A 144,179-nucleotide genomic window follows, 5' to 3' on the forward strand; every position below is an offset into this window, starting at 1 on the left:
AGAGGGACAATCCCTTTGGAGAAGGAAGAGCTTGTCCCATCCCAGAGGTGGGAGCAGCCCCTGTGCTCTGTGCCCTTCGGTTGGCCGGGGGCTTCGAACGCCCTAAAACCGCGGAGAGGCGATGGCGAGGAGGCAGGTTCAACCGGTTTGGGAAGAAGCAGGTGCCTGCTGCCGTGCCAGAGAGTTTGGAAACTTCTGGCCTCCTTCCGCCGCCTGCTTTTCCCATCCTAGCTCCCAAAAATCCCACCTGCAAGCTCACCCCAGTGCCCTTCCTCCATGGCCCGCCAGGCGATGAGGGTGACCGCGGTGGCATCAGCCCCAGCGTCCCAGCCCGGGGTCCCAGCCATGCCCGTGCCGGCACACCCCCAGTGCCCAACATCGCCTGCAGCGGGGCGGACACGCTGACACCTTCATGTTCCTTTATCCAGAAGCTCTTGTGAAATGTTTTGCCACTCCTGAGAAAGGATAACCCACCCCTTAGACCATGGCTCTGAAACACACCTCAGGGCGGCTGCTCCATGATAAAAACGTGCGTTAATTTTTACTTAATAATCAGAAAAATCCCCATCTCGTGGGGACCTCGTCAGGTTTACAACATCCTTAACTACTCGCTTCTTTGCATCCGAGCTGCTGGGATTAGGAGGTGACGCAACACGCGAGGATGTAGCTGTCACTCGGCAGCTTTAATTGGGTTTTTAAATGAAGTTTTCTGTTGTCCTGACATATTCCCCATAATTACGATCTCCTAAAATCAGATAATACATCTGGCACTCCGTAACACGGGCCATGCCCTGGAGACCTTACAGCACAGGAGGAACAAAGATCTATATAAGAAAACAACAAAAGCTGTTCTCAAGAGATACATATCTTATTTATTAGCTTGGATACTCTTCTGAGATCCTAATCAGACACAAACTGAGCAGAGGTTCGTTTGCCACTAGTGAGGACGGTTGTCTGTCTTTTTATTAAGAGACTTTGATTTTTAAATATTTCCACCTTTAGCAGCTTGTAAAAAGATTGGAAGTCTCCTTTCACTTGCAAAGCTATTACTCTGAAAAATAAATAAACTTCTAAATCCACACCTGCACGTCTGTGTGATCCCTCGCTCCCCCACCCTACAAAGAGTTCTCCACGCCTTCCATCAGCTGAGATGGATGAAGGTGTCCAGGGGATAGTCTCATGCTGGTGAGCTCTTCCAGACCGGCTGCTCCTGGGCCACCTCCTCCAACCCTTGCCATGTCTCAGCCCACCTCCAGATTTATTCTCGAAGCTCGGAAGCTCCCATGGCGCTGAGGTCACCTTCAGGGACTGACCCAGCAACAGCGGCCGAGCTGATTTCTGGGTTTGTGCTCGCTGGTTTCTTGCTGAGTTTTCTAAAGGTGCGTTTTAAAGATGTGAAAAGCCACATGCCCGTGGCACACCAAGCTGCCAGGCTGCTTTCGGGAGGAGAGCGGAACTATCTCAGCGTCTTGAGCAGCTGCGTTATACCCAAACAGGTCCCTTGGTCTCCCCAGCAGCCTCCCTGCTGCAGACGGGACACCAACCCTACCTGAGCTTCCCCAACCATGATGCTGATGCTGTCTTGCTGATGTGCTCAGGAGCTCAACAAGAAGACTCCTTGCTCTGAGACTTCTTAAGATAGAGAATATGCTTGCACAAAAAAAATCCCTCATGAGTACAAACGTATTGTGCACTAGCAGCAGGTCATCATTTGGTGACCAGCTAGAGCCTCTCTTAAGAGAGGACATCTCTGCTGAGAGGGCCAGCTCAAGCACAGCACTGCTTGCCCGTGCCACGACGTGGTGCTGCACGGTCTGTGTGGGGTGTGAGGGGAAAACAGGCATGCGAGGCACCGGAATCTGCAGAGCTGTTGTTGAGAGTGGAAAGTAGAGGACAGTTCCTTTTTCAGACCCATCTCCAAAAGAGAAGAGTGAGAAGTCAGATTTTCAGAGGTGTCGCTGATTCACCGGCCTCCACAGGAGCTGTGTGTGGTCAGCATCATTGTCCTCAAACCTTCTTGCTGGCCTGAAGGCCATCTGTTATTTCAGCAGCTCCTGCAGTCCCCTTCCTCCTGGGGGAGAAGGCCTGCACGGTTCCCATGGACCTTTCCTCTCCTCCCCTTGTTGTCAACTCCTTGTGCCTCTGGACCCCTCAGGGAATTTGTCATTCACCATCCTTTCCTGACTCAACTGCAACATTTTATGTGCCACAGAGAAATTTCCCAGCATATCTCTTGCCAGGCTCAGCGCACTCAGAAGGACACATTTCCCCCAGGAGATGAGCTTCCTTTCTCGAACAAAGACAACCACACCCAAAATCCCGGCATTTCCAGAGGAATCCTGGCGCCTGGAGAGAGAAGTGGCCAGTACCACACGGCATGTTGACTTTCTCTTCCAGCAGACCCTCCCTACCTCAAGAGCTGTAATTCAAAGGCAGCAGTGAAGACCTATATGTATATATAAAATATATAGAAATTATATCTATAATTACAAATATAGAAATATAGATAAAAATATATTTTTTAAATAGAGTATATATACAGGAGTACTGCCTCCTGTTGCTCAGTATATAATTTTAGCAGGTTTGGGGAGTGCCTATTGATGCTTTTAACACTCTTAGGACTTGGAGAAAGTTTGGAGGGTGTGAAGTTTTTCCGTGTTTCTTTGGATGGTTTTGAACCCACCGTTGTTTTTCTGGCAACGGTTTTATTATGCAACCATGCACTGTTTTGTTAAGAGACAGAAGATGCTGCCTTGAGTGTAACAAAAGGGCTCGTCTGGAAGAATTTTCTCCTCTGTTTCTAGGACAACAAGAGACATGAGAGAGAAAAGATGCTGCAGCATCACAGGAAAGCTGAATTGGGGCTCGGCACCACAGAGCCACTGCAGCTGACAGCCAGGGTGCCACGGGCTGCACCCTGCTGTTCCCACCCACAGCCCTCTTTGGGTTGGGGCTTGCAGGAAGGAGAGACCTTGCTCTGGTGGGAAGACTAGCTGTTCTTTGAGGGCAGGCCTTATAGCCTCTGACACTTGATGTACTTTCTGTCCTGCTTTCTTCAATTCTTTCATTCTGCTTCTGCAGCAAGCCTGCCAAAGTTGCTGAGCACTCAGTCCTGTGGCTGCGATAGGAATGGGGATGCTCAACAGCAGTCTGCAGGATTGCAGCCCCAGACAGTAAACTTTTTGGCTACCTTGGACTTCCTACGTATTTGGATTGCACATCATAAGCATACAACACTTTTCTGAAAACGCTAAGAGCATCTGCATGTGCCTGTCTGCTTTCCACCCCTATGGTGGTGGGAGCTGTGAAGGGATGACCCTGCAAAGGGTCTTGTGAAAAGTGGTACCCAGGAAACTCATTGTGCAGACAAACACAAGCTGAGTGGAAAAGCTGCACTGTAAAAACCCATCCTGGGGTCAGAGCCAGAAATCTCAGGTCCATGTATTCTCCAGGAACCTGCGTTGCCTGCTCTTCGATAGAACGGCTCTTGCAAAAGGTCCAAACCAGCAAAATCTACCTTCAAAGTGGAAGTGGATAACTCAAAATGCATAGCAGGGCTCTCGCTTACCTCTTTTGTGATAAAAAATAGGAAAAAAAGGGATGTAATTAGGTTGGAGCTCCTGCGTTCCTGTCTGGCATCCCCAGGAGAGAGTACAGCCGGGCCATTACAGCTTCCTCGCCGTTCCCCATTCCAACAGCGAGTTGAGCATGTGACACTGGGAACAGCCAAAACAACGGTGGATGAAGTGAGAAAATGGACAGGAGAAATAGAAAGGGGAAAGGGCAATGGTGTTGGGAGGAGAACGGCTGCCCAGAGCACATCCCGCAAGCTTTTCTTTCCCATCCAGGTGCTGGGTAGGATTCTCAAGATCTGCCTTTTGCCTAGGAAATCGCCCCATTAATTATGACTGTTGAGTATGGGAATACAACAGCTCTTTGCCACTCTGCTGCCGGGGGAGCCTGTGACCCAAGCTGTCCGGGTTTCCCAAGCATTTAGCAGTGTGGTCATGCTAATTTAGTTCAGGTTTTTCAAAGGCTTGCCGGGAAAAGTCCTCTCCTTCCCAGAGGCATTGAAAGTTTTGACCTCCTGACCCTCCCTTTTACTAGGAGGTTCAAAAGCAGCATTGCAGCTGTTAAAAGTTTTTCTTCATGCTTCAGTGATTCTCTGATGGGGGACCAAGCTGGTGTTTATCTAGGCTTGACCTCTCTGCTTTGAGCCTGGAGATGTCTCTTTCTTGCTGTGCTACAGGCAGGGCAATGCTGGAAACCTCCCTGCCTTGCCATTCACTCTCTCCCTGCATGCAGACGCACCAGCACCCGTTACTAATCCATCCCCCACCAGGAGCTGGGATTCCCGGCACTGATCCCATTTGTCCATCAAGCTGCAGTTTCATTTACATTTAATCCACTGTGATTTCTCTATGAAACACGACCCTCCTCCTGCTCTGATGTTGGCATCCCTTTGGCTTCCAAAAGTCAACTGTTGATTTCTGAACAAAAAATATAACCCCCCTCCCAACAGGCCACTGCTGGCCCCGTATAGATGTTCAGTGTCTTGTCCTCCCCTCCGCTGCCAGGCTCATTATTTTCAGAGGACATCCTCCCCTTAATTTACACCTTTGTCACACATCCCGTCCATGGTGCCGGACTCCCTCTTCCTCAAGGACCAAGATCCACCCAAGCACTTGAGCACAGCTTTAACTTCAAGCATCTTGTTCCAGGATGGCACTACACATGTCACGTCCCCTAGCTGAGAGGTTGGGCATGGATGGCCTCATTGTTATATCCTGATGTATCCTGGATATTTACTCACAGCTGTCCAGTTTCCAAGACAGGAGAGGGGTCCATGCCTTCTGCTTTGCACAAGTCCCACCCGCCCATCCTAGTGAGGATGTGTTAAATTAGGATGCAAAGTTAAGTGTGAAGAGGCAGGAGAGGAAAAATTTCTGAACTGCCAGTCCCTAGAGCTGTGGGATTAACCACATTCACACCAACAGATTAGGGTCATTAACGTAGTCATTAAAAAAGGGAGAGTCTTACTGTCAATAATGACAGGTGCTTCACACTGGCAGGTGCCTGGTGGAGGCTTGAAGGGGGTGAGATAGTGATAAACTCAGTGTTGCAGACATCTCCCAGCCAGGAGCAGCTCTCACCCTTTTTACACCTTTCCTGTCACCTGAAAATAGTGGTAAACACAGAAAGGTGCATGGGTGAGGGTCTGAAGTGCTCTAGGTTATGTCCCCAAGGACCATGCTGCAGAGCCCTCTGCCCTCTCCTCACCAGGAGCTGGGGCAGGGACCTGCTCTCTGGGCTCCTGCATCCCTGCTCAGTTATTATCTCTTAGGTGAGCTCAGCTTCCCTAGATGCAAAAAGGGGATAATGTTTACTTTGCTTGCAGGGGTGTGGAGGAATAATTAATTAATGTTTATGAAGTGCTTTCAGATCCCTGAACAAGAGGGGTGAGATAAGCAGCAAGGATTCATGAGGTAGGTGCAAAGCGTTATGATGAATTATTGCGATTCAAAGGTAAATTACTGTTATTGCTGCCTAATAAGCAGATAGAGCCATTAGACTTGGACAATCTGATTTCTAACTTTGTTACCTTCTTTTTTCCTCCTTCCCAACAAGAGAGTGGTTTCACCCCCGCTACTCACACCCGGCTGACTATAATAACCCGGGAAATCACATGGGGCTGACCCATCTGTCCCATCTCCTGGTGGGAAGGAGAAGTGTGGGGCAGCCAGCCCTGCTGCTAGCGCAGATGAGACATGCAGAATCACAGAATCATCTCGGTGGGATGAAGCTCCTCCAGTCCAACCATGAACCTCACCCTGACCGTTCCCAACTCCCCCAGATCCCTCAGCGCTGGCTCAGCCCGACTCTTCAACCCCTCCAGGGATCCCGGGGACTCCCCCCCTGCCCTGGGCAGCCCATTCCAGCTTGCACCACTGCCATGAGCTTCTCCCCTGCGACGGCAGCTGGGGGAGGCAGACCACTCTTCCTTTGCAATGGGGAGCATCCCCAAAAGCCAACTCCCTTCCAGCTTCAGCCAGCAAACTCCCTGGGTGAGCTGCCTTAAAACCTGTTGCAGGTCAGGGGGTGCGATCCCACCACTTGTGGTTACCACCCTCTGGATGGGCTGGGGAACATCCCCATGTGCAGGCCTCTAGGCCAGCCTTTGCTTAGAAAGGCTTAAACCCCCAGTAAGGCCTTGCACTGGTGATGGGTTAGGAGAGCACAGGGGCAGTGACACAGCAAACAGGCATGTGAGAGCTCGGACTTGCTCTAAGCTGGACTGAAAACAGTCTTTAGGCAGTTTGGCCATCTTTGCCTTAAAACCAGAGGGAACCTGACCTGTTTTAAACCAGCGTGAGTAATGTGAATCCTGGGCTGGCATGAGCAGGTTTTTCCGGTTCTCGCTGCAGCCTTCCCCCTCCTTCCCTGCCTGGGCTCCTAGTTTCGCACTGGGAGGGCACTGGAGCCTGGGGAGGAGCACAGCTTCTACCCTTCGGGACACCTTTTCCTGCTCTCTACCCGTGCCATTCCCGTTGGTCCCAAATTGCTTTCCTAACACAGTGCCTCAGAAGGCACCTGCCAGCCTGTGCTCTCAGAGCCCCCCCCATCACACACAGCCAGCCCCGCTTCTCCAGCCTCACAATCCTCTCACACCACCAGAACCAGAGGTCCTCTCCCACCGTCCTGCTCCGCTGTGGCTGCTGGTGACAGATGTCCCCAGGTGGGGCAGAACTGAGGAGGGTCCTAAGCCTGAATTTCTTTGGGTACTGACTCGGGCACCCAAGATCCCTCTAGACACAAGCCTGCAAAGGACAGGCAAGTTCTCTCATTTCTAGCTGTCCTGTATTATTTTTATACCCCGAACGATCTTCTTTTTTTTTTTTTTTTCCCAGCCAGTAAGACCAGGGTTATGTCTGAAGACCCCAGTTCAGCAAGATAGTTACACCTAGGCTAGAACACATCACTGAAGACTTAAACCCCTGCAGGATTTAAACCTGGGTTTCGATCCTGTTAAGTCAAAATTCTTTAGTGAACAAGGTTGAATGGAGGCCCCAAAGCCCTCCAGGTACCGGGGTGTTGGCACATCCTCTCAGTTTGTCTGTGCCTCCCTGGAAATCCTTGTCTGGTGGGAAAGCACCCAAGCAGCTGTCTCTTGTATAAGTACAATAAAGATAACAATAGTTATCCTTAGTTATTTCAAGTCCTAAGTGGGTCCTATATGCACCTGAAACACAGAAAGAATGATACCTAAATAAAGTGGAGCAGAGATTTTTTTTCTTTTTGACAACATTTTGCAGTTTTCCTTTCAATTTTAAAGATAAATTGTTATTACCTTCAAGGGATTAATTTCTTGCTAGCTATCGATTTTTACATGAAGATATTATTTGTCAGGATGCTTTATTTGCTCTCCATGTCCAGAGTGCTTGAGTAGGTTAGGTAATGTATCTTAGACAACAGGAATTCACTTGGAAAGCCTAAGAGAAAATGGGTTTTATTACCTATTACGCTAAGAATAAATAGTACCTGATGCCTACAAAGTATCACTGTATTCTTAACCCAAGGGTTTCTAGTAACTACATAAATCATGCAAAGTTGCTTTTCCATTTGTATGTTAGCAGCACGCCTGAAATAGAAGTATCATCCAACAGATGCACATTCAGCATGTATCTTCGTTTCTATTGGAAAGTCAGTAAATTGGCTTTCGCTTCCATAATGCTGAGCTCTTGGCAATTTTTGAGCACAGCCATACTCAGCACATGGCAGGCAGCTCTAATAACAGGCAATTTAAGTAAAAAGGAGGATTTAGACTGCCCTTGCTCACTGAGCTTTTCCACCTCTTAACAGTCAAGATTTGCCCTCGGGCTGTGGGTTAGTTAAAGAAGTCAGGGGCAACCCTGCACCGATGAGGCTCTGCAAAGCGCTGCTCATCTCCTCCACCTGGCCTGAACCAGCACAGCCCCAAAACACAGGCAGCAGCCCCAGGAAGGACATGCCATGGCAGATGTTGCCACCCCAAAAAGGCTCTCTGGTAGGTCCTGCTTTTCTTATTAAGCATCCCTCCTTTTCCTACCAGCCATGGGAAATACGCCTGGCTGGCATTCAGAGACAGCAGAGAACGACTGAGCAGCTAGAAACTTTAGACAGGATGAAGCTTAAGACTTGTCGCCCTCAGCAAGGGGGAGTTTTAGAAAACACCACCTTTGTGAATCTAGAGAGAGAAGACAATACGGACCCTGGCATAGGCAATGAAATATGTACGTACCTAGGACCTCATCCAGCCCTCTCCAGCCACTGTACCTCTTGCCTTTGCATTCAAGGGACGCTGGATCCCATCCAAAAAAGATGCAGGGAAACAAATGTAGCCCTGGCAACCCCATGGAGGGCAGGGAGGAACAAAGAGGACCCCCCGGGCTGAATTTGTTTCCATTTTTAATCCTTATCTATACCCATCACCCCCATGCATGGAAAGAGGCTTCTCAGCTGTATGGATTTGCATTGCTATGGGATTTTGAAGTGATAAAACATTTGGCCTGCCTATTCAGAAGCAATTAGTGATTCAAAGCAGCCTGAGATATCTTAAAGGGGCCTGGTTTTCCAAGAGACAGGTGCTCTGAGCTGACTTCAGGGGTAAATTGAGATTTTTAGAAAACAAGTCACTGGCTGCTTGAAAATATAGTTCCTTCAGGTCTTAGTAGGGAAAAAAAAAAAACCCACAGAAAATTCCAGTTTAGGATGGTAAAATCTGGGGGGAGAATGGCTTAATTTACAGTGCTGGTAGAAGTAATGCTTTATCTATCTATCGAGCTGATATAATTTATATGTTCTTTTTCCAGGTTAAGGATTGCCCCTCCACCACCATGACTAACGTTGCCATCCCAGCATCCCTGTCCCAACACAACATCAGCCCTGAGCCAGAATTTATCACGCAGATCTTCTACCAAGGGAGGAGGTATTTTTTTGAGCATTGCTACTCTTACACTTTTAAATCTACCCAGGAAAAAAAAAAAGACAGCCTACCAGTCTTTTGTTTGACTGCAGAGACCAGCACATCCTTGCTGCTGCCGTTGCAGGGCAAACCCAGGGAAGGGATGAGATCTACACCACAGCCCATGCTGTTACAGTCTCTGGCAGGATGAAAAGCACTGGAGAAGCAGCCCAGCGATGACTAGCTCTCAGGGTCCCTGCAGAAAGGCAGGAAAATCTATGCCAAGGGAGAACTTGCCCATGCAGAGACCCTGGGGCAGGGCAAGCTGGTACACAAATGTCCAACGCAGAGGAGGAAGTGTCCACCCTACCCCCGAAGGAGTTGTCCTATGGTGTCCTCCCCGCACAGCTCCTTTTCTCCCTCTACAACCAGGAGACACAAGCAGGTGCTTGCAACAGGCAACTGAGAGCAAAGCGAGGCTTTTGCTTGATGCTAGGGAAGCTCCAGCTCTTCCCTGTCCCCATACTGCCGAGTTATGCTGAATCGCTGGATCCAGTAGAAAAAAGGGAGGAGGAGGAGATCTCTAACTCCCATCCGGAGGTTTCTTCTCCTTCTCCCTGTGCTGTATACAGCACCTGGGCTCCCTGTGAAAGCATCCCAGTCAGCCAGAGTCCTTTCCACTACAAGTGCCACGTTGCTTGGGAGCTGCTGCTGGGGCCTTGCCAAGCAGAAAACAGCAGGAGAAGGCTGTAGGAAAGGGTAGGGCTGAGTTAAAAAAAGAGGATTTCTTCAAGACAGCACTTGAAAGCTATCAGGGCAGAGGGCCACAGCTGGCTAGGGATGCATTTTAAACAGCTTTTTAGTCCAAGAGCAAATATATCCATCCCTGTCTCTAACATCTGTCTGCCAAGCTGGATGAGTGGGGCAATAATCTCCCAGGCTGTTACATGCAGACTAGGAGAAAAACTAGGCAGCAGATAAATCTGGCACCCCTCAGGGGTTTCCAAGGCGAAGCACTGCTTGTGAATGGGTGCTCCTCAGCCCCAGCGAGCGATGGGGGAACACCCAGGTGGTGCAGATATCCCCCTCTCCCCATAGCGCTGTGGGAATAAAATGCTCCTTGGGGAAAAAATACCCCCCACTATGTGCAGCTCTGCAAAGCATCTCGGGCTGCTCAGCTCCAGAGCTGGTTTTGTGTGATTTGGTACCAGTCTCCAGCCGAGGTGAGGGCCTGCAACATGCACTTGCACGCATGTGGGGACATCACCTATGCCAGAAGCTTTCAGACTAGAAAAGACTGGTAAAATGAGAGAGAAAAGATACTTCTTCCTATTTCCCAAATTGAGAATAAAATTCTCAGAGCCAGCTTAAAAGCAAAACAAACAGCACACAGACATCAACCTGTATTTTTAGGCACTTACATGTCTTCATGCAACTAGTCCCAGCTGATTTTTGCCCAAGCTACAAAGCATCAAAGGCAGAGGTGTGAATCGCAACCATTTTCCTTGGTCCTGGCTGCTAAACCTGCACTTCCCTGCCTGTGCAGAAAACTGCTGCTGTACTCAGCCAAAACAAAGGGCCAGACTTGCAAACCTATCCCAGGTGCTCTTTAGAGCTACGTCTGCAAGAATAACTTAGATTTAGGACAAGGTCATAAGCGTGTGTGAAATGCAAGAATCAGCAGTGAGGAGAGAGCCACAGGCACTGTGGAATAGGACCAAGACACACGGCTGGGGCTGATCTCAGAAGATCCGTCAGCCCTCACGGCATCTGCCGTGTTGCTTGTCACCCCAACAGTAGCTGATTACGTGGATATCTCACTTTTCTTAGCACGTACACACGCACCAGCAGGTTTTAACTCCTGCTGTTGTGAAGACATGCTAGAAGTGTGACCCAGAAATGCTGCAAAGGTTCAGAAAGCAAAGCATGCCCACAGTTTACTTCTTCAATCTCACACTTTGGGGCTGTGCTGCTTTTTGTGTTGACAGGTTGGTGTGGGACCAATGGAGTACTAAAATGTCAGAGGTTCTCCCACAGAATCAGGTGCTGGAGAGGATAAATGGAGTCTAAAGGCAGCTAAAGGAAGGACTTTCCAAGATCCTGTGGGACCCTTAAGACCACATAGAAATCACTTGGAAAAATTCACCAGACAAGAAGCAAGAGGAGATACAGCAGAAGCAGTGGGTCTGGAGGTGGTCTCTTGGACCACTGCTGGCACCCACCACTCACCCCCTTCCTCCCAAAGGAAATTTCCAGCCTCTCCAGTTCAGTCGTGTGACAAGTTTTTCCTCCCCTACCTCTGCTTAGGTGTGACTGTGTCAGCCATTTTTCAGCCAAGGGGATGCTTCACACTGAAGGGATCTGGAGACAAGCCTTGTAATTAGGGGGTGGTGCCACCCACCAGCTAACCCCTCCTCCTTTAGCCTGGGAGAGGTATAGCCAGGTTTGTTTATATTGCCTGTAGAACTTATCATTTGTGCATACTGCTTTCTGGCTTCAAAGCACTTTAGCAGGTATTTTGCAAGCTTCTTCCCAAGCCTCCTGTGACAAAGGGTTTGGAAAGGGGATGGAAGGGGAGGGGAGCAAAGGAAAGCTAAATAATTTGCCCTGGGACAAAAAGAGTCTTCAGTAGAGCCAGGATCAACACTCAGCACCTCCTGCCTTTGAATCTCCTGATCGGATCTTTGCCTGTATCTCACCATCTTCAGGTTCAAAAATAGTGACATGAAGCCTGGTGCTCATCTTGGTACCAGAGAACAGATTTCAAGGGATTTGCTTCAGCTCAGCCCTCCTGTGATCACAACCAATGGACCAAGTGGTCCTGGACCAATGATTAAAATAAGTAATTTTAAACATCTGGCGGTGATTAATAAAACCATGAACAGCATGTTTCCCTTAACAGCACCACAGGAAAGGGAAGGGGAAGGATCCATCCATGCATGACCTCTTATCCCAGCTGATATTTTGGACAGGTTAAAGCAGGCAGTGGTGACCTGACAGCCTGCGCTGCCCCCTCCATCACACCAGCACTACTCTTGGTGCAGAGAACTGGATCAAGGACTGGTCAGCTGTAGAAAAACCCCAGGGAGGAAAATGGTTATTTTTTTCTTCCAGACCGGTGTCTGTGCATCAGGCAGTCAGGGAAACACTTGTGCCAACAAAGGAGAAGGTGGAGGAGCGAGTGCTTGAATCACACTGGGGGATGAGAACAGCTTAAACCACTTTTCCATTGCTAACCATAGCGGTAGAGCAGCTCCAGGCATGTTGATGGAGCTACAGATACCTGGACCAGCACCGTTCTTTTTATCAGCCTGTACCTGGTCCAGTTGCCCAAAATTCATATCAATAACCCCACCACAGCTTTACCCTCGGCGCTCCTGACTTGCTAAGCCCCTTAAATCATTGCTGGGCCAGGAGCAGCCCCTCCTCTGGGTGGTTCTGGGCCCACAAACTACTTAATCTCTCACCATCACTGGAACAATCTTGTACTGAAGATTGTTTTGCTGGTTTGCTGCAGTTTTTCTCTCTTACTACAGAGGGAGAGGAAAGCTTGATAAAATGGAGAGAAGTGATACACTCGCTGTCTTTGTCTCTTAATCACAAGGCAAAATGGAAAGGCTCTAGCAGATAAGGAGACACTCAACCAGAGCACTCCCAGTATCAGACCCACCTGATGAGCTTCTTCCTTGGGTGAGGTGAGAGCGATGCTCAGCCCCTTGGGTCTGCTGGGAGAGCCCCTACCTGGACCTGTTATGTGGTCTCCTCCTAGCAGCATGTGTCTAGGCTCTGCCCCTCACTTTGCTTCCATCCTCCCAGCTGTAAAATACACATCACACATACAGTCTTTCCCAAAGCCCTGCAGGACCTGCTGAAGACTCCAGAAGCATTAGAGGACTCTAGTGTCATCACTGCTTTGGGGTTTACTACTTTCCAGGGTAGGAAAGGGTGGAAATTACAGGATTCGAGTCTCCAGCCCTCTCCTCCATGGGCAGGGAGGGCAAAGCCATTTCAGCTTTTTCACTGACAGCTCTGCAGGGTGAACAAAGTGCCAAGGCTGGAGACCGCAGGTGCTGGGGTGATGCAGGGCTGGAGACAGCCCCAGACACTAGGGCTAGGTGAGGACTGTCAGCTCCGCGTATGCTCAGGCTGAGTAATATCCTGAGGAGCCCAAACACGCGTGGAGATGGCTGGGACTTGGGAAATCTTGCCCAAGGGCCAACGGAGCTCTAACAAGTGACCGCGCAAACTCCTGCAGATCCCACGTTCATTAAAAGTAAAATTAATGTCTCCCTTTAATAACTTTGTTAATGATGTCTGCTTTCCTAGGAACCAGGATTGCTCAGGGCTCCTCTCTATGGAGAAGATCTGAGCTGATGCTGAAGCCTTCTGGTGAGTGAGCTTTGCCAGGGTTCCTCTGCTATGAGGACTCCCTGGTGTCTAACAGAGGTTGGGTCTGTGCCAGGCCTCTGTAGGGCAGTGAGTGAGTCTGCCTTTCTCTTTCCTCCCCTCAAGACCTATTTTTGGGATATTTGTAGGTGTCCTGAAGCAGAGCATCTCTACTTCTCAACAGTATTTAAAGGGTATGAAGAGAAGGAAGGGCCTCTGAAAAGAGCACAAGGCTTACCATGAGTGTCTCTTATTTAAGAGAGCAAGAGGAAAGAAAACAGATCAAGTGTTATTTTTCTTGGTAAGGAAAAGGGGTAATTTCCTGGTCATGATTCAGACCTGTCATACAGAGTCAATGACTGTCCTTTATGTACCACACAGCTTTGCCTTTAAAACACCGCTCATGACAACACACCTCTCCAGGTAAGGTGCAATTACCTGGGAGTTCACTGGCTCATCACTAGCAATTACCCAACTGCCTTGTGTCCCATCAACCCACCCTAATCACTGCATCATCACTACAGCCCTGAAACTGGTAGCTTCTACAATCAAGAGTAAATACCATCATTAAACATCTGGGAGTGAATTTACTACCAGCTATGGAGTGATTACTTGCTGGGGTCATTGTGAACATGCAAACTGAGCAGGAGGATTGTTATAAAATATGATCCCACTCAAATAAAAGCAGATGCTATTAGGGAGCAACAGGCAGCATCTATTCCATAGAACACCGGGAAAGACAAGTTATTTAATGACTATCTGGGAATGTCCTGCTTCTCTGGGGCTAGTGCTCCCAGTACATAAACTGCCTCAACAGAACTGTTGGGGAGATACAGAGAGCGCTGAATTTATTCCTGTTTATGGCCTGCAAGGCATGGGTATGATTTCCTCTCTCTTGGGTTTCAGACTGACATTACTGCTCATCAGTTTAATAAAGCCTGAAGAATGTGCTTGGCTTAACCCTTCAGAGAAACAAGGCTCATTCGAACAATCCGGAGCAGGCACAACTCTTGGTTCAAGTGGGAGCAGCATCACCCAGTCTCAAGTTGTCGAACTTTAAAAAGCATGATTGTTGAAAAAATTGGTTAAAATACCCAGTTCATTTCATTCACCTTTAGGATTCTGAATTTCCACATTCATCTACGTCAAACCTCCTCTACATGTGACATATGTTTTTTCTTAACTTCTGTTCAGATACAGAAAACATTGCTGAATCTCACAGATCCAGTAACTGGGTTTTCTAGGCAAAGCTTATACTCTGTAAGGCTCCCACTAAAATTGTGAACTTTGGTAATGCTGCATGATGCAGGTGTTTGGTGTTTTGTGTTGTTCATTTTTTTTGTTTGTTTGGGTTTGTTTTTGTTTTTGTTTTTTTTTTAAACTGACAACTTGTGCTACATATTCCCACTTAAGCAGTAAAAAATGATCTATGTAACAGACATGACCCTTTCCCTCTCCCTAATCCCCCCCCCCCCAGCCCTTGGACAGGCTGTCTGTGCTAATCTGACACGTCCAGGTCATCAGTGCAAATCCAGGGCAGCAATAACCCAGCAGTTTGCTTCCCATCACTAGTCTACTTGGTGATTACACCACTGGTTTGGGGACTCCTTCGGCAGAGGAGCCTTGTCACATCCTACTCCCAAAGTCCCCATGCCTCTGTATGGAAAATGGCTCCTGTGCTCCAACACCCCCCTCCAGGGACAGATCCAGCTGTGATCTGACTGGGGGATGGAGGGAAACAGCTGTATGTCTGCAGTCACTTTGCCAAAGCATGTGCCCTGTGCCAGGTGTGCTCCCAATGGATCTCTAGACAAAGCCTCCAAATGTTGTTTAGGGATGGGGCAGATCAAATACATCCCCTCAGCCCGAAGATTCCCCCTCCTGCTCCAGCTCTGTCAGCAAAACCGTCTCTGCTCATCTTGTGATGTCCCTCTGCCTTTCTCCGCTGCCAGGATGCTGAGGAACTTCTGACACAAGTGTGATACTAATAGGAGGGATCTCCGAGTCTCCTCATACCTTCAGGTCTACGGGAAACACTTGTTCAGGCAGCCCCCAGCCCTGTGCCCTGACAAATAACACAAGCCATGAGCCAAAAGGTCCTGGCGTTGTCAGCCCACTCTGTCCCCCATTTGTAGCATCAATACTTTTCTGAGTCATGGTGTTGCTTTTCAACGCGTGCTGCTGAATCTGCACAGCACGCCGGTCCTTTGGCAAGCTTGTGACCTGCCACTGAGCCAGGAGGCTCCTGGGGATGGATGCTACCCTGGGGGTGGGGGGGTGTCTCATCTTGGACAGCTCGGACCTGCCCCATCGTTAACAGCTGGCACATAGTTTCACACTTGTGACTCTGCCAGTTTTGATGGGTGCAAAACGCGCTGTGCTGAGCGCTGCCTTCCCGTGCAGGCAAGCATCCTCCCCCCGCCAGCTCTTCACATCTCTGCTCCCATCTCCCAAGGGGAGGAAAAAAACCCCTTTCTTTACAGCACATCCCCCCCAAATGCCCCTCGCTTCCCTGCACACACCTGGGGGCTTTTCCCTCTTCACCCCCTCGCTCCAGAGGGACAGGCATGCAGGCAGGTCGTACTGAGGCAAAAGCAGAGCAGCTCTCTAACAGCAGGAAAAAACTCTTTCATCTGAATTTAAAGCCACCTTCCTCTAGCACAGCTCCTGGCCCTGGGTGCCCAGCAGGGCTTTTGTGAGTTTGATTAGTCAGGTGAACCCAAACCTGACCAAAATCACCCGCTCCATCCCCTCGGGGCAGGAGAGCTGATCACACGAGTGTCTGAAGGCCCCTCGGCTCCCCTTTCCCCGCACAGCTTCTCCCTGAGCATCCCTCCCGCAGGCCCCACGGAAGGGTCACTTTCAAGCCCCCCAACCCCCAGCGGTTTCCCTGTCCCCCTCCCACTTCCAGCAGCTCCTCTGGCCGTGCCCGGGCGGGAGCGCGGGGGCCGGCTGAGCGATGCGCGGACACCTGAGAGTCACCCCACCTGCAGAGCGGGGGTACGGGCCGGGGCCGCGCAGGGGTACCTGGATAGGGCCGGGGGCCCCGCACGCCGCTCCTCGCTCCGCGGCGCTGCCTTCCCCAACACCCGCCGCGCTCCCAGAGCGGAGCGGGGACGAGAAAGTCTGTGTCTCCTCTGCTTCTCGTTGCCAGGACACCTTGGCGTTCAAACCTGCGCTGGGACCAATCAGCCCCGGGGCTGGGGAGCACCAGCCCCACGTCATCTGCCGCTGGCGTGTATTTGAGCGAAAAAGCGTGACAGCGGTCACACAGCCCGTGGGGAGCTGCCTTTGTGTGGGTGGGCTCTGCCCCCACCCCTGCCGCTTACTGGAAGCCTCTTCTGTCGGGCTGCAGAAAACAAAAGAGCCGCAGAGAAGGGAAGGGAATAGAGCTCCTTCCCCCGAACGCCAAAACCAAGTTCGAAAGCCCTGGCTCTTCTGCGCGTCTTCTCCCTCCAGCCCAGCCCCCGGCCGTCGCCTCTGCCCAGGAGCGACGGAGCGTCCCCAGCACTGGCAGGGGGCTCCTCGTGCCCCCACCGTGGCTGCTTCACCCGCCTCGCTCTGCCCCAGACACGCAGTGTGGGCACGGACCCACACACTCACAGCTTCAGGGGTGTTTTCTGGCTTGGATGTGGTCACAAGGGCATTTTTAATCCCAGTCAGGCACTGCAAGATGTTTTCTACAGAGCCCAGAACTTGAGCCCTAAGCCCCTCATGAGCACGGGGACTCGGGTGCACTGTGCAGACAGACCATCCTTGACGCTGGCTCAGACACGTGCAGCTCTGCCAAGCTGCACACCTGAGTGAAAGAAGCAGCCGTCGCCTTTTCTCCTTCTGTGCCAGCTGGTGCATTTTGATTACCCACAGCTGGGGAGGGTGAGACCCACCAGGCTCCTTCCCGAGGTGCGGTAGGTCCGGGTGCCTGGGTAGGTACTGAGGAGAGACCTCCACATCACCTTGGTAGTGGCAGTTGGGGCACAGACAGCAGGGGTAACAACAGGGACCTGTCCTGGCAGAGCTCCTCCCCTCAAGCCCCTTAGAGCCTCCAACCCAGACATCTCTGTGGATCTCTGCTCCTGTGGATCCCGTGGATCTCATGGGATGAAGTCGCAGGACAACATCCTCCACACCCAGAGCGATGCCGAGCTCATGGGATAACCGTACCTGCGTTCTGCTAACCCTGCTGCCTGTTGTTTATTCTCCCCAGCAGAAGACAACTGAGGTTTTGCCAGCTCCCAAGAGCAGAAGACCCGAAGCATGGTCTGAGCATGGTGAAGGGAGGAACAGTAGGATCAGCTACGTGTGGTGCTGTGCCTGACTCATGTCTCCATTATACCACCTCCCAAACACTCATTTCACTCCATTAATTAGCTACGCTGCCGAGGTGCAAGCCACTCCCGCGGCCAGCACTCGGGCTGGTTTGCTTGCCACCCGGTGCTGGCAACAATTAAGGAATCCTGACTGGCTCCTCACCCCACTCTGCTCCGCAGGTGGATGTGGATGAGCTGCAGCAGCCCTTTCCCAGAGGACCTGCCCATTGCCTGCACAGTGCCAGGCACTGCGTGCCTCCCTTCCTTGCCTTCAGGCTCGGTACAGCACTTCATAAAGGAGCTATGACTGAATTAAGGAAACTGCTTTTGCAGAAGGTGGTCCACACAAGACTGCAAAGGGCTTTAACTCAGGTCATACCTACAGTTACTTTGTGGTGACTTCATGGAGAAGACTAAAGCACAGGGAGGTGTCTGTGTGGCTTTGAGGTTGCTCTGTTCAACCTCAGCATCAGCCTCCAGTAGTGCTGGTAGGACCACGGTTACAGATTCCCTCGTTTGGCTCGGGTACCAGATTTCTCCATTGGCTCAGTGTAGGAGGAGAAGGGGAACACAATCACAGAAAGCGATGGGATGGATTTCACCCTCTCATTAGCTCCATCATCCCAATTACAAAGCTTGGGGAGGGTGGCAGCTGTGCAGGAGGGTGAAAACAACATTTCTGGGAGTCTTCCCAAAGGGAACAGACAACATGGGAAGAGAGCAGGTGTGTATCAGCATGGAGCCAGGTGGATATGAAAGGACATCCTCACCAGAGCTGTTAGTGCTTTTAATAGCAGGTTGTGAGGGCTGAACAAAATTGCAGAGCAGTAAGACCTGGCTGGCTGGGCATCGCAGCGGTGTAGCAACACGGCAGTGAGCTGCAGTGTTGCACCCAGGAAAAAGGCAAAAGGCCAGTCCTGGCCAGCCATGGGGCTTGGGGCTGAGGCTGTCAGGAACACTGAGCTGGGGTTGTACCAGCATTTCTCTGGTGGAGAAAGAGCCATTTCTGCACTTCTTTCACATGATTTTGAAGCATTCTCCTTTATCCTCTACCCATCTGTCCCCACCAGAGCCAGGAGTGAACTTCCAGCACCCTGACTCACCATCTCTTATCTCAGGTTTTAACACAAGCAGCTAATCTTGGGTCCTGGTCTCCTGGGGAGATTTTCAGTCAATGGAAAAAACACACTTGAGAGCAACTTCTCTCTTAGGCAGCTGACTCAGACCCTGGAGGTGCCATCTCCCTCCTCCGCGTAGGCAGGAGCCAGGTATAACCAGGCATGGTCACATGCCTCGTGTTAGATGGGAGGCAAGTCCTGCCTCCAGGCAAAATCAGAGGATGTGAGATACTAAAATATTCCGGAGGACCTGGGCCTTACTCCTTAGCTAGGAGCCTCTGCTGAGCAGCCCCACACATTTTGTCCAGGTATGGGCAGCCCTGGTGGATTGGACAAGTGAGCTCAGCTCCCTCCTCCAGGGCTCACCAGCTCCTTATAGAGCTGAAGATGCTGCTGGTGCCACTGCCAGCATGGGGAGGGAGCACAAAATCCCCTTTTCACAGAATCACAGAATCATCTAGGTTAGAAAATACCTTGAAGATTGTCTAGTCATCTTCTGCACAGCTCTCTTGCATCTGAGCTGTTGTGTCGCTGGACAAGGAGCATCTGTCCAGACAGCTGGGACACCTGACCATTGACCCTTTGAAAGGGGTATAACGGAAGAGGGTCCCAGCAGAAACCTCTTCCACTATGTCACTAGGAGTGTCATCATGTGACAAGGCTAAAAGATAGCACAGAAATGTGTTAAACTAACTCACTTGTGGAGCAGAGTGAACTCAACCAGTTAGCCATCCAGGGCAGCAAGCGGGTAGTCTTTTCCAGGGTCTAGAGGTTCAGTTTTGCCCCTTCTTGCTTCTCCAAACAAGATCTGCGGTGCCTGTTATCGGTGCAGACGTCAGCCACAGCCACACAGCATCACACGCACAGACGCAGTGGCACGATGGGATCAGACTGCATCTGGGTGCAGCAGTGCAGAGCGATTCCCCTTCAAGTGGTTACTCCTTTGAGAGCTGCCCAAAATCCCCGGAGCTGGTGGGCTGGTGGAAGGAGAGAAATAAATCAGCTGTTTCTGGAGGGGCTGGAAGAGGGCCCAGAAGTTATTGATTCAATTCTTCATTCAATGCATGTTTGAGTGAAGCAATTCGGAACTGTCCCGTCAGTTCGAAGTTGTGTAATTGTATTAGCCACAAAACTCAGGAACTTGGTCCATCTTTCCTTGCAGATTCATTATTCTGAATCAGTGTCTAAGTAACAACAATAAAATGATCTTGGCCTGATACACCAAAGCCCAAACCCCTGAAAGTCTAAAAGCCAAAGTTTTTGCTATCACTTTTCTCTGGACAAGAATACACTATGGGAACATGACAAAGTCCCAATTCCCCACCTCTCCCTTAGCTCAGATAAAGAATATTATAAAAGAAGAATAAGAATAAAGTAAAATTAAGAATATATAAAGTATAGCTAAAAAAAAGAAAAAGGAAACCTGCAAGTCCCTTTAAAACTTGGAGAAACCAGAGTCCAGGAAAACACCAGGGGTGAGGAATAAGGTTGTGGTGGCACTGCCAGTGCAGGAATGATGTACAGGGAGGGAACTGTGACCCTCACTTTTCCACATGGACACTGCACCCTTAGAATAGATTTGGCTTGAAGTTGTGTATTTTCCTGGTCCAATAATGCCTCCAATAAACCTATGTCCATCTCTGCCCTCCTCACAGCACCTGCTCCCAGGTAATCATCTCTTCTTTCCCACACTTTTGGCTTAGCCTATGTCTTCCTTGGACAAACTCCTCCAAGGTGGCACTCTCCCCCTCTCCCCATTCCCCCTGAAGGTTTTTCCTCCCCATCAGGTTTGTTTTACCACGTGTCCAGTGGGAACTGGAATAAGGATAAACATGCGTATTCATGCACATCTCCATCTCCACATCTATCTGTCTCACAGGTAAGATGCAAACCCTGCTGTGAATAACAGCTTTAACCATGGCAACATGCTCCAGCATTGCAAACACAAAGGCATCGAGGTTGCAAAAAGGCTAAAAAAAGCGTGAAAGGAGGAGAGGGACTAGGCCCACCAAGGCCTGTTGAGAGCCAGGCACCTGGACCTGGGTTGAGGAGTCAGGTGGTAGGGATGTTGGTACCCCTTCTTCCCCTTTTTCCTCCCTTTGTACTTGCATCTGGATATATTATTCCACAACCTTTGCCATGATTGGGGTTAACTGACCTGGAGTAGTCACTGTGCCCTGAGTTGTAATAAAGATATGTTACAAGAGAAGATCCTGGCTGCTTGAAAATCACAGTACTGCATCATCGCACAGCCTGATGGAAAGAACAGACCAGTGGCGTGATGCCATTGTCTCAGCTCCATCCTCCCCCTATGAGAGGAGCTGCATGGCCCAGACTATGAAACGCAACAGCCCCTTCTCTGGATATGGGGTGCCCAAGTCCCCTCCATGCCAGACCCCATCACTATCTCGCCTGTGCTCATAGGGCAGCTTCGAGCACAGCTGCTAGCTGGCTAAATCAAAGCATGATTTTCCCAGCACTGCTTTACTCACAGAGAGATCATTGCAACTGTACAGCAAGCACCTGCAATGCCATCGGGTCATTCCTGGCGTGCTTGAAGCCTCCAGTGAAGACCATGACCCCACCACATGGGGCACTGCATAGGCAAGACCCTGTTCCACAGAGCTTGCAAGCCAAAGGGGCAAGATTGATGGGTGGTCAAAGAAAGCACATTTAGTGATCTGCGTTTTCCAAAGAGGATGTGGAGCAGTGGAAGGGTTGAGTGACCTGCCCACAGCCAGCCCAGATACCCACGGCAGAGCCAGAAGGGGACACAGCCCCACTGCTGTATCAGCCTCTCTGGTGGCTGCTCATAGTCTTAAGACACAGCCAGAAGTACGGGACTGACACCTGCTCCTGCCGGACGGTCTCTGATGTGGGAGGCGAATCTGGAGGAAGCAGAAGCCTTTTACCAGCCACAACTAAAATGTCATAATTTCTGTATGATTTTGGCCCTAGAGTGTCCTCAAATGTACTTTTAAAGGGTGATGTTGGTTGTTTGCTTATTCTTGGTTAAACCCCAAAAAGTCTTTGCAGCCTGCAAAGAGCAAAAGAGATGGTGATGAAGCGTGTTATCTGCAGACAGTGAGACTGGAGATGACAGCCATTGCTTAGGAAAGCTGTACCCGTGCAAATCGGGGAGAGGAGATAAATCAGAGCAGCATGGGGAGAGGAGCACCTTCAAGGGTAACTGGTGAGCGAGGTGCAGGGGTGCTGAAGGGTTAAAGGGTTTTACTGAATGCACAGAAGAGACTAAATGGATCAGAGAGTAAAAATCCAATTAGGAGATCTAACAGGAAGAAGCCAAGCCCTGAAACAATAAAGATAATAGTTTTAGCTGCCAAAGAAAAGATTAGAGCCGGGTGGTGAGAGCAGATTTGTGGTGGGGCCAAGAGGAAGGAAAAACTGTAGCAAAAAACCATACACACACACACACACAAAAAAAAAAAAAAAAAAAAAAAAAAAAAGGAGTTATTATTCCTCAAGACAGATTCACATTACAGCCTCACCTGCAGCAAAGTTCATCTCAGGACCCAAACTCTGCAGCTGGTTCTTCTATAATAGGCGGAATGCCTTCAAAGAAGTTTGAAGTTCCAGTTTGAATACATCACTGACTTATCAGCATGGAATAAACCAGGAGAGAATTGACCACAGTGAGGTTTGTTTGCTTGCTTTGCTTTTCTATGTTGTCTTGTAAATACGTTTAGCCTGGGATAAAAGCAAAGGGAAGGAGCTGATACAGCACTAAATGCGTTCCCTTCAGCTCTCAGGCAACACCAGGCTCTCGCCTATGGTCCCTTACATACCACGGGCTCTCTGCAGGAAAAGAGATTTAACACTGGGAGAACGGCTCTGCGGCCAGGAGGCAGCCCAATGCTCATAAAAACACCCAGACATTACCTCTACCCTTCAGAGGAGAAAGAGTCCTTGACAAAAAAACCCCACATAAACCCCCAAGCTGGTTATGCATGGTATGCAGTGCCAATTCCTTCAGCCAGCGGGATCACAGGAGCTGGCACAGCCTGCAGCCAAGAAACAGCAGCATCTGGAGGGAGTGAGAGCTGCACAGCAGGCATGCTCGCCAAGCCACCGTGCTGACCTGTGCCCCAAAAGGCACCTCTTTGCAGCATCAAACCCCAAATATAATAGGACAGCGTGGAGAAGAGGATGAAGGAGGATCAAAGGTCTGGAGGAGCTTCCCTGCAAGCAAGGACTTGTGGACACCAGGGCTCCTCAGTCTGGAAAAGATGTGACTGAAGAGGTTATGGTAGAGGGCTGTGAAATTGTGCAGGGCCCAAAGAGGCATGGTAGGGTTTGGCCTGGCTGACTCTTCCTAGTGCAAAACCGAGCCAGTTTCAAGCGTGCAGGTCTGTATGTGGTGTGGGACAGACCTGGGAAATGCCTTGCCCAAGGATGCTGTTGTCTGTGGGCATCTACATGGGTTCAGGATGAGACTGGACAAGTTGGTGGGGAAAAAAAGTCATCTGGATTAAATACAGACACGTGCTGTTTAGGAAGCATGTGGGGCTGTACTCTTGACCTATGTTAGTGAAGAATTGTGACGGGACATATAGGCCACGCTCTGCCCAGGTGAGTGTCACTCCTGGAGGGGTGTCCTGGAGGACAAGGAGTGGGTGTTAAGCAACGTGCCCTTGGGAGTACCTACTGCTCCCTGAAGGCTCCCTAGGATGCCCAGCGATTCAGAACCCTGGGTCTGACCTAGTACAGGAGTTTCTCCTTACTGATGGCTAAGCAGCCACGCAGATCCTAGTCTTGTCCCATTAGGACTCCCAGGATCAGAGCTGTCCTACAGCTTATCACCAGAGAAACCTGACAGCGAGTGATTTCTCCCTGTAGTGCATGTCCCCAACGACCAGCCTAAATCAAAGAAACCAAGCCACAACCTCTACCAGTTTATTGCTAAAGGGTGATTTGTTATGCTCAGCAAAACCAGAGGTCCTTCCACTGAAGAATCCCACCAAGCCTACAGAGGATCATCCATCTTTTATAGGGTTGAAGCTCCATCTCCAAGCTCACACAGCCCTATTCAGCCCGTGGCTGTGTTTCTCCACCACTCACGTTAGACCGCATAAAGCCACCCACCTCCCTCCTTCCAACCGCTTGTCAGACGGGAAGATGCTCTCACCAGGGCTGGCTCCCAGCTGGGAAGAGGAAACATTTGCCAGCCCCATGCCAACCCCCAGGGCAGCGGGTCCCCTGCCAACTTCATGTGTGCTGAACCACATGTAATACTTGCTAGCTCAGGCAACCGCAGAGCTTTAATGTTTAATGAAGTGAAGTCTGCACAGGCATGGGGGCAGGAAACGGCTGGCTGAAGCTCAAGATGCTCACGTGCTCCTTGTCCCTCCCATATGATGTCTTCCTTGACCTTCCCTTCCTCTGGGTACACATGATGAGGAATGTGATGGCAAGCCAGGCTCAGTGGTCTGGCTTTTATGGACTCACTGGGATCGCCAACCCCAACAAGAGGTGCCAGGCACCAGCCACACCCATGTTCGTTCTGTGTCTTGTGCCTGTTGGGAACGACCTCATCTTGGCCAAAAGAAGGATCACGCAACCTCACTGAGAGGTTTTTTTCGAGTCCTCGTGAAGTCAAAAATGGCCAATGCCTCTGCTTGGCTTTCATTTCACTAGCTGGTGATCACCTCAGGGACCCCAGCCCCAAAACCCGGTGCTGCAGAGGCTGTGATAAACCCCTACACCACCAGGACATCCCGGGAAGGCAACGGCAGAGGAAAGCATTATTTAAACTGGAGCTGCCGCTCTCGCAGTGAAGGATAGAAATCTCGCTTAAGCCAAATGTTAATGAGATGGCACAGGGTCTGGGTAGGCTTTGTATTTTTTTTTCTTCACGGATTAAGCAGCGGCATGTGAGGACCAGGGAGCTGAAGGGCTGACAGCTGAAGGTTAACATTAGGTCAATAAGACCCTTTTCTCTGCCTTTCAGCCCTAAGACCCTGAGGTGGGAGGTTACCTAGAGCAAACATTTTTAAAAAGGCAGTCTCCTTTCTTCCCAGCCTCTTTCCCTTTCTTGCTGAGGAGCTGCCTTTGGTTTGAAAGTCAGCTTGGATGTTGTTTTACCCAGAGCTGGCAGGAGTGGGAGCAATGTCAAGCCGTGGCTCTTCTCTCATCTAAAGTCCACCAGTCTCTCTTTCCCAGGACGAGCTCACTCCTACACACCTACAAGAGTCTGCAAGCACCTGAGCTGTGCGCAGCAAAGCAGGCTTCAGCTCTGCAGCTGATTCCTTGGATGATGCCAGGCGGGTTGTTCACAGACTGACTCAGCCACCCTCGACTTTCCTTGTGCAGAAGCGTAACCAAGGTCCGGTCTCTGGTGCCTCTTCTCCAAAGCGAAGGACATCACCCCTCCCCTTGTCACCCTCGTGGTGTGTGTTGAGATGGTGACGTCCCCGGTGGAGCAGTGGTTTCTGTTTGATCATCTGGGTTGTACCACAACTCAAACACAACAAGAGGGTTGTTTCCCCTGGTCCTGCTGTGCAGAGGGCTGCGTGCTGCCCTGGCCCGCACCCAAACCCACCCAGTCTCATCAGCAGTGTTAAGGACAGTAGAGAAAAATATGGTACCTTAAAGATCCTTTCTGCAATGTAGAGTTTGATGAATACAATCACTAAGCACCTTCTGACGTGGTGACCCGGCAGCTGCACAGGATGGGGGGGGCTCTGGGGATGGCTTCCCCTGTGCAGAAACGTGACTTGTGGGGGCTGTTTCCTAAAGAGATCCAGCTGGGCAGTGGGGGAACTTCAGAGGGGACTGTGGCTGTCCAAGCGAAACCAGATTGAGTGTGCTATGGGGATGAGAAGAGGTTCCCCAACGCTTCCCACCATCTCTGCATCAATTCTGCAGAGTCAGAAAGTACTCAGCAGCTTGGAGGGGATGGAGAGGGAATGGGAGAAAAAAACAGATTATAAACCACCACAGATACTTCTGCTGTCACCTTCTGGCCACTGCTTCAAGCCCTGTTAGCATTCAGAAGTTGCACTGATTTAAAGTAGAACAACTTTCCCAGTTTTTGGTACAAATATATCTATATCTATATCGATATATATATTCCTGTAAAATTAAAGCAGCATCCTTTACATTGGCATAGTTTATTCTTGCCTGGGAAGGAGGTACTGGTATAGGATGCTTAAAAGATGTATTTATATCAAGTGCTGCACCCCTTAGAAGACAAAAATATTACACTTTCAAAACACCTGCCACACGTCTGACTGGTATTTACACCAATAAAAATGTCGTGTGAGTGCTTGGAAAATGAACCCAAAATAATTAAGACTGCAAATTTAGATTAGTGGAACCACATTAAGTCTTTTGTATACACTCTCATTTGAAATAAACACTCTTAATTCAGGTTAATTTATAATTAATTTTAAAAAAATCCTTAATTAAACTGAAGGGACCATTAGTCCATTATGTTCCAAATGACACTGTCAATACAGCTCTCGGCTGATTTTATATTGCCTGTCAGAATACACCAGAACAGAAACACCTGGGAGTTCCCCTGGGCAGCCGGGAAGCCCTCACGGTCTGTGGGGGGCACTTGGGGACAGCGATAACACGTCCAAGCCTCCCCTCCAGCCCTGTGCTGTGAACAGAAGCACAACCACTTGAGCAGAGAAATGGCCCTTTTGAGCTCTTGACCCTCCAGTCTCAAGGTCTTCCCACCTCCCTGGTGCCTGGTGTCCTCTGAGGGGCCTTGGGGAGGGAACTGCTCACTTCCTAAGGGCATGTGGGGAGGGAGCCCACCCTGCCTCCCTGCAGGCCCCCAGACCCACAGGGATCAGCTGTCAAAGCTTGGTCAGAAATGTGTAGGTGCATATTAAGGTCTTGCATATGCCCAGTGCTGTAATTTACCCTGCACACAGCAGATACGGACCCGTGCTGCTTTTGACTGGGATAATTTTCTGCCTAGTAGCTAGTATGGGGCTGTGTTTTGGATTTGTGCTGAAAACAGTGTTGATTGATAACACAGAGATGTTTTCATTCTTGCTGAGCCATGCTTACACAGACAGAGCCAAGGCCTTTTCTGCTCCTCACCCCACCCCACCAGCAAGTAGACTGGGGATGCACAAGGAGTTGGGAGAGGACACAGCCAGGATGGATGGCCCCAGCTGACCCAAGGGATATCTCACACCATATGGCATCGTGCTCAGAGTACAAAACTGGGAGAAAAAGAAGAAAGGGGGGGATGTTTGGAGTGATAGCATTTGTCTTCCCAAGTCAGTGCTATGTGTGACAGAGCCCTGCTGTCCTGGAGATGGCTGAGCACCTGCCTGCTGATGGGAAATAGTGAATGAATTCCTTGTTTTTCTCTGCTTGCACCTGCAGCTTTTGCTTTACCTGTTAAACTGTCTTTATCTCAACCCACGAGTTTTCTCACTTTTACTCTTCCAATCTCTCCCCCATCCTACTGTGGGGGGCAGTGAGCGAGCAGCTGGGTGAGGCTTAGCTGCTGGCTGGGATTCAACCATGATAGGACTTCAAAATCGTACCTTGCCAAGAGCTGGCTAGTCACCCATTGTCACTCATAAGGCAACAGAGCTTCTTCCCTGAAGCCAGCATCAGTTTGAGGTATTTGGGCACCCCAGCCCAGCCAGAAACAGGAATGGGGCAATGAACATCCATGTCCCACGGTGCCAGAGAGGAGGAAGCACGGCTCTGCTCCAGCCCACCACCCACAGCAGAGGTGGACACGAGCAGTGAGCATCAGCCTCAGCTCCTGCACAAGCCTTTGGACAGGCTGGGGGCAGGGGACCACCAGGACAAGGGCTGAGCCCATCCAGGGACACACATGGGGCTGCAGGGACTTGTGAACCACCCCTCTGCCCATAAACCTGTGTTAACAGCCTCCCCCTTTTCTCTTGTTTTTCTTCTTGTGCTAGACAGGAGTCTCAGCTGAGAGTCAGGGTCTTTCTGCCAGTCGTCCTCTGAAGGTATTTTAATGAGAACTCATTTAGGCTTCTCAGCCTAAACTGCTTTTCAGTGGGCTTACTTCTAAAACTGCTTTGCAAAGAAGGTCTGCTCCATGTGGGAAGCTCTGAGAAGGGCTGACAACTAGGGCTGAGCACCTGGAAGCCATACTGAGACGAAACGTGCTGGCTTTTCCCTGAGCGAGCCAGCCTCTGGGGGTGGAGGGGGAGTGGAGGTTATTGATAACCAGCGGTGACGGCTGGCATCTGGCAAGAGGTGCCACATAGACACTGGGGAGCAAATCCAGAGGGACAGCCAGACAGAGGATAGCCTTTGCCTTAACTCTTCCCCTGGGCCATGCTTATTTTTGAGATCACACACTGGTTTTGCAGGGCAGGGAGGGGCTGGTGCAGCAGTGAAGTGCACGGGAGACTGCAGGGACAGGCAATCCACGGCAGAAGTCCTGATTATCGGGCACCATCAGCAAGGCTGGTCAGACTGGGCATGACACGCTGGGCTTCTCTCCAACACAGCCAAGACTATACTGGAACACTGGGTGGATAGCAGCCCCCATGGCTCATGTCTTCTGTCCAGTCCTTGCTTTTGCTCCAGCGAGTGGAGCAGGTTTAAACTAACCCCTGACATCACCAACCAGGATTTGTTGGGGGTGAGCTGTGTCAAACCCATCCAATCACCTCTTGCAGTGGAGCTACTGGCTTTGTGGTGAGGGAAAAAGCAGGAGACAATGTATTTTGACGTTAGTAAGACTTTAGGCATTGTTATGGATAAAACATTCTCATAGGTAAGTCTGGGGCGTGATTGGAGAGATGAAAAACACTATACAGGGAGTGCACAGAGAGTATTTACTAGTTCCTCAGGTCAAAATAGAGAGTGTCCCAAATTGTTAACCCATTCAGGAGTTCAGAGATAACAGCAAATAGGAGGAATTGCCAGCACACCTGAGAAAGGGATTACAATTCAAAATGGTCTTGAGAAACTGGAGAAAGACTCTGGAATCAAAAACCCCAGAACATAATTCAATAGATGTGAGGGTGAAGTGAGATGGGATAATCAGTTGGACAAGTGGAAGATGGAGAGGAAGAATTTCTATAGAAAAGGTGCTTTTGGTCATGATATGGGTTAAACAGGCTGTGTTGGATGGTGTAAAACAAGTCCCCTGCATGGTTATCTATGTCTGCTCTGTGCTGGTAATGCTTTTTGAGAGAGGTAAGAAACCCTCAAAGAGGCTCCACAATCAGATGGGGAGCACGGTGATCAGGGATGGGTTGGTAAAAGAATTGGGATTGTTTGGTCTAGGAAAGCGAAGGCTGAGGAGATGTTTCAAATACAGAAAGGGCTGTGATGGAGATACAGGCTTGTGCGGGCAGAACAAAAAGCAGTGCTCTGTGGTGGGGGCAAGGGCAGTCTGGGCTTGGCCAGGGAAACACCTCTATCCCATCTGTGAGGATAGCAAAAAAAGGAGCTGCACTGGTGGGATCTGGCAAGGAAAAAGTGCCAGGAGAGCCAGGGCAGGGCTGGGCAGCACAGTGTCACCTTCCACTCGCCCTCTTCCTTCCGGCCCACTACAAACCTGTGTTTCTTTTGACTCCAGCAACAAAACAACGCTGGTGATTAGCTGCCTGGTATCACGATGTGGCAGGTGAGAGCAAACACTGATGAGGTTACAGGGAGCTTCTCATGGACTTGCCTTCATGTCCCGAGCTCACGGATGCCAGCTGGTTTGCAGGCACAACCCTGGTGGTTTGTAGCATGGAGCTGCTGTGCCTTGCAAAAACGAGTGAACAAGGAACAATGATGGTACCCAGGTCTGAATATTCCCATTTATATTAGTGTCTCTTAGCTTTGCACAGCATTGTTAGCTGTTAAAGCGATGGAGGCTTTTCCTAGAGCTACCGGCGTGGAGATGAGACTACAAAATTATTCCGTTCCTGCATGCCAAAGGCACAGACGATTACAATTTCGCTTCTGACTCCCACTCATCCCGCCTCGTAGAGATCAGATTAATCGTGGCACATGATCAAAGAGATTGAAATGAAGAAACCAATAACCAAACGGCTGCAGCTACCCTGCTGCAAAACTTGGATGGAGATAAGGACTGTAATTTTGCTGCGAATTAGAGGCACAGAGAATTAGAGGCAAGGGATACAGTGCTAGCCCCATGTGTTTTTATCTGAGCAAATACTCCAGCTGCCCTGTTTCAATGACGACTCTGCTATCACATCGCTAGCTTCGAGGAAAAAAAAATCACTACCTTTTGGGAGAGTAAAAGCAAAGTGCGAGACCCGTGAAAATGAGCAGAGCCGCAAAGAGACTTTACCGTATGGCAAACGCATGTGGTGGCTCAGAGCACTTGTGGGCTTGAAGCTCCTGGGCACAAAGCCCAGCGTGTCCCCAGGCCACTGTGTATGGGCCAGCTGCAGCCCTTGTGGCACCTTCTGCTCCAGCTGAGCACCAGCGACAGGCTGTAAATGGGCCCCTAAACCCACCTCCTCCCTCACAGGACAGAGATGTTGCTTTAATGAAGGGTTAGCACCCCCCAAGAGAAACTCGGCGGTGTGGGGCACGTGTATCCGACCTGTTCCTCCTCCTCCTCCTCTTCCTCCTTGCCCGCTCCTGGCACACCACCCACAGACCCCATCGGCCGCCCTCGGCAGCTCCTCAGAGAGCTCCACCGAAGCGGAGACAGATGGAGCTGCCAGCTCTCCTGTACGCGATGGCACAGGCTTTTCAAGCCGCCTCTTCCTGGGGCTGCCTACTCCTGCGTGGGAGGTGTAAGCAAGGCACGTGTCGCCTCCCCCCTGCGAGCCGTCCTCCAGCATGTCCCAGTGCCACCAGCACCAGCACTGAAGTCCGTGCTCGGTGGTCCCGCGGGGATACCAAGCATCAAAGCCAGCTCAGATAAGCACTATGTCACCTCTGGGTGGAGAGTAATTCAAGGCAGAGCATCATGGCTGCTGACCCCAAAGCAGAGGGATGTGATTTTTGTGGCCTGGCCACAGACCCTGACCTTGCCTGCTGCCACTCTGAGGTGGTGCCAGCATCAGCATCCCCAGCCTGCGAAGTGAAATTGGTGGGCAGACAGTCCTCCTTGCACACTCCCACTTTTTATTCCCACTTACAACTTTGGGAGGACCATGAGAAAGAGCATCTGCCCCCGTCCCTTGGAGAGACCCACCCCAGGCATCCTGCGGACCCACTGCCTGCAAGGACAGGCTGGCTGGTGACAAGGGAAGATGCCGTCTGCTGTGGTACACATCTCCATACAGGGATGAGGTGTTTGTGCAGGGTGAGAAGAGCCAGGACTGCTGCAGGCTGGTGGCTCTGGCAAATCCCATTCTTAAGTAAAATCCTGTCTTTAATCCCCAGAATTTTGCTATCTCAGTAACACCAAGCACACAGGAGGGAGGAAGAACCGGCAGCCCGCCTGCACCCCAGCTTGCTAAAAATGAATCCTGGTGCTGGCCATGCCGCAGACCTCAGGTTGCCATGGGGCTTCATCGCTGTCCTGAGCCCGCTGCCACCAGCAGTGCTGGGAATGCTGCCACTGGAAGATGGCAAGTGGCTGGTACAGGACCGCAGGGGACCAGGCGGGCAGGCGCTGGATTTGCACCCTTGGGAAGTGGAGTGCAGACTTTTGTGGTCCGGATGAGCTGGTGCAAAGCAGAGACTCTCACATCTTGCTACCACCACCACGGATCAGGCTATCTTGACACATTTCTGGGAAGTTTCATCTGTGCTGGAGACATGCTCTGGCCTCGTCAGCCTTGCTGCCCTGGGAGAGACTGGGATGTTCAGAGACTCAGCACTTCCTTCAGGAGGGCGCAGGCAGAAACACCTCGTCCTGCTGTATTTTCATGCTGGCCTTTCAGCAACTGGATAAACTGTAGGCAAAAATCTCTTGTAAAGGGAGAAAAAAACCCTTCCACACCCAAAGCGGGAGAGCTAGGGGCTGCTGTGGACCCCAGAGCTGTGCGCAGGGGGCTATCACCTCCTTGGGTGGTAGCCAAGGGGTGCCAGGGCAGGGTGCAGTGTGGTGCCGCGCTTAGGGTGCCACGGCATGTCCAGGGGGCTCTGTGTGTGTGCGTGTGTGTCCACACAGCTGAAGCAGCGTGCACACAGGAGGGTGAAGAGGACCTCCAGGCCATGGGCAGCCTCCTCGCTCTTCCCTTTTCTCTTTAGCAAAGGCCTCTCTGGGGTCAGCCCAGGCCAACACAAGACTCAACCTTTAATTACATGGGTCCGGTTTTGCAGCTACCATTGCTCACCACCCAAGAGCTGCATTTGGCCCTTGGTTCTGCTCTGCTGTCCATCTCTGCACCATTTTTAGCTCAGCTGGCTGCAGCCTGCAGTGTTGGGCTGCTACTAAAGCAGCTGAACCCAAGAAGTGTTTTTTAATGGAATTGCTTCTGTTGCATGGGAGGAGGGACAGTGCTGTGTCCATCTGAGGGATGTGGCCTTAGTCCACCAATTGTGATGGTGGCATCTGCCACACCAGGCCAAAGGCCACTGCTGCCTCCAGTGAGAGGGCTTAGGAGGTACCGTCCGGTCTGAGCAAGGTGGTGGTTGTCACCTGCAGCAGACCCCGCGAGTGACACCGGACACGTATGATAATAAAACAGACATACAAGAAAATCCCTTTCGACCCCTCTCCGCTGGTCTTCAGCCGGGATGAGGGACGCATCCCTTCGCTGGCTCAGCTTTCTCCATGGTAACAGATGGATGTCGCAATCCCATCCCCCTTGGTGATGCTGGGGCGAGCAGGCGGGAGACAGATGGCGACAGAGGGGAAAGGGTCCAGATCTTCCCAAATGGCAGAAATTGCAGGAATCCCTGATTGCTGGAGCCAAGACGCTGACCCGGAGCCATTGGAGGGAGGGAAGGTGGAGGCGCGTGGCTCTGCTGAGCCTGGAATAGCAGAGCAGCTGTTAAGTTATCGCTTGTAATTATTACAGCATATGGGAGGGAAAGAATAGCTCTCAAGGGGAGAAAAACAAATAAGGAAAAGGCGGGCTGCCGCAGGGCTGAGCCGCGGGGAAGAGCGGCACTCGGCACCGTGGCGGGTCCCCGCCGGGTGGCAAGGGCACTGGGGGACACGGCCAGGACAGGGCTTCCCCTCCACAGCCCCGGCAGGAATTTGGGTGCAGATATTTACACCCGCAGCACCAGGTGCTCACCCATGCCCACTCAGGGGCATGGGTCTGCCAGGGAGAGGATGCTGCCGGCAGGGATGTTGCAGAGGGACATGCATCCCCTGGTCCCTTCTCCCATGCACGATTCTGCTGCTCACTGCAGTTTGGCAGGAGCTGTCAGCTACTGCACGTGAGAGGCAGCGGGGCCTCAGGCATCAGGGGTAAGGTTGGAGCACAAAGTGCCAGCACACCAGTTTGGAGGGGCAGCACCCACATTTCTCCTCCAGGGATGCCCATGTCCAGTGCTGCACGGGGAGACAGGCCCGGCAGCATGAAGCATCGCTGCTCACATCGGCCCCTGCAAGGCGAGGCAGGAGACTGGGGGGCTGGAGCAAACACCTGCCCTCGGCTTCAAGATGTGCCAGTGAGCCCCAGCAAACCACAGAGCTGAAGGGAAAAGCCTCAGCGCCGGGCCCTGCATGGGACAGTCTGCTCCCACGGAGCAGGGGAGAGGTGACATGTGGCAGCGCGGGGGAGAGTGGGGAAATTCGGAGGGGATTGCTCCTCAGTCTGTGAACGAGGAGCAATGACAGCCTCTCTTAATTTCTGCATCACTTGGAAAACAAACATCGTATCCCCTTGTGGCTGTTATTATTCTGGGATGAATATGGGATTGCATCATTTAAAAAAAAAAAAAAAAAAAGACAACAAATCTTTGGAATATGGAGCCATTGGCAGTTGTGCCTGTGGCATCCCACCTTCAGGCTGCAGCATGGGGACAAGGAGAGGTGAAGGAATGTCCCCCCCACCAAAAAATGCTGGGAGACTTAATGGAGAAAAATCTAACCATATCTGTTGTGTATGAAATGCAAAGATTTAAATTCACTGATTAAATTCATGGATTAAATTCACAGCTGCTGAGCTACAGATTGCTGGAGGCTGGGAGAGTATTTTGGGCCCATTTTCATTTTGCTTGTCCTGGGCAACAGGCCTGTAGCCGCAGAGATGGGGAGAGACGAGGAGGCGATGTTACTTGTCCTGTTCCCATGCTCTGATGGCTTTTCCCTGGGTGTGTGCTACTGGCTACAATTGGAGACGATGCGGGACCAAGGGTGATGGGTTAGGAGGTCAGGGTTAGGGGTTCAGAGGATTAGGATTTACTCTGAAGGGATATTCTTATGCTCTCTTATATTCACTTCTCTCTTGCTTTTGACTTGCATTTATTTTCTGCCTGCTGCTGTCTCCTCCTTGACAGCATCACGAATATCCTCAGTGCAGGTGAACTGGCACCTCCCTGCTCACCTGGACCACCACCGGTGTGCCCCTGGGTCTCTCAGCCCAAGGCAACCTCATCCCACCACAAAAAGCCAGTGGCTCTGGTGAAAAGCACCAACATCTGCCTGAGCAGAAGACAGGGAACCCTGGACCCACAGAGTCGACGTGCCAGGACCGAAGCCCTCTGCTGCTAGGCTGAAGCCTCAAGCTGGATGGATGCTGGAGGTGGGCAGGATGCGGGTGGAGACGGGTGCTGGGTGCCTGCTGGTCCCGGGGGGAGCCTGGGAGAGGCCCTTCAGCTCCAGTGCCCCACTCAGACAGGCAGCACGGGCAGCTGCTGAGCAGCGATGATGCTGCAGACGAAGCTGTGGCAGAAGCACTGTAAATAGGAAAGATGGTTCAAGCTCCGTGATCCAGAACAGGAATAAATCATACGTGACAGACAACAGCCCTAGCGCCCAGTAAATAAATCACTCAGAGCCTGCCAGTATCCCAAGGATCCTTGCTGAGACAAGGCATAGTGCTTGGAAAGTGAAGTACCAGCTCTGCAGCTAGCATGGATGAAAATCAGGGAGGCAACACCAGTTTGCACCAGCTGGGAATCTGGCCTGATGCTTACCCCCACCCCCCCACCCCCAAGCCCTGCTCAAGGGCTCGCCTGGGTGACACACCTCCACGGGCAGGAGCAGGGGACTTCTGCTGCCTTCCTGCGGGGCTGAAATGCCGCTTGACTGCTGATGGCGTGGGGGTGACAACACAGCTGGACCTGGAGGTGCTCCCCACTGCACTGGCACCTCAGGAGAGAGGGAAGCGGCGAGGCTGAGATTTGCAGAGCTGCTTGGTCCTTGTTTTCTCTGTCTGCGGTGACCCAGGGGCAGGGAGGGGCTGAGGCAGGGCAGGGGGGGTCTGTGCCCTGGGGTGGGACAGAGCTTGGGGTGTCTTGAATGGAAGAATTCTCACAGACTTTCTGCCAGAGCCTCTCTGGGCAACTGTGTTGGCTCAAGCATCCAGCAGGAGACAGAAATCCTGCCAGGAGCTGCAAATGGAGGGGCAGTGCGTTTGCAGCTCTTTGCTATTTCCATGTTGGCCCTGGACCGGCAATGGCTGAGTCGGAGCCATCAGGGTCTTGCCGGCGAAGCCCTCCCACAGCCTGAACCACCCCTGCAGCCCTGCCTCAACCTCCCATGCCCTCCATTCTCGGCTCAGGGCGGGTGGCAGTGATGCCAGAGCTGTCCCCATCGGCTCAGTACCTGGCAGAGAGCAGACACACATGCCCAGCCACACACACACAGAGCTCCCCTCTTGAACTTTTGGCCACCTTTCCAAAAGCCAGTGTGACACCACAGCCCCTTTCCATCCCTGCCCATCTGCGCTGGTGGCGCAGCCCTGTCCCACTCGGAGCTAGCAACATTCCCACACAGGCATCGCACATGCCCCTTGCTCCAGAGCCTGGACACAGGGATGCACCACCCAAGGAGGGGGCACTGCATGGCACAGCCTGACACAGTGTGCAGTGCTCCCAAAGCATCGGCCACCAGCGCCAGCGAGCTGAGATGGACAGGCTGGCTGCTGAGCTGGGGGCTCACAGAATCAGAGAATCATCTGGGTTGTAAAAGCCCTTGAAGCTCCTCCAGTCCAACCATTAACGTCACCCTGAGCGTTCCCAACTCCCCCAGATCCCTCAGCGCTGGCTCAGCCCGACTCTTCAACCCCTCCAGGGATCCCAGGGACTCCCCCCCTGCCCTGGGCAGCCCATTCCAACGCCCAACAGCCCCTTCTGCACAGAAATCCTTCCTCAGAGCCAGCCTGACCCTGCCCTGGGCAGCTTGAGGCCATTCCCTCTGGGCCTGGCACTGGGTCCTGGGCTCCAGAGACTCATCCCCCCTCTCTGCACCCTCCTGTCAGGGAGCTGGAGAGGGTGAAATTTTGTCAGGCTCCATGTGGGGAAAGGGCTGGGACAGAAGTGACACAGGTGGGGTGGTGACAGGCATTGAGACCTCAGGACCAGCTCTCATGGCTGCTGCTGTGAAGCCCCTTGCAACCCACCAGGGTCTCCCAGTGCTGTGCTGCCATCAGTAGGAGGGCCAAGATCCCTGCAGGGAAAGCCATGGAAGAGAGAGGAGCAGCCACAAACACAAACCCTGCTCACCTTGCAACACTCTCCCAGCAAGGTCCTGCCCAGGAGGTCCCAGGACACCAGCAACCGCTTGTTGAACTGCAGGAGAACCAGGAGCAGGGCAGCAGCAGGATGGAAGAGATGAGGGTGGGGATAAAGGGGAGAGAAGTGGCAGAGAGCTTTAACACAGCTGGGCTGAGAGAGGACTGGTTTCAGACTGGCAGAGTGGCAGCAGGGTTGTCCCAGCACGCTGAGGAGCACAGGTCCCAGGAAGCTCTGCCTGCCCTGGGCTCCAGAGATGACAGATCCCTGGTCAGCAAGGGAGGAGAAGCTGGAACTCAAGCCATGCGTGGTCTAGAGCCTGTTTGCAGCTACGGCCTGTGACCAAGATCATCTCCTTAAGACATGCTGGGATTGCACGTAGCATCACGAGATGCCTTCCAGCACCACTGATGCCCTACAGCACCACGGCTGTCCAGTGCCGAGGCAGGGGTCTGGGATGTTCTGCGTTACATTTTGTGGGCATTGCAGGTTTCTTAAGGAAATATTTCCAAACAAATCAAAGTCATAGGTGACACAGCAAGCCACTACCAGCACAGTGCATCTGGCAGCATCATACGAGGCCAGCACACTGGGTGCTGGAGAAGGTAAAAAAGCAAATGTTGAGCTCACTGTGTGTCTAACGTCTCACAAACGCTCTGGAGCTGCTTGGGTTTGGTTTCTGAGCCTTTTTACTTTTAAAAGTTACGCTTGTGAGACTCTCTTCTTCCCTCTAGCGTCCATTTGAAGATGTTCCTCTTGCTCTTCAGCTGAAGCGGCGGCTTGCCTGGTTGCATGTGCGGTCACTCTTCCCCAGGTTTGTAAATGATACAACTCTCCGCGCAGGAATCCGACATTTCATTTTTCTGGTTTACGCTGTGCCACGCGGGAGGTTCTCGTTGCAAGGCCGTTGTTCCCTGGCATACTTAAAAAAATTATCTCAATTACTCCCTTAATTTTAGCCCACTCTGAGCTCCAGGTGGGGGTGCAATGAGGTTTCTGACGGCAACGGGCAGTGGACTTGCCAGTGGCAGATGCCTTGTTTGAGGGACGGGTCTGAACAAGCCCCTGCTCTCATTGCCCATGTAAGACCATGCGACACCTCCTCCCAGCTCACACGCTTTGTCCTCGGGTGGTAGGAAACCTGTGCAGAGCTGGAAAATGACTCCACTGCCCCTAAGGCTTGACCAGGGCTATCACCACAAGGTTGTCTGTTATCTAGTGACAGCAAGAGACCTCCCAAGAAGGATCTCTGCTAGCTGGGTCACCTCCCAGGTAGCTGGACTGGTTTCTAAAAGTCCGGCCAGCATCTCCGATTCTGGGGACAGAGATGACAGATACCCTCCTCTTTTGGGGACTGGGCAGCAGACCTGCCCTCCCAGACGCATCTGCAGCTGACCAGCTCTCCGCTGGCAGTACCAGCTCACAGTCCATGCCATCTCTGCTCTCCAGGCCTGGCCCTTCACCTCAGCCAGGACATTTCCAGTATCCCCCAGGGGAACTTCAGAGGAGCAAGGTGCTGCCAACAATAAAAACATGGTCAGGATACTCTGACATACCAAGAAAGCAGGGCAGGATTCATCCCACCTGGCACTGTATGGTACCAAGCAGACATTTCACAGACTCACAGAATCATCCCGGTTGGAAAAGCCCTTGAAGCTCCCCTAGTCCAACCATGAACCTCACCCTGACCGTTCCCAACTCCTCCAGATCCCTCAGCGCTGGCTCAGCCCGACTCTTCAACCCCTCCAGGGATCCCGGGGACTCCCCCCCTGCCCTGGGCAGCCCATTCCAACGCCCAACAGCCCCTTCTGCACAGAAATCCTTCCTCAGAGCCAGCCTGACCCTGCCCTGGGCAGCTTGAGGCCATTCCCTCGGGGCCTGGCACTGGGTCCTTGGCTCCAGAGACTCATCCCCCCTCTCTGCACCCTCCTGGCAGGGAGCTGCAGAGGGCCAGGAGGTCTCCCCTCAGCCTCCTCTTCTCCAGACTGAACCCCCCCAGTTCCCCCAGCCGCTCCCCAGCAGACCTGTGCTCCAGACCCTGCCCCAGCTCCGTTGCCCTTCTCTGGCCACGCTCGAGTCATTCAATGGCCTTTTTGGGGTGAGGGGCCCAAAACTGAACCCACTCAGCGAGAGGCGGCCTCCCCAGTGCCGAGCTCAGGGCTCAGATCCCTTCCCTGTCCCTGCTGGCCATGCCAGTGCTGACACAAGCCAGGATGCCATCGGCCTCCTTGGCCCCCTGGGCACTCTGCTGGCTCCTGTTCAGCCAGCTGGCAATCAACCCCCCTCAGGTGCCTCTCTGACTGGCCATCTCAAACCCTGTTTTATCAATGGAGAGACTGGTACTGCTGGAGCATGAACCATCTGACTAATCACACCTCAGAAACATCTGTGTCCTACCACGGGGGCAGACACTGCCCATGGCGATGTGCTTTGGGCTCTGAACACGGCGGCAAGCCAAGGAACCATGTGGGAAACAATCCTGAGCTGACCTGTCGTTTGTATGTGTTTGAAGAGGACGTGTGTACGAGTTTTTCTCTCCTGAATGTCTCCTGGGCTTTCTCCTCCTTGGCAGCCAGAGTATCTCCTCTTCATCTAGCAATGAAGATTAATTTATTCCAAGTGCAAAGCAAGCCCAAGCCTTTAATGAGAGTAATGGCCTCGGTAACGAGCACGACAGCCCCGAGGCCTGTGCAGGAGGTGTGCTGTACTCACAGCTGTGGCAGGGGCACTGGACAGGGCCCGCATCCCCTTTGGCCTGTCCCCAGATGGGACGTTAAGGTCCCCCCACGGGGCCGGGCTCTGCAGGATACAATCCAAGCCTGAGCAGGAGACGCCTTCGCTTGTCAGGGCCCATTTGTTTGGGTGGGATGCCGTCCCAGACACGCTCCCTCTAGGAGGAGGAAGGATTTTTAGACACCGAAATAACTGGTGGCTGGCACGCAGCTCCCCGCTTCTTTCTCCAGTTCTTTTTTAAAGCTCCGGCTGAGCCTTGCGTCTGCATGGCAGCACCAGCCACCCCAGCAGAGCTGCTCGTGGGACACCAGCTGAGCGATGCTGAGAGGCCTCCTGGATCAACTGTGCTTCTGCTAATGCCACAGCACTGTCGCTTTGGGCCAAACCCCCTTGCTCCTAGCCCTGCTCCCTGCTGCCCCCAGCTAACCACCCTCTCTCTCCCTTAGCAGCATGTGCTGATGAGTCTCAGCTCCTGGAAGAAAACTCTTCCCTGCGGTGCTGATTCATTAACAGGTGAGGGAGGAGCAGTTTTTGCCCCTTTCTCCTGCTTACACACTAGATATAAATTTGGCAGCTGGCAGCAAAACCCATTAAGGCAGCAAGATACTTAAAGGCATCAGCAGCTCCTGGCCCATTAAAAGAATGAGGGGATTGTCCCTGGTAATGTACATCCAAAACTGGTCACATCCAACTGGAAGCAAGGCTCCTACCTTGGATTATTAGAGTATTATTAATACTCTAATATTAACAGAGTCTGCAAAGGCAGGGATGGGTATCAGCTCATTCACGAAATGACTTTGTCTGGATTCAAGGGACCAAAGCAGCATTTTAACAGAGGAAACAGCGACAAGAAAACCCACAGTGAAACTCCCCATACATTTCCCTTTTGAGCCAAGATGAATTGAATTCATGGGCAGCCCATCATGCCTGACATATCCTAATTAGCCTCTTAAAGCCCTGGCTGGGTTTTATATTTTCTAGATGAAAAAGGCAGAAGGTGGATTAGCAGAGGCTAAAACCCGGGCAACAGTTTGCTCTGTGGATCTGTTACAGCTGCGTAGATCTGATTTGCAACAGCCCTGTTTATTTTGCTTGTCCTGGAAACTGCAACAGACAGCAGTGTGGCAGCCCTGGGAAGCCTTGAGGCGTACCTGCTACTGGGGGAAGAGGAGGCTACCAGCACTTCTTCCCCGTTAAGTCAGGCTGTGATCGTGCTCTTACAAGCCTCCCCGCTGCTCCATGCATGACAGACTGGCACTTGGTCTCATTAGGCATTTAGCTTCAGAGCGCATACTCTTGCACATACCACTCAGCAGGTCAGACCACCCAGAAAAGGTGCAGTGAAGGTGGCACACAAAAAACTCAAAAAAGCTTCTGGCAGAGCTGTCCACCAATGCCTGGCTTTGCTACCTGCTAAGCTTTCATGTGCGGAGAACCGATTAGTCTTCCTCAGCTCCCTGTGCCAAAACCATATTAACAAGGTGTGTGCATGATGAGGGGAGGTTGGATTCCTACTGGTGCCACTGCTCTGCTGCCAAGTCACTTCACCTTCCTCTCTGTATGCCTGAAAACAGTCTCTGCCCTGCTGGGTAACACAGATGGGAAAACTTGGGAAAAATCCACCTCGGGAAAGCAACACCTCCTGCCTGCAAGGTCCATCTGAGAGCAGAGCTTTTGCCTTCCAGCACATAACCCCGAGGTTCAAATGAGGCCTCAAGGAGCTGCTCTGCAAGCACCCAGGGACCCCAGCAAGTGCCACTAAAGCCACAGCGCTCATGCCAACTGCTTCACGCCTCAGGCCTTCGAGTCAGCTCTAAATCCCTATGGTGGCAGCCAGGACACAAGAGCACAAGGCTTCAACCCCATCTTACATACCCATCCCTACCCATACGCACCTGGGAAGGTGCTGGGCCACCAGCCAAGGCAGTGACCAACAGGTAGAGTGGGCACCTTCTCCTGTCTCTGCGCACACGTGCCACGCCACCACACAGCATGCAACTGCCTCGGCGAGGCCACCAGTGGGGCAGAGTTGGTTAGCAAGGGATGGGGTGGCTGTTTTGAAGGTCACAGACCGCCTGCACCCCTGAGAGTTATCACTGGGGTACCTGAAGCCAAGTTCAAACAAGAAATCCTGAGTTAAAGAGTTTCCATGAAGCGCTCGGTGACTCTTACTTCCCACACATGAGGGCAGAGCTTTTTTTCCTGACCATTTCTCCAAGCCCTCTCTGCCACCACAGAGAAGCTCCTTGCCCCATCCATGCCCCTCCAAGTCGTGTTTGCCACGACATGAGATCGCGTGTACTTCCCAGAGCTGGACCCAGAGTTTTGCATCTGCAGATGCACATGTGCAGACCCCTCTAGCTGCCCCAGTTTCCACACACAAAAACTCACTTATGCTTTTTTTTCCCCTCAGTCCCTTTGAAATCAAAGATGCAAATTGAGAAGGAGGCTCTGAATATCTGAAGACAATCCTACCCCTCACGCACTGATAGGACCCTGGCTGTAAAGAAGGGCCTGACTGTCACCAGTGCTGTCTGCCAGCAAGGGCTGCAGACTTCAAGCAGGAGGGGAGGGCACAAAGCATTTCTGAAAACTATGCTGCCACTTTCTTCTTTCTTTCATAAGGTCAGATTTTTTTTGGTGATGGTCATGGTCAGCAACATTGGCAAAAAGTCAATTTTAGGAGCCTATTTAAGGACACAGGCACTGTTGCTGGGCAACATCTGATGGGAAATCCTGCCTGCATCCATAGTATTGCACAGAATCACATGCCACATAGTTTTTAGTGATTTTTGATTAATTATTTCCTCTAGGACTCACCAAAACTGGGCAAACCAGCTTCATACTCCAGGCTATTTTGTAGGAGAAAGTGGAGCAAGTATCACCATGACAAGATGAAGTTTTGGGGCCTTCTGTTATTTTGCTTCTCTATGTTAAGCTGACCAGTAGAAAGAAGACAGAAATCAATTCATTAACTCATCATGTAATTACTGTTTTATCAACTGATTTAAAAATACATAGCTAACGTAGTAATTTAAACTGGAAAAAAATGTGGTGGTGCTTCGTTTCAGACTGCAACATCAATAAAGTTGTAAGGCGCCGTCATTTGGATCAGCATCTCACAGTCTGCAGTCACTGAAACAGATGTTTGGAATCTCACCCGAACATAAAGCAAATAAAGCATGAAGAACATCATGGCGTTACGTGGAGATCCTGTTGGTGAAGAATGGAAGGAAGAAGTAGATGGCTTCAATTATCAAGCAAATGTCCTCTTGGAAAAACAAGAGATTATACCCTTACTTTCCTGCCTTGTCTTTTCTGCAGCATTACTTAGAATTATTCAGTTGTATGAAATTGGAAAGTCTATTTGACCTAAAAAACTAGACGGGGGATGCCCGGCTGTAAAGGTGCAGGCAGGGGATGCTCTGACACCTGCTCAAAGAGGTCAGCTCTGCTAACGCAATCCCGGTCTCTCCACAGGGAGCGAGAGAAATCCTTCCAGGTAGCTACAAAGCAAACTCAGATGTTAGTATTGGGATGAGCCACTTGGTCAGCATTCGCTGCCGTAGAGATGCAGGCAACAAGGACCTCGGATGCCTGGGAACGAGGTGACCTCCTGTGGGAGCATAAGCTCTGAAACCACCCAGCCTTCCCGGCTCTTCTTCCTCTCCAGCCCTTGGCTTTGTCCCTCGTATGTTAAACATCCAGGACTGCAAAAGATATGTGGTGGGGCTGCTGCTAGGGTGTGGGGGGGGGGGGCACCCCATGGCCCTCACATCCTCCAGGCACTCCACAAACTGCAGGCTCCGTGCTCTGTCTGGGTCAGTGTCCCTGCCTGACTCACAGAGCAGGGCATGGTGTGGATGGGAGGAAATATGTTAGGACTTGTTCTGTTTTAGTGCACGAAGACTGCAAAAATAACCACACTTTTCTGTAATAAGAGGTTGATTAGCTCTTCTGTTGATCAGCGGGTGCTCTTTAAAGCAAGTATTTCTGGAGCAGCTGTAGCCTTAATTGAGGCAAATCATGTCATTTGTTTGAACTGCTCTACTTGCACAGCTCTGTGTCTAGCTTGCAGAAGAAGCTGAAAGATAGCATCGATGCTTCCAGACTGTGCTGTATACATGGCCCCAATACACGCTGCCACCTGGGTATCTTCTAGGACCTGGTACTTTTGTTCTGAGATGTTGTTGAGGCAGCAGGTTTGTCTGGCAGTGACTGCAGCATGGCCCTGGCCGTCAGAGGCCAGGCAGTGTTCATCAGCTCCAGCCTCTCTGAGGCTTTTGGGGGTGAGCAGACAGCTGGCTTGTGGTGGTTCATCTTTCCAGAAGGGCTCTCACCCACAGTGGGCCTGAGGAAAAGGGAGATGCACTGCGGTGAAATTGCACTCCAGGTCTGGATATCTGCCTTCTCCCCACTACCTCTGCCTTCTCCCACTCTGAAAACTGAATAGAAAGCTGCCAGGCCTGGGAGCAGCACAAGGCACAACAGCTTCCCAAACAAGGCGTGTTCCTCTACTGCTCTATAATGACTAGGTTAACTTCAAAATCAAGGTGTCATGTCACAACTCCTCAGTTTCATTTCTTGAAAGAAGCAACACGATGCTAATCTTACAGTAAGCGGGTTCAGAAATAACCATGTTTTGGTGCATGAGACACTTCTCTAATGCCTACTTTATTTTGCAGAACTCTTTCTAACATTAATTAATGTAAGCTTTAAGGGGAAAAAAGAAAAACCTAAGTGGGATGTCAGAAATTTGTCCTGGGGTGTACCTGAGGAGAGACTTGAACAAGCACCACTACAAGAGCTTTGCAACAGACATGCACATCGGCCCTGTGTGGGGAACATGAGACTGGAGCAGGAAGAACACAGGAAAATTCTGGGCTGTTATTCAAGAAAATACAAAATTTCCAATGCTCAAATTATAAGGAATATGAGAAACTGTTTCATTTAGCATTAGACGGACAAAGGTAAATGTAATAAAAGGAATTCTTTTTACAGAACAGGCAGGAGACACCAGAGACAAGACAGAAGCCTGCCGTGGAGTCCCCTCTGTTTTCCTCAGCCAGGCTGCAGGCAGTGCTGCCGGCAGCGTGCATACCTGATGCTCATGGATCCAACAGCTGCTGGTCCTGAAATAGATGTTTGCCAGGCAGTGCTCCCAGGAGGCTGGCGCTGCCCTCGGGAGCCGGAGGCAGCCGGCACGCTGGGCTGGCTCAGCGGAGCAAGTTCCTTGCCCAGAGGCTGGGCTGAAGTTTCTTGATGAGTCCTTGACTGGCATCGCTGTGTCCACTGCCTGTCCTCCTCTTGGCTGGGTATTTTTAGGCATCTTACCCTGTGGCGCCTTGTTTTCCAGGGTCTTGCTGCAACCCCCGTTACAGACGCAGGTGAAGGGCTTTTTGGAGGGGATGGAATTAGACAGAAGTTCAGGTTGGAGAACACCGCACCTTCCCGAGCCTGTGATAAACCTAAAAAAGAAGGGGAAGCCCAGTGATTTCCCAGTTCATCTTACTCTTAAACGACCAACCCAGAGAGCAAAAGGTTTTGGAGTGCACTGTGTGATGGAGCTGGGTGGGCAGATGTGTCCCAGGGCACACAGGGGTGTGGGTTACTTGGCAGCCTCCCTGCCCGTATGCTGGTGATGTGCCAAGCACTGGAACTGCTCACAAGCCATACACAGCTCAAGAGGGACAGGGGTGCTCACCCACCCTCCTGTTCTCAGTCAGGATCATGGCAGCATCATTCCTGGCCAGGTTTGCATTGACTTGTTTTAAATACCTGAGCACTCCATCCAGCGATGTGAAATTCAAGGCACAGGAATAATCACAGATGAGTGGATCCACTTTGGTTTTTTAATCAGAGGTGGAGGTGTAAGAATAAGATTTTGAGATTGGCCTGAAAGTTATGGAAAGTGCCCAACTGCTAGGGAAAATATTGTACTACATTCAGGGTTACTATCTGGCTGATCATATTTTAGCCCATGTAATCCTCAGGTGACAACATACAAAGAAGAAAAACCTTGTTGCTGACTTATGAATATAACGTGCATGCCTATATGCTTAAAACCATTCTATATATAGCAGGGATCCAATTGCTCTTGTCTATTAAAAGAACCAACTATACCGAAGTGCCCGATGTGCAGGGTACAGGGCAGGAATACAATCTAAAGAATGTGCCACCAAAACCCAGACCCAGAAAGCTCAGCTTTATAGCTCCTAATTGATGGGGATGTATTTTACTGCTTAGGTAACCATATAATGCTGATAAAAAATTTTTACTGAACAGTTTCTGTCATACTATATGCTTTAAAAATGTCTAAATTTCATAGGGTTTTTATTTAAGTGAAGACACTCTGAAAGACTGGTATGCCCGACTCAAGAGCCTGAAATAACACTCAATGACTTCCAAAGAGTGCAGATTATATGGATCCGATGCTGCAAACACTTTTACATAAGAGTGGTTTTGCTCGGATGACTTGTCCTTTCCCGGTCAGAAGGATTGTTTCCAGCAAGGAGCTCTTCTGTGAGAAAATCACATCGGGTAGGACACACTTCTGAAGTCAAGTGTTGAGGCATTTAAATACCTCTCCAGATCTTGACACAGTCTCAAGTCACAGAGGCCGAGTGTATTTTTAACTGCCTTGCTGAATAAAGTCTATCAGTTGCTAAAGTTTTATTGGGTGTTTGCTCTGCAAAACACGTACATCTATTAGCGACAGTGGGCAAAGTGATTGTTTGAATCTTGGTTATTATGGCCATCTGCTTGTGATTTGGTTTATGGGTCATCTGCCCTCCCCCCTCTGCCTTAGGTAATACTAAATTTCAAACCACTCCATCAATCTTGTCACCAAATCCTAGCAGATTTGGTGACAAGATGGGCAGATCTATGCCCAACCATTCACTTTCATAGTCCTATAGGGCACGGCACTGGTACAGTGTGAGATGGTTGGGGCTTCGTCCACTCCATTCACAAAGATGATGAGATCTTAATAAATCATACTCAATCTAATGAAATACTACTAAATCTATAAAAAGATCAGATTGAATCTAAAGAGACTGTGAGATCATAATCTAAGACTTCTGTGGTCACTGGACAATAGGCCATTCCTTTAGATTTTTCCAAACAGCTTCTGTTCTTGCTAAGGAGATACTGTTTATATTATTCTTAATACACAGAGGCTTTGAAGAGTTTAATGATACTTCTGTTTTTTCCAAAATATATAATATTTTCCCAAATTTTAATAGATCCATTTTTGCCCTTGAAAGAAATGTAAAACAAACACTCACATACTACTATTCACCGAGGCAAAAAAAGTGATTATTCACAATAGAAATAAAGTTGTACTTTTCTAAGCTTCTCTACTTGATATGTATTTGGAATAACCATTATTAATGCTTCTAATATTCTTAAATATGATATTCAACAACCAGTGAAGAGTGGGAATTCTGCTTTCATTCATGTAAATGCAATTCCAGAGAGGCCTTTGGCTTTGTTCCTGAGTAGAAGAGCACGTTTCATTTTTAAAGTCCTTGCTGAACACATCCCTTTGGTTGTGTATCTTTCCAGAATTCCCAGTTGCCCAGTTAAACCTTGATCATTAGCTTAGCTATTATTTCCATTGGTGCCAACTGGGGTAAAATATAGCTCAGTTGGAATGACAGTATTTTAGACTCATGTGGCATTGACATAAATTAATGACACAAGGTAAAAGACAGAGGCATGTCCTTCTAAACTTGATTCTAAGCTGGTGTAAAACCAGCTTTTTTCCTCTTAATTCTATTGATCCATGCTGAAATATATCAACTGATGGTCAACACAACTGGCCACCACGTCCTGCTTAAAAACTGGAACTTAGGGTTTGGCTCTGCAATGATGTTTCCAAATTGCTGCTCTAGAGCACAGAAGCCAGATCTCATAAAACACTGCAGTTACTAATACACCTATCTACAAACGGTTAGTAGCACGTGTCACTACTTGATGCTAGCCCTTCCTCAGAGGTTTAGGTCCAGTACCTGAGGAAGACTGGGACAGACAGGAGTGGCAAGAAGAATCAAGTGAAATCCTTTCAATGAGGTGCTCATCACAGGTCTTCCTCAAGGCTTCTTCACAGCTGTCAGTCAGGCTGCAGACTTCACCCTCTTCCTTATCACCACCAGTTATCTTCAGTGCTCGGGCAGCTTTTTCTTGCTGACCTGTTTGCAGGCACCTGCACAACATCAAGTATCACACCTTTAGTTAGTCTCTGAGTTGTGAATATGCAAGTGCAGCTTGACATAGCCACACAGGCAAACACCGAGGCAGTGGGTTTAGTCACCCACCATGATTTCCCACTTTCTAAATGGACTAGCCATCTAAGTTGCCTGTGTCTAATTATCTGACAGTGTCCTAAAGTCAATCAAGTGAAATGGGGCAGATTTAAAATACCACACAGGGAAGTAAGCTCAGAGAAATAAAACCATTTTTACTTCCAAAACAACCATTATCTGTCTATGAGATGGGGGAATCTGAGCATGGTGTTATTTTCCTTCCAGCCTTTCATTTGGTTGGGCCAATGTGATGGCCGGCAGAAAACCTTGTCCACTTTATCTTCTTTTACTACCTGAAGGTAGACACTGTCAGGGCCCAGAATGTCCTACCAGTTATGAAATCATTTCCTTGCTGAGCCCATCCTGCCTGCGCTGGCCTTCAGCCTCCTCTAGAGAGAGGACAGAGCTTCCCCCAGGTTCCTCTCCCTTGCCCACCCCGCAGATGGTCAGCAGGGAGGACGGACAGAAGGATGCCCAGGAGGCCAAGACTATCTCCTGAAACCGCCACCAGGTGGCCAAATTGTTTATTTTATTATTACAGCAGCAAATGAATGCCCGTTTTATTGCTGGACAAGCTTCCTACCGCGGCCTCACCTCCTGTGCTGCTCTCTGGGTTCAGAGAACACATCTTCCCGCTGCAGGTCTCCTCCTACTCCAGAGCTGTAAAGGTCTTCCGTCCTCAGACCACACAGTTTCAAAGGCCTCACTGCAGGTGGCTGCAAAAATGACAGAAGTTATCTCGATAACCTCAGGAGCTCTGCCCAGCTCCGTTTCTAGATCGTGGATTTCAGAAGGCATCAAAGTCCGCTGTTACTCCTGGGTTTTCAGGTCACCCCTCAGCATTTTCTTGCTCTGCGGTTTTAAGAAGCCCCACACCCCAGTCATGTGCAACGTTACAGCTCAAGGAACCCAGGGTGGCAGTAACAAAAATGTTGATTTATCTCTCACTGACGTATGAGCCTGTAGCTTATGTACCAATAAACATACTAAGACAAGTAGCATAAAAACTGCAACAATCAACGGCATATGACCACAATCCCCTTCCAATTCCTAGTTTATAACACACAGTAATTCACTCAGATGTTCAAATTTGTTCCAGCAAAGCTTCCAGTGCTTGGGCAGTGTCAGCAGAGAGACAAGGGAGGGCCACATTTTTTCCAGCGGTTCTTTAACATCTGTTGTCAGCATTAAGTGAGGCTGCTGACAGCGCAGTGATGCAGGTGTCCTGTGCGTGCTGTTGCCCTGATTTAGCAGAGCCTGTTTCAACGCACACACATGCATCTGTGCCTCCTTGAGCCTCAGGGCCCACAAAAGCCAACCATGACGAGCCAGAGTGAGCCCCTTTAACATATGGGTACCCTCTCACTACGTTACTGCCAACAGGAGCAGGCTGACCCGCAGGGCTGGGGCACCACCCCACTGCCTAGAGGAACTCACTTTGGCTTTGCGTTTGTTTAGTCAACAGAAACGACCTTGCAGCATTAGGGATCTGACTGTTTACGCCAATGTCAAAGAAAAACTGCTGAAAAAAAAATCTTTCGCTTAATAGTTGTTGTAGAAATACTGTCAAATTTTGCAATCCTGCCTTGTGCTTTGCTCAGCCAGGATGATAGGAAACGCGCTGCCAGCAGCTGATATGTGATTTTCATGTGTTCATTTGCAGCTGAGGGTTAACTACTGCGAGCACATGGGCACCTTTGTAACATCAGGGCAAGGGACTCTCTGTCCTCCTCAAGGCCAATTGCGTGCTGGGGGGCTTTTGGGCTACAGAAGAGAGTGAGCTGCCACAAGCTACCGTGGCAGTTCAGTTTATCTCATGGTTTATGGGAGTCACCAGGCAGAAATATGAAGTATACAGGAAAAACATACACCCAGCTTTTGCCTCCTTGCACGAAGGACCTTCGTGGGGTTCCCACATAAAACTTGACTGAGTCCTAAGAAAAAAGGAAAAAAGAAAACATTTTACTCCAGTGTTTAACAAATGGTGCTGTCTTTGAAATCAGTCAACATCATTTCCCATAGACAGGAAGATGTGGTATTTCATGGCATAGGTTCACAGTGTCAGGCGGTATGGCCTGGCACTGCTCCTAAGAGGCAGTTTCTCTGTTTCTACCCAGAATCTGTCTCCTTCTGCCCCTGTCCTGATTCCTCCATTGTGCTGGTACAAGCATTTGCGTGGCCATGTGGTGAGTCAGATCAAGGAATAGATCCAGATTAAAACTAAATATGATTTTTGGGCGGGTTTTTTTGTTTGTTTTGCTGGGTTATTTTTCAGCTGGATCTCGACCAGGATCAGGTTCCCCATGTAGCTATGCAGGTGCTCTTGCCAAAACAAGAGACAAGGAAGCAAAGGGGCAGGAAGAAGCAGCAAACACTGGGTGAAACTGTCTCTATCAGTAGTGCTAGATGCCTAAAGGTGCATGTGAAATTATGGTCTCATTCCCTGGAGAGCTGTACTCTATTTCCACGTACTTTTCTGAATGAGCACTCAGCTGTTGACACTGCATTGTTTCATTTAGTTCATGATCCTGGGTCCTCCCTCCAGCAAGGAACTGAGGTAGGACTGGCACGTGAGAGAAGCAGTTCACCATGCTGGGAAACCAAACACCAAACATCTTCCTATCAAATCTGCACTCTGTGGGCTGCTGGAGTTGCATTGTCAAGGTCATTCCAGAAGCCAGGGAAGGATGTCTTGGGAAGTGCCAAATATTGTACCAGAAGTGAACTCCCTTTTGATCCAGCTGTCCCCGGGAGCTGCTAACCTGGCAGTACTTCCAGGTGGCCAGGGCACAAAGGGCACCAGTACACCTGTATTTTGGGCTAGCCTGTAGATCAGTTACGTGAGGTCAAGGAACTGACTCCTCTTGCTGGGGGACCCAACCCTGGAAACCCTGGAAAAACAGCAGTGCTGCTGCAGTAAGGGACTGCAGTACAGAGAGTCAGAGTACACAATCCAAAGGGGAGTGAAACTGCATCTCCACACCTTTCTGGAGGACTGCCTTGTTGGACCCCTCACGTTCCTGTGACCGAACAAGATGTGCCCAGATGTGACTTAAGTGAGTCCCAGCTAGGCTGATGTGTAATTTAAAGGACTGTGCAGGAAGTGTGAAAGGCAACTTCAGCACCATTGCAGTATGGGGCTGTCAGGAGGGATGGCAGCACATAATGCATGGGGTGAGGGGCTGAGGAGGGGGAAGCCCAGATGACTTGCACCTTCTGCTGCAGGGGGAAACAAAGGAAAGCCCACACTAGAGCAGGTGAGTCCCATGGAAGAAAACATATGCTGAACCTGATCTAGCAGCGGCATGGGTGGGTGGTATTCAAAGCACTCAAGCTTTCATCAGCAATAACAACATTCAGAAGGAGGTGGAGGTGTGGGAAAGAACGGGATTAAAAAATATACATTACCATGTGTCAAATCACTGGCGTTATCTTCTGTGAACAGCTCGTCAGAAATAGTGTGATCTGGAAGAGGACAGCCACGGTGTAAGAGGTGGGCATTGCTACATCTCCTTGTCTTAGCAGACCGCTGAGCACTTCCAGGTCTTGAAGTTGTTGGGGATCTTGGGCCGCATCCAGACTGCCTTGCTAGTGCCCCAAGATATGGATCTAAGAGAGAGGTTTTGCTAGTGTAAGCACAGTCATGCAAGGCTGCAAACCACACCGTCACTGTACACTGCCAATATGATGCCTGCTGCTGCAGGGGCTGTAGGGGACAGAAAAATCTGTCATTGTGCCTACAAGAAACATGCTGGAATGGGTCAAGACTAGAGACAGAGGGTTTCCTGGTGCTGTATGCAGTCCCCTTAGCTGTCCTCTGCAGATGGCAGAATGTGGGGACCCCCAAACTAAGCCAAAGTCCCTTCCCACCCTCCTCCTGCTCCTGGGCACCAGAGACCGGCTGCTGGCTGAGCACAGGGTCAGGAACCACTCCACGGGTGAGCCTGGATGTGTCCAGGGCTCTGCCACTTCTCCTGCCCGTGTGCCGAGGGGAAGAGTAAGCTGCCTCTCATCTGCTGCCCACCTGCTTGTGGGGGAACCACTGCAGGCTTGCCACAGGACAGAGTCTGAGCCCCCAGTCTTAAAATATGTTGCTCAAATGCCCAGGCACAATGCAGATGGTGACGGCCACCTTACCAGAGTCAAACAGGGCAAACCACATACCAGGAGTTATGGAAATCTGGGAATGGCAGTGATAGATTTTTCCAGTACTGTCTCAGAGGCAGATACTTCTCTACCACAAAAAAAAAGGAGAAAACTGAGTTTTTGGAATGTTACAGGGCAGAGTGGATTACACAAAAGCTAGTAAAGGCAGACAGAGCCCTGTCCTCTCACCTGCCTAACCGCCGGCTGTCCTGGGAGCACGGCACAGCTGGGAGAGCTGCATGTGCAGCCAACAACCCATAAGAGCAAATTTCATTTTGGTGCCTAGATGAATAGCGTGCTTTGTGAAGTGTTGAGCATCTACCAGCTCCACAGTGGAGCAATCAGCTCTGTAATAATATGGCCATTTCCTTAAGAGCTGAGTGTTAGGAACCCTCAAAATGTCTTGGCCCTAGTTGTTAATACAAACCCATGAAATAGTGTGCGAAAAGTACCAGAGTCAACATTGCTATAGGAAAGAATAAAATATGGGCATGTCAGATCCTGACCATACGAGCTCATCAGTTTAGAGCTAAAGGCAAGAATATGTCTGGTGACACTACGGAACAATACAAATTCACAGTTTTGTGCTATGTCCCTACTGTTTCTGTCAGCTCACTTTGTTAACTAGTTTTCTGAACCATAGCTGATGTTGCCAAAGCAGGATCACTGAGGGATCAGATTTTAATGGATTTTTTCCCTACCATAACTACTATTACAACTAATGATTTGGACCCACAGGGATTAAATAAATGACGAACGTATGTACTCATTCCAAAACAAACTAAATTTTTAATGGAGTACAGTTGGCAGGCAGGCCACAACTGGGGGGGCTGGGAAGCCAACTGCACTGCCCACACTAATGGGAAGTAACAGGAGCAGTTATAGGAAATACTTTGTAATATTTAATGGTACGTGGTAAAGTACATGTCGCAGGATACATAAAAGCATGGACATCTGAACTATAACCAAGGCTACAGGCAAGGGGACAACAGATTGATTTTCAAACCATTTTTGCTCTACTAATGAATATAATGGACTTAATCACAGAGGCAAAGAAAATGGAACAGATCTCTTACGAGATCACACAATCTCAATTGCTAGGATGTTGCTATCATTGAGGGGTGATGACCAAATTGCCTTTCCCATTATTAAATTGGAGTAGCAAATCCTGCAACATCCACTCCACACGAGACTGACTGCTACCAGGGAAAGGGCTGTGAACAGCCGTTGCTGAAACATTCCTTCCCAAGCTTTGCTTCTTCCCATCATGCAGAATGAACAGACTCCCAGCCACTGCTGGATTTGCTTGATGCTCTAGAAGTCATCTGCATTTTTCTGAGTTTGATGTCCAGTTTAGGACAGCTTTAATTTAAATCTGCGCTGTGCTGAATTCCAGCTTCCTCACTTCCCAAGTGAAGAAGACAATGACCTTCGTCCCTTCGTTATAATCAAACATTGGCTTTGAAGAGGCCAGCTTGCTCTTCATCTTTCTTTTTCACACATCATAACCTGAAAATGAACCCTGATAGGAAACCTGACATACCTAACCATGAAATGTCTCCAGCTACACTACCTTCCTTGATGGATTCCTTGATGATTAGCCAATCCTCGTGCATCTTCTGGGAAGGAAGGAGAGCAGTCTGGCTTGCTGGTATTTCGTCCAAATACTTCAAGTGGGGAATGAGTTTTTTTATTTCAGCTCTGTAATTATAATCTGGTTCCTGGAGAAATTGAGAAAGTGGTCACTGGAACAGTTTATTTAACAGACTGTGGACTTCCACCAGCAGCACAGCAGTGTTCAATTTGTATGACTGCCATATAACTTGAAAAGCCTTTTATAAGGCAAACCTATTCACCTCAATCAACAGAAATAAATACAGCCAGGAGTTTCATTTCACTGTGCTTTCTCCTCGCATAATTTTTACTTGAATTGATGGTGAACATGTTCTGAGCAGTGCAAACACGTGCCCCCCGCACAAAGGCTCCTTTGCTGATTACCCCCTGGCGACTTTGGCATTTGTCTGTGTTATATTATGTACAATGTACAAAAGTGTATAAGGCCACCGATGCCCATGGAAAGCCTGGGCACCCTCAGCATTCAGCCAGCCTCTCTCCATGCTTTTGTGATTCTTTGGTTGCTGCATCAGTACTCAGGTGATGGGAAAACCCGAAAACACGTTATGAGTGTTGCTACACCTGCTGATGGAAGAAGAAAGAGCATTTCCATGGATTGTGTTTTTAGGCACGCCCATAAGACAGCTACAGTGAATGAACTGCAGTGGTTTTCTGGGGCAGTTTTCAGGGGTTTGGTGTATGATTTTATACAGTGTTAGAAGCGATGGCTTCCTTCAAACTATGTTTTCTTCTGCAAGAGGTCACATACCTACAGCAGGTACACAGAAGGCTCAAACAGACTGCACTTGGGTTTCTTTTCTGTGTGCTGGAAAAACAACGTGATTGCTCCCAAAGGACATGGACTCGGTGTGACATCCATGGGGGAAAGCACAGGTACAGCCCCTTCTGCATGAGTGGATGGAGCTGACATGTTATAAAATGATTCATGAGCACAAGCCAATGCCTGGGGACCCCTGAGCAGCAAGGCCAGTCCAGAGCAGTTATAACTGTGCTCAGAGCACACTGAGAATTGGGCTGGTTTGGTGGATTCCAGCAGAAGAAAGATACCTTTGTCTCTGGGAAAACTTAGCAATACCTCAGAGCTGACTGGGTTGAGCTGCTTTGCAGTGGGAATACTTTTGGTTAAAATTGTGTCAGATTATAAAAGGCAGCAAACGTGATGGCGATCTGTTCTACTTAAAGAAAATAGAAAGCAAAGAGAGAGCACTGCTAGTGGCAGAATATGAATGGAGAGCTACCTACAAATCAGTTGCTTCATCCAGACAAATGATACACTTTTCAAGACATTGCATGCAATATTAGAAAACCCCACAAAGCCAAGTCGTCATTCACCACGGAGCTGTCACAAACAGAAATCTTTCTGTGGGGCCTGGCTGGCTGTATGCTCCCTCCCTCTGCACAATGCAACTGGGGCTGGCAGAGGGGACTCACCAAATGCAGCGTGTGTTTGTTAAGAGGCAGACATTAAATTTCCCTAAATAAGCCTTTAATCTTAATTTAGAAAATGAGTCAGCCAATCATCGTGCTACCCCGTACTACATGTACTCTGAACAGTGCCTGGGCTACAGCCAATTTCCAGCCATGTCCTGTTGGAGAGAAGCATCACGTTACGCTCATGTTACATTACTGCAACAGAGGCTGCAGAATTTATCATCAGGTTGTTGCTCTTGGTTTAGATAACAGGGGAAGATGAGCTCATCTGAAAATCAAATTACAGAGAGCAAACAGGCCGTCTGAAGAAAGAGCAGTAAATTTATCTGGACCATTCTGTAGATAAAAAGTAAATAAATAGGAGAGCTTTTACAGAGCTGTAGCAAGGGCCAGACTACAAGAAGGAACTAGAGCTGGCCATCTAGGGCACACCAAAGTAAGCCCACATCTGTTCTTTCTATATTTCAGCTGCCTTTTCTATACCCTGAAGAAATGCAAACATCAGTTGAAACCAAGAAAGTGACAAAGCCCATGGAGAAGTTCTTGGCAGCTGAGGGCAGGGCCAGCTTTGTAACCACCCCAGGGCTGAGCAGATTCCCAGCACAGACTGGATGGGAGACTACAGTGAACTTACAGTCTGCCCCCGTTACAGCTCAGTGTACTGGTGTGCAGACTCCCTCAGTAAATTCTGGCTGGCATTTGAATGCAACTACTTGCACAGGAGCAGAGACAGCCAGTGAGCGTGGAGAAGAGCAGCAGGGCACACCACCATATACTGCTCCTCTTTGAGATCCTGTTATGTGACAACACGCAGCAGCATCCCAAGGACTGCTTTCCTCAGCTAAACAAACCAAGGGCAGTTTGATATTTCTCCATGACAAGTACATATAAGGACTGAAGATGCCAAGTGAAAACTATGTCCTCCAAAAACACCATTTCCCTTGAGCGGGAATGACAAGGGAGTAGAAACAGACCTTCTGTGCTGTTAGGATATCCTGCACCATTTCCATGGTAGGAAGCTATGATAAAGAAGTGTCAGAAGTTGTATTTGTCTCCATGGGAGTAAAAAAAGCAAGTAGGCATGCTTTGTCCATCAGAAGCAGGCAGTGCTTCCTTACTGCAGGAATATGTTTTTTCTTCTCATGATTGCTTCTTCCATAAGGGAGAAATGTTGATGAAGAAATCATTTTGGTTACAAATAGTTCCAAGTGTGGTCTCTGAAGTATACTTCTACCAGTTCAAAACAGAAAAGCAAGTGTATAATATTTTCTTTCGGATTCCAGAGAGAAAAATTATGATAGCTAAAGCACTACCTCCTGTGGCTCCTTTTACTGAGGGATATGATCAAGCCAACAATTACATCTGAAAAATGCTAATAACTCAAGTATCTAAAAAGTGTGAGGATTTAAAATATGAACACATCTACTACATAATTGAGTTTTAGTGAGAGCACCTCAGTTTTCAAGTCTAAATCTAGGACAAATATGAAACCCAACCTTTTAGGCAAACTGATGGCGTGGGCACGGTCACTTTGAAAGGCACAGAGAAGCTGTGGAACACGGCACAGCAGAGTCACAGCACCAGCTCCTGCTCTGCCTTCTAACCCCTGCGCTGTCAGCTCTTTACAGTGCCACTGGGGACTGTGCCATGTGCAGGGAGTGCTTGTATCACACACCTTTGTGTGTCTGCCATAAACTGTCATCCGATGATATGCTTTGGACATTATGTGACTGAAATGAGAAACAGTCTTATTTGACCAAGTTTTTTAAACTCTTATTTTCCTACAGTTAAATCTTTTCAGTACATGCCAAGATGCCTGTTTTTACATCCCAACAATGGGTTTTTTTTGAAGCAGGGGAAAGTGAAAGAGAGTAATACAGCTCTGAGACGGTTTCCTTACTTTTCTTGTTAAGTGCCATGAAACCCAAAGCAGATCATGTATTACTTTGTTTTCATCTCTGAGACACACAGGATCTCATGCCCTCAACAAAATACCTCTGCAGAAATGATTTTATCATTTCAGTACCTAAGAGGTGAATCACTGTATTTTGTATCTTCAACTTCTGCTGAAGGTCTTTTTGGTCCTTTGATTTTAACCTCTCAGGGGAAAGGACAACAAGCGGTTCCCACCATACAGCTTTTCCTGGTTATCTCATGCATTGTTTTTCTGAAGGTTCAACTTTTGAGAGTGGTGGTTCTGGAGCACTTGCTGTTGCACAAGAGAGCATCCAAAAGAAACGCAAAAGCCCAAAGACAGATATCTAATTGAGACATTGCAACTGACACATCTTGTAAGAAAAATATTGGCTCCTTTCTAGCCCACTGCAAGGTCCCTACAGGCTAAAGGATCCATAAAAACTGGGGTCCATTCTCTCCTTGTTCTTTCTTTACAATCCCTGTTTGCACTGGAGAAGACAGAACAGCTGTATGGATCAGAACAGCTGATTTCTAGTTTAATCCCATTCTCACAGGTAAGAAGGAACACATTGCTAGGAAACAGGGCTGAGTCTTTACTAGCACTCCTTGTATTCCCACAGGGCTTATCTTGGAGACAATACCCATGAGAGGACAAAATCAACAGAACTGAAAGATGGGAAATGCATCCCATGCCATCACTCAGAATAACACAATAGGAAGGTGCAGAAACATTTCTTATTTCCAACCCGAACTAGAAAGAGCACTGCCAAAAATTAACAGAATATGTGCAAACCAAGTCCTCACCTCTGCAGATTCTGCATTTGGCTTCAGACAAATAAGGTTGCCCTCCACTGTCAGGTGGGTCAGCTTGCAACAAAGTCCCAGGTAGTGCATCTGGTTGATATCCTCAATATTGTTCCCTTCCAGGTCCAAAACCTCAAGGTGATCCAACCAGGTCAGCTGGCTCAGGTCAGAGATATTGTTATAGCCTATGTAGAGTTCCTCAGCAAAAGTAAACAGAAGAAATATGTAAACCACAGGCCTGCACAAGTAACACTCAGGCTTTGCAAAATGTTTTCTAATATTTGAAATATTACATGCAACAGCATGAAATTAGCATGGAACTGGACATTTTTCAAGTGTGGCCATTGCTGCCTTAAATAGCTAGAGGTAATATGGTGATGAACATTATGCTGCATTAGGCATCTTCAGGATCAGACCTGGATGTTCCACCTCATTAAAAAAATAGTGTAGTGTCTTCTGAACTAACACATGCAGTTCAAGGTATCCAACCAAAGTCCTTCAGAAAAAACAAAGGGTAAGGAGAGAACAAAGACCACAAGTAAAGAGTATCAACTGAAGACAGTTTTGAGGTTGTCATGTGGCAGGACACATCTACACTTACTTTTAGAGAGCTGCAGGAGGAGATCCCATCTAAATCTGAGAGCCCACAGCGAGCCATCCACAGGACACGGAGATGGGACAATGTGGTTCCAAGATCCCTTACAAAAGAAAAATTTCAAGCTCTATTTGAATGGATGAAGGAACTCAAGACTCGCTTTCTTTTACTTAAGACTAGGCCGCTGCTAATTCCTTCAAATTCCACACTGTTTACAAGAAATGACATTAAAAATGCTCACTTTCAAAGGTGGTGAATAAAATTATACCCCTCTCTACCTCTCTCTCTCACAGACATCTCTGTTCTTTGTATGACAACATGTCACCCCAGTTCAGTTTGATCAAGATTCTTCCAAGAGCTACATCATGGTAATTTTGTCATAAACTGCAGGTGATTGTTAAGAATTAAGTGAGGTTTGCTTATGCTGGCATCATATGCTCTACAGACGTAACACATAGCCCAAATTAACATATCTGAGCCAACTGCAGTCATCTTCTGTCCTCTTATGGAGTTGCCTTTCGTCTGATTTTGCAGTTGAAAGGAATAGCACTCTTGCCAAATAACATTTTTTGAGTCAGCAGAAAATGACAGTCCTATTTTCCTGTCCTTTAGGTCTAGCAAAATATAAATAAGGGATCATTTATATGAATTCCAAACTTTCTGATCCTAACCCAGAAAAGCACATACTGACCTGCTTAACTCCATGCATGTGTAATGTCCCACTGACATTGAAAGTGCACAATACAAAGATAACGCAAAACGTAAAAATGGTGGCAAATCAAACTGGGGGCTTAACCACCTTCCCTCTTTGGTATATTAAGCTGCATAAAGCCACTATTCAAACATAAACAAGACACAACATTTTATCAAATCTCAAACCAACCAAAATCTCAGAATTCTCTACTGTAGCCATGATTTCAGACTATGTGAATAATAAAGAACTGAACAGTGAGGAACTAAATATAAAGACAGTTTATCAGAGGAGGCAGAGACTAACATGGAGTTCACAGAATCACAGCAGTGGTTGAGGTTGGAAGGGACCTCTGGATGTCATCTTGTCCAACCCCCCTGCTCAAGCAGGCCAGTTTCCCAGGACCACATCCAAACAGATAAAATGGTTCTTAAATAGAGATTCTTGGACTTCAAAACTGTGGATTAGCTCTCTTTTATAGTACCCATTTTTATAATATACATTATAATAAATAACATATTTTATTGCACTGTCTGGGGAAAACTGCAGAAGATAAAAGAACATGGTCATGGGGTCCCTTTTGATCTTGGAATAAAGGTAACAGTTCACCATGGGGAAAAAGAGCAGATTTACGTTGCCCTCTGAGAACCTCTTGCAGCTTTGATGCAACTTTGCAGCAAAAAAACCCTACAGTCAAATTGCCTGCTTCAGGGACACTGCACAGCCAGGCAGGCCAAGAGGCCAGGAAGGAGTGCTGCAACAAGTGGGGATAGGATAGACACGTTCTTGTCTGTGTTTCTTGTTTCTCCACCATATGAACACTTGGGAAGGGCCATGTCAGGAGAAGGGAGACTACATAAGGCTGAATAAAGGATGGATGCATGGAGACATATCTCCAGATGCTTCTCTCCTGAGATTTGCCAAATACAGAGTTGAATAGGAGTTCCTAGAGGGAAATCAAGGATTTTCATCCCCCTGCCTTCTGGGGCATTGCTTGTCCATGGGCGTCTTTTAGACCTATCTCACTTCATCCATCCTCTACCTCTGCAGGGGCCCCAGGCATTGCGTGCCTTTGATCATCTCTTCCCTGGACGCTGCAGGTTTAAGTAAGCTCATGATGGATGCAATATGCAATGTGTTTACTTGACATTTTATAGCCTTTGAAGTGCAAAGAGTGCATCTGATCTAATGGCCAGAACAAAGCAAATCAGAAAAAACTCTGTCACACGACACAACTCTCTGTCTAAGGCTACTTCTTATGGGAGAAAACCCCCAACTGACATAAACCACAACTTCTCCACTAAATTTTGTGCATCTAGGCAGCTTACCTGTAGTGACACAGGACGTCGCTATCTAGTACAGAGACACAAGGGTAAAGAAAGCCATGCACATACAGAAACTCCTTTCCTGTATAAACAATATGGTTCCTTCTGCAAACTTACTTTACCTCATCCTTCAGCTATCAAGGCAATAGGGAACACTTGTCATAGTGTCACTGTACCTGTGACCAGATAAGCCTCTAAAAAGATGAAAGTCTGTCACATTTCCTTCCACGTACTCATTCAGATTTGCCTGACCTGAAGGATCATAACGTCCCTGTGTGTCATCACATCCCCAGCCTTGCAGAAGATCTTCCAGGTACTATTTGCATTGTGCATATTTTATAAATAAAACAAACACTGGTTCTAAGGCTTCCTTAAGGAACAGATGCCTCCCCAAGTATTATTTACAGAAATTATTAGATTTGCAAGCTGTGTGCCTATAATAAGAAATAAATTAAATTAAATTAAATTACAAAAGCAGAACCTACCATCAACAAAGGCCAACAAATCCCTAAACACAAATACGGCATTAGGAGCAACGTGAAGGAATTTCATGACCCACTTCAAGCACTGATAAGTTGTTCAAATTTGGGGGCAGAATTGTCTTTTCTGTAAACCATTCAACATAGGTAAAGGAAAAGTGGTCACTCATCTTTGTATTGTCGAAACAAGTGCTTCTGATAGATGCTCTGTTTATTATCCCAACAAAACTGAAGACAACTCTAACCTGGTAGGCAAGGTATGATTAATGAATTTTATTTTTATTTTGTCTTTGTCTTAACCTAACTGAAGGTCTTTTACCACAGAAGGAGCTTTCAGTAATGTGCTTGTTCCTAACATTTCTCTGTCAATATAAAGGATGCCAAAACAAAGCAATAGATTAACTCCCAAGCAGTTTTTACACAGGGCCCCAGGAAGAAACAGCTATCCCCTCTAAATCTGCTCAAACCTTGATCACTTCATGCATTTTAAAGAAGCAGTGCCCCGATTCTACTCAGAGGTCAACGGGTCCCAGAGTTAATTCACATTTTCCTCTGTGTGTTAGGGTTTTCAGTTCCAGCGATGACTACGGCTAAACCCAGTGCACACGAACAGGGTCAGCCCCTACTCACACTAAGTCACGCACAGCACGTATTCACTATGAATTATTAGCTAATGAGTCTTCAAGCATTGTCCTGCAGTAGACACCATCAGAAGACATTAATTTAAATGAGTTCTAAAACCTACTAACCTTACTCTTCACAATTTACGCTGCCAAGTGTCTAGCCTCAAATCCATTCCAGTTTCATTCATGGGTTGTAGCTCTGACTCTCCTACAGCTAACTTTGGTACAAGTCAGGAGTAGCATGGTTAAGGTTAATACTAATCATAGTTGATTAGTATCAGTATTCCAGACAAAGGAATTAGGTTGTATATCCCATGTCTTGGATACTTGCGAAAGGCAGAACTGCTGCATGTTTGCAATGCAACACAGTGTTTGATAACAGGGTTTAGTTGTTATAAAGTGCTTATACAGACTCCACGGAAAAGAAAAAAACACGGAAGCTAATGGGAACTAGTTTCTTATGAGGTTCAAGCTGGCAGTCACAAGCTCACCTTTAATCCCTGAAACACGATACTAAGAAAGCACAAACTTTGTTGCACCAAGCGTTTGGTATCACTTGGCCTGCTTTTACTCTCTACTTCACAACAGGAGCTGGCATCTTCGCCCCTACCCCTCCAGAAGAGCACGCTGGCTCTCATGGAGAGCAAATGACTGCTGTCCCTCCTTCCCTGCTACCATAGACAGGCAGCAGTGAGCAGAAGGCAAAAGGACATTTTCCTTGGCCCATCCCTGACCAAAGAACTTTGCTGCAAGTTAAAGCCAAAGTTGCCCTTGCTGACTCTGGGGCCGTGCTGGCTGCTGGAGGAGCCTAAAACTCAGGGTTATGCAGTCACACTTTGGCCCTGCAGACCTTCACTCCTGCATCCATAACGAGTCATCTCCACTCAGAGATGTTATCACAGCAAAGTACATCTGCAAATATTTTATTCAGTAACTAACAAATTAATCTTTTGGAATCTGCATGAATCACGCTGCAGCATCAGAGAAAACTCCCTTGCTAATTACTACACAGATAATTGCCCCCGAGAGCATGGCTGTTGTAAGGTGAAATGGCAATGTATCTCAAAGCAAGCTGTTCCCAACAATTGCAGGCACCTGCAGTTCTGAAAATACTTCTGCAAGATTCTGGCTGGTAAGAAGAGAATTTAAGAGCTTGTGAGAGGTGGGAGTGGCTCCTCTGGGAGCAGTTCTACTGCATCTGGCATGTCCACTTTGGAGGGGGCCAGAGAAAAGTGAGGAGTCGTGTGAGCACCATGACTGCCGTGGGCATGCAAGTGTGCACACAGGTATGTTTTCACTTACGTTAAGTGCAGAGAGTCAGATCGGCCCAAACCAGGGAGATGCATCTTGTGACTTTTTAACAAGAAATGGAAGTAATTGGAATCTGTACTCCATTAATAATTTATCAGGGATTTTAATATAATAATAAACTCTCAATAACAATGTATCAGGGTAGTAAGAGAGAAAATCCACTATAATTATATATGTAGTGTAACAAAACATCCCCCTCCCAAATAATCATTGACTGAGAGTAAAATTAATGAGACACATCAGAGACCAGACCCCTTCTCTACTAGGCATGATATAAACATATAGAAAATGACAGCATCTATTCCAAAAATAGGGTAGAGAATATGATTGAGAAGTGTGACAGCTGAAATAGGAAAAAGATGAGACATTGTACAAAGCTGGTGGCAGTTGGTCATATGACACAGCACAGCAGTGCCCCAGTAATGTGTAAAGAACAAAGAGCACATAGAAGGAACCAGAGGACGCTGTAGAGGAAATGTAAATCCCATTAATATACACAATGGATAATTCACTTCCAGTGGACAAGTGTCCTGTCCTGAGTGATGTTGAAGCCGGGAACTTTACAGAAAGGGCAAGGAATTCATAGGCAAAGTAATTATACATCCTGCTTGCTCCTGCTATGGTTCGTGCAGGTCAGGTTTGAAGCAGGGAGACAGAGCATGGGGTGGGAACGTGTGTATCACATCTTTGGTTGTGATAGACAGAGGATTACAGCGTCAGAGGTTGCCAAACCAGTGTCCTTCAGAGACATTACTCCACACACACACCTACACACTCGCCTGCATAACACACACTTAAATACCAGATAACGTTTTTAGTATTCAAAAGTGCCAAGAAACCAACATAGACTTTCCTTGTTTCACCTTGAACCCACAAACTTGCATTTAAAACTGATTTTTTAAAAATAATTTTAATAAACTGAAGGGTTTGAAACCTGGGTTCCAACTATCTCCAGATACTGCTACAGGGATGGGAACTCATTAAAAAGCTCTGTGTTTCTGTGAGGGTCTTGGCAACACCCTCCCCACTTGTGCATGACCATTTAGGATTTTTTCCCATGAAATTTGATGCTCCCATCTTGTCATCACTCCCCCAGACTGGAGGGAGAGCACAGGGGCAAGGAACAGTTTGGCTTACAACACCTAATAACAAGTTTGCAAAATAATGAATGTGTTCTTCCATTAATCCAACATACTTGTTCTTCAGGGATTGATTAGCTCCAGCCAAAATTTTACTGGACTGAGAGCCAAATCTGCTCTTGGTTTCACCACAATAAATCTTGAATAGCTCCACTGAGCTCAAGCTACCCAGTAAACACAACAGCGCAACCCTGAACACATTCACCAGCTTTAAAACCATAATTTCTTTTGGAAGCTGGTTTTGGATCATTCACCTAGAAATAAAACACTAAATCCACTGAACTTGCAAACGGTATCTCAAAGCACACACGCATCTGTTGAATAAATCTTCAGTAGCAATACATCTAAAATAGCCATTGATGTGGATATTATTTACTTCTAAAGGTCTCTCTGAAAATGAACACACTGGTAATAGGAGAGATTTAGATTTTGAAAGAGTGACGAAACTACAGTCTTAACAAAATAAAGGAAAAAAAAACCTTGTCTCTGATCTACAAAAATCAAGTTGAATTTATCAAGCCGCACTGTGATAACAATGATCCGGTCCATATGTCAGTACACAATGGTTTGGTTGTACAGATAATTCTGACATCAGAAGCAAAAACTTTTAAAGCCTGAATGTTATTTAAATTAGTAACATATGTTCTAATAGGAAGCTTACATAATAGTTTCATTGTAGTCTCAAATAGCTGTAAAGTATTCAAAATTGTAAAACTGATTGTATGCATGTGTTGCTCGTAGTTGTTCAGACCCCTGACACAGCCCCCAACTCCGCGAGCAGGGCTGAGGCCACATCCTTCTGTCCCTGCACTGTCCTTTTGCAGCCAAAGGAACGTCAGGCAAATGTGAAGACCTGAATTGCTTTGCAGTATTGCAGCCTTGGTTGCTTTTGTACTTACTCTTCCAAATTCAAGTAGCAACATGCTGAAAACTGTTTGCTTGGGTCTCCTCAGTCTTGCACCTCACACATCCATGGCCCGCAGGTTGCCTTTAGCATCTTATGCTCCCTTGTGCAGGTGTGAACCACTGCCCAAGGTGTATGGTAACAAGGGTCATGTCCCATCTGCTGCTGCCAGAAGCCCACTTTTAGGCTGAGATGCCATGGAAATGTAACACCTAATATTCTGACCTCATTCTTCCTTCTCAACCGTGCAGCTTTATCACAGTAAGGGTTCCTAACCCTGTTGAGACACATTGTTGGATACTTCAAAAACTAAGCAGAAAGAGACTTTCTAGGCAATTCTCAACTCACAAGCTTAAACACATCAGAGGAAGGCAAGCATGTTTTAGGCTGAACAGAAAGCATCTACCGAAGATCTTTTTAAATAACTACTGTGTCTATGAAATTCTGTTTTCGTAACTCCCTTTTACATGCAAATGAAGAATTTCTGTGTGAACTAAAAGTTATTGTTGCCAAAGGTCTTTGCAGCAGGGTGTCTCTGTTGTCCCATCTTTTTGAGGCAACCTCTGCGTGAACAAGAAGCTGTTTTCCAAATGGGCTGCAGCGCTGATGCCACTAGCAGTATTTCTCCCAACAAAAGGATTTCACTATTTTATTCCAAGGGGATTTTTTTTAGTTGGCTGGTTGCTTTTCTTTGAAGTTTCAAAGTTTGGAAAAAGGCAAAGGTCTGGCATACTGCTTTTTTTAGCTATGGATCTCTGCTGCACACTTTGCTGACAGCAAAATGGATCTCCGGGGAAGAAATGCAACTCCCCTGGTGCTGCACAAGGGGTAAATCAGGGAGAGCATTCAGGCTTTCACACTCCATCCAGCCCATGACTCTGCCTTCTCAGCTTCATTATGCCAAAGCAAGAGACTGCTGCTGCAGCTTTCATGGGCTTGCTAAAGCAAATTGCAGTTATCAAGGAGCCACGTGCTTTGGGCCAGCAATTTCTCTAAAGCAAAAGTCTGAAAACAAGGACAGGAGACTACCTGGCTACAGCAGTCAGAGCCAGAAACCATTCAAGGCAGTTTGGTCATTGTCCACGACTGGAGCCAGAGACCACGCTGGTGGTCCTGGCAGAGTACTTGAGCTCTGCCACAGACACATCTGTGACCAATGCTTCAACCAGAGACACTGCATAAAACTCCTTGTTCCACTAACACCAGTGCCAGACCCTCCCCTCCCTTCAGTGGGGCTGAGATCTCCCCCTCTGGTGCTTGCAGGTGAGGACAGCATCTGGCTACAGGAGACGACAACAGAGGAAGAACCCAACCCCGGCGAGATACGTCTCTGGGCCTTTCCTGGCTTACAACATTGTCACTTGTCATTGCTGCTTCTCATTGCCTCATTGAGAGTTGCTCCTCACTGGAGCAACTGCAATATGAGAGCACTTGAAACTAAAGCAACACTTCATGTGTATTAACAGAAGTAAGTGTCTGGGTTAACTTAAGCATAATTATGACTAGTTACAGAAGCGTGTGTATCAGCACTCCATTTACAGATACCTCTCTCCTGTTGGCCTCAGCAAACGCTTTTGATTTAAATGAGGTATAATCTGACATGGAAAATAAACTGCTTGCAAGTAGCATAGCACTTAGTGTAATATTGCAGTCAAAAAAACCTAGAGCAGAATAATAGGCTTGATCAACATTGATGTACTCAGAGACAGGAAGAGCAATTCCCTAACACACGAATATACAGTGTGTGTGGGAAGGATAACGTAATTTTGTGTTAATTTCCTCTTGATCATTAAAACTGCTTGTCAGCTTAGTTACTGGTAGCGTTTAACAATGAAAGATCAGTTGCTTTAACTCAGCTCCCACAATTTGAAAGGATTAGAGGTTGCCAAAATGTGGTTCTGTGGGCCAAGACCTGCCCTTGATCTTTTTTTTTCCATCCTACTCCAGCTCCCACCCTCGGCATGAAGCTGCACCCCAGAGATGCTGTAGAAACCCAACACACCGTGCTGCACCTCACTGGGTGCATTACATCTTCCACAGGAGCAAGTGAATTTTCAAACAGGATAAAGTTGAGACGCACAGTAAATAAAACTCTCACGCCCACATATCCATAGCCCCTTAATTTAGCCCCAGAGCTACTGACAGTTCCTATAGCTTTGGCAATCATTCATGCTCATTGTTGAAAGTTTACATATTAAAATATAAAGGATAATGAAACTGTGGTTACAGAATGAGTTATTTACATTGAAGGAATTAATCCCACAGCGCTTTAAAATTTCCTCCATGAATAACTTCTAAGTCTCCCACATGTTGTGTGCCTGTTTCACAGTATGTTCCAGGTCCAAGCTGTGGCAGAGTAAGACAGATATATTGCAACTTTGATTTAATATATATCTCATACTTCAAAATCAACACTTGGAGCTTTTAATGCTGCAGGGTAAGCAGAAGGAATATTCTGCAAAAGATCCAAATCAACTGACAGATTCAGTGATGTTAAGACACACCACAAAGAAAACCCCCAAATCGCTTTTTTCAAGTACCAGAAAAACTGGAATTATAGATTACTTGACCACACAGAACGAAAGAACTGGATCAGCTGTGACTTGCTACTCAACTTTTGTCACGGTGACAGCTATAGAGTTTCGACCGGAAAAAAAATACTTGAGATACTGCAGAAATAGGTTGATATGAGAACCCAGAGAGAAAATGTAATTTAAAGTGGTTTAGTCTGAAGGTACAGTGGCAGGAGTGCAGATTCTCGAGATTCTTTAGATCTGGCACATTTGTATGACACTAATGTTTTTCTCCTGTGGCTAATGGTCATTTCTTCTTTGTACCTTTTCCTTCCTTTCTTTTTTCATCTGTGCCTATATTCAATAAGAAAACAGAAAAAATACAGAAGTTTGCAAAGAACAGATACAGGTACAACTTGGCTTGTGAATGGCTGGCAAACGCCAGTTGATTTCCTCCAAATTTCTTTTCTCTCTCAGCCTCTAATGTTCACCCCACATTTGGCATGATAGACTTGTCTTCATATGTCCTGGGTCAAGACTATTTCCTAAAAGGACAGCTTCAGGGGAGACTTTCTCTGCTTGTACTGGCCTCCAGATGTTCTTTTACAACAAGCAAACAAGATGCCGAAGAGAAGCTTGGGGAACTCAGAGCCCACCAACCTGACTACTGAGGCAGACGAGACCTTATACATTTTCATACTGAGGGTGTTACTACAAGACAGAACCTCAGCATTTATTTCACAGTACACCAGCAGACATCCTGAATCTGCTGCAGGTGTGCTGACTGGATGTATAGTAAATACTACACCACACCCTTGACTTCTTTCAAACAAATTCCCACTCCAGGGGGATCCAGCAGTAGATGTTGTAATGTGTCCTCAGCCATGGAGATGAGCCTTACGGCAGAAGCACAAACCTTCAAAAGGGCTCTCAGCTGCCAGAGATGCCACAAATCAGCTCCACTGAAATGGGGAGAATTAGTTACATGTGAGCAGACTAATTGTTCTAGCTCCCCAGCCCCCTCCTGCCAACACAAATCTCAGGTGGCCTGCATGAACAATTTCAGAGGAGCTCACCCAGAATTCTCCCACCCATCCTGACCTAGCTTTAGAGGCAATGGTAGTTGCCACCCACAAGTAACAGTTCCTTTATAGACTAATTTGCAAGGGTTCCCTTGCAGGAATAACTAATTGCAACGATTCCTTTACAGACTTTCATCAGTTCCTTCATCACTGAAATAATACACAGTCTCTGTGCAAGAGAAACATGTACCATGTAGACTTCCAACCAGTTGATGAGTTGGGATAAAACCCTTCGTTGGCTATGGTCTATATCATCTTGATAAAAGCAATTCTATTAACTGAGCTGGCTGGCCATTGGCTGTGAAGTAAGGGAAAAATATTCCCCAAAACAGCTGCAGAAGAGTCACGTAACCTGCTACCTGCCACATTATTCAAAAGTAGACACTCTCACCATGAATTTCTCTGTATCTCTCCAGTGAAAACAAAGGTTTCCAAATTGACATACCAATCAATTTTTATATAAGCTAACTCAAACACATTGTACAAACAATCTGGTATCACTGTTAAGTACAGATGGTAGCAAATGAAATAACCTTCCACAAGACCCAGATAGATAGATATACAGTTTTCTTTCAAACTATGTTGAGACTAACTTTTCTTCTGCACCATTAAATTAGCCTGGGAACACAAAAAGGAAAAAAACCTCAGTGAAGATAGCTATGAGTGATATTTAATATTAATGAGTGTATAAGTTAGACAGAGATGACTCCCCCTAATTATAACACTTTGTGAGTTTAAAAGTAAACACCAGTTAACCTAAACTATTTAATAAAAAATAATGAGATTCTTGAAAACAAAAAACCCCAATCCATTCAGGAAAAAAATGTGCACTTTTCCCTTAAAGTAATGGGAAGAATCATTGCATATTGCAGATTAAAGCCAATACCCAAAATAGTCAGAATTTGCTTATTCACATAGATGAACCTTAGAGAAGGTCCTTTCAGCAATGCTGGTTGTACTGTTTAAACAAATAAGAGTGACAAAATAAGACTCATTATACAAATTAGCACACTTTCAAATATTAAAAAAATCCTCCAGTATGATTTAGCAGCTGTATTTTAATGTGTTTATTTTATAAAGGATAAAATTTATGCTACTGATTCTTACTATTTTTAGGGCCAAAATTTAATATGTGGCAATAAAACACGTTTTTTCTTTAATTAGAGAAGTTCTTATGGAACAAATGTTATGTTTTACAATTGGGCTTAGCTTGGGATGTTGAGAGCAAGAACTTTAAAAAAAAAGTCTGTGGGACCTTAATAGGGATAATTATTATAATTATAAATAAAGGCAAGATAAACTAAACAATAATAAGCAGAGTAAACCAAACCTCTGTAAGTTCTTGCCTATGGTGACATGAAGCAGTATAACGTGGATTGGTAGGACTGTGAGGCTGATGACGTTCAAACCAGGAGATGCCACAAATGTCTTTCAAACACACAATCCTTCATAAAACTTCTGTTACCAAAAGGGGGGGTGGGTAGGTTTCATTACCAGACCTCTGTGTTCAGGTTCTCATTTCCATGAGGAGAACATACAGTGTAGCTTAAGGCAAAGGGTGAAGAATGAGCACCCATTATACCTGCTGATGGAGTCACAAACTTCACTTCCTAAAACACAAAGGCATTTCTGTATTTCTTTTTGCAGGGATTGATCCCACCCTGAGAGACTTGATGCACTCTGTAAAGATCTCAGGACAGAGGGATAAAACTTTGCCAAACAGTAAATCAGAAATAAATCTAGAGCAAAAGAAGTGTGCCTGTATTTTAGGGAAAAAATAGCAACAGGTTCTTTGTGTGCTGTAATGTGTTCACAAAAAATAAGAATAACTAAATCAACTGAAGAGCTGGAGCATGGAGAATATTTTATAGGCATTAGATTATAAAACTTGATTGTATACTGAAATTCTATTTATTTCTTCATTGTTTATTCATATTGCTTGGCAGTTACCAACTGATGAATACAACCACATTGCTTAATTTCCCCTCCAACCTGACTCCTTCCCTTTTATAACTCAGCACTTACCTTGCATTCCAAGAACATAATTTCCCACTGAACGTAATTATTTTCAATAAGAAAACCAAACAAGCTGCAGAAAAACAACTGTCTTGTAGGAGAGAATCAAAACAACCTACAAACCCATTAAACTAATGCTAAGATTATTTTCCTACCTATTTCCATGAAGACAACCCCTCCACAGCTGGATAGCTCCACTGGCAATGGGCTAATTACTACTCCTTGCCAACCCAGTTCTTTGTGTTTTCTCAGACAGTTATTATAACCATTCTTTCTCATCACTGACTAAAATGAACACTTAGGTGTAAATTTTCATAAGTGATCTCTGACATTGACAGCTGAAACCGAGCAGCTGCAAACCCTAATAGCCAGGCATCTAAGTACTTATTTGCTGTCAGAAATCAGTTATTACCAATGTTTTTACTTATCATATTATAGTATCCATCCAGAGCATGTAAGTGAGATCATGATCCCATTAAGCAAAGCCTTGTACATAACTCATTCAAAAGGCTGTGTCTGCCCTGGAGTAATATATAAAGTAAACAACTGAGATCGAAAATACAACAAATTTCTACAGCTAACCAAGGATGCTGTAGAAACAACAGGTAACTGAGGAACTGCGTTGTATTTTTGAAACCCTGGTCCTGCGGCTCAGCCACAAAGCCTCTGGTCATTGCCATTGCTATCTCCAGTTGATTCAAAGAGTAAAGCTGCCCCTGTAATCCCCGAGACTGGAATCAGGTGAGCTTGTGGACCCCTAAAAGGTTCCTCATTCACTAAAAGCAATAGGTGCATCTTAAGTAATTGCTAATTGTAAGCAAACAGTATTTTTAAGACCAAAACACTGATTAATATAGAATTTCAGGGACTCCCTTTAGAAATGACACAAGCTTTTATCTGTGTGTTTTCTTGATGAAGAAAAGGAGAAATGGTGTACAGAGATGTGGCTTTTGCAGGTGTGGATGCATGCAATTGTTTCTACTTGCTGACCTTAAAAGAGTAAGGGCTGGATTCTTCCCATGGGACCAGACTGCTCTCAAACACCAGAGAAAGCAAGCAGGATGCCTCTATCCTCAGCTCTTCTCACAAGAAGGGAAAAGCTGAGAAGTGTCCACCATCTCCACTCTAGCCCCCTGGCCCCTTGGAACACACTGTACTGTCAGCACATCCACAGCTCAGGGAGTGCTCGCTCTGAGATGAGCTGCATCTCCTGGCTGGACAATGGCAAGAGAAGCTGGACCTCAGGGAAAATTGTACATGGAAAAGGTTTGAGGGCTTCATGTCAACAAGCCCAAGTTTCAGCAGAGGTTTTACTGCTCAAATACTCAACAGAGCTACATTAGCAAGGTAGGGGCTGAGGCAGCAGTAAAGAGAAGCTGAACTGTCATCTTGGATGGGTGCATGGCACAAGAAAACATCCTGAAAGGAAAGGTTACTTTTCACCAAATATACACAAAGTTGTGTGTCTATTCAGATGATGGGTAGAGAAGGGGCACAATTATTCATTAAATGATGGGCTTACCTTACTTTGCAGGTGATTACTGGCAGACTTGCAGCATGCATTATCTATTATTTATTTACTTTGCTATTTTACTAACCACGTTCACGCTGCAGAAAGTGTTTCTGACAATTTTCTTATGGTTTTCATGCCCTGTACTGTACTGCAGCTTGGATCACAAAATAGAAAGATGATAGTGGTGCCCCTGGGGGAAGAAAACTAGTTCTGTGGAACTGCTCAGGTGTCAATGAGGGCAGATTCTCTCTGCTCTAAGATGAGATGAATGCACTAGACCCTCCCCACTGATCCTGTCACAACCAGGAGACTTGTAAACTTGGAGCTGCAGTGGTAGGACCTGCCTCATAACCCTGTTCCTCACGGGTATGCTCTGTACAGCCTGAAATAGGTGGCAGGGGAGCTTCAGCTAGGGAAGGCTGCATAAAAATAGTGCTGAAGGCAAGACTGAAAGAGTCTTCAAGGCCACAAACCTGTTTTGCTGTTCTCTATGCTTGCTGCAGAACGAGGCCTGAGCTTCAGAACCACAACGGTGCATTTGTACAGAAAACAAGTTCAGGTTCTCTTGCTGGTGAATCAGCCCATCAGATTCCCTGATATCTAAAGTCATAAAGACGATCACATTCTCTACTTTGGGCACCTGACCTGACCAAGAAAAGACAGAAGCATTACATGACCATCCTAGTCAAGGGAGAGCTGGACATCTCAGAGAGAACAGATAAATCCGATTTCCCTAGGGCCTAAGGCAAACAGGCAGGCTGTGCTTTAATGCATATAATGCACTTGACTAAAAGTAGGTATATTTCTGTCCCCAAATCATTACTTTTTATCAAGAATATTAATGTCCTTAAAACTGTCAATGCTAAATAAAACCTGAAGTCACAGCAATTTTGCCAAGGTTTGCAATATTCCCAGGGATCTTCAGGCATTAATACAGAGAAGACTCATTAATAAAGAGATTAAGATTCAACTCAAATGCTTTCCTATCTTCTGGCAAGCACCCAAAGTCCTCGAAGAACATATTCTTAAGATAGACTTCATAGCATAGACTTTCAGGCTAGCTACACAGAAAACCCAACAGGAACACTCCCTAAAGAAACTAGCTTGCATTTGAAATTAAATGCTTTCCCCATTCAGAAAAGTGATGCTCTGGGCACTGAAATATGGACATGAAGGGATTCACCCTGACCAAACCAGAGCAGTAGTTCTCTGACTGCATGCGTAGGTACAACCTAGAGCAAGAATACCCTGATCCCTCATTAAACACGGTAAGGAACTACTGTAAGAAGTTCTTCCCTGTGAGGGGGGTGAGGCCCTGGCACAGGCTGCCCAGAGAAGCTGTGGCTGCCCCCTCCCTGGAAGGGTTCCAGGCCAGGTTGGACGGGGCTTTGGGCAACCTGGGCTGGTGGAAGGTGTCCCTGCCCAGGGCAGGGGGGTTGGAACTGGGTGATCTTTAAGGACCCTTCCAGCCCAAACCATTCTGTGATTCTGTGATACTGTAATACAAATAAATAAATGTTGACAAACATTTGCATCTTTAATGCAAACTAAGTAACTGAATTAATTTTAGAAAATATTTTGGGATTTTTATCTATGATAAAAGCAACGCTGATTCTTGCTGCACAGAACTCATTGCATTTACATGTAGTACCTATGTCGCATTCATAAGACATAGTAATGCAGCAATTGCAAAAAATTAGAAGTGACAAGCAGAAGAAAAAGGAAACTGCAGAAAAAAAGAGCAGAAAGGGAGTAAGTAAAAATGACAAGGGAGAAACAAATTTAGGGGAATGATGCCCCTAAATTTATTCTGTTTGAGAGAAAACTATCCAGCAAACAGCGGGTGCCTAGACACACACTAACTGAGCAGTGTCGCAGCTCAGTCTTATACAAGATGGTGTAACTTGGTCCAGATCCAGCTAAGCACTTGGACTTATGTTCAATTTTCAGCTTGTGAGCTATTCCACTGAAGTCAAACTTTTTGTGACTGTAAGAGGTGAGCATTGCTTAAACTTTGTTGGATAAATACCAAGGAATAATATTGCTAAACTCAAATTCCTAAAGATCTTGAATCAACTCTCAAAAATATTTTTCAACATTGGTTTAAAACCCTTACCCTCAATTAAGAAAGAATTGGTTTGGCTCTCGTTTCTTAAAGTCATGAAATGATCACCAAAATCCTTACTCAAATCACTTGGCTCACATTTTCAGTTATTTTTTCACAGCCAAGAGGGCCTAAAACTTTTCAAAAATTGAATACAGAGATTCCTGTGTAGCCAGTTTTGTCCCTGGGAGCTGGTGTTAAAAAAAAAAAAAAAAAATTTCTAAAACTCATGAAAGCATGAGAATTGTTGAATTTGAATGTACTCTGCACCTTGCTCATTTGAACCTTCAGGACAGCTGTCTCATTTCCCCTCTCCCATGATGACTTTACTGGCTCAAATGGACCAGGATTACTGTCCTCTTGTTCCAGGGGACTCTTCTGCAACGGGGCAAGAGCAATCTGAGAACTGCATGCAACAGACTGCAGCAACAAAATATTAACTCTATCTGGATGAAGGAAATCTGCTTTCCTTTTCTTATATCCCTCATACTTATTTTTGTCCCTACAGTTTGCAGTCTCTGCATTTCATCTCACTTCAAATATAATAAACTCTCTCTGTTACAAGCAGTTGCTTAAGTAGTCCTGAGAGCAGACCAGTCTTCTGCTGGCTACAATGCACAGAGCTGAATGGGAGGAAATGAACTTCAGCTGGTGCAACAGCTTCTGTTATAAACTTAGGGGAGGCAGTTCCTGAGATTCCCTTATCTGATTTAAAAGCCCTTTCATAAAGATCTCTATCTAACATTTTTAAACAGATCTTTTCATTCATCCCTGAATTGAGAATAAAAGCAATCTGATAAAAAAATACATACACTACATGCCAGAGCAGAAGCAGTAATTCACTGGCCTTGAAATACAGTTCTTTTACTGGAAACATTACAAAGACAAGGAATCTGTGTCATCACAAACCCCCAAAAAGGCAGTTTTTAACAGGCACTCTTCAGAATAGGCTCCATGTTTCATCCTCAATTATCAGTTCATAAATCTAGAATTTCTTAGCTGCTAGCAGATGGGTGAAGGTCACCAAACAAGGATTCACAAAATTGGTGTGATTTAGAAAATTAACAACAATCTGAACTAATTTCTTTCCACAATACACTGTATTTTCCAGAGCCGTTCCCCTTTAGCCAAGCGCCAGCAGAACACTAAAACCCATTAACAGCCAAAAAAGAAATTCCCTTTCAACCGCCAAGCTGGATTATCTACAAATAAACGTGGATATATTTTCCTTATGGGTTAACTAGCTGATAATGATATCCTTCACTTACATATAGCCTTTCAAAGTTTCAAGTATCCAAAGGTAATGCAAGCTTTAGAAGGGTTGGGGAGGGGACCATGAATTCACAACTAAAGTAACCACATTCGCCATCAAAGGAACCAGAACTCCTTCAGGAACTACCAGGAAAAGCCAATATCCAAACCCACTGACCTAGCAAGCCTTGCTCTCCCATAGAAAACTGTATTACACGACTACCTTGATTCCTCAACTGCCAGAACATCCCTTCTTTGATTTCTATCAAAGAAATGGCAATGAGCATATCAGCATCCTCATCACTTATGTTCCTATGTGAGGTTGACAGGAATAATTGTATCCCAAAATATCAGTAACTAAAGTCAGGATCATAAATCCTTATTTTGACATCTCCCTATATGCAGTTTATTATCAAGAGAATTCTTCCCCCATTTTCAAACTGAAGAAAGATGTTTTAATTCCATTTCATCCTAAAATAATTAGGAAATTCTACTCTTCAAGACGTAATGAAACAAAAATAAAGTGACAAAAAGCAAGTTTCCCATCTTATTACCCACTCATGCATACACAGTCTTTTGTTTATAGTGATTCACAATAATACATTTTTTTCACATAATACAGCATGAAAATATAGCATGCTTTTAACATCCTGAGTATGTATGAAACACTCTCTATCTTTTGCCTGTTTTTCTGTCCTTACCTTCTTTTCAGTAAACAAACTAATTTTCCAGTCTGTCCTTAGGAGACATTTCCTGTTATCTGCTGCCCATTTTCAAATTACAACCACAATGATTCTGACCTTATGGCTGAGAAAGTCTGTGGGAATTACTTTTAGTGAGAAGGAAGAACATTTTTTCTATCCTCCTCAAAAACCTCAGTTGCAAGGGTTTGGTCAAATACAACAAAAGAATCACTTTTTAGACAGAATTCAAACATCAACGTGTTTAATTCAGAAATAAGATTTCTAAACATTTTTGAGTAAATGGCAACAGCCTGCTAGAATGGAAGCAGCTATGTTACATTAGCTATAGCAGCATTGCTACTGCCACAACAGCAATGTTGCTTTAATGGGCATTAAATTGACATGATGCAGACATCCCAAAAGTTCAAGTGCCCAGGCTGTGCTTGCATGGGCTGTGCGCTTAAGTGACCTGTGTTTATCAAGGACAGATTGTCAAAGATGGGAATTAATAAAGAAAAGCTGCTGCTGTACTATACTGACCGAGTTCTGGTCTGGGAGAGCTAACAGTCTTCTTCCTTTACCTATTCCCCGACAACTGCATTTAACTGGCACACTGAAAGCACACTTATTTAAAGGAGGAGTGGGTACTTGTCCTGAGTTTTGTGTGTCTGGTAAGCGTCACAATATTAGACTTGATATCCAAGCCAAAACATATTTATGTTATAGTTGATCAAATCAAAACTCGAGACAAAATGTTACCTGCATCAAAGAACACAAGGATGTCAGGTCACAGAAAACGGTTTTCTGAAACTCATCATGACAGAAGCTGGAGTTTCAGAATGCAAAGGGATGTGCAAACTCATACTAAAGCCATAAGTCAAATAAACTAAACAGTTTAGTTTTCCTGAACTGCATCCTGTGTTCAATACCAACAGAACTGGTCAAAACATTTTCTATCGACACATTTTGAAAGAATATGGATTTTTTGTCAAACAAAAAACCTCTTTTAACTTTTTTTCTTTTTAAAATAATAAAATGTCTTTGATATTGTCAAAAATGTAATTTTTTTCACTCACCACTTACTCTTCCCTTTCAATAATGGAGCAATTTCATGCTTATAACAGTGGTTGGTTGCCATTAAAATAATGGCAACAATGTAGAACCACCACTTTTCCATGTTATGGACTAGAAGGTGGAAAAAAAAATATCGGCCTGCAAATACTTCATCTCATCACCAGAACAGGGGAAAATAAGATCAAAGTGTGACAAATGAAGTTCATCAGCTACTTTAGTGACGATGCATGTGACTGAGATGAATTTATTGCCATTTCCCATTCAGGGAACATGTTCTCTTTAACAAGAACTAGCAAAATCACTGTTTTTTCCCCTCACAAATTTATCAGCCATACAAAGCCAGAGAGTAGTCCTGTTTAACATAAGAATGGCCTTTTGCACAGCCCTTTACTGATATGAACTGTATTATGCATTAATTACCAAGGGTAATACAGATATTGGCACAGGAGAGAGAAAACAGTTCTGCCTCTTCATTGTGATGGTTTTCACTTCTACCTTCCTAACCTGCCAATTCCCCAGTTGTCTGAGAGAAAACGTGTGATGCTTTCATGGAGTTCAGTAAGCCAGGGCCACACAGTCTTCATAGCAGCTCTCATAAACCCCACTTCCTTGACTTCAATAAAGCCAAAATGATTTTCATCAGCTGAAGAACTGGTCTGACCTGTATAGAACAGGCTACTGTGAACAATAAAAGCCCAAAGGCTGAGACATTCTGAGATCCAAGCACCTAGTCATAGATAAGAGGCAAATTTCTAGCTCCTTTCAAATTTGCAACCGATTTCCATGGTCTTCAGCACGGCAGGAACTTCCCTGGTGGCAGACTGGGGCTAATTCATTGGCACGGTTGCAGCTACACTGATTTATTCCAGCTCAGGTCCTGTTTTAAACTTATGTGGTTGCGGAGCGTGTATTCATGACCTAATCCATTATCACGGCATGGGTAAATGGAAGAAATGAAAGCGGCATTAATGAAGATTTTATCACTTAAATAAAATTGAGGGCTCTTATTCTTTATGTTTATTTCAGTTATCATTCATTTCTTACCTCACAGACACAAGCAAGCTATTGTTCAACTTCAGTTCTCTCAGATTAGGTAGATAGGCACCTATGGGAACAGAATAAAGAATCACTTTGCAGACCTGGGAGTAGATTAAAGGAAACTTCTGACAATTACTAGTTGAAGCATCTAATTTTACAAGCTTTTTTTACATGTTTTTGTCAGATCTACGCTGGACCTCTTCTAAGAAAATTAATGAGATTATTTCACTCAAAAAATATTTCACCCTTTGCATTTTTTCAACATCCATGTATTGTCTGTATGACTGCCCAATTGTAACCTTTGGAACCCCTCTCTGACAATTCTGAGAGAGCACCTTTGCAGACAGACAGCAGAAACTTGCTTGATGGGTGACTGTTTTCTTTGGTTTGATACCCAAGCCTTATTGACTATGAACTGAGGGATACTCTGGAGAGGTAAGGGATGCTTTAGAGTAGAGCATTCCATGGCCTCCGATTTCTACATCATGACCTTGCTTCTCTCCCCAAGAATCTTTTTCTACCTACTTACTGGCAAGTAGTGATGGACTTATTGGATACACGGCTAAGTAACACTTCTTCAAAATGTAATTTTGAGTTAAACAACAAAAGCATCATTTCCCATGTCACAACATCACCTTCCAAGTTCAGAGGTCCCCAAAAATGCTACTTATGTTTTGCTAAGAATTGCCTTCTCCTTTTAATTTTCTGGATGTGATCCATTGTTTACTATTCAACTGTACAAGTTTCATATCAATGAAAACTTCAGTATTCTGTTGTTATTACTTTGAATAATGCCTTTTTTTTCTATTTCTGAGAGACATTTGCCTTTTTGGTTGTTTCTACAGGTATCTCTGTACCAAAATCATAGACCAAAACATTCCAAGCTACAGAATAATGCGGATTATTCCCAGGATTCCCGAATTATTGCCCATACTTTGGCTCAAGTCCCAGGAGATATTTGCTATTGACAACAGCAAATTTTTATCCATTCCCACTAGCAGAGTTTACTCATGGCTGGTGAGCATCCTTGAGTATAACGTGCAACCATGTAGAGGTAATACCAATTTTAGACAAACTGGATCATTGCTAAAACATTAAAATCTGTTCTCAGCAAATATTTTTTTGCATACTCTGAGTAATCTCTCTCTGGCAAGGATAATTTAGCAGTGTCCAGAAGGACATCATTCCAGCTCTTTGCAAAGGATCAAAAGAAAAAACAAAAACAAAAAAAGAAATTAAAAAAAAAGAAAAAGGGAGTGGGATCTCAAAAAGCAAACAAAGGAGGTCATGTTGTTCATCCCATTTCCCCAAACAGAACAAGAACATTTATGTCAAAAACATTTTAATAAATCATGTTTTAGTAGAATCATTATCTATATCTAATGCTATTTGGGAGTGATTATAATACACATATTGATCATCATGCCATAGTGCAAATATTTAACCTCATGTCTTTGCAAAGCTCTTTAGAAAACACTAAAAATTCAAAACACATCATGCAATTTCTTAGTCTTTTTTAAAATAAGTTACCATAATCCACAGGAGATTGTAGCACAAATTATAACACAGCATCTCATCTTGCAGGGCATACTTTCTCACATCAAACAAGTTTTATAAAGTATGGCAACAAAATAGTTTGGAGTCCTGACAGAGGAGATAGTAGGATCCCTGTTAATTATCCACAGCAGTCATACTAGCTACTAAGGAAAGACCTCCTCAGATATAATCCATGCACCAAGAAAACCTCCCCAGAAAAAAAAAAATCTAGATTAAAAAAAAAATGCTATCATGTTTCTGGCAAGAAACCTGAAGCATGGAAAGATGAAATGATTTTCCCCAAAGTGTTAAAGGAAAGAACAAGGAGGATGCAGTAGCCTCTCCAGCCTCAACACAGCAGTCGGATTGCCACGGATTCAACCAGAGAGGTTAAAGGGTTACCAAGGAAAGGCTATTGCAAAGCATTACAAAGCAAATGAGTTTTAGAAACTAGTATTAAGCAGAAGTAGTCAAGAAGACTAGCTCAAGAGAAATGGAGAGACTTGCTCAAGAAAAAGCTTTTCACTGAATGCATTTAGGGTTGGTTCAGGGAAAAAACCCAACTATTAAAGGATTCAAAGAGGCAGAGTGACAGGCTGACGATATAATTTTCACATCTGGTTATTTCATTATTGTAATTTGATCCTCCATCTCAGACATTTTATTGTATTTTGGCCCAATCTGCCCCTGGGAACTTGTAGAGTGTTAAGTTCTAATGTGCTGTTTACTAGACTGAAATAAAAATATATTATGTGCAGTGGTGCAAAATTCTGCCAACAAGACTTTTGTAATATATTTCTCCAATTCTGCAGGTTCTTCCCTCCTTTAAGTTTTATGTTAGATATGTAAGTGTTCTTTGGTGCTAAGAATTCATTGTCCATTTGCTTTTGCTGGTTTTTATAGTCTCAATGCCTTATATATAGATTAGAGACTGGAAGATTGATTTAAGAAGAGAAAATTGTAAAATGAAGATGACAAGAGAGATCTATCCAAATGTAACAACTACTTATAATGTTCTTAATTTTAACCCTCATGGCATCTTTCCTGAGAGCAAGGATGCAATTTATTCTTATACTAACATAAACACACTCTAAAATATCAACAATATTAACTTTTAATATTAATTTTAAAAGTACACCTTCATGTTTTGTTGATCTTACAGTACAAAACAGGCATGTGAACACAGGCTGCAACTCTTCTGGCAAGAGCAACCTGATACATAAATTAAACAGGCTATTTAATTCACTTAAGCTGTGTTTGATCAAGTAAGATACATCACCTTGATGTTACTACTGTGCGTGTTCTGAATGTGCATTTTTTGCACATTTCTGGGTGAATTGGGCAACACAACTGGAGATAAGACCCCAGCACTTCCAGGCAAACCCAAGCTAGCTGCAGCGTAGCTACCCGAGATGAGAATCTCACAAAAACCCACATCAGTGCAGGGTTTAACATAAGCTTGCTGCCCCAATATGTACTTGTGACTCCTGGAGATCCTGCCCGAGCCCTGCTGCAGTGGGTGCTGTGGTACCTTCCCAGTGGGGCTGGTCAGTGCCAGCTGAACCAAGACCTGCGTGGGCAGGGCTGCACACCCTGGACTCACGCTTCCAGCCTCCGCACTGGATTCCACACACAAACACCTACCACGGGGACACTGGCTGCTGACAAACCTCTCCTGGCTTTGCATCAGGAAGAGCAACAAATAGAGCAAGAGGAAAGAGAGACGATGACCCTGCGTGAAAAATAACACGTGCCGCCTTCTGAACTTTTAGCAGAGCTTTTCCTTGATAAAACATGTTCAAGGGAAGCAGCAGTCCCCAGACAGATAATCAACTTAGCCTGGCCACCAGCAGGCAACAATTCAATAAGTACCAGCGAACAGCACTGTGGGTAACTTGATTTGTAGCTATTAAAATCACTTAGAAATAAGAGAACTATGTAGTGTCTTAAATGACTCTATCCCACCATTACTTTCAACAGGAATTTCTATGAGCCAGTCATGAATGTGGTCCCAGATCTGTCAGCAGTCAAAGCCGAAGGGATAAGCTAATGAAAAGGAAATAGTCCATCTGTTTGAGTATGAACTGAAGCCTACATACAGCTGAAGAGCACAGAAGTCAAGTCCAAGAGCTGCAAAGCTGGATACGAGACTTGCCAGGGCAGTTCAGTTTTTTGCCTGTCACTCAGCAAGGTGCACTGAAAGCAAACAGCTAGAGATTTCAGCAGTTATCCCAAGTCCCGCTAAGACTTAGATTCAAGCTCTGGCATGAAGCCTTTCCTTAATTTTAAAACTAATCACACATGAAAATATTTTAAAATTGGTCTTTTCATGTTTTAGCCCACACCCTGTCCCTAAGAAGCATAACAGTTCCTCCCCACTATGTCAGGCCATTGTGTAGAGGCTGACCTGACAAACTGGGAAAGGTCAGTGGGACGGCGCTTTAAAGCTTAGCACATCCCAAAGTGGACCGCTCTTAAGAAAAACTTGAGCAACATGTTTTAAATTGCTCTAGAAATCTTGCTAAAGGAGATGTAGGCCCTCCATGCTTGTGTTAGAGTCTGTGTATGTTTGCAAACATTGAAATGTTTCTCAAGTGGATATTGAGGTGTAAACTTGGGATTCCAGTGCTGCAAGGTTCCAGGTGACCCAGAGTTATGTGCAGTCTAGTAACTTGCAACTCTTTTACCTGGCCCTTTAAGAGCTTGCACAACCTTTTTTATTTTTACACATAAAAACAGTTAAAACAATTTTGTTTACTGAGTGCAACTGATCATCCAAACAAATAACTCCTTGATGACAATGATGCTCTTATCTTCTGCAGCTGAATATCGTGAGAGCCAGGTATTAGGTAACTGAATATGGCTATAGAGAAAGCTAATTAGCCAGGTTGGGAATGAAAACAGAAACACCAAATTACAGAGCAGTCCAGGCTGCTCAGGCCAGAGTCTCAAGCCCAGCCTCCTGCTCAGAGTCAGGTCTTCTGTGAGGTCAGACCAGGGTGCTCAGGTCTTCACCCAGCTAAGTCTTGGAAACGTCCAAGGATGGAGACTTCAAACCTCTCTGGATACCACTATTGCTTGACTGTCCTAATGGTGCAAAAGCTTTTCTTTCCTTCTATCATGCTGGAACTTCTGTCATTCCAGCTGTTTTGGTTCTTACCCTCAGGCTGTTTATCCAGACCCCTGTGACCAGGGACAAGGTCAGCAGTGCACGGTTTCAGGGGCAGGCAGCCAGCAAGGAGCACACCATGAGCCACACACCTTCAACAGGAGCCTTGCTTACACCATTCACGCTGAAGTTGCAAACTGCCCTCCGATATCTCTAAAAATTTAGGCCTTACTCCATGCACCCAAGAATCAACTGCCATGTAAAAAAAACCTGCAAGGGACTGATGGTCGCTGAGGGCATGAAGTGGCAAACTTTCTGCCCCAGCCACCTGCTGACATTTGCAAAGAGATTTTCACAGGAAGGAAATTCAGAAAGGCACTTTAAAACAAAAGACAGAAAGAAAAATTCAGGATGGTCTTGCTGTCTGTTATTCTCAAAAGCAGTGGGGACCTGCAGCTGCTGTTTTTATAGCTCTCAAGGGCTAACTCTTGGAGCAAGCGGTGGGACATAAACAAGACAGAAATTGTTTGCAACACGGGAATAGTGCTCTGTATTCTGTAAAAGTTGCAAAAGCCTAACCACAAGGAGCAGAAGGAAGGGATTTATTCTAGTAATGGAAAGGAAAGGGAAGTACAGAGTGAAAAAATTGAAACATTTTGCTTGTCACAGCTAATATAAAATGGCACAGGAATGGGAGCGCCATTTTCGAGCATTGTAGAAATGGCATAATGAGATTTTCTTATCAACTGGAGGAAACATGACTGAGTAGATGATGATCTTTGCAAGAAACGGAGGTAATTTACCTTAAATTATCAAGTGCCTATCAGAAAGAAACCTGTTTATTAAATAAACAGAATATACCAATGCAAAGTGGCTGTATAATTCACGACAAAAGCCCCCTTCACTGTACTTGCTTAACTATTCTTGACAAATCGACATCAAAATAACACTTAAGCTAATCAGCTGTTACATTATAGTCACTTGCACATGAAAATGAACTGCTTGGCTGAAAATACCAGCACCCACTTTTGAGGACATGACTCATTTTGGCACAGAAATTATTATCCTGTGGTAGTTATTCAGCTTCAATGTAGGAGAAGATGGACTTGGTTGTGATGGGGATCCACATGACAGAAAATGACTGCCAGTACTGGAAAAAAGGAAGGTTTAATATTCTCAGTGTTAACTTTGCTACAGAGGGAACTCCTTTGGTAATTCCTTATTCCCCAGTACAGTGATGATGACATAGAAATGAATCATAAGCATTAAGGCTGCTTGGGGTTCATCAAATGACATATCTATAGGACCTTGCACCAGCACATCACCCAGCACAGCTGGATGAGGCAGTACAGGATGCAAAGACAGGCTGCTGGCAGCACGAGCAGCCTGATACCACTAGTGATTTCCCAGCCACAGGGAAATCTTACAGTGAAGAGAAACTGAACTTTGGCTACTGTTTTACTAGAGTAGCAGCAAGTACTCTAGAGGGCAAGGTAATCGGTAAATGCTCACTTGAGGGCCTAGAGGCATACATCATTCAAGAGGAATTTGTTCAAACTAATTGGCTTTAGACAGAAGTGATGTCATTCATCCCATTGTGATAGTTTTCAGTCCTATTTAGAGCCTCACAGAAGGAAACAGAGATCAAGGAGTGAGAGGTATCGGGCAGATCACGTTTCAAGGGCTCTTGATCAGGACAGTACTTTACACTGGCTGTTGGTTTCTGAGTCCTGAGTCCTGCTTCAAGACATGATAAAGGAAAATTTGAGGTGTTGAGCAGAAGATGAAGTGTTTTCTTACCAAAGTTTCCCAAGCTGTTCTCTCTTGTATCTACTCGCATCTCTAGGGCCTTCACTTGGTGCAGATCATCTACCCCTGTCAAAACTTTCTGTAAAGACAAGCAGAGATATATGTGTACTCTCATGCAATAAACCAGATGACAAAGGAGCAAAAAAGGTGTAGAAAGGCTTTCAAACTAATGCTTTGTCAACATATACTCCAGGTCAAAATGGCTAGATGTGTGACCACATTGAAATAAATTCAGTATTCAAAGATCTTTCTTCCTTGTAGCTCTGAATTATTCTAGTCTCACATAACTTCTACGGTGCTTAAAGAATCAAGCCTAAGGGTTGCATTCATGCTGCGAGTCAACAACAGACTTACATGACAATTAACTTCATTTAAACAGTATGTCCAAGTTTTAAAGTTTGCATAAGTGTTGTGCTAATCTTCAGCAGACGGGAAGTATTATCTTTAAGTGTCACCTGTAATCAAAAAGGCACTAGGTAGTAAAACTCAACAAAACACATTGTTTAGCCAATGTTTTGGCTAATAGTTTTAACCCAAAACTATGAAAAGGAAACATGATTTTACTCAAGAAGCTCACTTTTCTGGAAGAAGACAACACTAATTACAAGAATTACAAATTCCTCTGAAAAGGTCTAGGCAATGCAAATAGAAGACTAAAATCTTTCATTACTTTTGCAAAATCTTAGTAATAGGATTAACTACTGCATTAAGCAAAGGGGTGTGTGTGAATGAAGGATCTTTCCTATCTTATCACAGGATCTCTCCTAATATCCTAAAGTCTGTGTTGATATGTCTATGTGGATTTTGCCTTGGCAGAGATAAGCAGCATGACAGAAACAAGCAGAAGCTATATGCAGAGGAGAGAGGGAAGCTCTAGGACAACCGGTGAAAACTACAGCAAGGCTGTGCAGTCCTAAGATGCCAGGCTGCAACTCCACAAGCAGCTGAAGCAATCTCACATTACCACGGCTCTCATGCCCTGCTCCTTCCTGCTATGACCCAGTTCCTCTTTTCCCAGCTTCCCTCATCTAGGCTACATGTCCCAGCACCCCCTTTGCATCAGCCCTGGGTGCTCAGTGAATCCTTCCATTCACTAATTCAACAGACCAGACCAGGAGAGAACTGTATCTTTTCTTCCTGATGGGTTAGTGGTTCACGGAGGGGTCTGAAACACTCCTTGAGAGATGAGAAACAAGTCTTTTTTGTCACAATAACTGCCTGAAGGAGCTGATGCTATGTGTAATGATGTAACTGCTAAATTTTCATCTTCTTGTGCCAAAAGAGTTAGGACCTGGCGCTAAAAAAGTCCACTTAAAAATGGCTGACCCTAGCATCAGTGTCATCCCCTCAATGATGCAATCAACAGCATAGGTTGACAGAAGTATTGTGACCTGCCTTTTGCCCCTCTGTTTAAGATGAAGGCAGGAAATCATTCAAGAACCTACATGTACAGGAGACAAGTTTTCTTACTATTAAAAAGTTACAACACTCTTCAGTTTGCATAATAAGGGAAAAATTAGTCATTAGAGGGGACCGTGTATGACCACCTCTGTTTATGAGTTTTGGGAAGAAAAAAACAACCACAAGAACATCCAGTACATCTTGCAGGGAAAAATGGCGGTTGCAACATTCCTGCTCATAAAGTAAAATTTGTGTTGTGCACAAGCAACTGCAACTTCATTCACTGGTGGTTCCACATCCTCTTACAACGGACAAAACACAGTCTGAGTGTAATTGAGATGACAGTTTAAAAGGGGATGGTTTCCTGAAAAGGCTGAGCATCCCTCCTTGAAAAACTGCCTCCCTTTGTAAGGTCTTGAGTTGGACTCCTAAGAAACAGAATTATCCAAAATCTTCAGTTGCTTTTGAATTGCCTTTAAAACATTGTGCTTAAAGTTATTTTTAATCTTATATTTTTTAAAACTGTGATTTTAAGCAGGCTGAGCCTAACAAAGCTCCTAGACTTTCTTGCCTCCCTACTAGAGTATAAGAAACAAAGGTCTAAGGTGAAAATTCGGAAGTCCCCAGTGGCAGCCAGAAATTTACCTTCTATCCCCAGATGCAGCCACCACAAACCAGGGTTTGCTCCTGCAAAGAATGCAAGTTTATCATTTACAGACTGCTTTCTCCCCTCAAGTAAACACAAGATCCCTGACTGCAAGACACATTTTGCAGTCACCCTTTTCAGCAGATGACACTGTCTGTCAAATAGCATGAGAGTACGTGAGAAACGAGAGCTAGCTGGCGTCCTGACACACAACCACACACTTGGATTGCTGGACTTGCACACAAACTTATTGTCATTAAAGGAAGCTGCTTCTGAAAAAAACCTCCCTCCTGCCCATCAAAATAGTCTTAAGAGCCTACGTCATCAGAAGACAGAATGCGAAGAAGTCTCAGAACAAGTAATAAGCTTAGGGTGGTACACTTTGCCAATAGAGTAGCAGAAGGTCCTGGCACCACAAGGAGCCTTTGCCTTTCTCCTTTGCTGTCTGCAAGTTTCCTGCACTCCATCCTTCCCCTACTGTATTGTAGACAGCCTCCTTTCACAGTGCTGCTCCTTCTCTTTCAAAAACCAAGCTGCATAAAGTCTACTCTCCTAGGCATTCTCTATTCCTTTTCCTCATACCAGGGATTACCAGTGTGCTTCTTTGCCCTCCTTTTCCTCTTCCAGATCCACCATTTGTACTTTTTCCCTGTCTGAGAGATGAGCCACTTAGTGCATCCATATTTTGTACTGCAACAGGCAGGGCTGTGGCTCCAGTGCTGGAAAGGGTTATTGGCTGCCATCACCAGCTCTTTGAACTATAGATAGCTGCCTCGAAGCATGTGCTAACCAGATGCGACAGACTCCATGTGTTCTCGGTCCCCACTTCCCCGTTTTGCTTTTCCAAGAGTCTCTGTGAAAATCACTGGCCTTCCATATGCTGATGCTGAGGACACGCTTGAAGAGTTTGGAACCGATAGGCCGTGGGATGCAAAAGCTATCCTACTACATGAAAGAAATGAGAAATGCTTTCAGGTTGAGGATATGAGCTCATTTAGAGGCACCAGAAGCACAGAGACCCCAGGTGTTAACTGCAAGCTAGTTAGCAGGCCAGGGCGGCAGTTCAAGGGAAGGTTACGTGGTGAATGGTTCCTGTGGAAGATAGTCAGGACACTCCTACTCGCCAGACACCTCTCTTGGCATAATGGTGCAGCTGGGAGTGAAAGGAAGCTGCTACAAGTATACTTGAAATTGCTAATGTACAGGGACCTGTAAAAATAAGACAGTTTTAATGTTAGACCACTTATGTTTTACTAGCTTTTATTTTTTCCTCTATTTTTACTGTGTTTTACTGTAATGTATGTAATTTCATTTATACTTTTTCCTAACTACCCTCTGTAGTCATTACCCAGGTACCCACTTAGGAGATGTTTTAAAACCTTTAACTCCTTGCCTAGTAAAAATAAGACAGACCTTGGACAGTCTGAAAAACTCCCTGAGTACATCCCTAATAGCATGAACCTAAAGAAAACAAGTGCCTAAGAAGATGCTAGTGTCAAGATAAGTGACTGAAAGCTGGAACAAACCGGAGCTGAAGGACAGATGAAATACCTCTATGACCATACATGGACACTAGAAACCTAAAGTTCACTAAGGGACAGTGTGAGAAAGGCTGTGTGGATCCCTAAGGAGGGGAGAAGACCCTCACTCTTATTTTTACTACACATGCTCAGACTATCTAAATGAATTCTAAGAACCCTTTAGCATAAGACTGCCTTTTCTAAGATATCTAATGCATATGTATGCTTTTTGTGTATATTAGAGAGTTTTGTTAGCAGGTGCAGCACTTGTGGTGGAGCGATCCCCAGTGCTGCCCAGCGCTGCGAAAAAGAATCCCTGCTGAACAGTCATACTCAATCCTGACTGTGGACTGAAGCTCTTTGTTTCAAGAGTGTGATACATCTCACAGAATCACAGAATCATCTGGGTTGGAAAGGGCCTTGAAGTTCCCCCAGTCCAACCATGAACCTCACCCTGACCCTTCCCAACGCCACCAGATCTCTCAGCGCTGGCTCAGCCCAACTCTTCAACCCCTCCAGGGATCCCGGGGACTCCCCCCTGCCCTGGGCAGCCCATTCCAACGCCCAACAGCCCCTTCTGCACAGAAATCCTTCCTCAGAGCCAGCCTGACCCTGCCCTGGGCAGCTTGAGGCCATTCCCTCGGGGCCTGGCACTGGGTCCTTGGCTCCAGAGACTCATCCCCCCTCTCTGCCCCCTCCTGGCAGGGAGCTGCAGAGGGCCAGGAGGTCTCCCCTCAGCCTCCTCTTCTCCAGACTGAACCCCCCCAGTTCCCCCAGCCGCTCCCCAGCAGACCTGTGCTCCAGACCCTGCCCCAGCTCCGTTGCCCTTCTCTGGCCACGCTCGAGTCATTCAATGGCCTTTTTGGGGTGAGGGGCCCAATCTCATGTATCACAGCTAAAATTCTGGCACCAGGAATGGAGGACATTTAGGGAAGGACATGGAAACATTTAAACAAAGATGACACATATTTATCAGGATCTCCCTTTTATGTTGTTGTGTAACATCAAAGCCCAGGAACCTTCATCAAAATTTGAAAGCAGGGATATTTAGGAAGAATTTTCCTGCTATTGGGTAGCAAAGGAGAAAAAAAAAAAAGATATGGCCAAACACACTGGCGGGATCATCATCTTGGACAGAGAAATGTCTGGCACCATGCAGGTAAAAGTGATGCTAAGGCGCTCTGCATGTCTTTGTTTCCAGGGCCATGCCAGGTCTAGGACAGGCTCCTGCCCTAATTCTGAGATGTCCCACTGCTGCTTCAGGTAATGACTGCCTGCCCACAGCTCAGAGGGCTGTTTTGACAGCCAGGGACAGAACATCTCTCTGCTTGTGCTCCAGGAATGCTTACAGACATGAAGGTGCTGTGCCATCTAGGGATTTCTTTGGCTGTTTACAGCTGCTCAGCCTCAACGTAAGGCAGACAAAAAGGGACCAAGGATCTGTTCTTGGCAAAGAGTTGCATATACTCAGAATTATTTTACATCAGAAAAGATACCTTGAAAAAACTAACTATAATTCCAGGCTGACTGTTGGTGTTCAGAGAGGATTCTGCTTGCCACCCATCTACCTCCCAGCAAGGTAGGTATTGGTTAGATAGAGGAAGAGGATGCTTTCTGAAGAATCAAACATCAGAATCTTCCTGGCACGTGATGGTCACGAAGGTGGCCTGACAGCTTGATTCTGGGGAGCTAGTGTTATACTCCACCCTAAATTTGTTTATTTGAAATTTCCATGCTAAAGCACTGCACAATTCTTTGAAGATGAATGCATGATAAGTAAACCAAAGACAGATAAAGCTCACTTTACATTTTTGTGCCTCCTTCAACATAGTTTTACTCCTATTTTCCATGAGATCATGCTGAAGCTATTGATAAATAATTTAGCCAGTATTTTAAGAATCAACTCCATGATGGCTCACAAACAATTCCATCACATAAATGTCTGGCCAATATCTAACTGGAGACTGTGCACTAGCTTGGAAAGCTTTTCTTCTGACTGACAAGAAGAGCCAATAAGTATTCTGTAAAAAATTGCAAGTGAAAAATACTGTGCTTGCAGAGCTTCCCAACTGGCAGAACAGTCACCTGGGGATGCTGGGAAATCCAGTTCAAGTCCCACTTGCAACTCTCTGTAAATTCCTTAATTGGCAAATAATATCTGTTCAATTAAAGCTGGTGTATACAACTGATTTCTTCTCTCCTCCCTAGATTTTTCACATACTCTAAGAAAGGCAGTATGTTGCTAAAGAGCACGTTGTGTGCAGCTGTCAGAGAAGCATTTCCAGCTGTGCGTTTATTTTGCTGGTCCTGGTTAATTTGGCTAAGACAGGAATTCCTGAGTGGTGAGCTTATTTTCTTTTAATACTACACCTGTATGCAAATACTAGATTCGTGTCCATTCATGTGTTCGTTGCTTTTTGCAGGGATTTTATTTCAAATTCCAAACTCAAGTACAAGCTCTCCCTGCACAAAAAAAAATTATTGTTGCTACAAGTATGACGAAGTATTTATTCTAAGAAGAAAACTATTAAAACATTAATAAGGTTTCAAGTGATTCTAAGTCAAGGGATTTTTAGTGAGAGGGAACTTCCCTGTGGTCCCATATGCTATCTTCCTTTCAAAATGGCTAAATGCTGCAGATACAGCTAAATATTGTAATTATGGGTATTTCAATACTTTCTGCATATGCATACAAATATATTCTTCTCTCAGCTCCGATGAAGAGACTAGCTAGGTGTTCAGTCTGTGATAAAGAGAGATCTTCTTGGCTTGTATGAGAAGTGTAGATGAGGGCAATAATTATGACATTTAAGTGGTGGTGGATGCATTAGTAAAGATGTCTTTATTCTCATGCTGAAGTCTCCAAGTCACATTAACAGATCTACATGGACAGGTCCCTGCCTTGTCTTGCCACCCCACTGACTTGTGCCGAGAGTCACAGTACTGACACCTTCTTTTTTTAAACCAGTATTAAGGGTTTGATGCAGCAAGTTGCTGGGAGATGTCCTAACTATTGCAAACTTCAGAGGACACGTGGGGCACCAGAAACTACACGGGAAGTTTCCTGATCTCCCAGAAATATACTGTATCATTCATCTAGGAGGAAACAAGCTCAGTTTTAACTATGCTCTGAATTAACATGCAGGTCAGGATAGGAGATATTCTTGCATCAATTTTTGCTTTAAATTTGTTTTAAAGATTTACTTTCCCTCACATAAATATAAAAAAGTCATATCCCAATATTAATTATTTTTCCTATCTAGCAATTAGGTGCATAAGAAGTAACTACAATCATTACTCAGTGTTGTGTCACTGAACACGCAAAACTCAAGACTGTAATCTACCATTTTCTGTTAGCCAAGCAGCTGTGACCATATGCAAATGAAAAACTGTTTTTTTTCATATAAAGGCATGCATATGTCCATCTAGGCATATACATTTAAAGATTCCTGATGCAACAATTTGAATGTAAAACATCAGATGCCTAAGTAGCAGGACGAATGCTAATATAACAACTACAAGCCTTCACTGTAGTAAAGGCATTAGTGTTAGGATAAGAACATGTGAAGGGAAAGCTCTGAAACTAAAAGAGGCTTTGTAATTCTTTCCCTGTTCACAGTATTATGTTTACTACTATCTGCTAGCTTGAACAACTGATTTAACTTTTAAACTAGCTGTGCTTTGAGCAGGTCAAACTGGAAGACCTCCAGAGGTCCATTCAAAGCCTTTTAAAAATTATTATTTTAAAAATTATTATACTATTCTAATGAAGAATTCAGCAGATCCAAATTCAGTCAGTTACTTCCACCTCCTTTAGTCCACTTAATTTATCAAGATTTTGCCCTTGCTTTCTTATCTCTTCTTTTTTTTTATTTTTGGTCTCAAATCCATTTAGCTTACAACCAAGAGGAAAACTTTCTGTGAAGGAAAAAAGGAAATGACTGAGTCATTTCAGCAAGAATCTAATCTGTTGTTCCTGGACCCTCCAGGATTTTCTTCCTCCCATGAGGATGAGTGCATACCATATGAAATACACCCTAATCTCCTGAGCAACAGAACAACACCACTTCCAAACACGTGTTCCTAAGTTTAGAAAACATGGTTCACTGGAGCAGGATCAATAAACAGCAGAATAAGAATACTTCCTTTCTTCTCTAAAGATCACACACAAACATGATTAGTTTTGATAATGTGACAATATCTGGAAGATAATTTGACCTTGTAAAATGAGTTTTTTCTGAGAAGTAGAATGCTTTTTGTGGAAGTCAGAAAAAGATCCTTTGCAAAGGGCAGGGAGGCAACAGAGGTCAATAGAGCAAAATAAAAATCTGATCCTAGACAGGTGGAGCCCTTAATTTCAGTTCCTCCACACTTAACGAGAAATCTGTGCCACAGTCCTCAAAGTTAAAAAAGAATTGCTATTTATTGCCCATTAATAGCCAGTTTTCAGAACAAAGGGAGAATGGGGTATTAACTCACCCTGCTATTCTACAACATCCGACAACAACATGTAAGCAAACACAAGCATAGGCAAACCAGGGAGCTGGAAATATTAATAGGACAGGTGCAAATGGAAAAGCAAGAACACCTATTCCTATAGATGAAGATTAAACAGTTCTACAGAAAATGGACATTGATACTAGAAGAAAGAATAGAAAGAACATCTAATGATACAAACCCTTGCATCAAAAGCTTTTGACCTGTAGCTTGGGTGAAGCACATTCAAATATAAAAGGTTATTACATGACATCACAGCAAGAGAGATGGCAGCGAGCAGAAACTACAGAAGATGTCATTAACATAACGAGGATATGGAATCACACGGGATTTTAAAGCTAACATTATGCTGAAAGGAGGCTACGGGAGACCACAAACCCTGTAGTGAGAAAGCACAGCATTTAAGTGAGGTGAGGATCTGTATGGAGAGGAAGAGAACAGGCAAAGGACCAATGGTTTTGTAGAAGTTGTCTTATGTGCTATGGGATCCAAGAAGGTAAAAAGGAAAGGAAAGAAAATTAAAAAAAAAGAAAAGAAGAATCAGTTCAAGCCAAACTTTTTTCTCTCTTTGGAGGAAAACAATCTGACAACTGGAAAAAAATTTAAGGAATGCAAGTATCACACCTTTTAGAGAGTCCTTAATAATGGGGACTGCTAATGTTTTTAGTACTAAATAGACTGTCATCCACCCAGAAAAAGGACAAAATAAGTAAAATGTGCTGGTAGAGACGAGGCCGCAGGCTGAAATTCAAGGCACCCAGTCTTGACAGATTCTGCACAGCCAGACCTCCCAGCCTCCCCACACTCAAACTGAGCTGATGCAAGACAGAACACTGCAAGGGTGAGCAGTAAAGCTGAGTGTATATCTCAGAACAAAAACCTTCCTCAGGAACCTCCATCAGGTGTCCAGAAATCTGCCTATGCAACACTGCAGAACTGGAGCCTGTGTTCTTATTTGAATGTAAAATAATTTTACTTTAATGAGCACGTATTTCAAGAATCTATTAGTTTCCTTCTCAGAGCACTTCAGTGAATAAAATCAATAACTCCTAAAATATTCACAACTAAAAGACAATCAAGAAGATATTGCAAGTGTATTGATTTAAGCAAAAACCATTTGGTTATCAATGACATGTGGTTCCTTAAAAAAATATGCATGTGAAAACTTGTTTTGGATTAAATCTTTGAACAGCGTCTCTACATTTGCAAATCCAGAGGAAGTAAATTTATGGAAGCAGCGGTTTCCATTTGATCAACATAAAGGTCACAGAATAGATAGATTGGATGTGTTATTAAAACAAGCTATAAACATGGTAAATGTTTCCTTGACAATGTCATATAATTTTTCCTCTGAGCAGGAAGTATTCCAGCTATGCCAGCACAAATGTCAGGTTCCAGGGCCAGAAAATAGCTGTGTCCAGAAAAATGAACAGGACAGTATGCATCTATTTAAAAGTCTTTGAAATGGAATTCCTTACAAATGTTAATACACACCATGGAATTCCTTACAAATGTTAATAAACACAATCTTAACTGGCAAGACTCGATTAAGTTCAAGAGGGTACATATGCATAATAAAGGGTTTCTTCCCATTTTTAAAAATTGCCTAGAATTGTGGGGGAATTTAACTTCTGATCTGGATTTCTAAAAATATTACAAAATAATAAACTGCAACTTCATAGCATGTGGGTAACATTGCCTTACATATACTTTTCTGCTTACAACTTACTGTAAACTAAAAGCAGCAGAGCTCTAGACAGCAAAGAATTTCAGGCCAACGAAAGAACTTCCTAAGGGTTTAATTCAGAGTTTATTGAAGTCAGAGGGCAGCTGTTTTGGTTGCTCTAATGGGCTTTGGTTCATGCCCTAAGAAAACAGGGTAATCTGAGAGCTTCCAGTTGGATTTATACAGGGTATTGTAGGCCACAAATACATTAGACTGGTCAAACTTTATGCCAGATTTTTAAAAAAAAAAAAAAAAAAGACCAAGAAGTTGTCAGAGGTTCACATGAGCCAAAAGAAAGTGAATTGATCACAAGATCATATATCAAGTTTTCTCCAGAAAGCTTAAAATATACTCTGCAGAAAGTGATTTTTGCATCTCCAAACATTTTATAAACACTAAGAGACTAGAGTAGTTCTGAGAACAACTTGCTGTCTAGTCTACAGTGCACAGTCAAAACTGTGACTGGTAGGTAGTTCAGGAGTGGCGTAAGCCTGCGGGTAGAACACGCCCCTGCAGCAGGTAGTGTCTCCGCACTGGTGCAGCGCCTGCACAGGGGATTACTGACACCGCCACCGCCACCCTGCTGCTGGGAGCATCCGAACTGTCACCAAAAAGGGATAAAAGAACTTACCGACACCAATGTGATGCAGATAAGCAGACACTCCTTTATCAATGGCCGGGTGTGCAGGGGAATCATCTCACCAACAGCACACACCTAACTTGTATAACATGTTGATTATACAGAATACGATAATACATATTAATCAAGTGTTCATACCTAAACATGTTAATTCCTGGAAATAATTTTAATATCCACTCCTCTTTCTGGTTATGTGCACTGAAGTCCTGAAATGAGTCTGGGCTGTAATAAGAGTCGGGGGTCCATGGGTCGGTGGTTGCCATCTCCCCCTGTCAGAATTACCTTTTACCTAGTTTCTTCATAACTTGGCAGACATAGGCAGGTGGTTACAGTTCATTTTCTCCAATTTCTATTAATCTTACCCAAGCTCCTACCTTTTGACATGCAAACCAATAAAGTATTATTTCAAGATTAATAATTATTGAACTATGTGGCCCATGCAGTCTTGGTCTGAGATTTTACAGATGAGCTCATAGCAGCATAGCTGGTTACACGGTTACACAGTGTTCCATAGTTACTTAAAACAATACACAATTATTCTCTGAGTTTTATAAAACTAATATTCTTATAAAATTCTATTTGATTATTTAATCACGATTATTTCTCATCATAAGGTCCAAAATCATCCCCTTAATAACAAACCAACGGCAATCTGTAGCAGAACCACAGCCTTGGCCTCATCTGTCTTTCACTAGTTTCTACCCAGCTCTGCAACACAGAAAGCTGCAGCTTTTCCCCTTAACTCCTGCTCTCAGCTCTCCCTTTAGTAGGGGTAAATCAGGTTATTTTCTCAGCTCCTAGACATCCCAAAGGATTTCACCTTTACTTCGTCCTGAGCAAAACACAGCACAATCTGCAACCAAGTATTCCTTCACGAATATTTCACAAAGAGAATTCCTTCACAAAGATTTCATCATGTTACTCTTTCAACAGGCTGCATGCCAAAATAATTTCCCCCAGTGAAAAAGGAACATGACTTTCAAAAGTGCTTTGAAATTTCACACACTTTGATATGTATAGAAAGTATTTCTAGCAATTGCAGAATATTTTAATTGGCTTCTTAGCAGGACAGAGGATTTCACTAATTCAGAAGAAAAGTTGTGCGTTTAAAGTTATATTTCCAATCTCTAGAACAAGGTTAATGTAAAAAGCTTTTTCTAAATGCTAAGATTCAAGGTACTTCAGATGGCATTAATGAGATCCGTTTAAATTATAATTACGCTACCCATACTTTTCTTCACGCTGCTTCAAGAAACCTAGCAATGAAGACAGCAGCATTCATGCTGGGAATATTTTTAATATGAAACAAGGTGAAAGGGGGACAAACATTTGATAAATTTCCATAAGACAGAATCTACTTTCTGCAGAAGTCTGTCAGATATGCAACAATTTGTAATCATCACAAGAGCAGATGGAAGGTTAAGTTAATACAGCTCTGTATATGCCAGTTTGCCTCTTCTACTTCATTAAAAAGTTGGATATCTACTCACCAGTTTCCTGGGGGAAAGGTATTCATCCATAAGTAGCTCTCCATCATCTTTAATCAGTGGACTGGGATTTAGGTTGCCTCGCCAACTCAAATCAGTCACCCGGACTGCAGCTGAGGCTGGATGAGAAACTCTGCCAGGATTCCACTTCAGGTCCATCTCAATATGCTTTGAACAAAAGGATAACAAGCGGTCTCATTTTTCCCCTGCATTTATTACTTTCCTTTCAGCAAAATCTATTTTGACTCCCATTGCAAGCCAGCAAGTGCCTATGGAGATACAGGTTTCTTTAATCAGAAAGAACTCAAAGCAATGCATCACATAACATATATTCTTCCTTTTCTTCACCCTCAAGAGTTATCCTAGTACCACATCTCATTCAGCTTTGAGTATAAGCTTTTACAGCAAATTATTGTTTGCAGTTGTACAAGAAGTCAAGCATACCTGTGGCTCTGTACAAAGGAGGTAGTCAAGAACAAACAACTCAGGACACCAGTCTTTTCTAGTCCTCTCACTACTCCACTCTCCCTTCTCCAGTGGCAATGAACTTCCCATCCACACAGGCCTCCTACCTACCCACTCCCTCTTGAGAAATGCAAACAGCACTCAGCAAAACTCTGCCAGGCTCCAGGTTGCAAGTGCCAGCATGGAGACACATCGCCACTTCAGTGGTGTGAGCTCTGCCTGTAGGCAGCACAGGCAGCAGCAGTCTGTATCTGCTGTCCTAAATTAAACGTACCTGCCCTGTTACTGACTGCCCTCTGGGTCAGGCAGGCCATGGCTACTGACTTCTAGTTCTGAAGAGAGTCTTAGAGAAAATAAAATTAAGATACAATTTAAACAAAACTGTGTATGCTTCAAGTGAAGAATGAAATCCAAAGTTTGAAGATGAAGCACTTCAAAAGTGTTCATTCTTCAAGTCCCAAAGTTATTCCTTTTGCAGAAATATTAACAATTAACTGTGAAATATGAGAATAAGCATATGTACACCCGTAAGAGTCCAAAAGCAATCAGCTGTACCCGAATGGTACAAGCATTACTATGATTTATACAGCTATTTACTACTACTTGGCAGCAAGGAAGTATCACAGCTGGAAATGTTGCTGTAACAACAAAAGGCTAGACTAGAGAAAAGCCTTCTCGCTCTGCTGAAGGGACACCTGCAGTTTTCCTCTGTTCTCCACTGTGAAGCAATACTTATTCTTAGTGCTGGAAAAGTAATTAAATAATCAAGCTAATCATAACTGGCTGACGAGAGTTCAGTGGTGGCCAAGATCTGAGAATTACCACCTTCCTTCCCCCTCATACTAACCAACAGTTAGACACAGGAATGATTTCTGTTAGGAAAAAAGTTCTGGCTGCTCAGCTAGTCATCTCCACTCAGGAGAACTGACTGGTTAGTAGCTGAGAGAGGTTTACACCAAAGAGACTTCTTGCTCTGACTACTCATGTCCAGTCAAAAGTCTTAATCTCTGCAGCAGCAAAAGAAACTCAGAAGACTCAGTACTGTCAGAAAAAATAGCAGCCCTTATCTGAAGAACAGTAGCAACAAAAAAATTAATGATCCACAAGACCTCTCCCCGAAGGATTTCCTAGCATTAGGAAGAGAGGAACCAAAACCTCACCCTCCTGAGCACCCCTTCCATACGCTCATCAGGGGAGAGGCAACCCACAGAAAGCAAAAACTGTTTTCCCCAGCTCACTGCACATACCTGGCAAGCATTCCTAGAGGAGAAGCTGACTTCTCAAATGTGCTACATCTGAGCCACAGCAATGTTCAAGGCTTAAAAAACATATTCGAGAACAAACTCTTCAGAGACGCATTACTCCTTTAAATCTCTCTTAATGGCTTATAAAAGAAGCACCATAAAGTGAATTGAGCAGTGACATTTGCAGCTTCTAAAGCCTCAGCATGCCTACAGGAGTGTAACGACAATTTTCATACTTCTGCCCATTAGGAGGGAAAAGGGATCTCAAAACCACTGTGCGTCTTAGTTTTTGGAAAAAAAAACTACAACCCATAAATTTCTGTTTCTTTTCCCAAAGAATTCTAGAATTTCTCAAGGTTTTTGTCCCTCTACTTTCTTTAGAGCAGATCAGTATGATTTAGTCAGTACACTGAGTTGCAACAGGCCAAGGAAATTCAAGACTCTTATGTGATATGAAGGTCTTCTGGGGTTGTCTTTATCTTCCCAAGAAGGAATTATTTGGTCAATAACTGAGTTGGATTAGAATATCTGCCATATAAAATCTGGAATATTTTGACAATTGCACAAGACTTGTGTCATATTGTGTGGTGGTTCATTCTAATTCAAGTGAGGATCATTATTATCCAGACATAATCCCGTATGTTATCAGAGCCAAGTGGAGCAACAGTCAGAAATCACTGATGTAACGTGTGAGTGCAGAACATAAGGAGATAATAGCAGGACTGAGTAGATTTGGGCCATAAAGAGTTAATGCACTTACATAAACCAAATTATTGTTCTTGTTTCTTTGGTCCATCACTATTACATTTCAGAATGTCCTCCAATCTTTGAAATATGTGTTGATACAGCACTTATTTAAGGTTTGACAGGGAGATCAATTTGTGGCTTAATACCCAAAGTAACACTTCCAATTTTATACTTCCCGCTATTGATCTGCTGTTTGTAATTATTGTAACATTGGATTAGTGAGGAGAAAAGCATTTTCATCACAAATTGTCTGGGATTAAATTGAGTTATTATCAGCAAACAAACCTTTTTTTTTTTTAAATGCTTCCATCGTTTCAAAACTTTCTCCAGAGAAGAATCTTCTTCTGAACATGGATCAAAATAACATCCTCCAAATGAGGATGCCAAGAGTGCAGGAATCCTAGTGGTGAGGTACCAATCTTACAGAAAAATCCATAAACCTCCAAAGTCTCCAGCACTGTGTAGGAGCGAGAAATTGGCCTGTCACAACACTTGTCCCCCTACAGATACAGGGGTCAGATTGCTCATTTTTATCAGCTCCATCTGACTTTGAGACACTCCAGTAAAGCCATCTCACCCACTCATATAAAATGCTAAAAAGTAAATGAGAAATCTATGGCTCTGTGAAATGTGCAGAATGAGCAACCCCTGACCCAGACCAGTGTTAGCCTCAGTGGGACTGGGAAGGCTCCATTGTCATTAGAGAGGTCTGAAAGTCATGCACCTGAAGATTTACTCCACAGATAAGGTGGTTGCATTGTTTATATGTTGGATCTATATGCTGAATGGTAACGCAGATCATTCTTACAAGATTTTATGGGACCAACAAGGATGGAGGCTAACTGCACCTAACACAAACCTTCAGTTACTTCAGTGGTAGAGAAAAGCAACACTAGTAAATAGGTGAATGCCAGGGAAAGACAAAATGGCAGAAAAAAAAAGGGGGTTTGTCCTGCATGTGAACATTTTGAAGAATAAAAGAATGAAAGAAATCAGTGAATTAGTTTTTGCAGGATTTGCATCATGGATCTTGACTTAGCAGGCTCTTACACATGTGGATAAATAGAAGCAGATAATCAGTGAGTGCAGGAGAAATCAATGACCAGAGCAGTGAGATGGAAGATCATCTTGAATTCTACAAAGAGTTAATCCGCCAACTTTCCCCACTGCTCCTGCTCTCCTTCCCAAAGTCAGCGTGATGGTAAGCTGTTCAATTCAGAGACATGTTGTGGAAGAGCATTAAAAACTGCATGATGTTTTCAACATATATAGAGTAATACAACTAATAAAGATAATTATTAAAATTAAATGATCCTTGGAACAACGTATTATTCCTGAAGAATACTCTAATTTGCTAGAAAGAAATCGGCAGAGGGTAGATATTTGATGTTCTTAGGGTCTGACAAACTGGTAAAACTCCAAGATTTTACTTTCCTGCAACTAGATTTATCAAAGAGCCAATGATAAGACAGTGTATTCTTCATTAAATATATATTAATATGCATTTTAAATTCAGCAGTTGCCAGGAATGTTTGACTCCATATTAATTATGGCTTCTTAAGTCTGGGAAAGACCCTCTGAATTGTGTTACTAGGCATGAAAATTTCTAATGCAGCCTTCAAGACAGTACCTAAAGAGCTTGTCCAAGCAATTAGGTTACTGTTTAAAAATAAAAAACCTCAAACAAAATAATCAGTTCAGATTTACTCTAGGAAAGATATATACCTTTATATATTAACATCCCATACAAAAATGCATCTCTACGCCCTCAGGACAGCTTCTCAATCCACATCTTCTCCTGCTCTGTGGCTACCCATGCCTTCAAAACCCACATAGGGCCCAGTGCCATTTCAGGTAGGGTACTGCAGTCTGTACGCCTTTATGTCACCAGCCTAAAAATTCTCTAGAAAGAAACATTTGAGAACTATTGTGCTATCTATCCCTTCATGATAGGAAGCTTGCACTGCAAACTTTCATTTCTCCTGCCCTGCATAATGGAATTTTTATTTGTTTAATCCAGAATCACAAACTACAGTATACAGCCCATACTGTTACTGCTGCCACAGAATGAAAACAAAGAATTCTGCGTTTACTAAGGATTTGACAAAAGGTTTGGTTTATAAGTCCCAAGGGAACTATGAGTGCCCTTTTAAGTGTAATTTTGTGCAAGTGCACTACAGATAACCTCTTCTGGAAAATAACTGTTTGGGCAGCTGGAATTTACTATGATGTCATCAGGAAACTACTGTTACAATAATCCACCCCTAATGGCAAAAACAGTTCCTGCTACATTTATGCAATATAAAGCATCCTGCAACACATCAGCTTGTTTTAGCAGGTGCAACTTCTAAAAAGTTGAAAAATAAAACATCTGACCTGATATTAATGTGGATCTTTCTTTTCCATATATAACTAAATGATCCTGCTTTAATCTTTTGCTTTTGTTAAGAGGAAGGAAGTAACGACTACTTCGGTAATGCTACTTTAATATCAAGGGATCATGTAAACACTATAAAGAGCATTCATAAATATTGCACTTGTGTGCCCCACTAAAGAAAAAAAGCTTGTATGAGAATGCTGAAATACCAACATATCAATATCCCGAAATACCCAGATATCAATATCCCATTTAACATAATTAAAAATTCACTGACTGCCATGACATTGAATGACTTGAATGCTTGCAATGATGGTTTTGTCCAATTGTTCAGTCAGTTTGAGGCCTTGGTTCCAGCACCCAAATTTGCACATAAAGCAGGTGTACCAATTTTCCTCATTGTTTACCTTCCTTATTTATGGTTTTACAGTCTGTAAGAGTGCCTGACAGTCCTTTGGTATTATATGTAAATCCTGCTCTACGGTTGCCATGACCATGGTAGGTAAGCCTCGGGATCTATGTCCCTCCCCAGTCCTTGGGGAAAGTTCTTGGAAGCTTCATGGACTTTGTATTACCCCATGCACAGAGCTGAGTTCAGACTGTGCCGTCGTCCAAAGCAACAGTGATCCCAGAGACAAAAATGCATGCTACAAACCTAGACCAGGTTTGAGCCAACACCCTGGAGATAAAAGGTGTTTCATATTCTTAAAAAACATAAGAATAATAAAATGTAATAAATAAAAAGGCAACACATTAAATGCCACCCATTTCTCCCTTATATATCTACAAACTGCATTTATTAAAGAAGCAGGATATATAATACTTTCCCAGACCCCGCTGAGGAGGTTGTAAGGTGATAAGAAATTTTTTATCACATGTGCTGGAAATGCCTTTAAACTAAATAATTCTGGAGCTAGCTTGTCAAATGTTGTCCTCATAGCAGGATAAAAAGCAGATTGCTCTCTATTATACGTGCTATTACATGTCAAGGAAACAATAAACCAAGGTCCAATCAATTCTTTTTGTTTTTTTCGAGTCCTGTGGTAGGAGGGGATCAGCAGCAATTTCTGTCTGGCTACAAACATTCACGGATACTCTCTGCAGCACAAGTCTGCAGACAGTGGCTACAAATGAGCACGGATTATCTAAATCCTTAGCTGGAACTGCAAGATGCTACAGATTTATTTTTTTTTCTTATATAGGTGAACTTCAAGAGGCTTTTCTGCTCTCTGTCCACACTCCTCCCCACAACCAGCCTAAGAAAAGTAAAGCAGGGGGTAGGGTGTGGGGGTAGCTGGTGGACAACAGGGGTTATGGAAAAACAGAGCTCCAAGGTGCCTATGCCTTCACTGCTAGAAGGTTGCCAAGTCATCTTATGATCATTCAGTTAGTGGAGGAGATAAGAGTAAGTCCCTCACCATTTTAACTTCAGCAAGGTAGCCAGGGTTCAGGAAGCTGCATTTGGCTCGTCACGGCCACAAGTTTTTAATCCAACAGTGTCCAGATGTTAAAAAAGGGAGAAACAAGGCTGCTCTATTTAAAATCATCCTGTCCTTAGCTAGGGGATAGCTAATGCTGAGGTACACGGGAACCAACACTTCTGTGCTTGTCACACACACAGAACTTGCCTTAAATGTAGGTGTCACTGGAGCAGAAGACTGAGGAAAATAATTGGTTTAGGCAATTCTAACACTACAGTTTCCTCTTTGTTAAAATAAAAAGTATTCAACTATAATGTTATTCTTCCTAACTATTCCCAAGGTACAGATACTAATTTAAAACACAGCACCAGCTTAATGAAGTCTTTTGTCAGGAAATGCTTAATATCCTTCCTTTTGGGCCTTACCTACAATATCCTACTCTTATTTCAGAGGACAGAATGGACAGGTAGGTGCATCCTGCCAGGCTGAATTAGGATTTGATTTCATGTTAATACTCCACAGGTTATCTTAATATCTACTGGATATTCTGTTAACCTTCAAAGGACAATAATCCAAACAATTATTTTTTTCTAAAACACCGACCAGGTCATTCATTTACCTTCCTTGCATTCTAAAGGCCTAATTCAGCAATTACTTGGACATACTGAGGAAGGACAAACCAGGCAAGGTTTGTAGAGTCAGCATCTTTTAAGATCAACAGATATAGTTAGGAAAACAAGACAAGTTTTAGGGCCTGCAAACCCCTCTTCGTGTCATGGGCACTTACCCATACTCCCCAAGCTCAAAGAGGAAACCTAACTCAGTGCCAGTTCGACCCTGAAATCATTCATGTGAACAACTTTGCACAGAGCAGGGGGAAGACCCAAGGAAAAAGTTCATCATCTGGCTAACCCAAGATAAAAGCATCCACTGGTATCAGTTACAGCATAAGCAAAAGCATTCCCACCACCCTCCCCCAAACGTGTATTGTTTCCTCAGAACACCTCTGCAAGAGGTGGGCTACAACCAGGTTGAACGCCTCTCTGCTCTTCATCAGCCATGTTACATAAAGTCCCACAGGTCAAGGCTCACACTGAAGTAAAAGTTGCCCCAGTTGTTTCTTTTTAGCTTCCGATTTGACTGAGAAGACTTGAAAATATGAATCCCAGCATATTATTTCTGAGCTGCTGGAGCGGGGCTGAAGAAAGGCAGGCAGACAGCCCCAGTGCCCAAGTACTGCACATCCTACAACCACTCCCTATGCAAGTCTGAGTGTGTTAAAAGAAAAGTTACCTTCAGGGAGCTCTCTACTTATATATTTAACATCTGGAAAAATGAAAAATACTGTCTCAGCACATAGACTGCAATATATTTATTTAGAAAGTAAGAAGGAGCATGATGAAATCATATTTTAGGGGGGAATTAAAAAAAAAAATAATATTTGAGTGGCTCCGAGATAACTTATCACCCAACCAACAATCTCCCTGAGTTAGTGCTGGTGGATGAGGCCTTTGGTCATATTCTGTTATCGGTGTAAAGGTACCTTCTCACTGAATAAAGCTTTTGTAAGTGAATAAACTAACTTGTCAATGATTTGCATAGAATATACCATATTCCACTGGTGGCCACACTGCACAAAAAAGTTTGAGATTAATCTTCTGTAAGTGATGACGGACAAAGAATAAGCTAATACATCCCACAGAGTCAATCAACATTTCACCTACTTCTAAAAAATATTATGTGCAAGGCAGTGTCAACCATTGCAAAGATGGGATAATACAAAAAAAAAGTTCCCTCTCTCACTGCAAACTTAGTTTTGTTTTAGTGTTGTATTAATTATCCTTTCCTGTCACACGCAAAACCTTCTCACCCTGCAGAAATACTGCTTTTAACCTAGCCTAGCTGTCTTTGTCTGGGGCTTAAGGCAAGAGGGTTTTGCATCACCTGATGCTCTCCTACCTCATTATGAAGAAGCTGGGTAAGTCACCTGTATACTGGTCTCTTCTCCAGCACCTTCCCCAATTTCTCCCACATGCCCAAAGGTCTTGCAGACTCTCTGCATTCATTAGGATAGTAACATTGCAGTGCAGCTCAGTTTTCTGAGACACAAAAAGATGCAGTGTCTTCCTGCACAGGCAAGTGCAGTTTCAGATCAAGCTTACAACAGTGCTGCTCATTCACAGGCTATTCTAAACCATGGACTCAGGACTAAGCCACTGTCCAAAGCTGCAGAGTAAAAAAACCTCTGCTTTTGGTCTTCAAAGCATTTTTAGTATCCACCACTTAGAACAATTTCCAGATTCCAGCTAAGAAAAGGACAATAAAAAAAGTTTTCTCCCCCCCCCCCCCCCCCGCTACTGTTGCATTGCATTTATGAGCCTTTTGAAATCCAAACTTCTGTGCAGGATGAAAATTCATCATATATGGCATTTCTGAGTTTCAAAGTGCTCTGCTGTCCCCCAAAAAATTTCAGTCCATTTCATTAGGTGATTAAGCTGATTGAAGCAAGAGATTCCAGAGCCCAAAAAGCCATTGGAAGAGTAATTTTCAATGCTGGGATGTTTCTGATTTCCAATGTGTTGCTCATATGGGATACATTGTGTAAAAAGAGATGAATTCTAGCCGAACTCATAGGAAAATACTAAACAGTGAAAGATAGGGCAAGAACTGATTTAGTAACGAACACTCCCAAAATTTTAGCAAAGGCAAAAAACTAACAGTGAAAAGGACTTTGCAAAATAAATTTAGGCTACTAACGAGGTTGCATTATAACTGTCCTTCCGGGTCAAGGCAGATGTCCAGCTAGCTCCTGTAGTCAGAAACAGATGCTTAAAAACCAGTATCAGAAGCAGAGGTAGTCCAAAGCCACCCTTCCCTGACATACTGTTTTAATTTCTGGCACTCAGCTGCTCAGTAACTTCCCAAGCCAAAAGGTGTGTTGTGTTCAACAGCTGGGGAGATATGTAGGGAAGCAATTACTTGTCATGCCTTGAGACATGACAAATAGTCATCCAACGACTAAAGAAACCACAGGAATTTTATCAGGAAGCAGTTTTTGAAAAGGAGAAACGGCACTTCTGCAGCCTATTTAAATTGTGGAAGACACTAGCATAGGTTGTTGTGGAGGCTAAAATTCTAAGTGAGGTCAAAAGCAGTTAGATAGAATTATAGAGGATTCATCCATCTGACCATACCATTCATTAATTTATAGCTTTCTTTTGCATCATCTCCTTTCTCATCTCCTCTTCTAGCTGAAAAGTCTCATTTATTTTGTCTGTTTTCCATTTCTCATCCTTGTTGTATTTCACAGAAGCAATTTCAGTTCTGCCATTTACCCTCCAGGATGATCAGAACTGCACATGAGATTCAAGATATGCCACAGAGACAGTACATGAATTTACGCTGTTTTCAATTCCTCTTCTTAGAAGTTTTAACACTGTTTGTCTTTTTGACTAGCTGCAAGATATTTTCAGAGAACTACCACAGTACCTTAATGCTCTTTCCCAAGTACCAATAATTTACTTAAAGCTCTTCATTCTAGATATGTTTCATTCTCTCACATGCATAACTTTGAACTTGGGTGGATACTCTATTAAAATAAATCAATAACATACTCAAGCACTACTTACGCTAGTAACATTAAAAAAAAGAGAGAGAAACCAAAGTAATGTTAGAACTCCACTCTAAAAAAAAATAAATTAAAACTCAGGATGCACAAAATGTAAGATAAACAGCCACTGTTTGAATGCTGTGCTTCAAATACTCTTCCCTTATGTGAGACACTACAACCAAAGGAACGAGTGCTTTCTAATTTTTTTTTTTTTTTTTTAATATCAGATAATGCTTCTTTGAACTGGACAGGGTCCACAGTCTTTTCCTTTTAATACAGATACATTAGCCTTTATTACATCTGCCACGGCAAATCTAGTCTTCTGATTTGTATTATAGCAAGTACTTGTGCCCTTACTGATATAAAATAGGCTTTGCTCCAAATAGTTTTTCAAGCCAACACATGAATCTACAGAAGGTATAAAAACACTAACCATTTTACTAGCAAATTTAAATTATGCAGATGTACCTAAATTAATTTCTGTGAAAAGCTCTTGAATTTTCTGATTTAAAAAATAACCTCTCCATAATTCCTCTTGAATAATTATTAAGCCATTTCCATTAGTGACAAATGTAGCAATCCCAGATTTATGGTATGTTACATAATGTTACCATTTTGCAGCACTAAATTTTATACTACTTCAAACTTAGAGAACAAATGTGTTTTCTTTAACCATGTCCCCTAAGGAGCTTCATTTAGATAAGCATATGCAACACCATCATAATAAATAATAATATCACTCCAGCCCAGTGCTAAACTCACATCTGGTCTCACACTGAATCTGAATCCTGCTTTTAGACAGGATCAGATGCCTCGAGTTGTGCAAGAACAGGCTGATGGCATCCCAGGCCACGGGCAGAGCCTGTTCTCTCTTCCACTGATGGTAGTGCATGATTAAGCTAAGGAACTGAACTGCCCACAGGTGGATGTATCCACATATCAATCTCTTGAGACGTCAGACCTACAGGAGCATAGCAATTGTCAGTGTTAAAGCCAAGAGAAAGAACACAAAAGCCAGAAACACACCCCCCCACCAAAACCTGTTAATGACAGCAACTCTGAGATCTGACATGCCTGAATGCTGCATATTAAATCAAAGTTCTTTTAGGCAAATTCGAATCAGACAAAATAACACAAAGCAGAGAAGTAAAATTAAATGGGAGGGTAATTTAAAGAAAAATTCTGAAACACTTTCTGTCATTTGGACACTCAAAATTATTTTACCTTTTCTTTCAATGCAACTGCTGTTCTGCATCTTTTGTTTCCCATCCCTCTCCTACAGACTTTCATTTACTAGTCACAGCCGTTCATCTCCATTTATCTTGGATGACGCAGGTGCTCACAGTGCTGATTCTGATTTGATTGCTCTATATCCTTCTAAAACCAGAGTAAGAACACAATCTTAAAGAGAAAAAAAGAACAAACCAAACGCAAAGACTCTGTGCATTCCACAACTAATAATGAAAAATAACTTTATCCGCTGTAGCAGCAGAAGCCCACGCTCAATAGGTCTTAAAAGTGTAACAGGACATAAAGCAGTACAGCCTAAAAGAGCTTAATGAAAGCGTAACTAAAACATTTTCCCAAGGAGATCATGAGAAGGTGAAAGAATTGATACAGAAGAATCTACGTACTTGCAAAAAAAGTTATTTACTGAACAACTATTTACTTAAAGAACAAGTATTTCCTAGGCTGTAGGAGTAAGTTGAATCTGTGGTAGAGAACACATTGCCATCAGGGTAAAAAGCTGAAGCCAACATTTAATACATTTTCACTGTATCACACAAAATGAGAAAATTTTGACTTCTAAAAGCAGTCAGAACAGAAAATAATAGGTGAGCAGGAATATTTAAGTCAGGGAACACTGAAGATGTGTGCAGAGCCAGGAGAGCACAGGCTTCAAAGACAGGGCAAGGGAGACCTTAAGGTATGGAATTAACTAATTAACTGTCTGCTAAAACAGTATTGTGAGTGTCTTGCTGATAGTGGGTTCATCCCCAAACCGTTCTCCGTACCACAGAGGGGCTGTAAGTAGGACAGGGGCCATACCTGAGCCCTTTCTGCAGGGAGCTGAACAAAGCTTAAAGCCCGTACAAGCAGCATTGTCAAGTGTCTTCTGCCATTCAAGAGAAGCGGAGGAGTTGCTGCGGAAGAGCCATGTTCTTGTGACGTAAAATACCCAGGGGTGCTTCTACAGGTTGCAAGTGCCTGGGACTATTTATTCATCTGCATATTTCTCCTCAGAGCTCTACCAAAGCACCAAATTTAAATACGCTGTCAAACGTACCTGGTTCATTGTCCACGTCGACATAAACGGAGGCCTTCAGGCGCTTGCCATCTCTGTATAGGCCTTTCGACAGCAACACACACTCCTGGGGGCTTCAAGCCCTGGGACGCATTAGCCACGCACCAGCCCAGCGACCACACAGGCCTTTCCTCAGGGCCCTTAGACGTACGCGTACAAATCCTGGGTACCCCAGGGGAAATCACCCCTCACGCCGGTCCCCGCGCCCACCACACACACAAAGCCACCTGCAGGCGGCCGCCCCCGCTCCCTCTCCCTCTCCCCTCCCTCCTGCGGGCGGCGGGGGGAGGCCGGCTCCTACCTGTGGGCCGGGCCGGGGGCGCTGCGCTGCGCGGGGACCGCCCGTTGCCCGGCAACCACCGCCGCGCCCGCCCGCGGCCTCGCCACCTGACCCGGGACAGAGGCTCCGCCCCCTGGCCTGAGGCTCCGCCCCCCACGGCCTGATGCTCCGCCCTCAGAGGCCGCCGCCCCGCCCCTGCCCTGTGGCTCTGCCCCCGGGCCCGCGGCTCCGCCCCCTCCCGCCCCGGCTCCGTTTCCCGCTCCCGCCCGGGCGCTGAGGGCAGCGGGAGGGGCGCGGGCTCCCGGCGCCCGGCCCGGGGCTGCTGGATGGAAAGAGCGGAGGGTGCTCGCAGGGGGCGGAGTGGAAATGAAACAGCAGGAGCAAAGCGATTTTAACAAGCGCCAGGCCCCGAGGGAATGGCCTCAAGCTGCCCAGGGCAGGGTCAGGCTGGCTCTGAGGAAGGATTTCTGTGCAGAAGGGGCTGTTGGGCGTTGGAATGGGCTGCCCAGGGCAGGGGGGGAGTCCCCGGGATCCCTGGAGGGGTTGAAGAGTCGGGCTGACCCAGCGCTGAGGGATCTGGGGGAGTTGGGAACGGTCAGGGTGAGGGTCATGGTTGGGCTGGAGGAGCTTCAAGGGCTTTTCCAACCGAGGTGATCCTGTGGTCGGGTGAACGCGGCGTGGGCACGGTGTTAAGGACAGGGAGTGGCAGCAGGAGCCCGCGTGGGGTTGGGGTGGCAGGTGACCACAAGGCTGCAGGAGTCAGGGTGACAGGAGGAGGCACCTTGGGGGCAACTCTGTTCCCCACAGCATCTGATACCTTTGTGGGCTGGCAGGCAGCAAAAACCCCCCAGGCCTGCAGTCAGCCCACGTGCAGGGACCCGCGTCCCCGGGGCAGTCACTCCTTTAGCTCACGTGCTGAGGACCGAAAAATACAACTTGTGATGTACCACAAGGCTGGGTTCACCAAATCTTTTTGCATAAACCCCCCCCCCCCCCCAACCCAAACAAGAAATAAACAGATTAAAAAACTAAATTCCCAGTCCAGAGTGGTCAAAAGACTAGACAGGGCAGAATGAGGTTTGTCATAATCTGGATGCAATGGATGTGGTTCAGCTTGTGTTGGTGACATAGTTAAACACCTCTGTTGCTTGCTAGAGTGTAATGCTCGTGCAACGTTCTGTTCTTTTCACCATTCACCATCTCCTGGTTGGAGATTGCCACAGTATCATCATATTCCTTTTTCACTATTCAACCCCAATACGAGTAATGAATACTTTTTAGGAAGGGGGGATTTTCCAGGACATACGAAAATCACAGTGTGATCCATGCCAAGTGCACAGCCAGGGCACGGGCAGGCTAGCGTGCAGATTAACCTCCTGTGGTGTAACAGGTTACTGTGCCTCTGCAGAGCTATCCTAACTGGCCATGTTAATAGCCCTTCCACTCTAAACCAAACGTGTTTGCTTTCCCTTAATATGATTTATTTAAAAAAGCAAGGGACTAAAGCACAGTGCAGTCAGTCTTCACAGCTCCATTGAGAGGCAGTAATTCATTAAACCAGGTTAATTCAATCAGCCAGACTTATCTGTCCATAAATTAGATTTGCCTGTTGGAACACACGCATTACCTGATCTTTTAGACTCATCACAATATATTTATTCAGAACATTGCTCTTACCATTCTCACTCGCACTTGGGAGGAATCCACATTTCCACGCTTGAGATAGAGGATTCATAAATCAGACACCTAGGAACATGCGACCACACCCTCAGTGGTCCCACTGCTTTTTCAGGGGTTTACTTTCAGGATGGTACCCCGTGTTATCTGGGGAGCAGCCCTTAACCGCGTTTCTCTTGCGGGAGGAAGGTGGGAGGTCTGGGGGGAAGACACAGAGCCCTGCCTGCTGTTTAGAGGAGGCTGGGGTTTTGAACACCCTGCTTGCATCTGCTCACTCCCTCACACCTCCAGTATGTGCTGTACCTTTGCGAGGATGTTGGAGAGCAGGCGCTGCTGGTGGATTGCATCAGTGTTTCCTCTGCAGCAACATTAAATTTACTCTAGGGTTTGGAAAATGCTATCTTAGACCGTAGGTCAGGAAATGTGTTGACTCCCCTCTTGAAAGTCTGATGGCCAATTAACGTCAGAGAACATCACCAGGGGTCTGATTTTCCAAGGGGATGAGCACACTCAGCTCCACCTGGTGCCGTTGCAGTCCAGCTGCCCATCTTCACAGGAAGGAAGGCAATGGGCCTCGGTGTGTTCCAGGAAGGTAGCATGATTCAGTGAAAACAACACTAAATCAAGCATCTACCCCTTGAATTTTATTCCCAACTCTGCCATTTATCTTCCAGGTAACTAGCTCAAGGCACCTTGACTTAGTTCTCCCCACACCCATTCTTGGGACACGCTTCCTGAAGGTTATCTATGAAGTAAGGGTGTCATGTATGCACATATCTGCATGGTAGCTTACTTCTTTTCATTCTTTTGCTGGAAATAATCTTGTTTCTGCCAACCCAGCCTGAACTATTTGAAACTAATCAGAGAAGAAATGCATCTTTCCATCACTGAGCAGAAGAAGAATCTGGCATAATTTCAGGGTGGATACAGAAGCTTTATGTCTGCCCTGTTCAGACTTACTGTAATTGTGCTGGCATCATTCCCAGAGCTGAGCTAAGGTCAGTGACAAACCTGTAAATTAATAACTGTGGAGCTGATGTGATCTCTATCCAGGAATCACGTTATACATTCGTGAAGTTTTATAGAAGAGAAAAGTTATGTTTCATTTTTGCCAAGAAATGTTTAAAATTTTTAAATCTTAATATTAACAATCAGCATACCCTGGACCTATCTGGAGATGTTGGACCTGATTTTGGTCTCACCGTCACAGGAACTCCACAAAATGGGTTAGTCTGGATTAATTACATTGGTGCTATGCAAACAAACACGAATCAGGTAAAACTTTCTCTGAAAACCAAGCTTAGAAGGACATGCTTTTCCTTTGGGGTCTTATCTTATAAAGAAGAGATTCATCTGTCCTCCTGGTTTAATCCAGTCACAAGTAACATCCAGTCGTCCCAGTCACTAATTAATATTATTGATTAATAGCTAATTGCTGTTGCCACTTGCATTATTAACATTTAGGAATTCCCTTGTACTACAACCTAGAAACACAGGACCAAAAGGGACTTTCTGGTCAGAGGAACCAGTTTTCTGCTATTGCAAGTAACCACATCGGAGTCATTTAGGTACCGGTCAGTCTCTTCCTCCTTCTGAAGGGTTTGTCCATAGACTCTCTTCTGAGAATTACTGACCTCCTAATTTATAGGGTAAAGTTATTTACTGCCAAGTTATACCTACTTGTTCTTTCGCCAAATTATTTTTCAGCTTAAGATAACTGTTACTCTCTGATGTTTGCATTGCTGGTGTATTTACAGGGCCCACTGTCATCTCCTCTTGACATTTATTTTGCTAAGTCATACATGCCAAGCTCAAAATCTCCTGTCATTAAAGACAGGCTCACAATTCTTTTTATCATCCTGTTTTTTCTTTTCCAGCTCTCCATTCTTGAAGATGGTGACCAGAACAGTATAATTTACTCCGGACGTCTTGTGCAGTGGAGTAAATACTCTCCTTTCTGTACTGTAAATAGCTGGTATATCCTGGGGTCATGATATCAAGGTCATATCAAACTGGTTGCTCATAAACATTGACTGTTAAGATGGGGTTCCTCTCTTTGTCCTCCCCGGTCACAAAGGCATCTAGAGTGGAAGTCTCCACTGTAGTAAAAGGTTTTTCAAGTATGAGACCCTACCCTGTGTACTGCTACACTTTATTCTGTTCTTGTTACCCCATCCCATTCTAACGGTCTTCCTCAGATGACACCCCTTAATCACTAGCAAATATCATTAGCATGCCTTGTTTTTTCCCAAATGGCACTAAGAGAAATTGAGTATTGTCTCTAAGAACCTCCACTACAAACTGTCGGCCTGATAGTCCCCCTTGCAGCATGACCGCTTCTCCCCATTAGCTAGCCATGTAATCACCTTTTTGTCTTGTGAGAATCCCTTTTCCAGAGGAACTACCAATTTCTTTCAGGATGCAGTACTGAAGGCTGTCCTAAAGTCCCAAAATAGTAGTATTTTTTTCATCTAGAAGATTCATCCTCTTACCAGAGGTAGGTATAATCCACTTTTGGTAAACCCTTGCCATATTTTCCCATGTTTTTAATTATGCTTGCAGTCAAAATTTGTTCTAAAACGTTACGTACTGTTAGGGGTCAGACTGATGGGTGTGTGTTAACTTACATCTCCTCTCTCTTGCCTCTCAGCTTCTTCAGAACTGGCATGCATTTGCAGTCCTCTATTTCTGTCTCATCATCCCAAATGTGACAATTTTGTTTAAGATGTTCTTTCAGTACAGCAAGGCAGAAATTACTCAGTCCCAAAGTAAAGTGTATCAAACTCCTGAAACTTTGCTTTCCCTGGAGAACTTCCATTTCTGCGTAGTTTTCATTAGCCATCCTACCACCACCACAGTGTTATGCATCTCTAGTGAAAGCAGAGGAACAGGAATTACTGTAGCTGTAAATCCACACCTAGGTGATCTTCAGGCTTGCCCCATTTAGGTTTGATTTTCAACTATTCTTAATCTTTACACAAAAAGGTGTCAAAACAGCTAACACTACCAGATGAATGCCATGCATGGTAAAAGACATGTCTCTAGAAGCTTATTATTCCAAGTAGATAATACAGAGCAAGGATATTCATCCCCATTATATACCACAAGATGAAAATAAAAACTAATCTGAGATTAAGTGAGGAATTCATACTATGGTACTGCCACCCCCATCCAGACTGCTGCTCTGCTGGAAAACTCTTCCATCTTCTTGTATTGCATGATAAGCAGAACCCTGACTGCCTTTGGTAGTTTTTCTATTGGTTAAGAACTAGCAACTACCATGGCATTTTCAAAAAAAATCAGCTCACGTCTGCAGAAAGAGCTTTGCTTGAAGTCTTGACTATGGTATTAGCCTCATGACTTCATGTGCTTGAAGTCACTGTGTTCAGAAGATGATGTAAGAACAGTTTCAGCCACGGCAGGTGTTTAGGACTTCATCCTCAGAAGTGATGAATGAGGCCGGGAGGGAGTCAGAACTGATCCTAAGATCCGGAGGATGACAGGAGTCTGTGAATTGAATTTATTTTGCTGTCACTGCACCTGGCATGAAAACAAAGGGCAATGAGAGGATCCAGTTAAAAAAGCGTCTTCTCTGACTCACTGAATCCGGGCATTTGTTTTTGCTCCTTTTCACAGGCTTATGTGAATTCATAAACTGCAATCCGAAAGGAAAGCTTCATCAGGCAACATATGGCATTTTGTACAAAGCTGTATCTTTTCAAGCTGAACTAGACCTAGAAAAACTTTCACTAATAATTTTTATGGAGTATTTTAACTCACACTGAAAGATGGGCAATTATAGATTTTCTTTGTCCTTGCTTCTGTGAACAAGTAAACCAAACTACTGATGTCACCGAAATCATACAGAAAGCATGTGTGGCATCTAAAGGTGACTGCACACTCCAGAGGTCCTGAATGACAGAACCTCTATCCCCTCACTGCTGCATGCTCGCTCAAGGAAAATGAACCCCCTCCTTGGCTTGGTAGAGTTTTGGGGTATGTTTTGGGGTACTAGAAGGCAATAAAACCAGCAAATGGCACCTTCTCATGGTGAAGGGCCCCTTAAAGAAAAGGTAAGCTTAAGGCAGGCTCCAGTTGTGTTGGGATATCTCATTAGCTTAAGCCCAGCTCTGCTGGGAGGGAAGAACTCTGGTGGAATCCCACTTAACTTTGAAGCAATGGCCAGTGCAGATGCCACACCAGAGGGCTCTTTCCTTCCTTTGTACTGTTGCTTTAGAAAGGTAGGTTTTGGTTTCCAACAAAGTGATTCTACCCAGAAGCGACTGCATTACAGTGCAGCCGAGGTGACTGATTGGGATGAAAGACACGTGGTAGCAAAGGTGAGATAGGGCACTCTATTAACATTTGAGCCACCGAGCCAGGATTTCCTAATTCCAGAAGGGGCTACCTCCTAATTCTGTCTTAATTTTAATGAAGAGTTGTAAATAAATGAATGAATAAATAAATGCATGGTTTCCCTCCCTTCCCATTTTTACAGGAGAAAGGAAACAAAAGCTTTCTTATCTGAAAAAATATTGAGAACCAGAAAAGCATGCTTGCAGTCCCTTGTTTATATCATTCATTACTCAAGATGAATCAAAAGTAACTTGAAATGCCTGTGTACAAAATATTAATTATTGTTTTGTGTCCCACTCTATGGGACAAGTCTAAAGCTGCCCTACAGCTGCCAGATGGTCTTTTTTACTAAAGAATTGGTCGGTACAAAACCCAACATTGTTACAACTGTAGTACCGTTAAAGGGGTTTCATTCAGTTTAGGGGCTTGGTGTGGTAGAAATCCTCAGCAAGAGCAGGTCCTGCTGAGAGAGTTTAAAAATGGTAGGCTTAAAAGAAAAATATAAAAGGAATAGTGCTGGCTGTGCCCACTGGGACACAGAAGGCCTCTTGCTGATGCTATTTATAATTCACACCTGGTCCACGTTGTTGTTGGTCCTTGCATTTCTTCTGGGATGAATTCCACGGTCAGTGATTGAGTTACAACTTCGTTTTCAACATTAAACTAAGCGAAAAATTCATTGGTGTTGGAAAGGAGTTAAGGTCAATGACTGTTCCGCCATAGTTTTTCAGGAGCATCAGTTCTTCTTTGCAGTGTAAAGAAACCCGTGACCTCACTGCGTTTTTAGGTCTGTTTTGCCAAGGAGGCATTAGCTGTGAAATTCATCTGGCTGTCTTCAGGCAGGGGAACCCGCAGCTTTGCAATGTGTACTTGCTTTTTGTGCCAATGCAAAGCCACCACAAAATGTTACCAAATCAGAAAGGTGTTGATTTATTTTCACTTCCCATTAGTGTAAGTGACAATATATGGTGTGAAGCAGTGGAGAAGTTGGGGCTTTTAAAAAAATTAATCAGGGCAAAGCACCAGTTTGCATGCCGTTATACCACTAGTTTGCATGCACTGTGCACAGTTCAAAGCTTACTCTGAATGCAGCTCATGTACACCAAGGCTTTCAGCCACCACAGCAACAGCACCGCCGCGAGCCACGCTATAGACCACAGCCCTGGCCAAAGTCCTTCACAAATCCCTGTCCTACAGGGGAGGAAATAAAGCGTCTGGGGCACAGACTGCAGTAGTGGAGGGAGGAGGTCAGCAGGTAGGGAAGGGGCCAGGCAGTTCATACCCGGGGCATCCCTGTGCATGCTGATGTAATCCTAGGACCAGCATCTGGCCTAGAAGACATGGCTCTCTGTCCTAACATGCTAAGAGCCAAAAAGTTCTTCCTTTGCCTCAAGTGCCTTGCCCATTCCCAGTGCTCTCAGGGGTATTTCAGCTCCATGATCTACCAGGTGACTTGAGCCTGCTTCTGGCTCAGCATCAGCCAATGAGCTGAGCAAAGGCAAAAATGTTCCTATCTGCTCTGTCAAAGGAACCCAAGACCTTACATATCTGCTTCTGCTGCACGCAGCCTGGATTTGAGTCCAACAAATACTACACAGGAATGAAAAGTGATGCAACACATCACCATCCTGCACTGGGATTTTCCCTAGAATTTAAGGGGTTCAGGTTGCCTTTTCCATAGATAGGCACCTTGGAAAGCCTTAGGATTCATGTGTATTTGGGTCATGGTCATGTGTCACTTCCTCTAGACTACTGGAAAGAATCCTATCCTCACAGAGAGGGAAGGATGTTTCCCTGTCCTCAAAATGACAGGAGAGACCTGATTTCCAAATACTCTCCTTACAGTCCTGGCTCTGATTTTGCATAATGCACAGTTAGAAAAAACAACGGTGTACTTTGTTATTCCAGCAGCTGAGCTAGACTAGTGATGAGAGAAGATGGGTTATTGGTACACTTCTCTATTTTTTTATGCACTGTCTAGAAATTTCAGTAAAATTCAGCTGTTACCTAACTTAGCATACTGGGAGAGACCAAGACTCGGGTAGTGTTTCAGAGTATTGAAAACCATAAAACACATCCCAGTCCACACAATTCTCACATCTACCTCAAGCAACTTCCTTGACAGCTTGTTTTCAAGGCTGGATCTGTCAGCAACCCCACTGGCTGGTGGTGAACGCAACATGTTATCTGCTACAGGGGACTCCAGCCATGCTTGTAGGTCAGCTCTCTGGCCATGAAAACCTGCACTTTATCATTGCATGCTTGCACTTCTAGCTAAGCACCCCATCCCACTACCCTCTTTTCTTGAAATACGTTAGAAGAGATACTGGTGTAAACCCTTGCAGTGGTTTAATAGAAACTCCTAGTGCCTGAGCTGGGTGGTGTGCATTTGGCTGAGCAAATCCATTGTGCAGAAGACAGAAATACAGAATGGGAATCCTCTCATGACCACAAACAACTTATCTGTAGGAGTCATGATGCTCCTGTAGTACTGTGACTCATCTCCATTCACTTCCTACAGTCTGAGTAAAGACCCTGCATTCCCAGACCTGCCCACCATTGTTAGCAATGGAGGTGGGCCTTTGACAATCTCTGTTTCAACTTGGATCCAAATTATTGGAAAACATCAAGGAGCAAAACCAGTGCTGGATTTGCACCTGGCCTTTTCTAATATGATGGGATACGGAGACTCAGTGAATTCTAAAGTACAGCCGTAATGAGATGAGCAGAAGTTCGTGCATTGCATTAGCATTACACTAACACAACTCTGTGCAGTGCTTAGCTCTTGCTATTTTGTAGTGGAGGACAATATAGACAGATATGTCTAAATACCAAGCAGTGTGGTGAAATAGGTGTCCCTCTAACAGCTCCCATCACATCACCACTGCCAGAACCTGTCTTCCTTGGGGTGCACACAAGCCCACCCCGTCCTGCCCTACGCTGGTCACTGCCTGTGCTGCCCTAACACAGGGACATTCATTAACAGACCACCGTCAGCAATCTTGGCAGCAATCTACCAGACTTTAGCACCTGGTTAACTTCTAAGTTATCAGTGAATTACTTTCTGTGTTGCAGATTAGGATACAAGCTAAACAGTATAAAAAAAATACATTGCCTTCTCCATCTCTTTAAAAGTCAGTGGAAACAAAAGGGTGCAGCACTCAACTATGTATCCAGTGTTTACCAGCCAGCTCATGGTCTGTGGGGGGCAGATTTTCCAGGTGCACTTCACAACTTTCTCTTCTAGAGAATTGAGCAGCTGGACATATACCTACAACTGTTTGCATAAGACACTGTTTTGCCAATTATCAGGCCTAGCATAAAGGACACAGCCAGCATAAAGATGAACCAATAACCAAATTGATACAAAAGGGTCAGTACATGGGTGAGCACTGGGGGTACAAACAGGTCAGTCAGATTATACATAATGAACGTCAATCCCACTGACCCCAACAACGACACCGCACAACCAACAACGGGTGGAATAAACGGTGACATGCAGTCTCCCATAGAAGGGATGGGAGACAACTGAGACAACAAGCCAAATACATAAGACCAAGGAAGCCACATACTGAATCTCTACACAGCCCACGTTTACAAAAGCCAGACCTGACTGGAGCCCAGTCCCAGGGAGGCGGGAGGTCCTTCCCCAACAGGGAACTCTGCACAGGGCATCCACCTCACACACAGACACTGCCCCTCCTGCAAGGGGTCCCAGCTTTTATCCCTCAGTGGACACCTGACCTTGGGTTACTCAGTGCAGACCCCTGGGGCTCATCTACCCAACGGCTCTGTCTGCCAGGCCGGCACCACCCTGGAGGGAAGCCCAAAGGCAAACTCACCCCCCTTTGTGAAGGGCTGTGGGAATCACCCATATGTCAACCTTAATCTGGGGCTTGGGGTTGAAACCCCAGCATTTCAGACACTTATTTCTCCTTTGAGATACTTGTCTCACAACATGTCCAGCCCTTGGCAACTTGGAGAATGAAATATAAAGACCGGGGAGAAACAAATAAATAAATAACTAAATAATGGGTGTGATCCCAAACCTGTTGAAGTTCAATGAAGTGATTTCAGATCACGTCCATTCTACAAAGAGCTGTCAAACTAATTTTAAGCTATTGGACTTTCAAAAAATATGACCTCCACAAAGACTGACTTGTTGTGTTGACTGACAACCGTTGTGATAACTCCTGGTCAGTGATCATTAAAATAAAATCCTTGTTCCAGCAGCATGCTTGGCTGCAGCAATAGTTCAGTGAAAATGTTGCCCGCTGCATGCAATGAGTTCAGGATCTTAAAACAGAGTGAAGAACTACGTTTGTCACAGAGTCAACATCCCAGCAAGGGCAGGTCCCGTACCATGCCACACGCCGCCTTGTTTGTGATCGCACGCTTGAATTGCTTCCTCATCATTTATACAGAGCTCTCTAGGAAATATGTTCAGGGAGTATCCTAGCACTTGCAAGCACAACTTTCTGATATGCCTGGTTTTTAATCAAGATATTAGGCAAACAGCTGCTGAGAAACAGAAGTCCCTGGGACCACCCTACTTTGCTGATAAGTCTGGAAGGCTTCCTGCTGTGTGCCATGGTGCATGGCCAAGCCCCAGCAACATGGGAGCCAGGGCTGCTTGTTCTGGAGACACGTTCACCATCGATGTAATGGGCAGAACCAGGGTGCTTGGGGGCTTGGATAGCTGATCGGGATAGCCAGGGACTACGTCTAATGACAAAGCTCTGTCTGAATGGAGAGATAAAGGAGAGACAATAAATAAAAAGCAGGAATTAATCTGAGGAGTATGTCAACTGTGGCCTCTGAAATGCCACAGGGAAGGAAAGATCTTAGAGAAGGAAACATCTCCAGCTTGGACATAGCAACATGTTGAGCGCCTTTCATCCAGCAAATTCATAACGCTGTTTATGCAGGAACTTTATATCATCTTCCCTGCTGCAGCATAATATCTACTTAAGCCTGACATTTTAAAATACCTCAGCCACATGGAGAGGGGCAGGTGACCCGGTACAAACATGCAGACCTCAGCTTGGCCCTTTGATAGGTGCCATCATATCGCAGTGCAGCTTGTGAAATCAACAGCTACAGTATGCTTCTGGGGAAAAGCATGCCAGCCAGAGGGTGGATCTGCTTGCATAGTCCCTGCACCTGGCATTTCAGCTTATGTTACCATCTACAGGCATCAACCCTCTATGGAAGGAGCTGCTCAAGGGTCTAGGACAACCCTGAGGAACAGGGGGCTCAGGATGTGGTGTGCTGCTCACTGCTGTATCACAGCCAGCTGAATGGCATCTCAGAACAAGGTGCAGTTTTTGTGTCAACAACGGGATCATTAATATGAGCATCAGCAGGCTTCAGATCAAATCCCCTTTCTTGGAGCGATGCAAAGGGAGGAAGGAGGTATTTTTGTTGAGCTTAAAGCTGAGCTCCCCTGCTCTGGGCTGCAGCGTACAGACGGTGGGAAGTGCGTGCGGACAGAAAGGTCTCTGCTTGCTAAGCCTGCCTGGCTCCTTGCCCGAGCTTCAAATGCAGCCTGTGAGGGTTTGACTTGAGACAATTTGATGGATACTGTGTGGGTGCTGGAGGCAAGAGAAGCCAAGAAAATGAGGGATCTGTCTGTCAGATGATCTATTTCCTCAGATATTTAATGCAAACCCTTCATTCCTGTAAATACACTCTGCATGCTGCTATAGATAGGGTATGGTTGTAAGTGTGAGAGTGTGAGAAAAGGGTGCAATACATGAACCAAAACTGAAGAGTTTTTCATCTACAGACCACATTCCTTATATGTGGTAATAACATCCATGTGCTAAATTCATTTATTTCTGCAAACAGGTCATAAATTACATGTCAGCATAGTAATCTCATTTATCCCATTCTTTGACCTCCTCTGCAATATGCCTATTGAGTCTTCTCTACTTGCACTGCTTTTAACTTTACCAAGTGCCTTAAGCCCTCTGAATTTTGATCATCGATTGCCACCAACTGCAGTGATTAAACTGAAGCATGAACCACCCCCATTAATAAAAACTCACCGCTGGCCTTTTCTGCAAATCAGATTTCAACAGCACTGCTCTCCTCTTCCGCCTCGTCTGGCTCCGACTGAAAAAAATATGCAAGACCTTTTGCTAGGGTTAATTTTTAATAGTGTCCTCACTGCCGCAGTGAATGAAGTCATTTATTATCCAGCAGGCAGCATGCTAACACGCTAGGCAATAACAAATGCTAAAGGAGGTGACTCAGGCATAAGCAATCAGGCAGAGTTTTACATTCCCACCTGCCGGATGGCTCAGCACAAAGGGCCGAGCACGGCATTTTGGTTTAACCTACGCTTGCATCTTCATCAGAGGGACACTGGATTTGAGCCACGCAGCCGGCAAGGTTTATTTGCTTTGCAGTCTTGTGCGAAGCATGTACGTAAACAGAGTCTGTGTGGCCAGCCCTCCCCTCTGCCTGGGCACTCTCTTCCTCTGACAAAGAGGTTCATGTTCCTCTGAGGCGGTCATCCCTGCTGTGGGAATGTGCCAGCCCAGGCAGTTTGGCCCTAAATAACACTTTGTGATCTCAAGCAGACTGGAGCTCAGCCTACCCACCTGTAAAACAGGTTTAATGGTAGTTGGCTTTTTTCTAGAAAAGCTAGGAGGATTACTTCATGTCTGAGATCTCTAGATGAGGAACTGCTCTGTGGCAGACAGCATTTTAAAAGAGCAGCTGGAAATCAGGGCCAGAGCAGGCTGGCAGCCCCGTGAGCAGGTAGAGATGACCACAGAAGCTGTACTGTTCTCCTCTCATTACTCAAGATCCTCAGAAAGGCAGATGATTCACAAACCAGAAAGTGATTTCAAAATTACTTATTAAGTCAGATTTGTGGTGATTTTACTGCTCTGGGACGCACAGGGTTGGGCTGCAGAATCTCTTTTGCCGTCTTTTCAGAGTGAAATGTGGTGGTGATGTAGAGTCCTCTTGCCCGTGTGTCTATTACTGTTGTATTTTTGCCTCCACAGAGTAGTCCAAAGGCCACTGAAGAAGTCCATGAATCTTCCCTGTACCTGCAGTAAGCTTTGGATCAGACCTCAGTAAGCCAGCGAGAACATGCTGCTGAACATGCTATAACAAGTTCACTGGCATGTGCTGATCACTGCAGGAAAGCTGGTGTAAGTGTGCTCCCAAAACCAAAGAAGATCTTGACTAAGGAGGCAGCAGCTTCCTGCTTAGTCCTCACTGGAGCACACCAGTGCTGCTTAAATGGGGGCACAGCGCAGCTCTGAACCCATTCCCTGTGCACTGTCCCAGAGAAGCTAGAGGGAGGGTACTGTATTACTTTTAATTCACTTTGTGATCATGTAATTCTCCCAAATCCCACTGCCAGTAAGCTCTGATGATTAAACAGCTTACTGAAGGGAGACTATAGCTAACACCTTCTACACTTGTCAAAACGTATTGCTAATGAGGACTGGGAAATCACTCAGTGTTAATACAACATCTGTAGATTAACATTAGCTTACTCATGTTTTCATATTCAGTGGCTGAAATTCCATCAATCACTTGATTCATATAACATTTCTGATCAGTGTTTTGGTACGTTCGCCTCAGCACTGCCCCAACTGAAGTCTGCTGACTAGAAGTGGAAAAGGCGAAGTCAAGAATCTGAGACCAGAGAAGAAATTTGCAACATGCTCGTTTGGACATCTCAGCTCAGGAATCTTATGGGAGGTCTGACTTCAGAAATGTTTAGCGTTGGCCCCCTGAAAACCTTTAAACAGTATCTGATTTGCACACACAGACACTCACATCACTGCTGAGTTCATGAACACCTGCCTGAAGAGTTACCTAGAAACATGCCATGGCCCTGCACCAGTCCTGTAAGATGCAAGTGACTGCGGGTCCTCTCTGCCTTTCAGAGGGAGAACTGCCATGAAAAAGACAATCTGCGTGAAATAGGTGTGGAAGTAATCTGGAGAGCTCAGTTACGCCACCTCTCCAACTGAAGGAGCGATTGCTAGGCCTGTGCTGCTCTTGAAGGCGATTGCATGGGAGGACTCTGCCCTCACCACTATGAGGGGGCTCTTAGGACAGCCTAGGTAGGACAGTGACACAGATCTAGCCTGAATCTCACTTGATATGGGGATACTGCTACAACCATAAGCTCACAGGGAGCCGTGTAACTCAGGATTTCCAGCTCTGACGGCAAGTGGCTGCGCTGCAGGAGAGGCTACCTTTGCTATAAATAACATGAAGGCTGAGGTCACCGATGGCCTTTGTTACTGCAGGAGCGCAGATTTTAGGTAATCACTGAAAGGGATGAAGGAGGAGCTGGAAATGCTCCACCGCAGCATCAGGAAGAGGCTGCCACAGAGGAAAACAGCTGTCTGTAATGGAAGGGGATCAGATAAGCAAGCTTTACTAAGGAGTAGAGTGTACACTGGAGACTCAAGAGCACCAAGAAGCAGAGAGGTGGGGGAAGGCCAGATTCCATCCTCCTGTCCAGCTGACAGGGCAGCTACATTTTATGTGAGTACTGCTTTGCATCAGCTTTACTTGCTCACAAAGATGGGAACGAAGGTTTAGGGCAGCTCCTCACAGAAGGAAAACCAGAATTTAGTGAAGGACTTGACAGAAGAGAGGAAAAGGCTCAGCAGCTTGAGTTTGATGATGAAAAGGAGGGCTGTGTGGCAGGGGTAGAGACAATGCACAGCCAGTACATTAAAAAGTAGTCAAAGGAAAAGAAACCAATAGTTTAACTGGATAAACACAAATGTCTTTAATTCTATCTAGTTCTACCATGTGTGCATGCCTGAATCATGCTGCACAACACTGCTTTGAAATTTCTGTGAGAAACAGATGTAGTTAGCAATTGTTGCTCGATGCTGAGGAGAAGAAAACCAGCATTAGCTGATGAATAAGTAAGAAGATTCTTCTAAAAAGAGTAAGAATAATCTTAGTGTCTCCTCCAGGAGGACATGCGGGATAGCCTGAGATTTCAGTACAAACTCATCTGGTACAGAGAGGCCTTGAATTACACAGATAAATCTGTTGCACATCAGTGAATGCAGAAATGACACAGAGCACAAGACATCCCTTAGCAACCCATCCAGTTTCGACTCTTGGAAATATGTCTCCTGCCAGCAAAAGTGACACAGATGACCCAGACAATGGTAAGTGATCCAAACTGTCCCTTAAAAAAACTGGTAGCGTGGAAGCTGCAAAGTGTTCAACCTTTTTTGTAGAGTTTGAAAATGAAAATCACACAGGGCCTAAATATCACAAGGGCTTGTTAACATAAAATAAGGCTTGCAACTTGCAAAGACCTGAGTTACTGCTGTATGAAGACAAAGGCAAAAACCTCTCTCAGAGTGCAGTGATCTGAGGATCAGGCTCCAAGGGAATGACTGACGTTCAATTCAAGCTGACAGCTAGCAAAAGCTCCTGTACATATGCCAGCAAACTGCTGCCAGGGAAATCAGTGTGGCTCCCAACTTGCAGACTCCTGCACTACCAGACCTCCCACCCTACAAGACCCTCGCTGATCTACACTGGCAGGCTCAGCAGAGACTGCAAGGAAACACGGGACCTTACCAAGCCTGGTCACTCTTGGTCAGGTGGGGACATTTTGTGAAGGAATCTGTGTCATTTCTAAGTAATTTAGGCTCTAGACTCACCATGTGAGCTAGGGAAAAAGCAAGAAAAGTCAAAAAGAACATTTGTTGGGGATCTAAGCAAACACCCCACAGGAACAAGCAGGACACTTTCTGTAGAGTGTCAGATTTCAGATCAGACGGAAACTAGCAGGCATTGGTAGAAAGCGACACTGCTTGTAAATACAGCCCCAGAGATCTAACCTACACCTCATCTCTCACCCCCAGCAAAATCAGCAAAGTCCAAACATCTCACCATCCGCTCAGCTGGGGACTTCACTACTGCATATCACGGACAGAGAGATGCGATTGTTGTACATTCCTACAGCGTCTCTACAAGGGGGCTGACTCAGTGGAAATGACTGGTCTTTGAATTATGTCTTTCTTCTTGTGTGTGTTTGGGTTGTTTTTTTTTTTTTTTTTTTTTTTTTTTTTTTTAATAGAAAAAAGGCATCAGCAGTTGTCTGTATTTTTAAACTGTGGAACACAGACCTCCTTCCACTTCCAAGCTCTGATTACAAAGCCTTTCCCTTCTGTGATTCCAGAGCATCTTGTCTTTGCAAGTTTCTATTTTCAGTTCATAATTGATCAAATCCAACTGGTAGCAGAATTCATTTCAGTCAACAGGAATCTTTCCTCTCTCTAGCTTTGGTGGAGCTTGGGCCAGGCACCTGGCAAGGCACTGCCTGGTTTTCTTGCTTATTTCAAACAGGAAATCCATGATGAGAAAGATGCTGTGCTGGATCAGATAACTCTCCAGGGCTGATGATTTTCCTCTGCCCACCCAGAATCTTCTGCAATGTTTCAAATGGTTTGGTTCAAAAGAGGGCTGAGCACTCTATTTAGTAGAATTCAATCTAATCTTCATCCATTATTTTCGGGATTAAAAACGAAGTGGTTCTACTCATTGGTTGGGTCCATTCACTGGTGGGGTCATCTGAAGCAAGGTGATGTTTCTGAAGTTGATATAGAAGAAGATTTTGTTGACTGATTGAGAGTTGATTAATTAATTCAGGGGGTTGTTTTGTTAATTAATTACTGCAAGAGAGCTCTCCTGTTCAGTGTCCATCTTAAAAACCCCTTTGAAACCAGGTCTGAGCGGGCTTCTTTTTTCTCCTGTATGGTCTCTCAGTTGCACATCTGCTTCCAAGTCTTAGGTATCTCTGAGAGTCCCAGGCCCTTGGGGCGATGGGACATGCTTGCAGAATTTCACAGCTGTGATGTCTCTTGTGGCTATGTCTCTTGGTGTTATCTGCAGTAAGGATTAGCCCATAGACTTTTCCGAGCCTCTAGGAGACTGTTAAATTATAGTGTTGGATAGTTTTAGCATGGTTTCTATGACATGACTTTCATTTATCTCATGGTTTCTTTCTGCAGCAGAAGACTCAGATTTTCCCCATACTCTTTTTAAAGTCAGTCAGTCACAGTATAACATTTCATTGTCTGGAGTAAGCTCTAGCCTTGCATTTCCACACAGATTTATCTGATACATTAAGAGCTTTTCCCAAAGGCTGCTTTCCAAGTCATGCTACTGGGCTTGTGATCTCACAGTACTTTCTCTACAGCCTCACCAGGAAGCTAAAAGAGGATTGTCCATGAGTCACAATAATTTTACCTGTAAATTCAGCTAAACCCCCAGGCAGCTCAGAAGTCTGGCCACTGTTTCTCAAGACTGATACTACTACATCAACCACCTAAACTTTAACTGGGAGAGAGTGTTTTAAAAGTAACAAGTGTTTTAAAAGTAACACACTTGGAGCTGTGCTACATGTAGCTCATATCAATAGCCAAGGGATTAAGAAACTTTCACTTTTTCTTTCACTTCTCAGGACTATCTGCAGAAGGCATCCTTTCCAGCTCAGGGGTAAAGTAAACATTCTGTGTATACCCTAGAGACCCTCCAGATTTACAGATGAGTCCATCTTAAGCACAGGGTAGTTCACTGGCTTCTGTGACTACTTGCACACATAACAGTTTTCAAAATTGTCCTCCTCTGAGCTACCAAAGCTCAATTTTGATTTCCTCCCACAGAGATAATTATGAGGGTTTCCCCTCTCTGCCCTTAGCCAATTCCCTTTGGCATTTCTAAATTGTCTCACTAACACAAGTGAGCTGCATAGCAATGAGTCTGCCCTTCCCAGAAGTCATCCCAGTAAAGAGAATGGGTTTGAAGACAGACTCTGATCCTAGTCCATCCTCTGTCCCAGGTAACTCCAAAATACTCTCATATCTGCAGTAATTTATTTCACTTAAAAAAAAAAAAAAAAAAAAAAAAAAAAAAAAAGGAAGGAGGGGGTAAGAATGGAGACTGTCAGAGAATGGAAGCCAAATTAATTTCAGAAGAAATTGGTTCATCCCTTACTGGCATCTGCAGAGTTTGTCAGCTTGCTGCGGAAATGGATTTGGTCTCGTATTTCTGAGAATCCAGCCTTGTTTCAATTCTTCTGAACACTTCCTTCTTTCCTTCTGACTGCACTTCAGTTTTCATCCAAGTCTCAGATAGACCCATGAGGCAGCTGACTTGCACCGAATCTCACATAAACTTCTACTGACAGGTTGTGCTACCTAGATGATGCATAGACCACCAGTGAACAAAAAGGATAAGGTCTCAGCTTCTTTCCTTGCTATAGCAACAAAGCACCTTGTGATGATATATTTTTTTTCTCTTTCCTAAGATGGTTGCCATGGCAAGTTACTTGTGTTACATTGTCAGACACTAAAAGGAAACAATTTGCGTTCTGTAGAAACCTCAAAATTTTAGAAGTCGATTGCTTATTGGTTTGTTTTCTTCCAGGACACTACTCATCCTCTGAGCTCAGGGAGAGATAAACGAGAAAAACATCCCAGTACGGGAAAAGTACTTGCAGGTTTCTTAAGTCTGGTGTATCTGCAGGAGGACTAAATTAAAAAATCATGAAGAATACAGTACTGTGGGGAAGCAAAACAGCTTTTCTCAGTACGCTCTCAGGGATAGTGTTAAGGAGAGCACAGTGATACAGTCTTCCTTCCAAACACTTCAGCAAAGTTTCAGTTACACAGGGAAAGTATGTATCCAGGAAAGGGGACTAGCTGAGTGCAGGGAGAGCTCGAAAGCCGTGGAAAGAACCAGGAAGCAATCTGCATAATTAAAAGTCAGGTGAACTTGTAGATGTGGCAAAGCAACAGGAAGCTCAGAACAATGAAAGCAACTGACATCACTAATCTACCCTCTGTGACTGCTGAGAATTGATATATCCTTCGGTATATCAAAAATACATCATATGTATCTGGATGTATTCAAGTATGTATCCTTATGAAGCTAAAAAGATACTGTTACTTTCTTTGCTGATGATTTTGATGATCACAAGAAGAACTTCTCATGTTCTTTTGTTTGTTTTTTTTTGTTTTGTTTTGTTTTGTTTGTTTGTTTGTTTGTTTTTTTTTTAGGGGAAAGAAAGAATAGTTCACCTTGGCTGTTGAAACAAGGCTGTGTTTCTACTAGAAATTAAAGAAGATTAAGGTTTCAAAAATGTTGGGGACAGCCTTGATCTATAGCTGATGAACAAGTTCAGCTGCTAACTAAACTCTTGGCATAAATTTGTATGTCACACGGTGGAGAGCTAAGCTCACGCCTTGTCTGTGACTCCCCTCTTGCAGAGGTTAGAAAGAGAATGACAATACCAAAGAGTTATTTTTTGGGGTCACAGCACCTATAAAAATCAGTGACATACCTTCCCAGACTGAATTTAGAGTGCTGTTACAAAAAGTCATGACGGGATAAGCATGTCTATGAGTTCTGGCCTCCCACCTGCAAGCTACATACAGTTTGGTGAAGACAATCAGGAAAAATGGAAGGCATGGGAATGATGGAACAGCTTTTCAACCCCACTGCAGATTTTTTTTTGGCAATATTACTGTGGCAGAAAGGATCTTCTGAGATTCCCTCTATTTCCTTTTTATTGCTCCATATCCCAGTGGGTCCAGTATTTGACTAATCTTCCTCTCTCAGGCAAGGCTTGCAGCAGTTAGTAGCACTGCAGGATTTCTAGAGAGCTGTGCATTTCTCTTTGCCTGCCTTGGGGTTTGCTGTAGAGCACAGAAGCTGCACTGGTGCCTGGTGGGTAGCTGGAGGAGTTTGTTGCCAGTCCATGGGATGAATTAGCAGAGTAGTTAGTCGACTGAACTACCTTTTTGCGGTGGCATTTGCACTCCTTTGCTGTGGCACTGCATGTCCCATGTTTAGAAAAGAGGATTCCATCTTCCAGAGGCCTCAGACAAGCTAGATATTTTCCTATAATTAAATTCAAGTTTAGAGAAAGGAAGGAAGAATCTGTCCAGGCAGAAGGACTTTTTACAAACGGAATGGGCTATAACCTCAGCAAGTGTAAATCTGTTCAACTTTGCCAAAAGCAATGGAGTGATGCTGCTTTGCAATAGTGGAGCTTCTTGTCCCGATATTTTGCTTTTTTATCCAAAAATAGAAAGGAGGAGAAGGCATCTTTAAGCTATATCACTCTCTGTGTCCTCACAAGATTGTGTCATCACCTCTATGCGATTGTGTGGTTATGACTCACCAATAGGTGATCACGCCTCTGTCTTCCAGCGGTCTGCAAACAACAAGTAGTCGTCAGATATCTTATATCCTGATGTGATCTGGCACTGAAGAATGAGCAAGAGGCAGTTTCGGTCCCATCTTCTGGTGTTTCTTGGTTCTTGTAAGTCACTGAGAAGCCCAAGAAGCATGAAACTGAGGTTCACCCATAGCTGTGTCTATTGCACTACCTATCTGCTTCTTGCTCCCCGGTAAGTTCTTCTGGGCCGCTTAGGTACTGAAAAATATGAGCCTGCTTTCAGGGTGCTTCAAAAAGCCAGATTTCTGCATGCTCCAGTACCCTGCCTGCTCGCCAGAAACGGCTAAAACAAGACGAGACAGGTAGCGTGGAGAGGCGGCGTGCCGCGGGTACGTGTGTCTGCCTGTGGAGAAACCCATCACCTCTGTGTGTGCTGCTGTTCCTGCTGTGGGCTCGCTCAGGAGAGATGCTGTGTTTCTGCGAGGTGTGGTCTTTGCTTCTGTGGAGAACTCCGAGGTCGTTCACAATCAGGAGGGCTTGTTAGAAGCAAGCAAAGGGTTTCAAGGTAGGTTTAGGCTTCAGCCTTTTTGTCTGGACCTGTCTGTTTGAGTGCTGGCTTTTAGGAAGTGCTCTGGCAAGTTGGTTTGTACTGGTGCAACATGTCTAGGAGACCTGAAAAAACCTGCACAACTCTTTCAACGGGTATCTTTAGAACTCGCTTAATCTACTCTCGCTGTAACCTCTGCGGGGCATGAGCTTTCTTTTTGTTATGTGTCAAGCGTGGTATCTAGAACAATAGTTTCTAGATCCATTTTCAGATTACTAGATACTTTTCTAATGGAAACAATAAATCGTGGCAGTGTGCTTGAAATGTATGTCAGAGTGAACAGAGCTTTCCAGTACCAGGAACGCATACTTCATTCGACATCCTATTCTGCATCAGGGCTTGATGGCTTCTGCGTACTCCTGGGTAACAAGGTGACTATGCAATCCACTATCCAGATCCCAAAGGAGCAGGGGAGTCACCGTGCCTAATAGCAGAAAATATCTGGTAATATCTGATGTGACAGGATGGGCAGTGCTGCGTTGACAGACGTGAATTCATGGAATGAAGCTCGAGTCCATCAAGGTTTGGTCGATTCGATGTAATGGTGCTCGTTGTGGGACCCAAATAGGATCGGGCAGAGCCTCTCGCCACGCTCAGACCTGTCCCTGTAATCGGAGTAATTCTGTTCACGCGGGGTCTATCTCTGCTTCTAAGCCTCACTGGACCCCCCCCAGCTGTCTCACACCGAGACAATTCAGGTGTCTTTTGTGGCCTAAATCGCTCCTGAATAATTTGGAGTCGCCCCTTTTCCTGAACGTTTCCAGGGGCCAGACAAAAGCGCCATGTGAGCTGGGTTTCGCTGGGTTACCAGGCAGGGGCTGTGGCCTGTGATGGACACAGAGTCTCGGCAGTCTCTGCTCTGCCTCCCCCCAAAACGCGCCGGGCCCCCGCCGGGAGAGGCAGCTCGGCCCAGGGCAGGGCCTTGCCTGCAGGGCGAGGGCTCTCCCCGCCGCCTCGCCCGCCGGGCCGTGCCCTTCGCACGGCGGCAGCCCGGTCCCCGCGGCCGGCCGGAGGCCCCGGGGCAGCCAATCTTCCCGGGTCGAGCTTCTGCCGCCCGGCGCCGGGAAAGCCGCGGCGCTCCTCGGTTCCCCCCAGTCCCTCCGCGGGGAGAGCAGCGCTGCGGCCGCGGGGAAGGGCGGGCTGAGGGGAGCGGGGCGGGCGGCGGCTGGCGCCTGGCAGCGCAGCGCCCGCCAGGCCTTCCCCTCACCCCGGCCGCGGCGGGCTCCTGAGGAGCGGCCGTCGCGGCGGCGGGAGGCGGAGGCAGGGCCCCGAGGGGGGACAGCGGGCGCCCCGCGGCCCCCCGGGGACGGGGCGCGGAGGCGGCGGAGGGTCATCCGCCGGGGCGAGGCGGCGGCGGCCCAGCGCCCTGCCCCCCTCGCCGCCGCCCCAGGGACCGCCCCGCGGCCAGGCCGCGGCGGGTGGGCGGGCGGTGGCGACTGATTGACAGGCGCCGCGGCCCACCCGGGGGGCGGTGGCGGCGGGGGCGGCCTATCAGGGGCGGCGGGCGGGCGGGCGGGCACCGAGCGGCGGGTGGGCGGGGCGCGGGGCCTGGGCGTGTGCGGCGGCCGCCGGCGGGGCGCGCTCCCGCTCCGCTCCGCTCCGCTCCCCCCGCTCGCACATTGTCCGGGCGGCGGCGGCGGCAGAGCGCCCCGGCGCCCGGTGCCAATGCGGGGCGGGCGCGGCACACCGGGGGCGCCTCCACCACCGCGGTGGAAACTTCACCTCGCCGCCGGGCCGACGCGCGGCTGAAGCCCCCGGCGGGGCCGAGCCGGGAGGAGCGGATCGGCGGGCGGGTGGGGGGGGTGGGGGGTTCGCTCTCTTGGGGGGCGCCTCCTCTTGTTTGGTTTTTCTCTGTTGGAAGGAAAAAAACAAATAATTATCCCGCTTTAAACTTCCGTGCTCCGCTCTCCAGGACGAGCATCCCGCCCGGCGGGGTGGACGAGCCGGTGAGTGACCGCCGGGGCCGGAGCTGGGGGGGATGGACGTGCCGTCGGGGCGGGGAGCAGCACCCCCGGGCGTGGTGGGGACGGGCCGGCAACGCCGCCGCCACCTGTTAGCGGGGCGGCTGCACCCCCCGGGAAGTTTGTGCCCCCACAGCGCTGCGGGTGTCCCCCCGCCGCACCCCGAGGGAGGCGGTGGCGAGGGAGGGGAGGGGAGGGGAGGGGGAACCCCCGTCCCGGTGCACGGTGGCGGCGGGGCCCGGCGGTGTTTGGGGGCGGTGTCGCGGACCCACCTGCTCGTCTGGCCGCGCCATGACTCTGCTGCCTGGGCGCTGCCCGCCGACCCCAGCCCCGGGCAGGCCGCCGAGGGTGGAGGGCGGGGAGTGGGGTACCCCCGAGCCTCTGCACCCATTTTCTCTCTGTCGCCGCTGTGCTCCCTTTTCCTCTATCCCGCCCTCCTCCTCCTGCACCCCCTTTGCGCTCCTCCGGCCCTTTTCCCCCTCTAAGCCGCAGCCCCTCTCCTTCCCCCTTTACCATCCCGCTCCCCTCCGCGTCCCCAAGCCGCAGCCCTCTCCGCCCACTCTCCCTCCTCTTCCTTGCACCCTCAGTTTGCAGCCCCCTGCACCCGCCTTTCCTTGTCCCCTTGCGCGCCCCACACCACCACCCCCGTGATGCTCTGGACCCCCCCACCCTTTGCCACAGCAGGTGCCCGCTGGTCTCTGTCTCCCCCCCCCCCCCCCCCCCCAGGAGAGACGGGCCTCAGGGCAGTGCCAGGCCGGGGCTGAGGCGCAGAGGGGGCGCGCAGGTGGCGGAGGTGCAGGTACGTGCATTGGGGAGGCAGCGAGCGAGGTCCCCCCGTTTCTGCGTGCGTGCGGCTCTGCGGAGCTGGCGGCACCTCCCTTCCTCCCGGGGACACCCGCCGCCGGGGCTCTGCGGCGTGCGGAGGCTGCTCGCGCCCTGCGAGGCTGTCGCGGGGTCTGGGGGTGCGACCCCTTCGCCCCAAGCGGGAGCGGGTGCATCTGGCGGCTCGCTTCGGCCCATACGGGTCCTGCTTGAGGATGCATTTTAATTACCTCAAGCAGTGGAACGTGCCCGGAGACAAAAGAGCCGATGGGGAATCGGAGAGGACTGGCAAACTCTGGAGAAATGCTTAGCTGGAAGCAGGAGCATGGTGCGCCAGGAATGGTGACCCTAGTCAATCCTTGACCCAAGCCGAGGTGTTGACTATTTCAGTGACCTAAGTCATGTCTCTTTAGCCTGTGCTGTGCAGGGTTGGTCCTGGGCAGGTCTCTGAGAGGCGGGAGGGTGCAGCCCCCCGGTGATGCTTTGTGGTGATGTACCCCGGTCTGGTTGGCGCAGGTGGGTTGCGCGGGTTGGAGCAGGAACTGGTTTTGAACAGAGAAAAGCACGTGAGGTTTTGTGGGGGTTCACCAAAAGAGTTGCTGGAGGGTTGTATGGTGGATGTTGATTTCTCCTGGTCAGAATTGCTGATGCGTTTATCCTTGTAGAGCTCCAAAGTGTTTTGATTCTCCAGCTGGTAATTCGTGTGATTCTTCCCAAGTGTTCATGACGCGGCCATGACTTTGAATCCATGTGCGTTCCCCCTCTGTGTGTCTGGTCCTTTCCTTCTCCTCATCAAACCTTCTCCCTGTGTGATTAATAACGTGCCAACTGCTTCATTTCAGCACCGGGGAGGCCGATGCTGATTGATTTTGCTCTTCGGTCTCCTATGTGGGTCTGGAGGCTGACGGATGTTATCACTACAGAAGAGTCTGCTTTGGGGTGGGAGCTTGTCAGTGTCTTTTTTTTTTAGTCTCAGTGAATCTCTTATTTCTTTTAATTAAAAAGGCATGAAGTATGCGTGGTAATACTCTCTGTTTACATAAAAATGATCTTGTAATTAACAGTAATTATCTCAGTTTGGGATATTGTTGTAATATTTAAATAGGACTTATGACCTGAGGGACACTTTTCTGGCCCTAAGGAGTTACCCTTGGTGTGGTTCTCTTCTGTGGTGAGTTTGGCTCTTCGTGGCTGTCAGTGGTGAAGGTACAGCAGCAGTGGGAGTAACCTCGGGCCTTCTCTGGCGTCGGTCTAGAAGGTGATGGCCACAGTTCCCTCATCGAGTCCGATGCCGCTTCAGGGGGCTCCCTGACAGACCTGTGCAGGTGGCCTGCCTTGCTGGTTTCACCCTGTGGTCTGAGGACTCTTGAGGGGACTCCCTTGCTATCGTGTTGGACCAGAGAGGGGAAAAAACAGGCTGAAAAATTGCTGATTGCTTCCCCCCCCCTCCCCAGCTCTCTCGGGGAGGCTTGGAAAAAGCTGCTGGTACTTGAGAAGCTTTACCCTGTGAGCTTGTAGAGAACCTGAGGCATCTGTGTCCACGTGGCCATCTCTCACAACTTCCCTTCCCTTTGAGCTGAGCTTTGCTTCTCCTACAGATGTAAATGTTTGCTTCCAGGCTGGAGATGGCACCCACCACTGCCCCTCCTGCTGCTGGTGCACCCCAAATTTACCTTCTTGCTTGGCTGCCCTTGGAGCCCCCTAGGTTTTCTTGGTGTAAAGAAGCTGTACGGAGTAAAAAAGTTGAATATGGGGGAAATATTCAACAAAATAAAACACAAGACAGAAAGTACAGCCTGTAGAGAGGGGTTCCTTGTGGGAAGGTGATGAAGGGAAGAGGTAGAAATGTCTCGTCTCCTGTCTTTTGAGATATGTTATGCTACTGTCCTTTTTGCTGGTCTAGGAAAAACAAAACTATTGTGCCCTGAGCACTCTTTATCTAATTGTAGCTCATTATCATCTTTCTATTTTAGTATTTTTGAAGTGTAAACTTACAACTGGAGCTTATTAAGCAGCAGATAAAAATGCTGAATATTTGAATTTTACCTGTATTAATCTAATAATAGATTTATGAAATGATATTAGATCAGCTTCATAGCTGGTTGAAGACCACAAAAGAGTATTAATCAAATTATTTGACAAATACGGATGAGATTAAACAAATGATCTATTTGCCAATTGCCGTTCAACTGCTATTGCTGCGGCACGTTCCTCTTTCTCTTATCTTTCCCTTCCAGTTTTCATTCCACTTTTTCATGGCTTATCTTTTCTTAACTGCCCTCAGTATCTGTTTAATTTGATTTTTCCTTTCCCTTCATCATTCTATATCTCTTTTGTGTCATGCTTTTCCTGTCATTCTTTCTTCTGCTTCTTTCTTCAACCTTTCTTTCCATGTTTTTTGAGTTTAAATTAGCCAATTTTTTTTTTTTCTTCACCTTTCTGGTGGAGATTTTTATTGAACACTTCATAGCCGGCTCAACTAAACCTGGCCTGCATTTAATGCCTTAAAATGTAAGACTAAACCCGAACTGCGTGTGAGTATGAAGGTGTTTGCTGGGTGGTAATGCTTCTCTGCCTCTCTGGGTTTTCTGGCTGCTGCACAAGGGTGTTCCAGCAATTCTGGAACTCTCATTTTGCTTGTGCTCTCCTTATGCTTTCTTTTAAAGTGAATTTGACTTTGTATCCTAAGAAAACAACTAGGATCAAGTGGCAGATCTTGTGCTGTTCACTGGTTGTGTATCTGTATGCGACCTGGTTCCATCAGCTGCCTGGCCAAGCCTAGCATCCCCACCAGGCAGCCCTGCTTTGCTCCTGGCATTGTCCTTCCTCTCCGCTGGGGTTACCTCTAGGAGTATCTTTCAGCAGGGCAAAAGGAATGAGTACTCTGAAGGTTTTCTGGCTTACCTATTACTTTCAGAGCCTGTATGGGTGTCAGGTTGATGAGGGTAAGTAGCAAGAGGTGAACAGGTTATTGTGCATGACTGAGCAGTCACAACGTTCAACTTAGATCTAGTATTCAAAGATTAAAGTCTCTTAAAAATGAGAGTGCTGTTATGGAGAAGGCTTTTCCCCCCCTGCATGAAATGTGTGGGGGAGATATTCTCAAAAACAAAGAAAGGAATAGAAAACTTTGTATTTTGGGGGAGGAAATCTGCTATGCCTCGGCAATAAAGCTCAGGCAGTCGAGAGAAGTATGATGGGAGTGCTCCGAGTGCGTGATTCGCCTCCGCTGATGGTTGCAGTGATGTTGCTGCAGTGAATGAGCTAAGCTGTGTATGTCATAGCTGTCTGCTTTAAGTACCAGGAGTTACGTGATGGTGCCTTCTCATACCCGTAAGGAAAGGTCTCTGCTGTACTGAAGTTAACAGTTACATGGCTCCTCTATGTCTTGTGAAATGTTCTGGATAACACTCGGGTGCACTGACACAGCGAGCAATCCAGGCAGCACGTTGTTGCGAAGCAAAATTGATTGGGGAGGATGGGGCCAAGAGGAATATTCTTTTTCAGTTAATTATTTACTGCAGGGAGAGAGGGAAGCTGATGTTTGGTTTATAATTACAGATATGCAGAGGAAAATGCTTCAAGATGGTAAGTTTTATTCTGTGTGTTGCCACCTATTTCTTGGTCTCTCTATAATGTGAGACCAGCACTGTTTAATGACTGGTTCAGTAAAATCAGAACTTCATTATCAACTTCTTGCTGCTGGAATATGGTTTTACAGCTTACTGTGGGTGACACAAAATGACCTGAATGCCTACAGAGGGAATAGTCTTTCTGTGCTCTGTGTCCTAATGCGCAACCTGCCTGAGGTGCCCATCTGATGGCAACGAGGGCTCTTGGAACAGCTCATCTCTGTACTGAAGAGTGTCTGTGTGGTTAAAGTGCAGGATTGTGAATCCAGGAGTCCTGACCTGGACCTGACTCTGTCTCGGCTGAGCTGGTTGCCTTATCTCACTGGACTCTCTTCTTCAGGAGCGATGCCAACACAGCAGATACCCAGCCTATCTGCTAAAAGGGTAGGATGTCCTGAGTGAGGGGCACGCTGATAACGCTGAGGCAGCAGCAGCCCAGGTAATTGCATAACACAGTGCTGTGGGCCAAACCGTAAGTGGATTTTTCCTTTTGCGTAGCTAAATCCTTTACAGATCAGACTGCTCATATGCAAGTTAAATTCAAGAGCTGGTGGAGCTGAGTTTAGATGCGTGTGTGTGGGAGCAATAACTTGAAGAGTACAAAAAAGAGACATTGCTGCAGTGTCTCTGGGAAGGTGCCCGTACATCCCTGCTTGTTTAGCATCCTTGGGAGAACACCAGACATGAGGGAGAAGCTGTGGCCTGTGAAGTGAGGAGGATATTTTCCTACTACTGGGAGGAGAGGAGCGACATCTAGAAAGCCAGGGAGTTGGAGTGAAATGCAGGATGGGATGCAGGTGTGCACACTGGGGTCTGCTCCAGGCTGCCCTCACTGGGTAAGGCTCTGCAGGAAGAGAAGAAAAGTGGAAAAAGGCATTGTGGAAGCTGCCGTTGTGCAAGGTGGAGCACTGGCTTATCCTGCTGGTCTGGGCTGAATCGGAGCATGGCCAGCCAGCAGCGGGAGCACACAGGATCATCTCCCCTGAGAAAAGCAGACTGGTGAAAAATCTGCAAAGGAGAGTTTGTCTAGCAAGTGCTTCTGCCCCAGGCAAGTCAGGATCTTGTTCATAGGCTTGCTGAGAAGTGAGCTCTGTTCATCAGCGGTTTGTTGGGGTAACAGGCTGCTGTCGTGTAGGCTTGCTCCAGTATCAGTGTTGAGTCTGCTCTGACGCTCCATGCTGTCTTCAGCAGTTCTGTGGCTTGCATCCAGCTCTGTTCAGCTTGCTCCAAACCATGTGTATAGAGTAAACTTGAATGTATGAAATTGGAGTCTGCAAATGATGCATTTCAACCCAGTTAGCCACTGCAGCAGCCGGAGCAGTTTTCCTGGTGTGGCTCTAGCCCTTGTATTTCTGTAGTGACCATAGCATCCATGCTCCTTCCCTGCATCTAGCTTTGCTGGAGCAAGAATGAGATGTCAGGGAGCCTGGTGTTACATGGAGGACTGGAATTCACTCCCAGAACAGGAGAAGGCTGGGCTTGAGAAACCAGGCTTTGCTTGGTATGATAAATAGATAAAACAGTAGTTGCATATGATAAATAAAACATCACTGTTTCTTGGAGGTAAATATGGGACAGACCCCAGCTTGTATATGTGCTACTCCTGTAACTAACTTTTCCACTGTCTCCGCTTGGATCTGTCTCTGTTGATGCAGTGGCTCATTTTGGGTCTCGCTGCATTTGGCTCCTGCTGCGAATACCACGACTCTCTCATTGTAGTGTGCAGACCCAGCAAACACTGGTGGAAGCGGGAGGTAGGTCCTGCCTGTGTGAGTGTGTGTGCACACCCCTTGCCTCCCCTGCTTGTGTGTGGAGGCTGAATAGATAACCTTACAATATAACTTTGGTCATGCAAAGTTTCTCCTGATCTTGTCTCCCCTGGCCTTTTCCTGATCTGCGTGATATTGTATGAGGTCAGCCAGCTTTTTCTGGAGGGCTTGTCCCACTTTCCATGTAGGCAGCCTTGGGCAAGTGGTCTGGTCCCTGACCTGCTTTGACAGGCGTGCGCTGGCTCCTTGCTCCACTGATGTGGGAGGGAGTATGAGGATAAGTGCTGGGGGGCTAGGGAGGACATGGCCGTGCTGGTTGGTGGGGTGAGCTCCCATCTGGCAGTCAGCGTAGCTGCTGATGGATGAGGAACTACACGCAAATCCCTGCTCCGCTTTCTGCTTCATCGTTCTGCTGGGGGACACGGTGGCTGTGACTTGTTCTCGAGTCTGTGAGTGTCAGATCTGCTCAGATCTGCTCTCTCTTCCTAGGAGAGCATATGAACATCCTCCCTCCTGCTCTACTCAGTTGCAGCTGATAGCTGTGGCCCCCATGAATTTCCAGACATCAAGGTATTAATTCTCAAAACACACGTGTCCTGGGAAGAAATGACCACCATGACCATGGTGAAGGTGGGAAACAGTGGTGTGAGGAAGTCAGACCTAGATCTCAAGAAGTGCTTCTGCTCCTGCTTTTCCACAGAAGCAAGGAGGCTGCATGCTGGTCTGGCTTGTAGTCAGAGGTGCATGTGCAGGGTGTCACAGGGCCTGTGGCAGAGCAGGGAGGTGGACGGATGAGGGTGGAAATCTCTTGGCTGATCCCTGTGCAAGATGCATCCAGAACAGTTGGTACTATTGTACCTAGGTTCCTTGTGCAGAAGGGATGAAAGCCACAGTATTCATCCCAGAAAGCCACTGCAGAGGCAACATCAGGACATATTTCTGAGAGTGGCTGGCAAAGTTGACACAGACATGTTTAGTGCTAGATCACTTCTGTTTTCCTGTGCCTGCAATACACCCAGTATTGAAGGATCAGTGGCTAAAGATGTCAGACACCTAATGAGAGATGTTTTCAAGTGTGAAAAGCATTATCTTCTGAAAACACTGTCCTTTTCTGTGTCTCAGTTGGTCATTCAGAGACTGAAGTCAGTCCACAAACTCTGGTAGCACTGACCAAGACTCAAGGAAGGGAAGAAGACCGAGCTGTAGACTGCACAGGGAGGTAGGGCTGTGTAGAGCCCAGCCTGGATTTGATGTGCAGGTGGTGATGTGTGTAGGGGCTGTTGAGCAGATGCAGCGATAGTGACAATCAATTGACGTAGGACTCGGAGGTCCACCAGCTGACTGCCCTGTAGATGTGGCTGTTTCCCTGCTGACCGTGCTGTCTTGTGATAGGTGGCTGAGGGTGGAGGGTGCTTTGGAGCACACAAGTTTTTTAAACCACTGACAGTGGTTTAGAGCTGCAGCAAAGTGCTTTTTGTGGGCATACCACTGCAGCTGAACTTTGGCCTCCAAGAGACTGGTTTGCTACCCACCCCACCACAAACATTAGGGCTGATCCTAGGCAGAGTATCATCATAAGCCCACCTCAGTCCTCCTGCCATGGGCCTATAGACCGTGTCAGCAGCCCTTCAGTGTGGGTCTAACAAGGCAGTGCCTCAGTGGGGCGAGAGAAGTTCTCTCCCTAATTTTGTAACAGGCATAAGGAGATTACAAGTAGGAGGAAAATGACCTTTCTTGACTGATTGCAGCAACTACTGTCATGGTTTTCTTTGATATCACGTCGTATCTGCCATCCCAGGCAAGAATTTGGGCAGTTGTCCTGCAAGGAGGAAAGCTAGGCCTTTCAGACCCTGAATAACATTTAATTAGTCATCTGATCCCCACAAATATGGCACCTGATTATCAGGGGCCAGACTGATCCTTGGCTCCACATTCCTTCCACGATGAATGTATTAATCTATACAGCTGAGAGGGAATACTTCTTCCACATCAGTTTAAACCTTTGCTGTTCCTCTTCTTCCACGGGGTATGTCCCAAGCAGCCAGCCTCTCACAGCCTATGAAGTGTCCAGGCCTGGCTGCAGCTCCTATGTGCTAGAAAGTAAAAAAAAAAACCTGTACTCCAAGTACCAAGTTCTGGTTGTGGAAAGTGAGTTAATCCATGAGTTTTTTCTTGGTCCTTCCTAGCATTTTGCTCGTAGATGTGATCGCTCTTACTGCTCCTGGCTAATGCGTCCCTACCCCAAAGCTGGGGCAGACACTGGACAGGGAGAGGAGAGGTGTTATTATGACCTCTTGGTTTAGAGCTGGGGAACTGAGGAACGGAAATCCACGTTAACAAGAGGAGACTGGAGAGGAGTTGAGAACAGAAATTGTCCTTGTCTGATACTTTGACTGTGAGATCAGCTTCCCCCTTCCTTCAGTAACTGATGAGTGTCAAAAGATTCAGCACCCAACTGTTGACATGTTGCTAATCTGATTTTCTCATGAGTGAAATGCTTCCTCACCACAGTGGACCCTGAGAAGGTGGGATTTTTGTTTGCTTTTATCATTTCAAGCAAGGTTTTCTTGTCTGTTTTACATATATGCATATATATTTTAGGTATCTGATCTTAAGTGATGTGAGTGGAGGGCTGGAATAGTAGTCTTTTCCGTGTCAGTCTTCTGGGCTCTAGGTGAGGCTTTTGTCTGCAGAAATGGATAGATATCCTATAATAAATCTGAGTGTCTTGGCTTGTTGTGGGTTGGAAAAACAGTAAGAAAATTTGAGCAATTGAAGAGCTGTTGTAGCCCTCTGAATGGGGATTGATCTAAAAAACAGAAGGATTTGGGATGGTGATTTGTGTTGGCGGTAGATGATTACAAAACAAGCCATCTCCCTTTTGGTCACCTGTGCTGAGGCACTTTTTGTAGAAAGACCTAAAACCCAAGATGTAGTTAATTGACCAAGTCTTTGAGGATAAAAAAACTTCCTCTGGGGGGGGGTGGGGGTGGGGGAAGGGAGATTTCCTCAAGAAGTGAAAAAACCCTTTACTTTTTCTCAAAGCACTTTCCAAGGCATCTAATCTAATCTTTCCAAAACAATTCTCTGGCAGCCAAGGCTCACACATTTTAAAAAACAGTGTAAAAAGGAATGTATTGTGACAGTTTAATTTGTTGCTGAAATACACTCACTTCTGGGGTAATTCAGAGCAACTGTGGAGTGGATGATAAACCCATTCAGGATGGGAGGCAGGTAAAGGGAGGCAGTTCAGATTAAACTGCTGATGGAAGATGCCCATGCGGAAGTGTAATTCCTGACATTTAGGTTCCTTTTCTTCTTCCTTTGACTCTGGAGTTGTAGCCTGTTCACATCTTCTAAAGAGGGCAGTTGTTGCCAAGTCTTTGCACATGTCCTTGCTATGGCAGCAAGGGAGGTTTTGGTGGTGATTCTCCCAGGTAGGGAAGTCCTTCTGGTACCAGCCAGCTTTAGATGCAGAAGAAATGGTGGAAGATTGCAGCATGTAAGGTACAGGTCTCTGTACCTTCTAGTCCCTGGTTGGGGACTTCTGAAGGTGCAGAACAGCTAGCTGGCTATCGTTGTCACCAATCCATGGGTGCCGATTGAGCTGTGTAACAGCTGGCTTGCAATCACAGAATCAGCTAGGTTGGAAAGGACCTTGAAGATCATCTAGTCCAACAAGGTAATTGCAGGACGCTCTTGAAAGCCTGCCCAAATTTTAGAGGAAAATGTACAATTTGAAAAGAAAGAGGTATGGAGTTGCTTCTGTAGTCCTGTTTAGGGTCCTCAAGAAGAGCGTTGTCTGAAGTGTGCTCCTTGTGAAGAGGTGGGAAGCTGAGTGCCTAGCAGAGGGCTGGGCTTTTTCAGAGCATACTCCTAAGTACCTGGTTTTTGGCAAGCCCTGCAATTGCATTGCAACAGAGTTATGGGTCTTGTTCAAATTCTGCTGAAGTTGTTTGAACTATGTTGACTGCCCTGACCATGAGCTAGCAGGTGGTGTCAGGTCAGTTCAGATTTTCATCTCTTTTATTTCAAAGTCTGCATCTATTCAATCCACATCTTAGAGCGACTTCAGAATAAATCCCATGGAAAGAGAAAAAGGAAAAAAAAAAAACCCACTCTCAACCCCCCACCCACCCACCAAAACAGATAAAAATAATCAAACAGCTTGTGCTATGGAACTGGGATGTGACTGGCAGCCAGTGTGTGGAGGTGGACAACCACCAGTCACACTTTCTCAACGTGGCTTGCTCTGTGGGGGCAATGGGAGCCAGTACCTGTTGGGATTAGGATGCAAAGAGATTACGTTTGAAATCTGAGGCAGAAGCTTGCAAACTTGGTGACAATTGGAAGCTTGGATGGAGGAAAAAGCTCTGCCACCAGTAAGTCACGCTTTCAGGGAGCTAATTTGAACTTCTTGTTTTCTTCTGAACCCTTCAGTTAGTCCCACTGTGGGTAAATGTCATGCAGTCTCTTCCATGCTTTTTCTTTTTTCCCCTATTTGATTTGAGGGCCCTTTATAGCAACTCATTCCTCACTCATCCTGTTGTCAGGGAAATTATTCTGCCTGCAATCCCTGTCTGAGCTTAATTTTCTTATGTTCTGTAGCACAAGGGCTGATGGCTTCACAAATCTTAGAATAACTCCTCAATCTCTCCCCTGGCCAGCCTAGCAGCACGACAGCTCCATTTAATGTGTGCTGTCTGTTTTGGCTTCCTGCCCCTAGACTCATTATTTTGCATTTGTCTGCATCAAGCTCCAGCATTGTTTGCCCCAAAGGATTGTATATCAGAAGACATGAAAAAGAGAAGAATCCTCAAGGTTGGTCTATAAATCCCAAGTCTCCCCACTAGAAGAAATGTGCAGTCTGGGTGCTCTATCCTTTCCTCTCCCGTGTCCTTACCCCAGTCCTGCTGCATGCGTGCATCCCTCCCTGCCTGTCCTGGTGCATCTCTTGGTGGGCATGAAATGAGCCTTACAGGCTCTCTGGGCAGTGTGTCACGCTGCAAAGCGTTTGGTGCCTGGGACATTTCCCTTTGTTCTGCTGATACAGAGGTAGGTCGAGATCTTCAGCTCTACCTTCTCTTCAGCCAGCCCCCAAAATGACTTGAATCCACGTGGAATATTATTACAGGGAAAATACTGTGAAGTTTTCTTGGTTGTAGATACTTCAGGGCATGTGTGTCTCATCTGCTACTTGAAGTGTAGCATTACTTTTGGGCCTTGAGGACTGGAAGTGCTTTCATGTTAGGTGCAGTATGTGATAGTCCCTCTGAAAAGCTTATGAGCTAAGTGCAAGATGGGGAACGTTGAGATGCAATTCACCTGTCCAGATGTTGCCATCTAACATCCCAGTTGCTCACCCTCAGCCCCCCTGTATAGACAGCAGAGGAAATGAGCACTTTCATCTCATCCTAATGCAGATAGATATCTGAAACAGGTCAGGCAGATTGTGCCTGTCTCATCTCATTGATGATCAAGAGGCTCTGGGTGATGGGCTGTCATGGAGATGTTTGTGTTGTAGGTGAGACAAATCCCACCTTGACTAGCTATGTTGAGCAGACTCGGGTAACACAAAGAGAGCAAGAGAGTGTTGAATGTGGTCTGTCATTGTCTTAGCTGTGTGCTGTCTCATTTAGTAAACCTATGCCTCTTCCTATGCTCAAGAAGATACCCATCATTTTGGCTCCTTGCTGACCAGAAGCTGGAGGGACATCATCCAGACAGCAACTAGATGACAGAGTTAAACACCTCTTGGAGGTGCTTCCAGCAAAGGTGCTAGGCTAGAGCTGCAAGCCTGTCCCAGCTCTGGACCAAGAGGCGTTTTAACCAAGTGAAGGCAGAAAGCATAGGTAGGAGCGGGATGGTTTTGCTCCTGTTTCATCCTTCCATACTGAGGTCAGGCAGCTGCTAGTGTAGGTCAGGGGTTGCTCAGGTACTTCCCAGGAGCTCCTGACCTTGTGTTTGTGCCCAAACAGACTCCTGTTGTATTGCAGTGGGGAAAGACATGAGACCTAAATTTAGAGTTGAGACAAGGGTATGGGGACTTCACATTGTGGATTAGCAGATGATAGCAGCAGGAACCCTGCGGTGTCTCTGCAAGGTCTGCACATCTGGGTGTTCCAGGCTTGGTGGGTAAAACCCTTTCTGTCAGGGGAAAAAAGAGCTTTTTCCTAACACTGAAGTGCTATTAAATGCCATAATGGAGCTTTGGGGGTGATGGAGACAGTTTCTGTAGTTTTGTATCCCACTTGAGCTGAACCTTTGCAGTTGCTCTGAAGACCCTGGCATGGTCTGGAGGGAGCAGGTTGGAGGAGACCCAGAGCTGTTCTTGACAGAACTGGAAAAACAAAGCTGAGCTGACTGGAAGGAATAAAGCCTGGAAGCCTCAGGAGGATTTTCTTGACTTTCCCCTTTGATTGGGAGCACTTGTTCCATCATGCCTTTTGCTGGGGAGGAATTAGCCCGGTGGCAGAAATGTGATGCACCGGGCATTTTGGGAGTGAAAAACCTGTCTGCAGCAAGAGCCTGCAGAGCTTGAACTCAGCCTTTGAGTCCCTGTGCAGCAGCTGGTTGCAAGCCTGTTTGGCAGAGAAGGGTGCAGTGGCAGACTCTTCGCCCTCTGTCTCGTGCCTGTGTAGTCAGCATTAAATCCTAGGACCCTGAAGAAAGCCAGAGTCAGTTTTTTACCCCAATTTTTGTTTGTTATTGAAACTCATGCTACAATTTCCATCA

General features: G+C 46.0%; 2 protein-coding genes across 6 annotated transcripts in view; one reads left to right on the forward strand and one right to left on the reverse strand.

Annotated features, from left to right (window-relative positions):
* Window positions 1-41,956: 41,956 nt before the first annotated feature.
* LRRC56 (leucine rich repeat containing 56) lies at window positions 41,957-108,338 on the reverse strand. 5 transcript variants are annotated; one of them, XM_074918174.1, is made up of 15 exons: window positions 108,123-108,338; window positions 107,060-107,212; window positions 95,975-96,139; window positions 86,892-87,046; window positions 84,046-84,133; window positions 77,607-77,667; window positions 57,861-57,957; window positions 57,260-57,457; window positions 53,046-53,193; window positions 50,735-50,935; window positions 49,196-49,260; window positions 47,921-48,042; window positions 47,033-47,226; window positions 44,122-44,488; window positions 41,957-43,371 (listed from the first exon to the last, which is right to left on the reverse strand). In XM_074918174.1, the coding sequence occupies exons 5-15, from the start codon at window positions 84,083-84,085 to the stop codon at window positions 43,179-43,181; spliced, it is 1,686 nt and encodes a 561-aa protein (XP_074774275.1). In that variant the 5' UTR covers window positions 84,086-84,133; window positions 86,892-87,046; window positions 95,975-96,139; window positions 107,060-107,212; window positions 108,123-108,338; the 3' UTR covers window positions 41,957-43,178. The 5 variants fall into 5 exon arrangements, with proteins under 5 accessions (XP_074774275.1, XP_074774274.1, XP_074774273.1 ...); XM_074918173.1 differs by lacking the exon at window positions 86,892-87,046; XM_074918172.1 differs by lacking the exon at window positions 86,892-87,046 and having other exon boundaries at window positions 53,016-53,193.
* Window positions 108,339-131,055: 22,717 nt separating this feature from the next.
* HRAS (HRas proto-oncogene, GTPase) overlaps window positions 131,056-144,179 on the forward strand; it is a 43,351-nt gene continuing 30,227 nt past the window's right edge. The window contains exon 1 of the mRNA XM_074918144.1: window positions 131,056-131,206. The gene's annotated coding sequence lies outside the window, so the exon portion shown is untranslated. The remainder of the gene's footprint in view (window positions 131,207-144,179) is intronic.

This window comes from Athene noctua, chromosome 14 (genome assembly GCF_965140245.1).
Source record: "Athene noctua chromosome 14, bAthNoc1.hap1.1, whole genome shotgun sequence".
NCBI classification, from domain to species: Eukaryota; Metazoa; Chordata; class Aves; order Strigiformes; family Strigidae; genus Athene; species Athene noctua.

Bases quoted from the DNA above. Each gene is read 5' to 3' on its own strand.
- LRRC56 (XM_074918172.1), bottom strand. From the start codon at position 107,125: ATGAAAGTCTGTAGGAGAGGGATGGGAAACAAAAGATGCAGAACAGCA. The intron at 84,134-95,974 runs GTGAGTAGATAT...TTGTCTTTACAG, and splicing joins ACCTTTCCCCCAGGAAACTG to AAAGTTTTGACAGGGGTAGA. The intron at 57,458-57,860 runs GTAAGTGTAGAT...ACTTTTGCTGAG, and splicing joins CCTCCTGCAGCTCTCTAAAA to GAACTCTACATAGGCTATAA.